This window comes from Anguilla anguilla, chromosome 18 (genome assembly GCF_013347855.1).
Source record: "Anguilla anguilla isolate fAngAng1 chromosome 18, fAngAng1.pri, whole genome shotgun sequence".
NCBI lineage: Eukaryota > Metazoa > Chordata > Actinopteri > Anguilliformes > Anguillidae > Anguilla > Anguilla anguilla.
In genome coordinates, this window is record NC_049218.1 from 17,758,841 (window position 1) to 17,902,466 (window position 143,626).

Genomic DNA, 143,626 nt, shown 5'->3' on the forward strand with positions numbered 1-143,626 from the left:
TATTTGTACATTCGATTGTATCAGTAGAGGTTATTTGCTGGTTTTTAGTGCCGTTTTCTCTCTCCAGACCACACGCAGTCCCTGTGCTAGATTAGATAGGTATTTTCACGTCATTGATTTTGTCGTTGCTGATTTGTGTGCGTAGCCTACTACACACTGCCGAGCCTCACGCAGCAGACGCTTCTCATTTTGTATACTTTAAAAGATAATTTATAATTCTTACCAAAATTAATGTTGAAGTAACGATATCTTACTGTGTGACTGCTTCGGTGTCCTATCAATTGTCAGGACCTTTAAATCGAGCAATTAAAAAAAAAAAAAATCAGCCAGTATGAATTATATAGCCTATCAAGGGTGTTTTAAGCAGTGCCATAGATCATGCAAGTATATAAGATATTGTTTATCACATATAGCAGTCTCACTTATTCTTATTCTAACTTATTTCTATGTAATAATATTATGGTTCTGAATGTGATGTTTTTAGATAGGTCTGGATATCTTTTAAAATTTGTAAACGGTTTTTTGTCTATTTTTGTTACTGCATAACGGTGCCAAGTATTGTATACTGAAACAAAGACGTGAGAGACATAACGTAGTTTAATCCACCTGCAGGTAAAGGTCTGCTCACTTATGAATTGTACATATTCTTAAGCCAGAAAAGAAGAGGAAAAGTTGCTTTTTAATTTTGTATGTAGCCTTCTGCAGCCTTCAGTGCGGTGTTGCAAATAATTTCCTCGCTCGTTACAACATTAAACAGCGCTTAGAGAGCCTGTTGATGAAACACAAACGTTTCTTTTATTGATTTAATTTAGTACACTACAGAGTTCACCAACTGTGTGAAGCCATCAGATTGACGCTTGATTTTTTCAGCTAAATCACCCCAAGTGGAAACGATTTTGTGCCTGCCTCGGAATTTATGTCGTATTGACAGTGTGATTTGGTCCATAGACAAAACTGCTTGTAAACTTTTTTTGCAGGTCACGTGACAGCTTGGGAATGCCGCGGTGTTTTAGCTCTTTTCTTCTGTCGATGGAGGTTCAACTCCATGAACGAAATGACCGCAGCAGTAGGATGTGTGGCTCTGAAGCAATAAAACTATTAGAACTAAAGTGATGTTTGTCATTTATTAATCTCGCGCAGCTCTTATAAATTATTCAGCCATTGGCATCGGACAGCTATGGCTAATTGGAACAATATTAGTGTTCTTGTTATTATACTACTGAACTCGGTTTAATATAAATTCTCCAGCGGATGAGCAACAGTCGCTCCCGTTGAATTCGACTTCGGTGATCTAAACTTTAATTTTAATCCTGCTGTTGCTATTAGGCCTCATATTACATTTACCGAAATATTTTGGTTGTAGGGATAGTACTGTTGTGGTCACTGCTGTAGATAATTACATTGTTAAATTCTTATTATAACATGTAAGAATTTTAATGGAAGATGCCTGGAACTGTACAGAATCTGACTTTCTCAGAATTAAAATTTGAATGTTATTGTTAGTGATTCTAAAATAATAATTTAAAAAAATTCCTGTAGGCCTATCTTACTCCAAAATATCCTCGTGAAATTACGATTTCTACATGCTTTATTCATTTATTTCACCAGGATTTAGCACTGAAATATCGATTTATATTGTAAAATCTTTTAATACAACCTGTCACATGAGTACTTCTGGAGAGAAGTTCATTTATAATTGGCAAGTTGTATTTCTTGTAGGTACAGTAGGCTTTGCTTCTTCATAAAAACAGACTTAGGCTACTAAATACTAAATGAATGAACATAACTGGTATCTGGAATATACTTGATTAGTAAATTATTGAAATGTATTGTGGGAGAGAATTTACTTTCTGCGAATGTCCTCTTATGGAAAACTATAAAATAGGATATTAGTGGCTTTCAAAGCTCAAATATCTCATGGCAGTGCTGGAGATAAGGAAACGTACTCAAAAAAAGCTTAATTGGATAAACCTAAAAATTAACTTTAAATTAACTTATTGCATCTATATTTCTTATAGTTGACGATTTAGGTTCCTTCAAATGAACCTAAAAGATTTAAATCGAGACAACCTAAAAATGTTTTAAAATGTAGCTATAAATTGAAGTTAAAAACAATTTACATTTATCCAATGAAATATTTAGCATCTGAAATTGGAGTAAAACGTTGAAGAGATTTGTGATAGTCGAACATCAATCCTATCCTATTTTTCTAAATTACACACGTTTTATACTTGTGGTGAAACCTTAAAATGCGGAAATATATTTTAATATGTGACCATTAGACTATTATTTACTAATGATAATATTCAGGAGAATGAGTAATTATTAAATCAGTGTATTTGCAAACAAATAGACTATCCTTGGTTATACTATGCCCTATCCGCGCTATCATATTTCACTTAAATAGGCTGCATGCAGGCCTAATTCGTTGTTGGCGTGTTTTAAGAATGCAAAAGATGTTTTGCATTCTTAAAATTGAAGTGCTGGGTCTTTACATTCATAATGACTATGGATTTTTTTCCTATTTAAAAAATATATATACGTTTTCTTGTTCGTTTTCAAATCTTTAAAACATAATTCAATTTTGCAAATTAGGCTATAACATTTTGAACATTTTAAAACCGGTATTTCGACTTTTTACATTCCTGAAATAAATCTCTTAAGGCAAGTTTTAAAGCAAATGTGTTTTGGCTGCTTTGTCTACCATGAATCATAAAAATGCAATAGGCTAAATGTATCAACACGAAACCTATTCATGTACCCATTGCCTATGACAGATTAATTGCCATTGACTTTACACAAAGATCAGCTATTTGGATTTTACTTGTCGATGTAGAGGAAGGGTAACAAAGTTAGTTTGAAAATTGCCAGAAAAAAATGCCTCTTTATTCATTTAGCCATTTAGCAGACGGATTATTCAGAGCGAATTTACGCATAATGGATTAGCTCACCAAAAAGCCTTATAATAGTCATTCTTTTGATAAAAAAAAAAAAGTCCAGAGTATTCCTCAGACTGAGTATTAAATGGTGTTCTGCAAGTCATGTGACCAATTCCATGTCAATTCAATAGTAAAATGCTTGTCCGTACACTGTATCACGTGTTATAATAATGATTTAAAACAAAAGATTGTTAAATAATTTATTGATAATACAAAGTTTTTTTCTTCTTGTGGAAGTAATATTCTCATGTTTCAATTTAAAGAATAGTCCAGTTTTCCAGTTTTGGCTGTTTGATAAAGTAAAAACAAATTCCTTCAATTGGGCGGGCGGGGGGTGGGGGTGCTGTCGCAGTGGAAAATGTTAAAACAAAATTTCTTTTTACATGATAATTTACAACATTTGTCATTTTTACATTGCGTACTTTGTATTGAATTTCTATCTGTAGAACTTGGGAGAGATTGTTAGGTGACATTTGTGAAAAACAAAATTAGGCTTTCAGAAAGGTGAAGAAATTCCGGGATTGTGGGTGGGTATGGGGCTTTGATCCAAGTCCAACGCGCAATTGTTTAATTACATAACTTACTCAGTAAAAAATATATACATCTCACTTACATTATCGTCTGTACATCACTAATAACACCAATTAGCGCCGCTTTTTAATTTCTTTTAAATGTATACCCTGCTTAAGTCAGCTTTATAAGCCTCTTGGAATATCTGAGTCCTTCTCTCCGTCACGTGTCATCACAAGGCATCCGAGCTGTTGCTGCACGGGCTGATTAGGGTCAGATTCGTGGCCTTGTGCTTTTTCAGCAGTCTCGTTATCTTTTCGTCGTCCGAATTCGGATCCAGGGGTTTGTTGTATTCGTCATCATCCTCATTGTCCGAACTTTCCTTCATCTTCTCGGTTTCTGAATCATGTTTCTTTTTGGCCGTTGCCATTTCCGCCGCGTGCCTCTTCCGCCATTTGGTTCTCCTGTTCTGAAACCACACCTGTTGCAGAGGAAATGAATATGGATTATGCATAAATAAAATATTTTAAGTCTGCAAATTAAACAGCGCAAAATGGCACTTGGGTCATTTACATGTTAAATAAATATCACATTATTCCAAATATCTTTCAGCCTCCTGCGTTAGAGGATGCTTCAGCTCTGAGGGTCTAGTGGATTCATTTAACAAAAAATAAATCATAAATAATAGCAGAAATAATCATAACAAATCAGCATGCAAAAAAATGAGTAGAACTACTACTGCTAGCACTAATATTACTACTGCTTGGCTGCTACTACTACTACTACTACTACTACAGCTAGGCTACTAATAATAATAATAACGATTTATCTTTTTTTATCAGTAGGCCTTTCATCAAAAGCACATGTCAGTGCACATCTTGTACGTATTATTATTATTATTATTATTATTATTATTATTATGTTATAGCATAGTGCCAGAAAAGAGCCTTTAATTTAGGATATACAGCTAATGAACTTGACAGTGTGTACCTTGACCTGGCTCTCTGTCATTCCTAAAGAATATGCGAGTCGAGCTCTCTCGGGACCGGCCAGATACTTGGTCTGCTCAAAAGTTTTCTCCAGGGCGAAAATCTGCTGTCCCGAAAATGTGGGCCTGGAGTGTTTTTTCTTGCCGTCCTTATCCAGCATGATGTTAGCTTGGCCTAAAAAAGAGACACAAAAAAGCACTAAATATACAGGCTACCAGACCAAAAGACTACTACCACACGCATTCGCACTGATACACTACATCTTGTAATTTTAGCTAGATAAAGAAACGTAGATTCCAAACGTATATTTCATTAGGGTTGGTTTCCCTATAGTAATTATTCCGTAACCTATGTTTTTCATGTCATGTGTTAACATGTTGAAAATGGTTTACAAATTCGCAGTCGAAATAGGCCTATCTTTATTTCAACAAAGAACTGAGAAACTTACCGTAGCGATAAGATTAAAATTCGGTAAAATGTATTTTCTATGTGTAGTTAATTTCGAAATATTTGTGCGGAAGTTTTCACTATCACATTTACAGACGCAACCCGTCCAAAACTAATGTATTTTTCAGTCATTTCGTATTTGAATTATATATATATATATATATATATATATGTTTAATTCTTAATGTAAACGTACACGAAAACAGATGTTTCTATCTTTTGGGGATACTTTCTAATAATGTTTTCATTTCTGTTCATTATTATGCACTTCCACGCGCAATAATAAGCGGAGAACTTACCCGGGCAGCCGACCCGCGCGTCCCTCCACGGTGAGGTCTGCATCATACCGGGCCAGAATATCGGCGCTCTCCCAGGCAGCTCTGTCAGAGGTTTCGGGTACCGAGAGACGGCCGCTGGGTTAAAGTACATTCCTGCGGTGGTGGCCAGTCCATTTATCCGCGGAAATCCGGAAAGGAGTTGTCCAGCCGTGGTAATAGGTCTACCCAAGATATCGCTAATTCCATGCGGCGTCCCCAGAGGGATCTGTGAGTTCAAATTCGCGAGAGAAGGTGCTTTGAAACCCGAGGGATTCTGCAAAGTGTAGGGGAATAAAGATGTCTTCATCTCCGTCATGTTGTGCAATGCTGCCAGCGGTGTACTGCCGAGGACGAAAGCACTCTGCCGATTAGCATCCATCTGCCCAACAGCTAACATTTGTGAGCATGGACCACCAATTTCACCCGACTAAAAACAATTAAAAAAAGAAAAGAAAAGAAAAGAAAGGGGGTGTTAAATAACAAAAAGAAGGCAGTTACCACAACCCGGATTTCTGCGATTGATCCTGAAGACCGAAGTCGCTAAAGCTGAGAACTAACTTTGTATACAGCAATGCAGCCTGGCTTTTCCAAACAGAACTTCGCTAACTTGTTCGGCTGAGAGAGATAGCAAAAAATCAGTCTCTATTTCAGACAGTCACTGGTGTGTTTGCCGCATGCGTCCAGAATGAGTATCCACAAGGAAGTCGGAAGATCAGATGATGTTTTTGAGTGGTTTTGATAGCAGGCATTAAGGTCGACTTTCTTGGTAAATTGACTCAGGCTGTGATAGGAGCGGAGCGGGATGCACTGATAACCGCGCAGCCACCTGCAGGCGAATATTTCCCATTGGATAGCGTTGAGTGAGGCTGTTCTCTGATTGGAGAACACGGACTCGAGCACTTTGCATGCATGTCACTCGGACAAAGCCACACTCTATCAAGGTCTTATTGTACTGCTATTACTGATGCATCGTACTGTAGAAATCATTGTTTCAAGATTTGACAAAAAAGACATATTTACTTTATAACCAATTACTGCTGACAAAGTAAGTACATTAACCTCAATACAACTCTGCATTACGATGATGCCATTGTTGCAAGTGAACTGGGAGGGAAGATTGACGATAATATGAAGACTTTTAGTCATAGGCTACCTCTTATCTCAAATGTCCATGGAATAATTTTTTGTAGCATAAAGCAATTTACACACATAAAAACACTGCCAATCAATACGACAAAAATATTTGTTCCCGAATTCTATTAGTCCTAACATTTTCCAGAAATCCTGAATAATGGACAAATATCACACGGAAAAGGGCTTCACTAAACACATTTTTGTTTATATTTGTTTTATTTGGTAACACATGCGCATACGTATTTTATGAGAAAGGAAATAATAATCCAAATGGATTGATTCTTCCAAATATCCTTGCGAATTATTTATAGAATAAGCTCTTTAAAATAACAGAGCATTTTCTTTAGTTAACCGGTAAACTTCCTCCCTGAGCTGTTCCGTTGTAAACTGTTCGAGATGTTATCGTTTCCTCTTCACAAGGAAATCAGATAACATATTTTAGTCTCTTTTGTTTCAAAATTAATTGACAGTTGTCTTCTTCCCTCGACCGCTGGCCCTACAAATAGTGTTGCAACACATATAACAAGCCTATTCTCTGGCAGAAGTTGCCGCTTGTTTTTATTATAACTATTGTTATTATTATTTGCATTGTTGAAGTGGTTGAGACCACGTCTCAGAGAAGCGCGAGGCCCTTAACGTCATCAGAGTGAGTGCTGCTCTTTGCCTCGTGCTAATATTTTATGGAGATGTGAAAATGTTGCTTGCATGAAATATGGCCCGGTGGAATTTGAAAGGGTTCAGCACAGGCACCATCCACGTTGGACAATATGGAAATCAACATGTATTCATATGATTTTTTTCTTTCTTTTAATAACGTTGTTTAATACAGTCTATTTTTAGTTTTAGGCGTATTTTCGGTTTTTACACAGAAACGAATTTCGGGGCACAATTGTAGAAAAAAATAAAAATAAAGTCAAAATACAAGAAAAGTCAAACATGCATTTTAAATGTCTAAATTTATTATAAAGAAGCAGAACAAGCTATTGTTATTGATTTTATTGGAAAACAATGTGCTTTTGGTTTTTTGGTTTATGTTGGATTTATTTTCTATTTATATAGCCTTTACTTGTAATGTAGCTGTGATCTGATTTCACATTTATATCCCTTTATATTTTTAAATGCATATTTAGCCAATGCGAAGCTATTCACTAGTGCACTGAAAACAGCCAATATCCATCAGTAATTCAAAGATTTTAACTGGCCCAGAGAAACCAATCAATCCGATAAATACAGTTGATCGTGGTGTCCGCCACATTTGACCGGAAATTCCCGATTAATTCTGATTAAATGTGCACGTGGAGTAAAACTGAAAAAATGAATATCTCAAACTCCTGTCCCCGTGCCGGTCCCAGTCCCATTATATGGTACTACTGTACGTATATGCGGGTTAAAGCTCATACAGCATATTCTAATAAAATACGTCAATAGCTAATTCTAAATAATAATGCTAAGATCTTTTATATTCGAATTTTTGCGATTTCCATTGAAATGCGCTAGTTGTAGCCTAATGCAACACACCCGATTACACATTTAAATAATAAAGGCATGAAGAGTTCCGACTTTAAGAAGTGGCCATTTCTTATCGCCAAATATTCGGTAATCGAATATTAACTTTATAAATGTCATTATGTAAAATGTTTGAAGTGTATGCTTATATTTGAAAAATAAAAGGACGTACCAATAATTATACAGATGGCCAGAAATACAACACCGAAATATATTGACATAAATTTAACATTGTGTTAAAATTATTTGAAGTATTTTGCTCACTGGCATCAATGACTCAAATCATGTAAGTAGTTGTAGCAGTATTATTTTGTTCTCCTAGTAACGGCTGTTTATTATTTTTTTAAATTATAAATGCGGAGTTTGAAACGTTTTTATGAGATTTTCAGCGAGATATTTTTTTACATTATCGCCAGTCTTTTTGAGCAAAATGGTTGCGCATTATAGCACAAGTTTACAACCAAATTCAAAGTGCAACAGAAAACTTTTTTTTTTCTTTTTTTTGTAGTTGAATGTTAAATGCCCGTTGTAATCTCAGCAGGGATTTTAAATATGCTTATATGGCATTGTAATTTGACACGTATAACAGAAGTCATGTTATAGTAGGTTTTTTTGTGCTGATATATTTATTCACGCATATATTCTTCCAATCCATTCACACAAGTGTGCCCTAATACTGTTGTATTAATAATAATCAATGACATAGTAATAAGAATTATTCTAACGCATTTTATGATTATTCTTATGCTATGACGATAATGATGATAAAGAACATGACTATGCTGTGATTTATTATTATTATTATTATTATTATTATTATTATTATTATTATTATTATTATTCATACTAGTAGTTGAAGTAGCAGCAGTAGTATTATCACATGTACTTCTAAACCAAATAATAGCAATCATAATACAGGCGTTCTGTCATTCTGTTGTTTTTTGTGTGGTATTATTGGCACTACAATACTACTACTACTACTACTACTACTACTAATAATAATAATAATAATAAGAAGAAGAAGAAGAAGAAGAAGAAGAATTTTTTGTTGTTCCATACTTTAGAACTAAATTAATTTTAGCTAAGCTTTGAAAGTTTTATAGTTGCCATGACGTGACACACATCGCTGTGCGCACTGAAAATTATTTAGAGGATTCAAGAGCCACCTGGCGGTCATATGAGTAACTGTACATTTTTCGCCAAAGCATTAGGTCTAAAGTCGGCTCTTGGGTCGCTCCTAGTGTCAGATTCCAGTCCCGGGGGCCGCTGTGTCTGCTGCTATTTGGTGCGTTTTACTAATCAAGTGAGTAATTTCACTACAGGTCTAAATTAGCTGCTGATTGAAAGGAAACCACAGATACCAGCAGTAACCAGGGATCTGTGGGGCTGGATTTTGACATGCAAGTGTAAGTGTGTCCTGGTTTTTTTGTTCCAGCCAGTTTGAGGTTAATTAATGTTATTGACACATGCCTTCATTTTCCTCTTGAGTATTTTCTCTTTGAACTGATTGCAAAAGGATGCAGGTGTGGGTTATTATCTTTTTGTTATTGTTGTTTCTGAATCCTTCATTTTCTAAGGCTGAGGCAGGAATTCAGTAATTTAGATACAGTAAGGGACAGTCAGCTCTGCTCCTGTAGTTAAAGAAATCTCTCTGCTGCATTTAAGAGGATTGTCCAATCATACCCGAAAAGGGCTGGTGGGATTACAGGTTTTTTATTTTTGTCCACCCCTAAGATTCCTGATTCAACTAATGTACTAGTCATGGTTTGCAATCAAAACCCTTGATTAATAGAATCAGGAGTGTTAGGGCTAGACTAAAATACAGAAAACAGAAAATGGACCCTTTCCAGATAAGACAGGTTTGCGCCAACCACATGATTTGATTAAATAATTAAATTTAATGAATACAGGTAGTCATATTCTGGAGTCTTCCTCCGACTCCACTCTATGTCAGCTTAGCTGCAGTCTGTGGTATGAAAAGACACCATGTGTTCAAATCGCACATGAACTCGGAACAGTTGGACATCCCAAATTAAGGTGGGAACTGGACTTGCTCTGCCCCATGTTAGGAGCCAAACTAATTTTTTTTTTAAATGCACTGCCGATAATAAGATAAGGATTTGTCCTGGTCAGTTCACAGAAATTCTGAGATTCAAAGATTTCATTTACTAATGCTGGGGCAAAGCATGAAATATTATGCTATGTATGGGAGAAAATATATATTAAGAGATTATTCCAGAGATTGCAGAAAATTGTATGCTTATTTATTACACAGACAAACTAGCAAAATAAAATAAATGAAAAAGGGTCATCCCAAATTATGTGGTGGGAAACACATAGTTGGTGGAAGATGGACAACCATGCCCCCTAAAGGGGACAATGGTGTATTACAGCGCTAAAGAAATTCACCATATTAGGAATTTATTGTTTTCTATTCCTGAAATATCCTTTTTAATATGACATTACTGTCATTTATCAGATACACTTGTCTGGTGCAGGTTAATTTTACGTGGCGTCCATTCATACAAATGGATACAATTGTGAAAGAATTCAGGTTGTGAACATGAAGAATACAACAGCAGTGCCCTCTCTGGGGATTAAACCTTTTGCCTTTGACTTCCAGGCCCATCCAGTTACACTCCACTGCTGATCCTTGTGCAATATACTAAAATTTATAGTAACAGTACAAAAATAGTTATACTGTTATTTTTTCCTGAACTGCGGTCTGTTTGTTGTCCTGTAGTCCCTCTCTGCTTTGGTCCTCTTTCTCAGCACACTGGAGCACCTGGGTCTCAGAGATCAGGTCACAGAACAGGCACATGCTGAAGGCAAGGGGGAGGGGGGGGGGGGGTTAGGAGGTTGTGAGGTAGACCTCTCCACTAATCAATCTGCTGTGCTCAGAAAGCAATGCATATTTCTAGATCACCATTATATCCATGCAGTAGATGCTCTCATTGAGGTGGCTAATAAAATAAAGTCAATGTGCTTTAAGTGGGTTTATAAGGGCAGCAGACTAGTGACAGCCAGTAAAAGTGTTCGTAAGGAGAACTTGAATCAACTTTGCTTCTTGACAGCGTATCTCATATTGAATGCATGAGGGCTAATACAGGGCTAACTGCCAAAGGAAAGGACACCTGCTTAAACGAGGAATGCAATGTTTAGTGAAAACAGGTGTGTCAACACAGGTGTGACTCCTGAGTTAATTAAGAGTGTAACATTCCACCATGGACCATGGTTGTGTGTAGAAATGCACAGCAGGCTCAGTTGCCCTTAATTCTGGATAGAACAGGTCTTAGTGACTTAGAAAGAGAGCTGGTTGTTGGGTCACTTTTGGCAGGAGCATCAGTGACTAAGAATGCTGAACTTGCTGATGTTTCACAAGGAACAGTAATACTGAAAGGTGACATTTGCGAGGAAGTGAGAAAAAGACATCATCAACTAAGGGAAAGTGGAACTCTGAATAAGCTGATTATAAATATCAATCGAGGACTGAACTGGTGACTCCATTAGGAACAGTCCATCAAGCGCTGCACAGAGAGCGATGCTAAGGTTGGAGTTTTTATTTTTATTTTGGAGGTTACCTGTAAACTGAAGCATTGGGGATATCTGCCCCAAGCTTGCCGACATCTGTAATGGCTGCCATGCAAATCCTGGAATGGACTGCTGAAGATGCTCCACTGCAGGCAGTCCACCTGAGCAGCTCACTGACCGCTGCTCTACACTCGTGATGATGGTAGGCCTGTATCTGCTATACCTGCTATACCTGTAAAAATGTGAAAACTTCATGAAAAATGTTCCATCTCGTTTCCAGAAAAAAAAGAACATGAAACCAGTCCAGTATCTTTGCTTCACTATCCCAGAATTTAAAACAAAATATTATATTATCAGGAAAATATTAAATCCTACTGCTAAAGCATTTACCATGAAAATAATTAGTCAAGTCCCATTAGGCAAACATTAACACTCCAAAACATATTTACAATATGTTCTAGACGCCACTAGATGGCAACAAACACTCAAATACCGAGTCTGCAAGGACGCTGTTGCAGGAGTCTAGCTGCAATTTTATCACTAAATACAGTTCAAATAGCAAAAAGTATTTTCTAAGAATATGAATGGAAATTTGTATTAACTAACAGAAAATAATTGTCTGGTTTTTTTTTCTTGTGTGATACCAAACAGTTTCAGCACATGAAACCTGTCCACCTTGTTAATGTGACTAAGGATTTATAACGAAGGTACAATGTGTCATTGGTTTGATTTAACATACAACCAGGGCTGCTGGGTGAAAATCCTGAGCCTGGGACAAAATCATATTACTGTATTATTCCTGGGCCCAGGGCAATAATATTTACCATAAGCTTCCACCCTTGATGGCAGCCCTGGATAAAAACATTAAATGAACTGGTTATGCTGGCACACAAACAAGCATACTGTGTGTTAGGCCAACTCTGGCACATTCTAGGGCCCTTTATAGACAACCATTACACCACCAGTAGCCAGTGGCAAGACACTCTTGGCAAGTTATATCCTCCCAGTAATCATTCAAGCAGCAGCAGGCCATGAAAGCAGTGTGACATCAATGAGCCCACATCAGTTATTCATCAACAGCCAACAACGCTGAATTTCTTACCTGGCATGTTACATATTTCTCTCCAGTCTGTCGTTTACTGCTGCAGATGGAGAATGCAGCGGTTGACTGCACAATGAGTTTCCAATTTACAATGATGGGACATGATTTTACAGCTGGGTAATTGTAACAGATTGTTGTAATTGTAAAATTGTGAAGGCTCTGATAATTTGTTGTCAAAAATGAATTTCTGAGCGGATTCTGACAAAGGTTCTTTACTTCTCTGACCGCCCCCCCCGTCCCCAGTTCCACTTAATAATAACAACATTCAAGCAGAACGTGTCTAGTGAAGTAATTTGACTGCAGTTTGAAAATGACACATTTGACAGACTTCAGCCAAACCGTCAGCCTCAGACAGTACCTCAGAAACACCCAGCTGGCATTGTTCTTCATTCAGCCTCACGGCTACACCAGGTGGTGCTGTGGGATGGTCCAGGTCAATGCTTAACCCAGGTGAAGTTAAACTATCAGCAGGGTCAGGGGTCGATTCCATTTAGGTTCGGTCAGTTATGGAAATTAATTGAAATTCAATTAAATAATTGGAAAATGAGCATAATGTAATATGAAGATTTCAATTAATTCATTAAAAAAAATTTTTACTTAATTGAAATGGAATTCACTCTAACCCTGGTTATAAGGTTCATTAAGGTTTGGTAGGCTTAGGTTAGGTTATAAGGTGAGTTTGTACATCTAGAAAAGTTTTCTATTGAGAATAATATACAAAGAAAAAGATATGTATGCATGATAAACATTATGTCTTGTTGTTGAAAAATGCTGCCTATCCTTAATGTGCCAAAGCTACTAATCTCATATCACACATTCATTAGTTACACTGCTCTCCTAGTGCAGTTGATTTGAGGCCGATTGCTGCGTGCAGACAGAGGTCAGGGGCACATTTGGGAAGGAAAGGTTGAGGCAAGGGCAGGATTAAGGAGAGATTTGGAGTGAATATTGCTCCAGGGCCATGGGGAGTTGAGAATACAGTGGTGCAGCGGCCTGCAGAACAGCAGTTATGGAAAGAAAACATTGTTTTTGGATGTGGGCTGTTTGCATGCTGGGGGAGCAGGCCGCACAGAAACACAGGCCTGGACGTGGCGCACACTCTGGGCTGGAGGGGGTTGAGAGACTCCTGGCCAAGGAAAAAATCATTTTAATGCTCCTTATGAGAGCGTTTTGCAAAAGCAATTTTAAGGCTTCTTATGAGAGTGTTTTGCAAGAACAATAAAACTTTATTTGGTGGGGATCTGAGCATCTCCACCATAGTGGGGGTGCAGGCCAGTGCAGACAACCTGTCCCCACATTCCACCCACATCCAGAAATGCATCTGACATAGAAAATGTATTTGTAGGAATAAGTATACTGTATATTTCATGTTTACAGCCTTACAGGCCTATATATCAACTGCAACTGTAATTTAAATTATATACAAAAGTGTATGCATTATGTATATACAGTGCACACACATACACATTGTGTGTGTACGCCATTGTCTCTCTCTCAAATGGTCCACTAGTTCCCCACATAGCGAACTTAATGGGTGTCGGCCATTTTACAGAAAAGCGTCTCAGTCACTGTGCGACTTCCTGTAATAATGTCATGCCAGCGCTGTGACAGGGGAACCATTTTACTCCCTGATAAAGCTCCAGCCCTAATGGCTCTGTCTCAGCTGCACGCGGTTTGTAATAACGTCTCAGAGTGACCCCGGGGAGCGACTGTGTAGTTGTTATTTTTCAATGTCATTTCCTGGAGGGTAAAAATGGAGGCAAGTCGGAAAAATTCGATTCCAATCGGATTTGGTATGAATCGCTTCTTAAGCAGGTCAGCACTGCTGTTTCAAATGGTTGTCGCTTGGCTCTTCGTAAGAAATATTATTATTTTATGAGATTACTACGCTACATTATGCCTCATATGATCCATAATATTATCAAATCTGATAATTCCTGGTCAGGGTCACAGGGGGTGCTGGAGCCTATCCCAGCATGCATTGGCGAAGGGCAAGAATACACCTTGGTGTCAGTGAAGTGAAGCATTAATTCCTCTCCCACTGTTCAAAGTAGGCCACTATAATTAGGGCACATCTCTCTTCACAGTATGGCAACATTACAGGCTGCTGTGCAAGTTTGTGTTGTCTAACTGAATAATGCGAAAATAATAAGGGCAAATGGGCTTGTAGAAAAGCTGCCAGCCAACAGCTTGCCCCATCTAATACTCTGAGAGCTGACAAGGGAAGGAGTAGCATTGCTGGCCAGTGGCAGGTCTGCTGATGGCACTGAGTGTGAACTTGTGGCATGTTTGTTGGCTAAGTTTTAATGAAGTGTGAGTTTTTGCTGAATCACCATTCTGTGGGCAGTAGCTAATGTCCATACCACCCGTACAAAGTGATATAGGGTTTTTAACTTTAAAAAAAAAAGTGAATATTCTAAAACAAAAAAAAGAGTCCACAGTTGGAATGATTCAAAAATTTCAAATTTTCCAAATAATAAAAAAGTAAAAATATTTTACAGAATTGAGGGAGAAACATAATAATAATAATGCTTTTAAACTAAATTAGATCAACACTTAAAACCGCACCTTATTGGTCATGCAAATGTGCAATTTTCAAGGAAATAAATGTTTTAAAAAGTAAAAATGTATCGATGTGACACTATTGGAATGTGGATCATCAAGAGATGCGCTATGATAAATATAACCGTGGCACCATTTCCAGCACCTTAGGGGTCATAGGTCAACTAATTTCATACTCAACACCTGCTGAAAACACACTGCTACACACTGAAAACAGAAGTAGCAAAAATATTCTTTTATCTCATAAATGCTAATGTTGACTGCCTCAGTGACTTTCAAGGAGAGTCTTCTGTGAGCATGACAAACCTTTGAAAACACATGATGTAGGAGGCCTCTCATCTGTCTTTCAAGTAGCATGTCATGGATGCCCAAGATCAAAGCAAAGCAAAAAATAAAATAAAAATAAGAAACTAAAATGTTTGCTGAATTTTATTTGGTTTTAAAATGCACATATACAGTTTCAACATCAATACAACATACATTTTATGAAGCTGTAATTGAGAATTCCATGAATTTCAAAAGCATGATCAATGAACACATCCTCCATGTAATTATGAATGCATTTTAAATTCAAATAAAATTGCACACAAACATCACCATAGGTGCATTCATAAATTTGGTAAAAAACATGCACTACATGGCCAAAATGTAGACACCTGACATCTCATTCAAAATTATGGGCATAGGCTAATATTGGTCCATCCTTTGCTATTATAATAACCTCCACTCTTCTGGGAAGGCTTTACACTAGATGTTGGAACATTGCTGCAGGGATTTGCTTCCATTCAGCCAGAAGAACATTAATGAGGTCAGGCACTGATTGGGCGATTTGGCCAGGGTCAGCTGGCTTTCCAATTGATCCCAAAGGTGTTGGATGGAGTTGAGGTCAGGGCTCAATGTCAGCCAGTCAAGTTCTTCCACACTGTTCTTGATGGAACCATTTCTATATGGACCTCGCTGCGTGCCCGAGCGCGTTGTCATGCTGAAACAAGGAAAGCCCTTCTCCAAACTGTTGGGGAAGAATAGAATCATCTAGAATGTGATTGTATGCAGTAGCATTAAGATCTGCTTTCACTGGAACTAAAGGGCCAAGCCCAAATTATGAAAAACAGCCCCAGACCAAGGGGTGTCCAGATACTTTTGGTCATATAGTGTACCTCCACAGGTACATCAAAATAGTAATTATAATAGCCAGACATATGACTGAAGCTGATTAAAAACTAAACTTATTTAGATCATAGGAAAGATAAAATTAAAATAAACGTACGCACTAAATCCAGTTGTTTACAAGATTTGGCTTAATATTAAGTGGAGCGATAAGTGAGAAGCATTTCTGTAGAATATTGATTTCTACTACATTTTCTATTGGCTTCTAACAACTCATTAATTGCCTAAAGATACTGTATTTACCCAATAAATATTCCCTGCTGAAAACTTTCAAAAACTGGAAGAACAATCTAAATGTCCTATAATGGACATGGCCGTTGTATGCACATGAAATTAATCATGGCCGCTTTATAATGTGATCCGTATGGTGGTCATGGTATTTTTCTCAGAAAGTATGAAGATGAATAAAGTAAGAATAAATGCTAGTATGTGATTGCATTTCAAGCCAAACAGCACCAGGAGCTAACAAATAGCCACTGGAGAACAAATGAGAAAATAAAAATATTGAGAGGGCCAAACATAATCTTTTAGGCACAATCTTTTAAGCGTAATTATGCTTTATTGAATTTTCTCTGCTATTCAATCCATCTTCACAGAGATGTTTACTTCGCAGTACGCTAATGGCAGTAGATTTTCAATAGATTTATATACAGAATATTGAATGGAAATGTGTCCTGATTACGAAGTTACAGACAATCTTGTAGGAGGATCACAAAGAAACGACTGTTTTATATAAAGTCCTCGCTGCCCAGATTAGTCATCTTCATATAGGTTACCTTATGATACCCTTTGCCGTATTTTTTGAAAACAAATTGACTTTGACTATGAAGAATTATAAACTTTTTTCATTCAATGTTAAAGTAATATGATGATTTAGTTTTAAGCAAGGAGGTTCATTCATAGTGAAAAAAAGTACACAAAGCATCTCTTTTTCAGCTTTCATAATAAATAGTATTGTCAAGGACACTCAATTTTTGATTTCATTTCATGCATGCAATATTATATTTTTGGATTTCATTGACATGCAGATAATGTCTTGGAATCTTATAACCAGCCCAGAAACCCAATTCATTACTATATTTGAATGGGGTGCTTAATTATATCAATAAACCCAATTTTGACTGGTGACTTTTTATTCACCCAAGTGATGGGTTAGTTTAGCATGCCATTGATTCGCTTTTTTTTACTGGCTTATAAATGGCTGTCAAGTTTTACTAGTGGCCATTTATTTTACCATCTCATCATGTGATCTGTGGACACTCTTCTAGAAACATCACATCTGTCTCACCTCATCCAGGACTTATGCCTCATCAGAGCCAGCTTCTGAATGCAAAAGGATTTGATATGAATGCACGGCCCTACCCAAATAATCGGTGCGTGTGCATGTGATGTGTGTGTGCGTGTGTGTGTGCATGAGTGTGCTTGTGCGTGTCTGTGCTTGAGAGAGAGATATTGGATTACTTTTTTGGGGTTGATTAACCCTTGAAGCCCACTTCCTTGTTCCCATTTGTGCTCCTGCCCATATGATGATTTTTTTTTTTTAAAACCTGCCCTTTCAGTGCCATTTTGTTTTCAAGGCCAATAGGAGGAGGTGAGTACCCATGGCAACCAATCCTGGTGTGAACAGAAGGTCAGATATGTTGGTTAAAGTTAAAGCTTCAATTAGCCATATTCTCCTTTCTTTCTCCCTATTATCGGCACAGTGTTTTTTCCCTCAGGCAAACTCACCTCCGGAAATACCCACAGTACAAATGAATGCAAAAACTCCATTGAAATATCTTTTAGCCCCCCTGTCCCCCCTTCAATAATTATACAGATTGAATTACATCAGTTATGGATTATTATAAACTTCAATTTATGTGATATTGAATTGACTTTTTGTGCTATGTTAATGCGTCATTTTTGATTCTTTGGATTTAATTGAGTGTAGCTGTCTAGCTGCCCTCTCAAATGTTTTGGATTAGTGCTACATGGTCAAATGTTAGTATTGTTTGGTTGAATCATTAAACGTGTGACACTGAGGTTAGAATAAATTGATATTCTTGAATGAATAGGACACACCCTGCAATGTTAAAATGGGGCAAACAGCGAGGAGCGAAATCGTAATAGTTTTAAATTATTTCCCTGCTTTTTTAGCCTGGTTGTGAAGGTGAGGGAATGAGAGATCTTCTCCGTTGACAGCAGAACCAATGTAAGGTGTGAACTTCAAACTCACATTCTATTTTTGGATACTCATTATTAAATGTTAATGACCCTTAACATGAGAAGATGTGCTTAGAAAGGGAATTCAAACACTGAAAGTGAATATGCACTGACTGTATTCTTTCTCACCTTAGAGGCCATACGTAAAGTGACAATGGCGTCGAGTTTGACGGGACTGATGGTTTTAACAGGACGATTGTGGGGCAGCGTAGAAGGACTGAAAGACTTTGTGCACCATTGAGCACAGTATGAACGGTTTGCTAACCGGGAAGCTAACATAGAAACAGCAGCAATGTCGGCTCCTCATGTCTGCAAACACAAATGTTTCTGTGAAGCACTGACACGTGTGCCGTGAACGCAGAACGTGCTGTGAAATGGCCCCCTCTTTTTGAACGAAATGCCCCCTCACTGATGGAGGCGCGTGTCTGCTGTCCCCTGTTCTTCCTGACGGAAGAGGCTGCAGCGCTGGGCAGGGTAGCCGTGAGAAGGGTGAGCGTGTTTGGCTCTGAGAGGGAGGTTTCCCAGCAGGGTGGGTAACAGCGATCACGTTCCTGCCTGTCCCGCTGTTCGGCCAGGCCCCACCCGCAGCATGGCTCCCCTGTAGGCTAACCCAAGTGCACACTCATTTGGCAACTACAGCTCTAATAAAACAGCTAAACATTGAGCCCTGCTGGCTCTCTGGCTGCCCTACCCTTTCTCCCTCTCTCTTTCATTCTCTCTTAGTCCCCCCCCCTCTCTCTTTCCCTCTTTTTTCCTTTCTCCATATTTTCCTGTCATCTTTCTCCATTCTACCTCCCCCTTTCTGTCTCTCTCTCTGCGCTTGTATTTGTCCCTCCCTCTATGCCTCCTCTTTCTCAGTCTTTCCCCCCATTTCAGTCTCTTAATGTCTCCCTCTCTATGTCTATCTCCTTAATTTTCTTATGGAAGCAGTGTAAAGAAAAAGGAGTAAAAACTTGTGAAAGTTTTATACATGATTCTTCCAAGATGACCAGCTGGAAGAAGTCTGGAATGAATTTACTTGTTACCCAATTCCAGATAGAATTAAGAGTGTGATACACCAGAAATCTAAGGAGCTTTACTGTCATCTTTGGACAGAAAAACATGATATTTTCTATACTTGTACAGAATCCTCCAATGGGGAGACAGATTATCATTTCATTACGAACAAGCGGTACTGGGTATAGCTCTGTTCTGAATAGCTTTAAAGGTTACTGTTCAATTATACAGCATTTGTATGCAGTCACCCACTCAAAGTACATTCATAATAAATGATACATAGTAAAAATGTAACAATTAGCATATATATAGACTTTCACTCTGCATGGGGACTAAGATTGTGGGATCACCACCTGCTTTAGCTGCTAGATACTGTCTCTGGCAGTGACAAGACAAGTGCTTGGACTCACCAGCTCAGATTAATCACCTGTAATTATGAAATGCCATAATTATTCCATACAGCTATTATTAAGACATGGCTCTTGTTGATTACACATTAATAGGACATTGTGCTAATCGCTTTGGAGACTGATGGATCATGACTGCCATGGAAGAGAATATCAGACCATTTCTGTGAGTTCTTCGGTCTCCTGTAGTCAAATTGGAATAACAGAGTAGATGATCTGGTATCACACCCAAACCTTCAGGTGCATCTGGAAACTATGGCTGACTACCCATAGTCACCCGTAATATCACCCAGAGAGGGAGGGTTCCGTTCTGCAGGCTTGTACATGTCGTACTGCGTGCCAGCAACCTCCTCTGCCCAGTCTCCCTGCACCAGCTGGGCAGTGAGTGTGTACTCCTCTGGGGAACGGAGCATTCAAAAAGCAGTGGCTGTTGGAGAAGGCTTGGGAGGGGATTGCTTTCCTGTCTGTCCTTGTCAAGCATTCACAGAGGTTACACCGCTGAGGCTGGCCGTGGAATTAACGGCAAAAATCAATGCTTAAAATTAGCTAAACCAATTCTTTGAACAGTCAGAAGGAGCAATCCTGCAGGTCAGCCGTGGTCTTGGTCAGGGTATTGCAGGTATCTGTCAGACCAATAGGGGGCAGCGAAGACCTCAATCTCCTCTTGGCTCCAGGGGTGAAACGAACTGCAGTCAGTTTCTCCAGCCCTCATGAAAGGAGGCAACTATTACCTTTAGCTTGGCACAGCAGGGTTGTCTGGACTTCTAATGTGGTTGATAAGGAAACTGCACTTTAATGGATCTGTTCTGGCATTTTGGAGGGGGAGACTTTAATACCAAACAGAGGTGTGCATTTAAAAGGGCCCTGAGTAAACATGGCATCAAAATGAGACTTAAGGTCACCCCCCCTCCCCCTTTCTGCTATTAAAAGGGTCCAGCAAGTCAAGGGCAATCAGTTACGTCAATGTCCATTTTGAAGCCTTGGGTTTGCAATTTATAAATTGATTGATTTTTTGACCTACCTGTGTTGTTGATCAGTCCAGCCAGTTTCACCCAAAATAAATTAAGTGATTAAATGGCACTATTTTACGATTCAGATTCATTGCGTGAACACAGTGCTTGCAAAAACTTAGTGAAACTAACCTGGAAATCTCTTCACAACTTTATCTTTTAAAAAGATGTGTTCAGTCTGAAAATATATGACATGGAAATCCAAACTTTGTTACCATGCTGGCACTAGTAGAGGCCAGTTATGCCGTACGTCTTCACGTAGTCTGCTCTCCTGCGGGTTCCCCCTCCTCTGTATAATGTGAGCAATCCCGTGTGTCCGACTTGCCAACGATGCGCGCCCTGTGCAATGATCTATAGCGGCGCAGAAGCAGGGTGTTAAATAACCTTCTCGTTACGCCGCTCCAGACGCTCGCTGAAGTGACTTTTTCTCCCACTGCTACTGTTCCCACGGTGACATATTAGCGACGTACGAGAGATAAAACTCCTGCTACTGCTGCTTATTACGCGTACGTCGTCTGGCGACAGGCTTCGCGCGACCTGCCGGAGAGGTTATCTCAGTTCAGCTTTACATTTCATTTATTTCCCGCCGGCCCACCGTATAATAATGGCGCCACTCGGTACGACATTTTCATTGTTTGTTTCTTCCCGACTTCATTAGGGTTTCATCGACTATCTCCCCCCGGGAATTCCTCCCCTTATCGGCCGCTCGCAATTTAATTTCGGCGAACATGCCAATGGTCTTCCGTTAGCGGGAGGAGATAAGAGCAGCGGAAGCTGTTACGCTCCCATTCTGTCCACCCCTGGCTCGTGTGCAGTTCCCCTACCCTGCATACAGGTGGTATGTAAGCAAGGTCCTTGGTGAGGACTAAAACAGGATGTACTGTAGCTTCCTAATGTTGCCTGCCTTGGCTTCCTAGTGTTACTGTGTGAACTCCAAGGCTGAGGTTAGACAAGGTTAATTGATTTTTGCTAAGTACGAACGGCATATGCACAGGTGCCTCTTTCTGCACAATCATTAAATGCCCTCACTGCGCCACTTTGAGTTTGTTTTAGAAACCGCATCCACGCATCAAAAGCTTATTGTGTCGTTACACCTGGACACCATACATCTTTGTAATTCAAAAAGATCAAAGAATCTTGAAGGAAAAGTAGACTGGACAATTTTGTGGATAAAAATGAGCGGTGGAGAGAGTGCTGTTTGTGGAGCCCATTACTAATGGCATGAATAGGTTCCTGTTTCACAGCTGGGACATCGACATCCTTAAATAATACTTCATGATTCTCCCAGTGGTGGCAGTCTACTCATTGTGTGAACTGCTGGATAGGGGCTAAAGGTTAGGGACTAAAAGTGTGAAAAGTACAAATGGGTCTATGCACACCTTAGCCTAACTAAGAGGAGCCAGTTCATGTCTTTGGGAGAAACAATATCTTCAGCAGTTTAGTTTCAGACTATGCTCTTGAAGGGGACTCAAAAACTTTCCTTTTAAGAGTTGCTAACCTAACCAGAGACATATTGACAGGGATGATCACGAGGACAGATGATCTGTTCGGCTCATAACGATTACTACTTTGATAAACCGATGTCAATGGGGCTCTCTCCTGGATAAATAAAAGACAAATAAATGTAAATGTTCAGAGTAAATCCTACTTGGAGGTTTAACTAATTCTGTATGCATACCGGCGCTGGCTCTAGGGTTTTAGGGCCCCTGAGCAAGAATGTTGTTTGCTCCAAAGTGTTCCAAAAGAAAATAGATTCAATAATTTTGTGGCTCATGGATGGTTGTGGCCCTAAATGACTACATAAGAGTGTTTATGCCAATGGCCAGCTCTGATGTTTACTTTCAAATGCAGAGCTGGGCTAACATCCAATTTACAAAAACAGTCATGGGGGGTAGCTCCACATCCTAAATGACACTACTTGACCCTGGTACAACCTGCTGTGGAGTGTGCATGTATGTGCCAGGAATCTGATTTTACAGTTTTATGAGGGAGTGAAGTTAAAATGGCTGCCTAAGGTGGTGTCACTGTGCTGTCCTGTCTGACTGGTATGCACATAAGCATGCAGAGAGGCATAGAAACATTACACTCAAATCAGAGTTCATCAGCAAGCAATGTTATTTCCTAAGAGTGCTGGTTCTTTGGACACAATTTCATCGCTGGTTCTACTGCCGATACTTCTGATGAGAAAAGTCGATCTAAAAATAACAATAATGTAACAATATGAGAAATGGTGCACATGAATGTCACATTTAGGTGTCATATCTCATACACAGTCTGTGGTCTGTAGTCCTCATTACATCGTTTGTGAGAGGAAGAAGGTAATCATTGTTTGTGTAGACCCCCATGTTAAAACCTTGGCTGTTCTGTTCTGAGGTCGGGGCTGGTCTCCCCTCGGCCCCCCCCCCCCCCCGGCTTTTACCCACTAAAGCCCTGAATCCCTTTCCAGAGCCCACACACAGGATACTCCACCTTTAGTTGCAATCCACCACAATGCAGCAGATGAAAAATTGATATCATGCGATCACCTGCTGATTCTCATACGGTATCCCTGAGCCTGTCAGCGCTGACCTGCTGTTGAACTGCCCTTAAACACAGCAGCCACACATGGGAAAGGTCAGAAGGAATGGCGGTAGAAGACTTGTACTTTTTACCCGGCCATTTTAACCCCCGCTGCTGCGCACAGATGAGATGGAATAAACAGTCATGCGAGCAGCGGGGGCGTTCTAATACTTTCTGAATCTCAGCTACCTGGAGTGCAAGATATTTATTCTAAACACAAATAACAGACCCCCCCCCCCCAAAAAAAAATAAAATAAAATAAAAATAAGCCGTAAAAAAAAAAAAAATCATTCAGTGATGATAATTATAAAGCATTCTCTTTAAAACATTTCAGTGCAAATCATTACATTACATTACAGGCATTTAGCAGACGCTCTTATCCAGAGCGACGTACAACAAGTGCATCAGTTCAAATCATTTTCTTTCCTTGCAGATGCATTGGTGCAGGTGGCGTGAGCCTAGGCTGCTCTTTCCCATTCTAGTCATGCGTTTTTCTGCTTTCTCTCCACTGGATGCTGCGTTCCTTTCCCTGGCTGTTGGTTTGCATTATTAAACGTGTGACACATTGAGGCCAGAATAAATAGATATTCTTAAATGAATATGACACTGAAAAAAAGTGGCAAAAAGCAAGGGGAGTAGTAGTTGTAAAATATTCTTAGGTTTTTTGCCTGGTTTTAGCGGTGTGAGAAAGTGAGGTTTTCCCTGACAGCATAACCAACGCGAGGTGTGTACCTCAAACTCACTCTATTTTTGTTGCTCAAAATGAAGTGCTAATTACTCGTAATGCAGGGAAATGTGACTAATTCAAACACTGAATGTGAATGTGAATGTGCTCTGATTGTAATTTTTCTCCCCTTAAAGGTCGTAATGTGGCAATGCGGTGGTGTTTGAATGCTTAACAGTAGGGCTTGGTATTGGCAGTGATCTCCTGATTTGATATGAGTTTGATTCACTAGGTTTCAATTCAATTTCAATTCCATATTGATTCTGTTGAAGTATTTGGAATACTTCAGTTATAATATCACTTAGAAATGATAGAGAATTAATGCTGAATAATGAACTGAATGAAGGGCACAGGCTGAATTCTAAATTAAATCAAATAATAGTGGAAATCACACATCTGCTGAAAGAAATGCACTCTGATCGATCTCAGGATTTTAAGAATGGATATTGGTTTTTCCAAACAGAAATCACAATGAACTGGAAAAGTTGGACAGCACAGAACAATGGAAAACTGGTGGCCTTGTAGTTGCCGGGTTATGGCCAATCAAAACGTTTGCCTGGGATGTGCTGGTCATCACTGTCAGAATTGTATAAATGAAAAATGAAAAATGCGAGTGATAGAAAAAACCTTTGGTCATTCACCAAGGCATTCACATAATGATTTTAGGGGGAAAATGTTTCTAAGTGTGATGAGTGATTTGATTAATTCCTTCTTTTTAATAGAAAACTATATGAATAAATGTGCATGAGTTGCATAGAAAATAATCTAAATAAGGAAATGGGGAAAAGACTTAAGATAAATATAGATTAATCACAAGGAGACTTAATTACATGGATTTGATTGTACATGTAGATTATTGTAAGCATGCTGATCTGTGTTGAGAGTGAGAGAGAGTAATTCCTTTGGGATGGCTCAGCGAATGGAAGGCCCGTGCGGTTTAGTCTAAAACAGCAGTGGTGTGTCAATATTTATTTTTTAGGAATCAATGTATCCAAATGAGGGAGAACTACGTATCTTTGTATCATTGTAGTCACAGAGGAAACCTGAACTCGGTTTCCATCAAATCCAACCTGCTCCAGACTGTGCAATAGTTGCAGAATCAGAGCTGATGTGTATGCCAATACTGTTTATTTTTCCAAGCTGTCTGTTTGAAATAGAAAATAAAAACTTTTAAATTTGACACATCAGAATTGGAGCACATCAAATTATACTGATCCTCTTCAACACTTTTCCGATTGTGACTGTACTTACAGGTAGCAGGGTCGTCACTTCAGAAAACACAAAGACAGTGTTGTCCCAGCTGGCATATATTTTCTGAATGGAGAAACAGAAAGTCCTTTGTTATATACGTACTCACCAACGCATGGATGCGTGCTGTTTTGTAATGTTGCCCACTCTTTGATGACACACATACTTCTCTGCACTGCTGTGTTCTGTCATTACCTAGATTACCTGTGCCTTCTTTCTCAATGAAAAACAGCATTAATTCAAGGACAATGAAGCTATATAATCTAGTACAGTTTAGTACAGTACAGGTGCTAATCTATTTACCAAGCAAGTGTTTAGGTTGTTAAAGTATATGTGGATATAATGACACAGTCAATTGACTCTCTGAAATAGCATCTCTCACAGTCGCTGACATTCGCACTTTCTAGCTTTAAAGGCTGTATACAACGCTAGCTGACAAGTGCAGGCCAAGGAGGAAATAAATCTTCGTTTTAGTTTAATAGTGCAGAGACGGGCCACTAAGAGCTGGATCACAGACCTGATTTCTCCTGGCAGGACGGCGGACTACCAGAATTACATCCTTACTTTTCCATCTTTTGGGGGAGATGAATACGTAGAGCAGGGCATCGGCCAGGGCAGGAGGGGTTCCTGTTGGCGGGGGGTTCCCCCCTGCATTATGCAGCAGGGTTCTACCTGTGCCAGATGCTTTCTTTAGGTGCAACGGTGGTGTAACTTGGCTGATAGCTTTTTGGCATTCCACAATGAGAATCAAAGAAAAGAGATAAAAATGTCTCTAATGAAATGGTAACATTTTAGTATGCTTTGGATAGTGTTAAAATAACTCCATCTGTTTTCTTACACCTGGTTTTTATGCATTAGATTGACCTTTAGGTAGCATACATGCAAAACTAATTTTCATGCTGTTCAGTGTGTTTTATGTTTTCATTTCAACTTCCCAAACATGGCTCTTCATGATTTTATTTGTATATGTGTATCAAATTTTTGCTATGCCCCCTCAAATTGTCACGATTCACTTTCAATTATTATTTTCCTGAGGAAAAATACTACAGTTTTTTCAAGATAATATTTCTCATTTTATTTCCTACTCTTTTTTTATGTCTCCTTTATTTACCCAGGTGAGTCCCATTAAGATGTCTATCGCTTTTACAAGGGAGCCCTGGCCAGGAGAAGCAACAAGCAGATATTACAACATAAATCTATGTTGCTCAGGGGGCTTAGCCAATCAAACAAGCGCTCTGTTCAAAATACTAAATACAATAATTTAACTAGACAAAAACATACAAGGCAAAACACACTTTTCAGACATTATGTTAGTTTGTAAAATGCTTGCTGCTTAATGTCTTGCTAAAATCTGACCTGCGGTTCAGTGTAGTACTGTAGCTTTCAACAATTGACAGCCATATACAGTATATCCACTTCCTTTTATGGACAGCCATTCTACTGCGCCTCCATCTTGCATACACTCAGCATATGCATTTACCAGTGATATGAAGTTGTGTTTTATGGTTTCATATTATCATTTATCCTTTTTAGAGAAGAAAGGTGCTAGAAATTTGTCACGTTACAAGTAGACACACAATGTGATACCTTTGTTTAGCAGGAAACCCTGTATGCAGTTGCATGCTGTATGTCACCTAATAGCTGGGGTATGATATATATTCAAAAATGTCTATTGCACTATAGCTCATAATTAACAATAATGAACAAGGAGAGGAGGAGGTGGTAGAGACAATCTCAAAGAAAAATGGACCAAAAAATAGAAGTGGCAGATATTAGTAGCAGTGTGATATTAACCTCCTGACCACACGCACATAACTGAGCATGTGTATAAAGTTAAAGGACAAAGACTGAGTCAATGACCTTGAGTTAAATAAAAATAACAAAGCAATGCATGCCTATACATTTAGTCCATCATTAAGAAAAATAAAGTTGTACTCAAACACAACTTGAGAAAAGATAAAATAATATAAAGTTCAGGCTGCAAGTATTTGGACAGTGACGGAATGTTTGATAGTGACAGCGACAAAACATACTGTACCCTGAATAAAAAGCCCCCCCCCCCCCCAAAAAAAAATAAATAAATAAATAAAAAAATAATCTGTGACAGCCCCCCCAACCAGGCCTGCTGCTGAGTGTTTCGTGGTCTACAGCAGTAGAAGTCAGCACTAAGAATTTAAGACACAGACCGAAATTAATCCAGAGTCTGAGTCGTGACAAACTGCCCCAATTAACGCATCTACAGAAAGTAACACTGGGAGTGGTCCAACGAGGAATATATGCACACTTTAGGTGACTTGGAGATCTTTAGATGATCTACAAAACGGTTTCATACTTCAGTGACTAATTGCTGCAAGTAAATCTGTTTGAGGATTGGTTTTTTAAAATGATCTGTAAACAATTTAAATTCTTCAATAAATTAATGTAAATGCTAGTGCACACAAATGAACCCCACAGAAAAGACTTGTGGATATGTAGTCTTAATATTTGTAGCTCTGTGCTGCAATGCAGTTGAAGTTTATATATTTTCAACAATTGCTAGTTACTTAATAAACAACACTCACAAAAGCCAATTACTTATTTCTGCCATTGTTGTGAATCTAGCCCTTAGTGACTGATTGATAAGTTCTTTAAAATAGCTACGGTACAAAATGAGTGTGTATAGAAATTAACAGGGCGATTTCAAAACAGGGTATGCTATCTATGCTATCTATAAAGTACAACCTATATCAAGAGTTTTCAAATAGCCTAAGTGACATTACTGACACCATAGTGTGTCCGTCTGTGAGGGAAGTACTTGTTAAAACTGGGAGATGGAGAGTCTCCGTAAGGCTATGAGTTTAATATGGGTACGCATATGTAAAACCACGTATGTTATACAAGAACAAATCCATTTGGTCTGCTTTCCGGCGTTGAAGCGAGACGACAGTCTATTCAAAAGTCATTAAGGTACTGCTGCAGCGAGTCTCAATCGACTTTAATTTGCGCCTTTTTTTCAACCGTATCTGGAACATTTTCACCCTGAGTTAGTCAATAGACTACTTCATCACTGAAAGGGGGGGGGGACTCGATAATGCACAGCATGCTTTCAGCCGATTTATCATTTTAAACATAATTTAATCAGGAAATTTAATCTGTCCGTAATACATTTACAGTTACCTTCGGCGCGGCGTGTGTGATACCCGTCACTGTCCCACTGCTAATACATCCGGAAAACATACATAATCTGCACATGCGTTCATATTAATGAAGCAATACAGCGAGAAAGATAACCTGATAAAAGATAACGACATATAGAATATCAATGCATCAGTCCTGATTAGCTCATTGAAAAGTTTTATCAGCTGGCGCAGCCACAACTCTTCACATCGGAGACAACATCTTCATGCTTTATGCGCCGCAGCGATCTTGGAAGTGGAAATTCCTCAAGGTCCGCGCACGACACAGGTAGAAAAAGAGAAGACTGCGATTCACTGGTAGCCTACTCAAGGACAGAAGTGTGGCTCGAGCCGCCGCGCGACTGACCAGGGGTGTATATAAGGCATCTCCTGCAAAATGCTGTACAACAGTGCACCTCTTCCTGCCTCGAAGGTTGGTGCGGGCAAGTGGGGCAATGCGAAGCGCGTTTATTGCTCTTCTTGTTCTCAAGACATTATTGAGTTTTTTTTAAACCATGGATCGTGGGCAGTGTTTTGAGACTTGGACCCTCCTTTTTTAAACTGATGAAAATAACGGGATTGATTATTATTGACAAATAAGGGTTTTTCCCAAAGGGAACGCTTATAAATGAATAGAATTTGAAGTTTTTGAATTAAATGGACGATGCGAAGTGCCACATTATTTTCCATATCAGTGTATCTGGTTTTTTTGCAAATTTTTTAACTATTAATGGTATATGTTTTGGTATAGTGATATTACACTAAAATGTGAGAGTGATGTAACATCCAATCGTTTCTATATAATAATTACAGAACCTACTATTTAAGACCTGATACGGTTTTTTTCTTCCTGAGAAATACATGCTTTTCAACTTCTTGTATCCCAATCGCGCTCAAGGAATGGATACGAATAGTCCTTCAGTGAATGGTGTCGCCTATACCGAAGCTGCGGAGATACTGAAACCAGACCCAGATCCCTTCACTGGTCCGCTCCAATCCGTCGCGCCGTGGAACTTCAAAATCTTGGCTGCTTTGATGTTCATAATAACATCTTTGTCTCTGTCTGAGAACTTCACTGTTATGCTCGTTACGTTTAGGTTCAAACAACTGAGACAGCCCCTGAACTACATAATTGTTAACCTGTCTCTTGCTGACTTTCTTATGTCGCTAATCGGGGGCACGATAAGTTTTTTGACTAATGCTAAAGGCTACTTCTTCTTGGGAGCTTGGGCGTGCGTATTGGAAGGATTCGCTGTGACTTTTTTCGGTAAGTCTAAAAAGTTGACAGCTGGAAAACAATTTCGTCACTTTCAAGACAAATATGTCAGTTGTTCTCCCAGTGTAACTTAAAATCTAAACATGATATTATATACAGGATGTGATATGTTACGGATTTCATTAGGTTGGCTAATATTCCATTCCATATTATAATGATATTTAGCAGACACAGATCTTACATTGCTTACATGCAATCCATTTAGACTGTGGGAGCCCTTGAAGGTACTGTAGGGGGTCCCTGGCCAGACTTGACATGCAATGACTGTATGCATTTGTGAAAATATTTAAATACAAAACCTTGGAGGAAAAAAACAAAACCATTTTTAACCCCTGGATGCCTTTGAGCCTGGGAGGGGGTCCCTGGATCAGAAAAGTTTGAAAACACCTGATTTTGACAACTAGATATTTACTGAAGGATCATCAGGTTAGGTACCTTGCTCAAGAGTGCAACAGCTGTGCCACTCCTGGGAATCAAATCACCAACAAGTAAATGCACATTTCTGTAAAATACAAGAAGGGGTTTATGGAATAAAAACAAGGCACAAAATTAAGAATCACTTGAGCACTTATTTATTGTTAAAAATGGGTGATGCTCAGAATGGGTCAGCGTAGTGTCTGACAGGATATTCAGACGTCTTTGTACTTGATTCTGAAAGTTGTACCCTGAGAAGAGCCTTCAAATTCTGCTGCTCCGCTAGAGGTCTGCAGTAGCAATGTAAGATAATGGTTAGAGGAAAGGGGCTTGCAATTCCACGGTTGTAGGTTTGATTCCCATTATGTTGTTAAGCATGCTGTTACCTAACTCAAATTGATTCAGTTAAACATTCAGCTGTATAACAGATTGTATATAAAGAATGCATGTTTCCCTGACTTCCTGCTGAATGTCTACACTGTAAAGGTTAAAGCCATAGAATATTTTGTTATATTCACCTGAACTCGCTGACACAGAGGTCATTAACAAGCCACTGAAGAGCAGCTGTTGCCATAATCAGAGTATATCATAGTTGATTCATCTGGAATGCTAACACGGGGACATGTTTAACATTGCAAGAGCTAAAAAAAAGACTCATATCCATTATCAAAACAGTGACACATAAATATCATTCTTGGTAAGTGATGCTGAAGGAGATGGTGCAGTTTGAATGTATATGGAGTATTGGAGATGGAGTAATTTGAATTAAATAGCTATGGGGTGTAGTGGAGTTCAGGTTTGGAGCTGATCACCCCTGTGGTTTAGCGCTGTGTTTAATAGAGTGCCCCAGTTGTAGGGGGCTGCTGTGTGCCTGGATCTGAGAGTGGGGTGAAATTTACCGATGTCCTGTCCTGGTAGGAATTGTCGGTCTGTGGTCGCTCGCTGTCCTGGCCTTCGAGCGCTTCTTCGTGATCTGCCGTCCGCTAGGGAACATCCGTCTGCGAGGGAAGCACGCCGCGCTGGGGCTGCTGTTTGTCTGGACCTTCTCCTTCATCTGGACTATCCCCCCGGTGCTGGGCTGGGGCAGCTACACCACCAGCAAGATTGGCACCACCTGTGAACCCAACTGGTGAGGTCGCCGTTCTGCCCCACACACGCAGTCGCCGTGCACACGTGCATGCACAAACACACGCACGCACACGCACTGTGACACACACACTGCATACATGGAGACACGTGTACACACACAAATGCATTTTAAATTCAGTCAGACCTACTGATGCTCATATAGACAGTCACACTTTAGCTCTTTGTACTTGGAAGGGAGAGTTAGCATGCTGTCTGCATCACAGGGACAGTTGGCTGCAAGCCCTAATCGCTCTGAATGAGTTTTTCCGTAGTCTCTCTGCTCAGCCCTCTGCTATGTGGCTTAAGGCAGGTTCAGCATGTGAGCCTTGCCTTTGATATTTAGCTGTAAATGAAGCGCAACCATTGCATGCCCCCTTGTAGTTTCTAGGTCAGGAATAGAACCACAGCAATCATGACTGCATTTCAATTTTCATTTGCTGAATTATCTTCTAAAAGGATTAATTAGGCGACAAGGTGGGGGTGGCGATGATCTTGCAGATGAATCCTTTGAGGGTCTGGTAATCCGTACAGCGGGGCAATGTGTGTGTTGCACATGGGGAGGAAACTCCTTCTGCATGATTCACCTGAAGGTGAGTTCGGAACCATGAGTTAGCACGTAAACACCCGCTACGGAATGCAACATCACAACTGACGAAGAGGCCAGAGTTCCATGCCAGTTGCTCACGTGCCTGGAGACGTTGGGCTTCTCTTGTTATGCAGAGTGGCCAGCTAGTGGCGCGGTTGTAAATTCACTACTCAGCTACGCGGTCACTCAGTGTTTTCACATCCCGGCTGCGCACTCAGAATCACTGGTGTGAGCGGTTTGGCTTGCTGGTGTTCAGAGACTGTCACTTACTGTGATCCATTATGTGTGAGCACGTGTGCGCCTTTGTGCGGGGAAGGAGGTGTTAGAGGAGACCTGATTAATTCACCTCGGCCTTGTTTTTGGACTGTTAGGAGCGACAGGCTGATGGAGAGAGGTCGTGTCAGCAGGAGAATATTGGAGTCTTCACTTTTCTTCACTGGGGATTACTCTCCTCTGACAGACTATCGATCCGACAGCAAGCGGCCTGATTACACTCAGGACATCATCAGCTGTGTCCCACAAACTCAGTCCTGGGGGGTTCCCACTATTTTTCTAACAGCCAATCGCTTAATCAACGGCAAAGGCTGTTGAAAACGTGTGCGATTTCTCCCAGAATTTTAACAAAAAGAATGCAGGGAGAACACGTTTTAGCAAAATGCAAATTTGCTTTGTCGTTGAACTCGGTCATTTTCCATGGATGGTTTACTTTCAGTGACCAGGTGTCTGCACTTTCAGCACATTTGTGCTCCGCTGATTTCACCTGCCAGTCCCTTAATTAGCTTTGAATTACCTCAGAGTTTTGAATGTGCCTCGCATCATAGGGTCAAGGTCGGCTCGCTGAACACTGCCTGTGTGGCGGACGCACCGAGATTGACAATGGAACTGGATATGACAGCGTGTTTGAAATGGGGCGACTAACCTTCAGCGAGCACCACAGCAGATGGGTTTGTGAATGTCAGATAAAAGGTGAACCCTGTCCTTCCCCTTTTCGGGCAGGTACTCGGGAAATCCCTCTGACCATGGCTTCATCATCACCTTCTTCTGCACCTGCTTCATCCTGCCGCTCACCGTCATCATCATCTCCTACAGCAAGCTGATGAGGAAACTGAGGAAGGTTGGTGGGGGGGAGGGGGGAGGGGTTATGATGGCAGTGTTATTAAGTGCTGTGAACTGCCGCTCCGGACTCGTTAGGCTTGCTGCCCCCCCCCCCGTCCATCCGCCCTCGTGCCTGCACTCCCTCCCTTCCCCTGTACCCTTGTCGGCATCGAGCAGGAACAAATAAAGATTAATGGGAGTGAAGAGGAGGCTGAGGCCAGGCCGGTAGAACCATGGTAACGATTGGGACAGGCTGAGTAATTATACACCAGTCAAACCCGGGGTGGGAGGAAGCAGGAGGCTTCATTGAGCTGAGCCAAAAAGACAAAGATCAGTAGTGCAGATAACCCCCCTCCTCATTGTCCTCTCACAGTCTCCTTTTCAGGCAGTAATGTCCAGTAGAGCGGGTCCTTCTCTTCATTGCCAAAACTGTATAGCGAGCTACAAGCTCCTTGACCTAGATGTTCAATTATGCCGTTTTAAGCCATAATTAAAATATAGCCCTACAATCCATCTTCTCTCTCTCTCTCTCTCTCTCTCTCTATATATATATATATATATATATATATATATATATACAGTAAAATTTAATGCTGTAATCACTCAATTACAAAATAAAAAATTACTTAAATTATTTTTAACTTTTAACTTAACAACAGTTTAGCACAGATTAAAGGGGTAGTTCTCCTAAAAATGAAATAAAGCTACTGTATGTTTCCACTTACCTTAGTGCTATCTATCCATCCAGATAGTTTCACAGAGTCCTGTTGAGGTTCGTTGTATCAGGGTGAGCTGCAGCGGAAATCTACAAAACTCGTTAAATCTCTGCAAAACTATCTGGATGGATAGATAGCACTAAGGTTAAGGGGAAACAACTTTATTTAATTTTGGGTGAACTCCCCCTATAATTTGATGGTTGACTCAAATTGTCCAAGGCAAATGGGTTCCTCGAACCATGTGAGTGGGCTGAACCTTTCCAGTGTACATGTGATGGTACAGGATTTGCTTGTCTGTTATAATGGCAAGAATTTCCACTGCTTGTGAAAAAGTGTGGAAATTGCTTTGGAGACTGAACCTTGTTAAAAAAAATAAAAATAAATAAATAAATTCTTATTTCCGTGCATTCTTTATTTTAAAAATCTTTACTTTCTCACTTTTGAAGGTTTCCAATGTACACGGCAGGCTAGGTAATGCCAGGAAGCCGGATCGTCAGGTGACGCGCATGGTCGTGGTCATGATCGTGGCCTTCATGGTGGGCTGGACGCCATACGCGGTCTTCTCCATTACTGTCACGGCCTGCCCCAGCATCCACCTGGACCCCCGCCTGGCCGCGATCCCCGCCTTCTTCTCCAAAACCGCCGCCGTCTACAACCCGGTCATCTACGTCTTCATGAACAAACAGGTAACCGCAGTGAGTTTGGAGGGGCTCCAGCTTACAAAAGTGGCGTAATGAAATAAGATTTATCTCATAATTTCTCTCACTTTTGTCATACATTTTGGTATGTGATTAATTCTGTGTGACTAGCTACCATTTGGGATTTAGTCGTTTCCTGTGCTTATATTTCTTCCCTAGCACTTTCCTAATTGTCCGCACCTCTTGCAGTCAAACTGAGGCATCAGCTCTCCTCTTCTAGGTTGTGTGTCCTCACAGTACCGAAGGTATTCGCCCCGATGTTTCCTTTTTGCAGCTTGTAGCACTTTGCATTTTTTGTATCGGTCCAGTTTGTTGGTGAGCTCAGATATATTTTACTATTTTGTTCTCCTTGCATTTCATTTTTTGACTATTTGAGTGTGAGTACATGCGTGTGATTTAGCTAGTTAAGGCACACTGGCCAGTCTGTGTTCTCTTCTAGCTAGTGCTAGAGTTCTGTATTCTAGCTAGCATGTCTTCTTCAGCGCCCCAAATGTGTGCTATCCGAATCCGTTAGCACAGGGCAAGTTATTGAGGGAGAGGCGTCCCAAAAGGCTTCTCTTAAAGATCCTGTGTGTCAACATGGAGAAATAATGTCATCTCGAAACTGACTTTACTTAGCGGGAAGGATACATTAATGACCCCTCAGAACTACCACACAGCCCTGCCCTTTGTGTTGCTCATCACATTTATCTTCACGAACAAACAATGTAATCCCGCGACTGCTATGGATTGATCTGGTCCCTGACATCTTTACCAGTGAAAAAAGGTTATCTCAGAATTCCTATTGCTTGTGACCTTGCTACTGAAGTATTGAGTATGGGACAGGGAGAATCCTTCTGCTTCTGTCACCCCCGATTCCAAGGTCTCTAGGGATTCCGCCCATTGTTGTGAATCATTCAGAGAATCTGATTTATCCCCTTGCTGTAGGTAAAGGGAATCTTTATCTACGTATCAATTAAACCTCCAAAATGAGTTTTCCAAGGCTCTTGTTAGTGTGTGACATGAGCAGTGTTTTCTCTGACTCCCTGCCAATTTCCCCTGAGAAGCATAAACATTGCTTGAAAGGCTGTTACCAATGACATGGCAGGCATTTGTGAGTAAGTGGTACACGTGGGAAAGGATACAATGTGCGTCTGAATACCCGGGCCACAAGAGGATTCTTAATTGTTTAGTAGAAGACACCTTATGAATCCTCAGTATAATGTGTTTTAATTAGCCATTTGCCTGAAGTAAGATGTTCAAAACAACTGGCAAACATGAATGGTTCTAGTCTTTTGGTTTCTGGGTGTCTGTATTGATAAAATGTTTTACATTTTTTAAGAACTCAACAAGATTTTATGCTTGTCAAGTTTATTATCACCATTTTTTAACCAGAAACAGGTAAGTGGTTGAACTTCGCATGTGAATTAAAAAATAGACAGATAATCGTATCACAGTTGTTGTTTCCTTGTCCAGCTCCTGTGGAAGACCTGCTTATTGCTTTTTGATGAACATGTCCTTTGCATTCCAGCCAGGTTCCGCTCGGCTTACAGGCACATGGGCATTACAGACAGAGGTTTATTTTTTGCGCTAACTGTGTTTAAATAATTAAAAGTGTGGTTGAATATGTAGACTATAAAATACACAGTGCCATAGACTGAACATGCCTGTTTCAAAACATACACCGGGTGCCTGACTGAAGCTTATTCTCAAGTAGGAAGACTACATTAGGGGACGATTTTCAGAAGGCTTTTGTGTTTCAGTGGCCAGTGCAGGAGGGCTATGCAAACAGCTCATCGCGGTGTGTACATGGCAACCTAGCCTTAGCTTTGGCCATTCAATTTAAATTTGCAGAACTTACCCACAGTTAGCGAGAGATGCCTTACAGCTGCCCAATGGCTGTCGTGCCTTAAAGACTGCAAAGAGCTTCTTCTTTTTTTTACGGGAACTGCATAAATGCTGAAATATACGGATGTGTAATGCTGCAATGTTAGATTTTATTTTTTATTTTTGGCAGGAAGAAAAATAAATTTGTCTACAATGAATCAGAATCCCCAATTGGATATAAGCATTCATTTACAGATTCAATGTATTGCTATAGGGGACACCATGACAATTTAAGCTCTGCGGACTTGAGTTAGATGGGCTTGATTCTGGCTCAAGTCACCCTTTATGACACCCTTTATAATTTTCACCCGCAGATTGCAATATCTTGTCAAAATGTGTTTCACAAAAATGTGTCACAAATGAAACTGCAATGACTACAGACCTCTCACACAACCAATTTTTTCCCCTCTAATATGGCATCTCCCCTGAGCCGGTGGCAGGCTCCAGAAAGAATCTTCCGTGATCACGACCCCCCTTTAGATCACTACGGAGACAATGAGATGATTGAACGATATAGATTTCCACTGCTTGAAATATGACGTCTATGCAACCTTGAAAGAAATCCTCTAATAGGAGCATGGCCTTATACCAGTCTTACAAAAAGTAGTACATAAGCGTTAATTTTTTTTTAAAGTATAGGCTATATATTTTCTTATATTTTAAGTATTTTATAAAACTAATTTGGCCTATTTTACATATACCTGAAGTATTTCCTGGAATAATTGTACCATTTATTCTAACAGCTGCATCCTAAAGTGTTGGCATATGTTTTAATTATTTTAAAACCATTTACTTCAGTAAATGAATGTTTACTTTTAAGTAACCAACAGTCTCTGGTATTTAGTTCAGAAAAAGTGTACTTTAGGCATATTTTTCTACACTTCTTTTTTCTAAGCTTTCTCTGGGTTATCCGACCCAGTCGCGTAAGCAATTGAAAATACTGATTTCATTCACTTTCCTCAGCCCCAACACAGGCGTCAAGTGAAAATTCTATGCACTATTTAGACTCTCAAAAGTCCTTGACAAAACTGTCTGAACTTTGAACTTAGACCCCCCATGTTTGAGTACTTAAGCTGTTGACCATGCAGTGTGCTCCTGTATTCTACTGTTTTACAACATTCACATTCTGTAAAACATTTTAAAAAATAATAAAAAAATAGAACATCTAACATGGCAGCATTGCAGTTCTGGAGAAAAACTCCAGTCATTTCCCGTAAAGACCTGAATCACTGGAGCATCAATCGAAGAAACTGCACAATATTAAACTGTGCTGTGAGTAAACTCCAGAGAAGTTAAATTGGTTTAAAATGCCCTTTTACTATTAATCAAATTACATTTGGCTCAAATGAAATCTTTATGCGGCAACAGTCATATTAATCAAAATAATGAATGGATTTTTTGGATCACTATTTGAAATATTTGCGTGCGTTTGTGTGTGTATGAGTGAGGGCTATATTTAGTTTGAGTACCTCAGCAAGGGTGTGCCCTTTCAGGGATTTAAAACTGGGCTTTTAATTGTGATGTCATAGGATCAGTTCACAGGTGGGATGCTTACACTGTTCCCTGGAGCAAAGTACTTAACCTGACTTACTGAAGTAAAAATGTAGCAGTATAAATGGAGTGTATGTAAAAGAATGTAAGTGGTATATGTCAGTGGTTATATGATCTGTGAAAGTCATATTTTAATTTCCATACATGTAGATGAGTGAATTTAGAGATACAGGAGCAGAAGGAAGCTGTTGACTGAAGTGAGTTTTGTCTGATCTCAGAGATGGATATTGAAGTGATTGGGGACTGCGTGCGAGCACTGGCTGATCCACTTTGATCCTGGCTCATTAACTGGGTTAGAGCTTTGTGACTTTCTTTGCTCTGGATTAAAGCAGAAGTTACATTTATGCATGAGAGTAAAGATGCTACCATGTTTTTTTTTTGGTAGCATGGGAAAATGCCCAGTATATTCAAGAAATCCCAGTAAAATGCTAAACTTTCAGTGAGTTTAATTTGGGTCAGTTTTTGGAGTAAGACCCTGGAAACACCAGGACTGAAATGCAGGATTGTGTGACAGTGTCTTGAGTTTGCATGTGCACAAGTCTGTGTCCTGTTTGCATGTGCACGTGCATATCTCATGTTTTCATGTGTGTCACATGAATGTATGCAGGTGATTTTACACAAGATTTCCGCTTTTGCCCTTTGTTTGAGAAAGAGCTTGCTCAACTTTTATGAAAATGTATTGGACAATCTCTGGGTATGAATTTTTCAAAAAACTTTATCTAAACTACGTGTGTGAGGTACACCAAGTCAACACTGTTACTGATATGCAATAAAGGTTGTAAACTGTTGTTAAATAGTATTTTGTTAATATTTAGGATTATGCTAATACTTAAGTGTCCCTCAATGCACTCCGTATGCTGTATATGCTAATTTGAGAAAATCAGAATTCATGATTTTTTCAGTGTTTAGTTTTCAATTAGCTCTCTAAAGCAATTTCTTTTTTAGGATTAAGCGGAAAATGTATTCAAATCTCATTAAAATTTTTTGATTAAATTACGGCTCTACCCTGATGTAACATGAGTCATCAGATTGTTTGTTTTATCATTTTTTTTACTTTCTGAAAATATGTGTAAGTCATAGGGTTGACACTCAAGTAACACGATTGACAGCAGCACTGATTATTTAAGTTCAAGTTAATGGTGCCATAACACTGTATAGTTTACAATCACATTTAGCATGATCCAAAACCTTCCCTTACTCTCTCCCTTAGCAATACCACACAATGTGATGTGGCCAAAGCAACAGGACTTTAATACTTTACGATTCATAATTTGGAATGAATCATTCATATGTCTGCTGCTTTTATTCAGAGTAATACATCTCACCGATTAAGCCATATTCATGTTGCACTCATTCAGCATGAACATGAACGTTTAAAATCCTACATTAGCACAAGTGACACACATCCTCCATGTTGTTTTTGTCATGAATAATCGTCAGGGGTCTGTTAGAAGCATGTTCGTATGTGGCATGTCTGCCATGTTTTTCTTTGACTTTCACAGAGTAATAAACGCTTTGAAGGCACAATATCTCAGAGCCAAATGTGATTCTAACTGGAATTATCCTCAGTGTTCTTGAAATGTTTTCCCGAAAATTTGATATACCCACAACATAATTTAATATAGCTTAATTAAATTAATTTAATTTAATGTAAGGCTAAATATATTCGTGAGAGAACAGGGTGTTTCAGTTCCTGGCTTGTGTGTTCTAGGGGAGAGAGGGAAGAGAGGATAATGCAGGTTTACAGCCGTACCAGTTTTGTGCTGGATTGGCACAGAATGGATTTACACATTATTAACAGCACACTTTGGGCTGGCTAACCCCTTAGACTACACCGAAAACCCATTTTTGTAAGAATCCCCCCGTCTTAAATAAAACCCATTATCTCCAAAATTATATACACTACAGATATGGATCAAAGCATGAAATAAAGAGCACGTTTGTACAAAAACGACCAAATCCCTGATCCTATGGGAGTCTCACTCCATAAACATACAGGACATATTTATCCTGAAAACAACAAAGAAATGCAAAAAAAAATTATATTTTCTTTATTCTGTAGGGATTATATGTACTTCTGATTCTGGACAAAACCAGATTTCTTTTTCCAATCCCCAGGATGTATACAACACCAGGATAAAAGTTTGGAGTGGGATTGAACAAAGCAGTTCAATGGGGGCAAAAGTCATAGTGGGTAGATCACAGAGAGGGTCAGTTTTCTCAGGTAGTAGCTTGCTTTTAGGTAATTTACTTTGCACTGGAATGTCTAATTGAGATTTGTTCACTGTTCGTAAGGTAAAACATCACTTTTCACTTTTGAAATTCTATTTACGTACATAGAAATGTTTGTTTTCATATTCTCAAAACAATTTCAGCTCAATGCATATAATGCAGAATGAATAATTACTTTTGCTAGCCTGTATACAAAGAGATGGTTGATAGCTTAGGGCTCATATGGGGGATTTTAGTGATTTTCACTGTAGTATTACCAGTTGTTTGACTTGTTGCGGCCTGTTATTGGATTATGAAATACCGTAATCATAAAATACCATAATCATCTACCTGGGGTATCTATTTCAGTCCTCCTTTGGGGAAGGGGACTGCCTTGTTATTTCTTTTGTTATTGATAGTGGTTTTTACCAATTGAGACAGAATTTTTTGCATCAAAGTGTGAAGAGTCTAAGCTTTACAGAGGTGTAGGCATTACAGCAGTGCACCTTGAATCAGTGACCGATAAAATAAATAAATTAAGTGAATATTTTTAGATGCTGGTATCTAATTGGGCTATAAGAGATTCATGTGGAAAAAATAATCATTTTTAAGCTTTTAGTTATTTTACCCTAATAAATAAATGCCGGATGTAGACACAGTATAATCAACCTAGTTTCTCTTTCCTGTGTTCTGTATATAAAAGAATACCTTTGCTGCAGAACATTTGAATTAAAACATTTTCTTATTACCAAGCATTTATGGACCAGACAGTATTTTAAACCCATAGTTGATGCTCTGGCACAAACAGGCTTAAATATAGTTGTGCACTTCTGTGCAGACTTATTTAACGAAATGTTCTCATTTAAAAATTCTAATAAAAAGGCAAACCGTTTCCCCATTTTTCTGAGAACTGCACAGGGATTGACTCCTGGTGGGAGAAGGGGTGGGTGAAGGCAACTGTTGCTGAGACTTGCTAACCTTGTGACCTCTGATCTCTTCCCAGTTCAGGAAATGTCTCATCCAGCTGTTCAGCTGCAGCAGCAGCGCCCCCCTGGACTCCACCGTGAACCAGACGTCGGAGCGGGCGGGCGCGACCGGCGAGAGCAACACGGGCGAGATGTCGACCATCTCTGCCCGGATCCCTGCGGCCGCGGGCGGAGCACAGAATCAGGATGACGAGACGAGCGAGGGCAGCACCTTCGCTGAACTGCCCATCCCTGAGAACAAAGTCTGCCCCATGTAGGACAGTGCCTCTTCTCTAGAACCCCTACTACTGCACAGAGTCACAGACACAGAGACACCCACTCACAGACAGGAGACACACACTCTCAGACATGAGACACACACACTCAAACAGGGAGACACGCACTCAGACAGGAGACACACACTCTCAGACATGAGACACATACTCTCAGACAGGGAGACACGCACTCACAGACAGGAGACGCACTCAGACAGGGAGACATGCACTCACAGATGTGGAGATACATACAGACAGAGACACACACTCACAGACATGGAGACATGCACTCACAGACGTGGAGATACATACAGACAGAGACACACACTCACAGACATGGAGACATCCACTCACAGACGTGGAGATGCATACAGACAGAGACACACACTCACAGACATGGAGACATGCACTCACAGACGTGGAGATACATACAGACAGAGACACACACTCACAGACATGGAGACATGCACTCACAGACGTGGAGATACATACAGACAGAGACACACTCACAGACATGGAGACACAAGCTCACTGAAACACATACACACACACACACACACACACACACTGGAACTTTACTACCTCCCTGCCTCATTGAAATGGACACTTAGCTACACTGTTCCCTTTTGACAGTGAGCTAACACTTGGAATCTATATAGATCAGATTTAAGTCACGACTCAAGAGAGGGAAATTGTGTGCTTCTTATGACAATAGTAAAGCACAACAGCAGCTCTGGAATAATACATGTCCACTTGAAGAACATTATTATGATTCAGATTCATATTTTCTAGTTTACTCATTAGCTAGTTGAAACATATTATAATTTAATGTATATTTAAACCTCTGTAATATAAGCTGAAAACTGCCACTGACACTCCCACAAAATGTATAAATTAGCATTACAAAAGAAAAGAAATGTATATTCTACAACTTCAACTCATGATCTCTCTGATTGCTTATTGTAATGGAACACTTGTCCCTAATGGGAGGGTCAAATTTGTGAATGCACAGTGCTCAATTTCGCATTTCCTTCTCTCTGATGCCACTGTGATGGCTGAGGAATGTTTTTCTCTGTTGAGTCAGGAGACAGCCTCATTTGCCATCTGTTTGGAAAGGACCTGTTTCAGCCACAGCTTGTTGCTTTTGGAGTGACGGGGGCATTTTGCAGAGCCCCCATTGCTTTGGAGTGGGGTGAAGCTCCTCTTGGCTTGGGGTGGGGAATGGTGTAACTGGCTCCTGTAGGATTGGGTTGGGTTGGGTGGGGTATGGTTGGAGAATGCTACACCCAGGGCAAATCACAGCTATGTTTAGGTGCGTCCATTGGGTGGGGGTTGCAGTGCACAACACCAGGATGAAAGATGATGATTGTTTTATAATTCCATGGCATCGACTGTATTTTTGAATCCTTCCCTCCATGCTTTTTCACTGATAACGTAAGTGTTGGAGACTGACTCTTTGTTCCAGTGAATTAGTTAAGTGTTCCAGGAGGCTGTTCTTTCTGCTGAACAGAGAGTGGACGGAGGAAAGACCCGAATATCTGCCTGAGAAAGTTCTTCAGACAGTTGAGATATGAGTAAACAATGAAAAAAACAGCAATATATGAACAGAATAACACTGTGGATCTATTCCAGCTCACTTCATGTAGCACTAATGTAGTATTTTTGTGATCCATCGTATAATGATTTATATGCTCTTTTTCTATGCAGTAGGGGAATGCTTTTAGTCATGGGGTACAGAGCTGGCCAAAAGCCTGCCATGTTTCGATGTGTATAGGTTAATATGGTTTTAGTACTGAGAACTTTCTCACCAGTAAAAATAGGCTCGCTCTCGACCTTGTACTGTGAGGAGCAGGTGCTCAGTTGTTGCTCAGTTAGAGTACTAGCTGTTTCATTAACACAAGCCCTCAACAGTTTTGTCTCTGTGATGGCCTCTGTATTCCCTATGATGCAACGATCTTGTTTCTGAGGGAACACAAGCAGGGCCATCCCAGCACCCCAGAACACGGCAGGTGAAGGGACGACAGGCAGCGTAACGCTGAATCACTGTCCCGCTACTCTCCACCAATCAGAGGCTGTTGCTGTTCCTTTCCTCTCACATTCACTTTCTCTTCCGAAACACGTGGTGTCACCAGCTGCTTCTTCACACCTCGGGCTACAGCTAAGCTTTCCTGTGTAGATTTGGCATGAAGTCCACGGGTGCCCAATCAACCAGTGGGGATTGGTAGATGGCAACGAACGTGGATCCCTAACCAACTCAACCCTCCCATACTGTTTCCCTATAGAGCTACCAGCCACAGTCGGCTCAGTCTAGATTCTATCTGAGGCCGTCAGGCTCATCCATGCACCTCAGCACGGTGCCTTTACTGAATGAGGAAACCCAGCAGCCCCAAAATGTTGATTTTAAACAGTGAAATAACTATTTTCTTCCTCTCTACTTTGAATGCAGTCAGAGCTTTCCTCGTAATGGAGAACGGTTTTCGCGGTCAGGGCGTTTTACCGTTGTGGGTGGGTGGAGCCCTGCAGAGCAGCTGCAGGTGTAGAACAGGGCCTCCTCGTGGACTGAACGCAGCAGATAAACGCTTTCGCGGCTCTGACTGTGCTGGACGCTGTCTGGCTGCTGTTGTCAGTTGGGCGATGAAGGACAGATGCCCCAGGCCCTGACCCAGCCACTGCTGTGATATATATACACATTCTCATGGTCACCAAGGACTCATGACCCAGCAGAACAAATTATTGCAGGTTAATTCCCCTGGCCTGTCCGCTTGGTCCTTTTTTAGCTGGAAATAGCTGGTAACCTACCTTAAGTACATAATAAATCTAGATCAGCCAGACAGTGTCCGGCAGGCACTTCTGACTGCAAGGATTTAAGCGCGAAGTCTGAGATTTAGATGAATGTGAATGATTTCTAATCTCACTGGCAACAGTTGGATTGTGCCAGAGCAATACCAACCTAATAGCACATCATATAGGTAAATGGTCAGACAAAGATTGCCACAAAGTTGCATGCAAATGTAACTTTTTTTGTTCTTTGCAAATGCTTTTGGGAATTGATTGTGTTGATTGTGCGTTTCTCCAGAGATTGTTGTTGTTGTTGTTGTTGTTGTTGATTGAACTCAAGTCAAATTTTGATCTGGAACCAAATTGTTCTAGAGTAAATTGCACCGGACCACAGAACCCATTCTTCATTATACAGTATAAGAGAACCTAAACTACATGTAACATGCTGCTTAGATGACACTGTGTTGGTGGTTTACATGACATCATATTGGCTCTTTCATTTAGCACTGTTCTGAGGTTTTGTCTCGCCTGATTGATTGGTCATGTCTGTACAGAAGATCTGTGTTCCCACATGACTAACTCTGGATGGTATTTATCGCTTGCATGTTGAAGAACATTTTCTGTCCTATCTCTGCTAAGTCGTTCATTGTGTTTGAGATCATTTTCTATGGAATTATCAGACCCTGAATCGGACACTGATTGGAATAAAAAAAGTCTGTATTCGCCAGGGAATAAAATCTATTTTTAAAGACAGTCCATGCCTCAGCAGGTTCCTAAAGGCTCTTGGATGTTTTATGCAAAAGTAGGACTTCGCTGCTCCAATGAACATATTACACAGAAACATGCTGTGAGCATACAGAGGAATGACACTGAGCAAGACTTCTAAATCTGCCAAAACCTGTGTATTAAACCAGCCAAAACTGGCATATAAATCCATCTGAAACCCATGCAATAATCTGGCCAAAACCTGTGTATTAATCCATCTGAAACCTGTGTATTAATCCTGCCGAAACCTGCACATTAATCCATCTGAAACCTGTGCAATAATCTAGCCGAAACCTGTACAATAATCTGGCCGAAACCTGTGTATTAATCCAGCCGAAACCTGTGTATCATATCCAGCCAAAAACTGTATTATTCCAGCTGAAACCTGTATATTAATCCGGTATTAGAATTACATCTGAACATCCGAACGAAGTAAAAAACGTGCTAGATTGGCTTTACTACAACTCTTTCCCCTACTTAACCTCTCCAACTCCTTTTCCTCCTCACCCTTTTATGTACTTTGCTCTTTCTCGCACCCTTTGCTCATGAGATCCTCTGCTCTAATAAATTGCCTCAGGAAGTCTTCCTCCTGAACAACACACGAAAGACAAATTTCACTTGTCACAGTCTGAATCTGTAGTTCTGAGCTTTTTAAGCATGGGACTCTCTTTTTGGGCTCCATTGATTTTTATTTATTTTTTAGTTTTTGATACTTGTACTGTTGTGTTCTATCTGGAAAGCAGTCTCCTAGAAAGCAGTTATTGTTACATTTCTCCCACATGCTTGTTAGAAGAAACCTGTTAGCAGAGTAGCAACAAAAACATTCTACAAAGGAATGGGCGCCTTTTTCGGAATTCAATGCTTTTTACACAAAAATAAGTGCTTTGTAACAAGCTACAATTACCAAACAAGGGCTATATTGAGCAAACAGCTGCTGCAATCAATCAGCTCTCAGTAATAATACAATAACAATATGTGTGAGAGGGAACAGTGGTAAAAGAACAATAACTCAATTGCTTTTGCTTTTGAGTGGTCGGCAGAGTCGATGCAGCGAAACAAAATGGTACCTCATGCCCCGTTCAGTTTTAATAACTCACAGAGTGATCCTTACTCACCCCTACATAAATCTTTCAGGACATTGGTTTCATTGACTCAAAAGCATGACAGCGGCAGTCCATCACTGAACTCATTAATAGCATCTGAGCGGAGCGTGATCTGTGGACCGTGCTTTGGCGATAGAAAAAAAAAAGAGTGGTGAAATTACAAAGCAACTTTAAGTAGACAGGAGAGAATAGCCTTTACTGCTTTTGCTGGGGGCCACTTCAGATGGATGTCCTTGTATTCTGGGGTGGGGCGATGGTGGTGGCAGTGGTGGTTTGTGGGGGCGGGGGGGAGGGTCTGGTACCTGTGTTTTCATACTCCTTCCCCAATTCCTTGTGCATCAGAACTGTTTGGTGCCACTCTACTGTTGTTACTGAATGTTTGACAAACACCAGACTAACCTTGAGTGGGAGGAAAGGGGAGGATCAGAAAAACGAGGACACAAAGGTGAATATACCTTAGTATGCCAAAGAGAGAAGAAAAATCATGTTTGAAACAGTGGCTGTAAAATGTTCTATCTACTGTGAAAATTTTGCACTGAGAGATTAGATAAGGCTAAGATTTGAGCCAGACAGCTCAAATCTTTGAAAAAAGGGGGAAAAAGTGAGGCAACACTTTCTTGTCCATGGTAAAAAACCAAATGGCATATGCAATGTCTCGGGAAAATAGACATTGCTGTCTTAACTGTTCCATTTCATTATGTTATCCATTCAAATTCACTCCATACCTTATGAAGAGAGAATAATGTGCATACAAATAAACGCACAAGGATGCTGGCCAACATAATAAGCATTTTTGCTTTACACGTAAAGCAACATTTTCATTGACAGTTTTGCACCCAGATTATATTGACATAAATATTTGTTTAGGAACTGGATGAGATTTTGCAGACATAGCTTATGATCAGTGTTAGAGTTTGAATGCTTTACAGTACTGGCAGACAGTTTGAAGAAATGAGAAGAAAGTTTTATACCACAGATTAGTAGTGGTGGTTAGTAGTGGTTTTATTGTTCTGTGGTAAAGCCTCAGTAATAACTGAAAACAGATTCAGTACAGAAATCTAAAAGCCTTAGGCTTGTATTGAACACCATGGTACCATTCTTTGTTTTTATCTGCCCATGAATGTAAAGACACATCTAAGGAATACGTCCAAAATGCCTAAACTTAATGTAACCCTGAGCCTCAACTTTTCCCGGGTTTCAATTTCTAAAAGCACATTTTATTTCTTTCTTTATACTTTATTTCTTCATAAAGATTGAATGCAAATGATTTATCATCTACCTGAATACAAAACCCATACATTTTGGATTTTCAGTGTATTTTTTGGTGTAAAGCCCATCATACTGTAAATGTCTTCAAACTCATTTGTATTTATTTATTCCTTCATATATTTTAAATGTACATGATTTCACATACAATTGAACTCAAAGACCAAACATAAACATAAGCCTAATCATGCCTCAACCCTAAAATTTTCCAAATATTCCTAGCCCCAACTGTAATTCTAACCCTAAACCCTATTTCTAGCTCTGGGGTAGTTGTCTCATGTCATCTCATAGTTCTCATAGAACGGTTTCTAATAAACGGATAAAAAATTAAATATCAAATCACAAAATAAATACAACAAAATGTCTGGACTGTGATGCGCTGTGATGATTGTATCTTCTCAGTCTATCTCCCTTTCTGCTGGATCACACCGCTGGCTTGCCTGGCTTTCTCTGAATCTGATACAGCAAAACATGACAAGAAAGACATAGCAACATAACAATACTCCAATCACATTTGAATCTGCTACAGTAAAACATGTACACATTTCCTACTATATGAAGTCAATTGTGGGTGTGTGTGTTTTCTATGTATATATAGTATATAAATATACATGGGTGAACTGTCAATGCCATTAAAGTTCAGTACGTTTAAGTATATGATGACATTTACAGTAGCTCCCATTGAAGAGCTAAAGGGTTATAGTTTTAAAACCAAAACAGCCCAGTGATTCCCTTTTGATAAAATTGTGTCTTATCTCCCAAAGCTTAATTCTCCCTTGATTGATAAGTCAAGTTTTTCCTGTGAAATGTAATGCTGCATATCTCTACATCTAAAAGACTAGTTCTTCCACACCGTCTTGACAAAACCATTTCTATATGGACCTCGCTGTGTGCCCGGGGGCACTGTCATGCAAAAACAGTCAAGGGCCTTCCCCACACTGTTGGGGAAGGACATAATCGTCTAGAATGTGATTGTATGGTGTAGCATTAAGATTTGCCTTCAATGGAACTAAGGGGCTTAGCCCAAGCCATGAAAAAGCCTCCGTCCAAGGGGTCTCCAGATACTTTTGGTGTACATGTTACTTTTTTATTTATTTTTCAGAGACTGTGTATTTCCATGAATTCATTCAAAATTACTACCCATAATTAAGAACCTGTGAGTGTTTAACCTTTGCTCTCACTCTGCTTAATTAAAATCAGTCTACTAATTGCATTTAATTAGATCAATCACACTTGCTATGAACACTGGGCTTGAGAAGCTATGTGATTTTTGGATTTTTTTTTTTTTTATGTCAGGAGAGATGCTTACTGATTTGACAGCTCTCTGCTTGAGCTCCTCTCTAGAGAGTGCCTTCAAGTTGTCTTCATCACACTCTTCCTCGCTGTCAAGCAGTACGCTGAAAGAGTAAAACAGAAAGGGAGAAGGGAAGGAAAGATAGGAGCTGATGAGGAATTTGCTTTTTGGACCGGCAACACAATCGTAATCCTCTGCAGCTTAAGCTGGCTGCCTGTCTGATGCCAGTGATTTGGGGAGACCTTTTAAAACTGTCATCTCTCATGACTCTTTTGCAAGGATAATGCATCGACAGTTGGACACCGTGCACTGATGCAGGAGTTGTGTGAAATGGCAGGACCAGGTTAAAAAGGTTAGGACCTTCCTATAGTGCAATCCCCCCACAGAACCCATCTGTACGGAGAGAAAGAGTATATCGACCCCTCTGTTCCCTATGGCATGGCTGCTCAGTTGCCACCTCGGTGTCCTGATGAAGATTAAACAGCGTGGAAGTAATCAAAAACGTGCTACATGTCTCTGTTAGCTAGCCTCTACTTTCCTGTGGTGTGAGCTGACCGATTCATACAGTACCTTGAATTATTTACTGAATTTTTTTAGTTATACGTTATTGTAGTACTACTGCAACATTTTTTGTTGATGTTCTTGTTTCATGACTTCACAGGAAATGGGTGTTTGCGTGGTACCTGATGGAGGGCGGCTGAATGCACAGGAAATGGGTGTTTGCGTGGTACCTGATGGAGGGCGGCTGAATGCACAGGAAATGGGTGTTTGCGTGGTACCTGATGGAGGGGGGCTGAATGCTGGGGACATGGACAGAGTGGGGTGTGTCAGGGGGTGATGATCTGAGGAAGTGGGGAATTAGCGCCATTTTTGCAGCAGCACCTTCAATTTCTTGATCCTGTCAGAAGATTGCATACCGATTATTAGTATTATTATTATTATTATTATTATTATTATTATTATCTGTTGGTCCGCAGCTCACCTGTGACTCCAGGTGGGATCGCACAGTCAGCATGTCTGTGATTCTCTGTTCCATCAGCCCCAAGAGCGAGAGCGTTGCCCTGGTGATGGTGTTGTCCGTCCAATCCCAGGGGCCCTCAGGGTGGGTAGGGTCAATGCCCATCCGAGCAGCCATGTCTTCCACACCTGCATGATTTGCTGAGTGACTGTCCAGCTGCTTGTTTATGACTACATCACATACAATTTCATATAAAATAAATCATATAGCATATTTGAATTGAGGTTGTAAAAACCCTCGTGCACAAAGCCCTATCTCTTCTGATCCTTCATTTCTTTTTTGTGGAGAATAAAAGCGTGATTTTAAATCTAATTTCCTGTTGCCATAACCAGATCGTAACATGGCATGTTTCAAAATAACAGCCTTCTGGGTCACCTTCCACTCAAATGAGAGTAGTATTTGAGATGACTGAATAAAAAGGGCTCTCTTGTGGGATAAATGAGCCAATATCTATGTGCAGACAGTAGTCTGAGGGCCCGTAAGTCAGTAAGGCAGTAAGAACAGCGAGAGCAGGAAAGGACGGAGATCAGGAGCTCCTCGATGAAATGTAGAAACGTCTCTTTGTTTCACACGCATTACCCCACAGCAGACTTAGACACAGCAGGAGGACCAGCCCACGGTGAAACCCTGTGCCTTCAAGGTACGGCACACAAAAGAGGATTTATAATTTTTAAAAAAAATTGTGAGGCCAGGTGAACTGTAAGGCACAGTGTAATAGTGGAATAACAACATCATTAACAACATCCTTTTTTACCTATATGGCCTTATATACCTTCAATTTATCAATCATTTGCATATGACTATTTTCTTTATTATTGCTCACATCTTATTTTTCTTACTACACATCACCTCTGAACTGAAAAAACAAATGCAATAAAATATGAACTTCATTTGATGGATCTGCCATTGTAATGTCAAGTGGCTGTAATATTGTAGCAGTCATGGAGATCCTATGGTGCTTGCTAGTAAATTTCTTTCAGGGCATGCGATTTTGTTTTTGCTGAGGTCCACATCTCTTCTCGATTTCGTATTCACTCAGTTCGAGATTCCTTTGACTCAGCAGTTAATTGTAGGGCTATGCGGATCACCTGTTGACCAGTGTCTTGGATGCTGGCTGTTAATTAGCCATTGAGAGCACCTGTTGTGCATTGTTCTCTTGTCCAATCAGGATGTGACAACACCCTTCCTGTTGGGATTAAAAGAGGCAGGAAAATGCATGTCTGTTTCTTTCTGACCATGCTGTCTGCCACTACAGTTCTTGTGGGCTTTTTAAAATTTATTTAACATAATTTAATTTATAAATATAGCTCTTTTAGGACTTTAGTTTTCGATTCTCTTTACTTTAGTTGTCAGGCCAATGGATAAGTAGTAGTAAGAGCATTGGGAAGCTTAGCTGTTTTCAGGGTGTTGTGTTCAAAATAACACATCCTTTGCTGAGTCAACTGTGTTAGGGGGACTAACGGAGCTGGCCTTCGCTATCCATTGAAAATTCATACGGCTTGCCAATGACTGCCAAGTCCTACAGTCTTTATTCGTTTTATTTATTTTGTTTGTTTTTAAGTTAGGCTCCAAAATCCCGTTATCTACACAATTCTTTTTGACATTTTCTGTTGAACAGAGAAAATAATTGGTAAATTTTGAAAGAGAGAGGGAGAGCTACAAAGCAATGATTTTCCTTCCAAAGATTCATTTGTTCTTTAATATGCACTGAAGAGGCATTTGTTAAGTAGCATATTGAAGTGGTATTTGTTGACGCAAAGGCTATACTATATTTAAACTGCAGGTCTTGATGCCTGAATTGGATTTTTGTAGAAATCAGATCTTTTGTCTATAGTGTTTTCATTATACAACCTTTATGTGGCCTGTGTGTTTACACGTCCATGTAGATTTTACGACACGCATACAACGTAACGCACGTGAGGTTGACATGGCAACAGACACCATCATGGGTCCCAGTGAGGTTATAATGAAGTTGCTTTTGTTAAACTTCCTACTCTTCAAAGGCAGGACTTGCATGCGACAGCAATGGATGGTAGAAGCCATTGAAGGCTATCAAACACTGTTTTAATATTTGCTGCAGTGAACTCCATTATCTCAGAGAAGGCCTTGGATGGACAGCAGGAATCAGGAGTGGTGGGATCATGTTGTGCACTCCTTTGATGACTTCAGTGGTCAGAACATTTTAGAATGATGTTAAATTAATATTTGTGCTGTCTCCTTTCCTGACAAAGCACTGTATCACCAGCCAATTCCAGTCAGGAAGTGTGGTTGTGGTGGCTTGCTACTGATGTTTTATATCGCACTACTGCACACCGTTTTGGCAGAAGCACATCCTCGGATAGTTTGTGCAGTTTGTCAGTCCCTGTAAAATGAACTTTTAGAGAAAACATGCATTTGGTCCATGGTAACCAACTCCTGGAAGTCATGGCTTCCAAAGTGACCATACCCTCAGAGTTCGAGTGGTTCACTGGTCCCATCCCTATAATAGCCCCAAATGAGAACCACAGTTAAATTAAAATAAAGTTATAAGATAGTTATTTCAATGGCCAAAGTTGGCATTCTGTGATCTTCCCAGCAGTGATCACATATTTATATATATATATATATATATATATATATATATATATATATATATATATATATATAAAATATTTGTGTGTTTTGTTTTCTGAACATATAATTATACATATATTTAGCCTCCAGAGGGTTTGATTACTATTTGAAAAGAAAGTAATATTTAAAATATGGATATTAAAACACTTTATTGATAAGAGCTTTGAAATGCTTATTAGCCATAATTTAGTGCAAGATCCAATAAAACATGTCCTTAATCTTTTACCAAATGTCAATAAATACAAGCTGCAAAAAAATCATTTTCAGCTACCAGCACATTTATATTATGTGTTGCATGACGCACTAAGATGTCAACAGGTCACCTTGGGGGCAAAAATCTGTAGTATTCAAATGCAGGTTGGGTGTTGGCGATTGTAATTTCATCAGAATTTAATATCATACATGAAGGAGGCCTGCGCCCAATCTCAAATCGGATACCATGTGTTTTTCTGGTATTTACACTGAATAATTAAATCCAAACTGCGTCAGATGTGTGGGGGAAAAAAAAAATCAGGAATCGGGTCACATAGTGGTAGTGTAAATGGGGCCACTTCTATTTTCCTGAATGAAAATGTATTCCTCCTTCCCTTATTTTATGAGATTGGAAGAGGCACTCGGACTCCGTCCTAGACCAGCTGGGATTTTGGGAAAAGGGAATGGGTGTACTGGTAATATAATGCTGTTTAACACAGATCTGTGGATTGACAGCTGGTGAAAAGGGTCCTGTAGAAGCATTTGAGAACTCATTAGAGCTGGAGGAATATTCCTCCCTGTTCTGCTCTGTCCTTGGCCCACTGCAGCAGTGATCTCTCAGACTCAGACCCTGAAGGGCCACTATCTGCTGGCTTTTGAGTTGTTCCTGCACTGTGCTTCATTTAAGCCATTGATTGGCTAAAGAATCTGGACACCTGGTTTCCCAGGCCAACTGGCTATTGATTGAATGCAAATCAGAAAAAAACCAGGACTGAGGCCCTCAAGGAGTTTGAGACTCCTGCCTGAGAAGTTTCAAGGCTCTTTTGAAGGCTCTATTTTCGTTTAGAGTTCCCCTCTGGGACCATTCCTGGAAGATTCCCAGGAGAGGGCCAGCCCAGTTTAGCCATGACTAATCTGGGTGATCTTTCAATGGCAGGGGGTCTAAAGATCAGAGTGCCTTTCGTGCAGAGGACTGGTCATGTGGGCTAAACTGGATGAATTTTGTAAATATTTTGTTATATTTTTATAAAGTGGCTTGTACCTGCTTTGATGAGCCTTAAGACCTGGTTGCGTTTTTCAGCCTCTGCTTGCAGCTTGCTGGCTGCCTGTGCGATGTGTTCGCGCGTCTCCTCCAGGTTCCTTCTGCGGTCCTCCCTCTCCTGACTCGCTGCAGCGTCTCCCGCTCGCTGAAGCTCCACCGCCTGTTTCAGCTGGAACCAGGGAGCGGGGGGGGGGGGGGGGGGGGGGGGGGGGGGGGGGGGTCAGGTCACATGACTTAACTGCTACGTACAGCTCTGTTGCCATGATGGAAATTAGTTGGGCTATGTGGCTAATTATCACCCGAGACACTTAGAAACCACACTGTACTCTGAGGTAGGCTCAGAGGAAGCAGCTTTGAGAATGTGGTCCAGGCCATGAGAACATGCACACGCACACACGCACACGGTATGAATTTACACTGTGCTGTGCTATGACTCCACCAGATGCTTTCAATGCTGATTTAAGCAGCCGGCATTTTGACTGTTAATTAAGCATAAGGTGTGCCTGAATCAAGGGGATCACAAGGTGGAATTGGCATGTTCTGGCTGGGGATTTGGGAGCTGCCTGATTAATGGCATCTTGAGAGGACTGTTGCTTCTCTCCTAACCATCCACCTCTTTACCGTCCAAATAAAGGACCATACTGGATTTACCATCAACAGTCAGACATAATCCACCACTCCTGCAAAGCACACTGCATGATCTACTGAAATGACAGCTTTTGCTGCTAGAAACCCAGGATCCGGACCGCGCTCCACGGCCTGATTGACATTCATTAATATTGCAGCAGCCCAAGACAGCACCTGAGAGGGAGAGAGCACACGGCGCACTTCTGTTCGCCAGAATACCTGCTCCATGTCTTTGGTGAGGTCCTCCACCTCGGCATTCTGCTCGCACACGTAATTAAAGAGGGCAAAGTTCACGTCTTCTCCTGAAGAGGGAGAAAACGGCAGAGGCGGTGTCAGGTGCAGAGGAGCTTCCGACCGAGATGAGAGCTTTCAGCCGACGCAGCGGCGCGGTGAAAATGAACAGCCAGAAAAGGCACTGCGCTGAACGCAAACAATATCGCGCAAGCCACCATTTGCAAACGTAAGAACCGCACAGGAGCTCAGGTGTGCGACGGCACGTTTGACTGTTTGCATAATGAGCTGAAAGCTGGGGGTGGTTTCCTGAGGGTGGCGGGAGCTATGGGCTATATGAGCAGCCCTGCACTAAACCTCAGGGCTTTCATCTGAGGGGGTAATCATTAATCAGTAATGATAGGAGCTTCTGCGATAAATGACATTCGCATGTACGTGGGAAAAATCTACTCAGCCTTCTTGACAAAAATCCTGCGTGTGTGTCCGTGTGTGTGTGTGTGTGTGTGTGTGTGTGTGTGAACACTAATGTAAGCTCCTCTCCCTCCTTTTGTGTGTGCATCTATTCTGCTTTTCAGCAGTTACTGCATGGTTGCTTGAATGTGGATGCAAGGTTTTTGTACGTGACATGAATAAGTGCCGGTTACAACCTCCTTGAGCTGGCTCTCCCCACATTCTGAAGAGGAAAAACCTACAGAATTACCTGCGCATACAGGCGTATCCACCCCCCCCGAATGGTTCCTGTCCAATGATGCGTATCCTGTTAATACCCTGCCTGGGGTCGGTCGACTGCGCTGAACTGTATACCTCAGCAGGGTAATCACGGTCATCGCTAACGCGCGTGACTGTGACCGAGCGTACGCACTCTCCAGGTAGACGCTGTAGAAGAGCTGCGCGTCGAAGTCGGCCGCGCCCCTCTTGGCGAGCCGCTGCTCCTCCAGCGCTCTCCTGGCCAGCTCCCTCAGCCGCTCCTGCTCCTCCGGAGACGGCCCCGCCAGCAGGGTGGAGCGCCTGCGGTGCTCCGTCAGCCTGCGGCCCCTCCGCTCCACCTCCCCCTCGCCCCCCAGGGCCTCGCGAAACATCGGAGACACCAGGGTGGAGCGCCTCCTGCTGACTGGAATGTGTGAGGGGGATAAAGCCCCGATTAGATGTTACTAAGCAACGGTATTCATTACCAACACTGTTTATTACCGATAGTGTTTATAACCAATACCTTACATTACTGATACGGTTCATTACCGACAACATTCCTATTGTATTTGTTACCAATAGCATTCATAGTGTTTGTTACCATTCACTGCTCAGGCCATAAAATACCAATTGCAATAAAAACTCTCCGGCTCCTGATAATAATCTCCTGCTGATATTTTGACATTTCCCGTTTTGAAAACTACAGAAAAATGATTCTGGACTTCTACAGATAACCATTAGGCCAAAACCTGCCCATTCAGTGCCTTTGTAATAAAAGTGAATTTCCTTCCTGACAGCGGTAGGTCACAGGTTCACATCCTAAACTGACAGTTGAATCTACAACTTCGTCCACAGGACTTCCACACCTGTTTGGCTTTACCGGCTTCAGGTGCACATAATGCCTGCGCTCTTTGACCTAAGGGAGTCCGTGTTTTGGGGATGTCTTGTGAGGGGAGTACTTGGCCCCTGCTTCAGAAGGGGAAAAGGGCGATTTACATCCTTGACTTGTCCAGGGACAACTGGAACACTAAACTGATAGAGGGGAAAACAACTTTGGGCCCTTTATCTTTAAGATCTCCTGTGACAGCCGGCCAGCCTGATCACCTTCAGGAAACGGGAACAGATGTGCGGGAAAGTGGAAGGACAGTGCCTGGGGTTACTGTGGGAACAAAAGTTGCCTGGAACATACTACCATTGGAGGATACTCCCCTTTAGGTCTGTGTCCATTGTCTTCAGCCCTGGCTCTGGACAGCCACGGCGTTTCTTGGTTTTCACTGACTAAGCAGTTCACTAAGGTAATTAATTGCTTAATTGATACTGTACTTGCTTAGTTCTTTACGTTGTTCGCTGAGTCTACATTGGCTGCTGATTCTAAGGTGAAACAAACACACAAGCGTAACATCATACCCTACCCTTTTCCAGGATCTGGGTTGCCCATCCCTGTCCTGCTATTGCTTTATTATTCATGCACATGTATTTGGCTGGGCAGCGGTGAGGCTTGTTATAGCAAAAATCGAGGGAGACTGTTCCACAGACTCACAGCAGATAATCCCCATCTGGGAACTGGACCCACAGAATAACACTTGAAAGCTGGAGTCAGATTCCTCCCCACCAATATCATCTTTGCTTACAATTCCTGACATGTCACCACAAATAATATCTTCCTGAAGGATGGAATAAGTTACCATATCACATAAAGGTGTGACAAATCCAGCTGGAAAATGGATCAGGTCCTTAGTGGGGAATGCAATGCATTATGGGAAATTGAGACTGCACATATTCTCAGGCACAATTACTAGCAATGTGCAAGACAAGAACACGTCAAATACAATAAATCCAGACATTACAGCTCATCTTCATATTTCCCATTGAGTCGTCGGTGGAATCTAAATTTATCTGGCCTGCTTGTCCTGAGGTCTTGCCCAGTCTTTCAGTTTTCTCAAAACTCTCAGATGAGTGTTGGGGTGAGTTAGCGTGAAGTGGGTCAGATTCAGATGGCTCTCTCTGATTCGATGTGGGGTGACAGGTGTTCGTGTGCAGTGCACAGTGCCCCTCTGGGCCCCGGTATCAGTCCAATAGGGCTGTGTGTGCATGCGCATGTGTGTGTATGTGTGTACGTGCGCATGTGTATGTGTGTGCATGCACGTGCGAGCTGAAGGGGAGGGTAAGCGTGTGCATGTGTGTGCGCATGCGTGCTGAGGGGAATGGTTAGGTGTGAGCGCGTGCAAATGTGTGCATGCGCGTACATGCGTGTGTTCTGAGGAGGATGGTTAGGGTTAGGCATGAGCGCTTACATGTGTGTGTGTGTGTGCGTATGCGTGTGCATGCAGGTGCGTGGTGAGGAGGATGGTTAGGGTTAGGTATGAGCGCTTGCATGTGTGTGTGTGCGTGCGTATGCGCGTGCATGCAGGTGCGTGCTGAGGGGGAGGGTACCTACCGAGCCCCCACAGCATGCGTCTGCGCTCGTCCTCGCTGGGTCTGTCCGCAGCCGCGCCGGCTTGGTCTGTCACGCGGCTCCAGCGCTGGCCGCCCGGGACCCGCTTCCTGGTGACCCGGTCCACAAGCTCACCGATCTTCTCCACCGCCTCCTCGTACTGGTTCAGCACCACCCTCTGCTCCACCTTCACCTCACGCGCTCGAGCCTCTGCGTGCCCAGAGGTAGGGGCGATTAAACAAGAGGGGCAGTTAATCAATTGTAAAAGCCCCATAATACTCACTGTAATTATACAGACACGGGGCAAACAGACAAGTGAAGTCCAAGGAAGAGGGGCCTCAGGTGACCTCAACGTGTCAAGTGGCTTCAAAGCATCAGGTGTTGATGATTTCACAGCCAACAGGGTTTAGTCCATTTTTAGAGGAATTATACAGAAACATAGGAACTATAGAATTAGGAATTATACAAAAACAATTAACAGTAAAGAAATGTCTTATGGAAAGAGAGAGGGCTTTTGGATGTGATTTGGATGCCAGCCCCCCTTTGTTTAAGGATGCAGTCTTTCCTAATCCTATCTGCACTGATTCCTGACTGAGCAGTAAGGAGGCTGATGGCCAGGGCTGAAGCCGGGGTAGGCGTGTCCTCAGGCCGCGGCTCTTGCTCTGGTTCAGTGACTGCTAGGTGGGATGCTCACCTTTCTTCCCAGCGGCCCTCAGAAAGTTTCGGTCGCGCTCCCGTTGTTTGGTTTTCTCCCACAGGAACTGCCCCTCCTTCTGGGCGTGGCTCAGTGCTCTCTGGATCTCAGTCAGCTCGCCCTCACGTTGCTCCGCCTCCTTTATCCGCTGATCCTGCGCACGGGCTGTCCTTGCCTGGGACTCCTCCCTACCGAAACACGCGCCACCAATCACCTACAGCGTCGAACCTGGACCACACAGGTTCCAGATAACAATATAAATGACTCAACGGTAGTACAGTAATATCAAGTGGCCTATGTCAGTCAGGAGACAATTAACCAAGTGTGAAAGACACTTTATGGCAGTAAGACTATAACAGACATTGACCTTAAGTCATTATAGACACTTTCAGAGTGGAGTATCTATAATGTGCAGACAGCAGGAAATTATGGGAGTCTCCCCTATTAATGATCTGTCTCTTGCATATCTGCAAGTGATATAAAATCTCCTTGAAATGGTTTCCTGTGACAGAACGTGTGTTTTACTGAACACATGCGACGTGTGTGTGTGTGTGTGGGTGTGTGTGTGTGCGCGCGCGCAAGTTCTCATGTCATTACCATGTACTGTGTCTCTACTGTTAATGTCCTTTGATGTTACTTTGGTATGCGGACATGAATAAAAGTATAGAAATGTATGTGTACCTCATGTGAATGTACTCATTAGCTTCATCCAAAAGGATTCCCATCTTTTTCTGTGCATTCTGCAGCTCCTGTGGAGTTAGAGGGACCTATCAGTGCACCTCTGCACAGTGAACTAGGCCCCTTTAGCCAATTACAGGTGGGGAGCCAAGGCTGTGCTTGGAACTTGTGGCTCTTACCTTGCCCAGCCTATTTTTCATCCGAAGAAACCTTTCTTTCTCTCCTCTCATGGTCTGAATGTCCTGCCGCAGCGTGCAGTTGGTGGACACCAAAGAGCCCAACCTGCAGTTCACCTGAGGAGGTCACGAGGAACATATAGGACAGGTGGTGATCCATCACGAGCCAGCAGCAAATCACACGGGCGCGATACAGGCTTTGAGCTGCTGACAGAGGAGCTGACTTTAACTTGAACTTGTAATAAATGTGTGAAGGTAACTCAAAGAAATAAATGCACAAATTTATGAGAGAGCCAGGAGGGAGTGCATACAGGTGACTGAATAACAGAATTAATAAATACACATTTGGACTTGAACGGAATGGAATGCAACGGAATGAAATATGAAGGCATATACTACTATATATAGTGACATCGCTCTCCGGGACATGAAGCTGGGGAATCATCAAGCAACAGAGCTTATTCCTATTTGAAAGAAAATAAGACCAGATGCCGGAGAATCTCATTTTGTTCTGAGTAACAGAAAGACGAATGCAAGTTCTCTGCTTTTGACACTCTAATTTGTATTTGCTGTGACAAAGATTCGTAATAAAAGCAGAAGTCTATTATTTCTGTGAAAGGTCAATTCACAGTTGTTGACTGTGTGCTCGGATCGATCAACCGTGTTTATCTGAAAAGCCACTGTGGGTGACATTTTGGCCTTGTGCTGATGGAGTTGCAATGGCCCATTGCATTGTGGGGCCATGTACTATTCCGAAGAAAGATGTTGAAGCATGACATATGAATATGAACAGTTCTTGAGTAAACAGAGTGAGTCAGAGTGAAAATAAAGAATAAATTCCCTGCAGTCTTTGTGCCAGAGGGGTGGTTTGAGTAAACAGAGGGTGGTGATTGGATAATTGACAATACAAGCTTCACCCAATGCTGATTAAATTCTACTGCTATCATTACACTTGGGCTTTTCAATAGGTCATTGAACCAAAATCTTACTAAGCATTAAGCACTGGAATTAAGCGCATATAGTAAGATATTTGCAAATTATTGACAACAAAGACCCATCCAGACACATGATACTCCACAGGTGGTTCAAAATGCATGGAGGTGCAGTATGGCATCCATGGCTGACTGGCATCCTAAAACAAGGCTTCCAAAACTGTACCGTGAGACCTCCTATAGGTTCTCAGAAGGATTGATGTGGGTTGTGAGATACGTGTGAAAATATGCATAATTGTACATTATATCATTCCTATACACCAGTTCAAACTTAAAGCTGCACTAGATTTTAGGTTAGAGAACAAATGCTGTTGTCTTAATAAAATAAATAATTAAATTCCATCCTAAATATAAGACCAGAAACAGTTGGCTTCACAGGAAATCGCTAAATGGGCAGTGGGCTTGGGAATTATGAGAACTGCTGGGCTAATGTGTGGCAATGTGATATAATGAATAAAGAACTGGGTCTGTAAGGTTGCACATTTGAAAGGTTACAATTCAATTCCCAGGTAGCACAGTAGTGCCCTTTAGCAAAGTATTTAACCTGAATTGCTTCAGCAAATATCCAGCTGTGGATCTTTGCCAAAGTTGTGTAAGCTTGCTCTGGATGTGTCTGCTAAATGCCCATAATGTAATATGATGATGACTATTTTCATGGCAGTGTTGTGCAGAGTGATGGTGATGATGATGATGATGATGAAGGATGTGTGAACCTGTGCTATTTGGCTGGTGAGCCTCTGAATTTTCCTGCTGGCATCCTCTGTGGAGGGCAAGCCTTTCCTCTCTGCATCCATTTTCCTCTGCAGGTCGTGGATCTGTGTGGTGAAAATCAGAACTCACGTTTTTTAATGATAACAGTAGCGTATTCATTTCATCTCATTTATTTGTTTTAATCTCAGTGCGCTTTACACAACTGAGTGCTTCACACTAGCAAAATGAACAAGGTAAACATAAAAAAAAAACATATATGGTGCAATAAAATCATAGAATAACAAAAATACACATAAAAAGTTACTGGAATATTTTGGTTGCCTAACATTTGAAAATGTTGTCTGAACAAAAGAAGTTTTCAAAGGGCTACTGTACTTGAGATCTGTGGGGAAAGATTATGATTTATAAGCAGGAAATTTTCAATTAGAATTTTCTGAAAGTCTAGAGATGTTCTTCTGCCTGAGTCTTAACACATAACACAATCAGAAAACACTTAGGGGCTAATGCACTGAATTCAAACAGGGTTTTTTTTGAGGCAATGTTTAATTAAGTCATTACGGTTTTAAAGTACACACTGATTCAATTATAAAGCTACATAATTGAAAACATCCATCCTGTTATGCATTATTTCATAAATCTGGTAGCCGGGTTGTATTTAATGGCCACATAACACGTGATAGTGGTGGTTTATTAGATTAGATTATTTTTTTAATTGTGAAAATGTCAAGCATAAAGGAAGAAAATTTCTTAAAATTAAGTAAGAGAAAGGTGAAAAGGTCACCTGAACTCTATCACAGTGAAATTCACTCAGTTGACTACACATTTTAATGTGTAAATAAAATGGCTGCCATAGCATCATAAACATTTCCCCCCCCAAAAAACAGACACTTCTTGGCATGTCAATTAGAGTCCAGTTTATTCTGTCCTGAGAACCATGCCCTCTCAAACAGGGAAATTTCTCATATGACACCTCAAAGCAGCAATTTGGCATATGATCAGGATAAACAACAGTGTTTCTCATCTGAGGGGATGTTCACATTGACTAATGCATTTTAGGGATGATACATTGTGTGCAATTATATTGCATTAGTATGAACTGTAAGATTATTGTTCTGGAAAGCAACACTGCAATCCATAAAATGCTGGCAGCTGTGCTGTGTATAATATGAACCTTTAATTTTAGATTTCTGAAACACACTGAAATACCTCGATTGCACAGGCACATAAAGCCATATCTTAATTTCAATTTTAAGCTGGCCAAGTTTTAGAGCAATTGAACTGTCCAATTTCCTTTTCAGTGCCTGTTTTGTAAAATAAATAAACAAATAAATAGCTTTGTTTCACATTCTTTTTTTGTTTTTAGTAAGGAGGTATTCAGCTGGGTTGTTGTTGATATGGGTCAGAAAGTAATATTTGTGCACAATGATTCATTAGGATATTCAATAGCATTAACAGTATTATTCACTAGTATTCACAAGGTTATTCCCTAGCATTGATTAATTATCATTCCCCGGCACACACCTCTCTATCCAGACTCCGAAGTCTGACATTCTCCCTCAATATGAGGTCATCAAGTTCATCGCTTCTCTTAAGCAGCACATTAAAGGATCGGGTCACACGGTCCTCTCCACTGCCCATCCCCTTCGGACTGAGCAGAAGCTCCTCCCTCTCTTCCCTCAGGCGTCCAATCAGCTTCCTGAAAGCAAGCAAGAGCGAGAGAGCTTTCAGTGGAAACAGGAAGTCTGGCCAGTTCACACCTGGACGTTGATGTGCGGCAGCCGTAGCTTGCGTGGAGCATGGAGGGGAAGTGCAGGCCAATAAACGTGAGGGCCAGGGAGCGCGCAGCACGACATCACACGCCCGAGCGCTTTCAAAGGCTTCATTAATCACCTGCGCGTGTCAGATCTCCTGCCTGTCAGATTTGTCCCCTGAGAGAGACTCCACCCGAAATCAGGAAACACCTTCAGGTACCCCTGTACTCCTGTGTTTCAGATCAGACCCCGATAATTAGGACACAAGGACGTGGTTTCCTGCAGCGCTAATGTCAGCATTAGCGGGTGTTTGTTTGATGTAATGCATTTGCCTGTCTAATGCGTGTGTGTCATGTAATCTTCTCGCTGCTATTTCTCCGTGCTTGTACAGCGCCCCCCCCCCCCAGACCCCTCAGATTCCAAATTTAGGAAACAGAAAAAGTGGGGGAAAAAACAGCCTGCGATGTTGTAAAGGTCAGGGACCGAACAGCAGGCCCAGGACCTCCCCTGGGTTTAGAGACACCTGAGGAGGGTTGCGACTATGGTACGGGGACACCCTCAGAGCTGTGAAAACGTATTTCAGGGATGTTTCAGTTCCCCCTTCCCCTCTACAGGAGCACATAGCTCATAACCTAAAATTACACAACGCCATTTTATCACACCTCTGGCATGTGCCAGCAGGCCTCTGTCCTGAGGAGAACACACCGATGTGCTGACCCCACGGAGCATGCTCCAACCTCGGAGACTCCTTATGACATCATGCAGCCAATGCAACAGGGTTTGGGCCTGATACAGATACTGGACACAGATTTGAAATATAGAATCATTAATGAAGGCCTCGTACTCACAGCATCATAGTATTTACAGTTTATGTACAGTAACTGTGTTTGCATTTCCGCTGTTCAGTCGCCATAAGAAAGCCTTTCTAAGGCACATCACTTGGTCATTTCAGTAAAAATGTTCATTTGTTGCATCAGGACAATAATGTGATTATTATTCAAACCGGTTGGAGCAGCTCACAGTAGTACTGTTAAATTGGTGTGAGTGGCTAACAGTAGCAATGTTAAGCAGGTTGAGCATTGGGGTGTCTAACCTCTGTCTACGGATGATTGTCTGGGCCTCTCTCTCCTGCACCTGCCTTGCCACGTCCAGCCTGTGGCACACCCGCTGCAGGGTGAGGACCTCACTTTCTCCTGAAAACAGGTGATGGCAGTATATCTCAAGGACATGGCCAGTGTGGAAATATTGTATGTTGTCAGGGGAGTTACATTCAGAATTTTAAAAGTTTCAACAGGCCACCTGCTGGAATTGAGCAAAATGAGTAATATTTCCATAACCAGGATAACAATGTCAATGTAAAGCATGTCCTAAGTGGACAATTAGCCCACCACAATTTCTGGTATGTATGGCAGATATACATTAAAACAGATCCTGCAATACCTTTTCCACTGTTCTTTAAAAGGACACTCATTTATAAGGAAATCTAGTCAAAATGGATTTTAAGCATATCACGTCCATTGAGATCATCATCAGGAAGGCTAAGCTCATCACACCATGAGAAAGGAGTTTCATTGTGATTCGGTGTGTGGTGTTTGTACTTAATCATCTTAAATCCTGAATTCATTAAATAAAACTAGCTTTTTTGATGCATTTCAAGTTGCAATTTGCAGCTTGTTTTTGACCTGAGGATACTTATTTCAGAACGCTGAAATCAGTCCATACCTTCATTGTCGCTGTCTGCCTCAGCGTCATTATGTCCCAATCCGGAAACGTTTCCCTTCTTACAGGCTTCAATTAAACATCACATTTGTGCAGTTTAACAAGTGCCAATTTAACAGCTTAACCCAAATTCATTTAACTCCACTACCTCTCCATGAAAGGAAACACTGTTCACACACCAAGCCAAGAGGGAAAAGATTTACCAATAAGAATCCTCTGATTAAAGTCGGCCAAATATAACCGCGAACATGGGGAAATGGAGGATTAACAGCTTAAAATGTAAGATTTTCATTACATAGCATACCCTGTGATAACCAAGTATTTTTGAATTCACAAACCAGATGTATATACACTTCATTTAAAAAGAATATATACTTCAGTCAGCAGTAACTGACATTTTGAGTTCAGTTTGCATCTGTCCAAATTCATATGTATAATATAATAACATTCATATGTATACAGTCTACATCTCCACCGGGATCAGCAGAATACAGTCAGCGAGGACAACAATCGATGTTTCGATGTAAGCACATACATACATCCTCAAGAGAAATACATTAAAACTGGAAACAAGAATCACACCTGCTTTTGATGGAAGAGAAGCTTTTTGTTTTTTAGACTTCACCATGACTCTCAGTTTTAGTGTCAGTTCCCCTTCTCTTTTCCCCTTCTGTCAGGGTGATCTCAAGCTGGTCACCCAAACAGGCATACGCACTGTGCGTCGATTGTCCGGAGAGAAAAATGTATACACGGCAGGTTTCCATGCAATAATGCCTCCCTAACTCCGCTGAGCCATGGGAAGTGTCAGACACTTGGAAACCAGATAAGCTCTTGCACCGCTGTCAGTACAAGATCAATAAAGATAAGATTAGCAACTTTAATCAGCCAAAGAGTTTAACAGGCAAAATACCTGTTGGGCCATTTAACATCCAAGGAGAGGTAGACGCAAAAACACACGAACACGCACATGAACGAATACACACGCATGCATGCGTGAGCACACACACACACACACACACGGCAGAACACCCACTGGGCCACCAAACATCCAAGGAGAGGTAGACGCACAAACACACAGACACGCACATGAACGAATACACACACACGCACACATAAGTGCACAGTCTGTGCACACATTCATGAGGGAAAAAGCAATCATTCTTTTCAAAATTGTTTAAATATATGAAACCAAAATAAATTCCCCAAAAGTTTAGCCCTTATTTTACCAGTGCACATCAAATAAATGTGCCAGATATGCAGGTTATAAATCAATGGAATAAATAATTCATTAAAGCATGTGACTCAGACAGTGAAGAACACGGTTCACTTTAATGCCGACCATTCAAGCTTAATATTTATTCATTCATCCATTTAGAAACCGATAAAACCTTGAGATTTTGAGGGGCCCTGTAAGTAAATACATACAATGCAAAATACTGAAATTAAACAAGTCAAAACTAATATGAAAAATAAAATATTAAAACAAGTGTAAGAGCTGGATAGAAAAGTACTAAAAGTAAACAAAGCAGATAATTCCACAAAAAGCAAAAAAAAAAAGAGGAATAATAATCACACACCACATAAATCACAATGAATAAATTGTGGATTTATTCATAAAAGGATTCAAAGTCGTTAATGCATATCAGTAAAAGCAGGTAGATAAACATCAACATTTGCAGGTTGATTACATCATGATCAGTATATGATAGTGCTATTATAATTGCCATAATTCCCATTAGAACTAGAGGGTCAAGTTGAAAGGATTACGATTATTTGAAAATTATAGAAAGAAAATTCCAACCCTGGCAAGTACTAAACATGCAGACTATATGAACACATTTACTCTTCATACTGCGTGCCCAACAAAATGCTCTGTCTATTGGTTTAAAGTGCATGCACACTGCAATATGCATTGATAATGGTCTGGTTTCCGCACACCTGAAGCGGCATTAGCATGAACGTTAGCATGAACCAGCGCCGTTACCAGCTGGGCGTTGCTGGCGATGGATGTGAGGCGTGTTGCCAGGTGCCCCAGTCGGTACAAATACAAAATGGATCAACAAAGCAGTGCAACTAAACCTTTGCTCCCGGACGGAACCATAGCAATATGACCGCTCAAAACAACAGGAACACATCCCTCCCCCCAGCCAGCCTGGGGATTACTGTCTTTATGGAGTTTTATTGGGTCATTTCTGTTTGATATCTGCGGCTGGATAACTGTTAAAAAAAAGGGCACTGAAACACAGTGAGGTCTGCCCCAACAAAGAGAGCTGTGGCCAACGGCCCCACCATGCCAGTCTCCCTGGCGCCAGTGACTGAGGGGTCTTATTTCTGTACAGAGCAATAAGAGATGAAAAATGCTTTTTATATTTTTTTTCAGAAGATACATTTATAACATTGTGCAATAACTTTAGCACATAGGTCATCCGTACTTTGTAGCTGAAAACGCTGGTTCAATGGTTTGTAAATGGACAATTAATAAATATGTCCTATAAAACCTAAGCCCATTCCATCAGTTTTGAGACAAAAACTTCTATCTATCAAAATCATGTACATACGGGAATTTTTTCATGACTAAAGTGGACAGGCTGTACAGTAGATATGAAATAAGTCATGTCATGATTAAATTGGGTATGCCATAGATGTTAAGTGAGTGACGTCATGACCTGATTGAGAAGGTCATAGATGTGAAGTGAATCATGTCATGACTAAATTAGGCAGGCCATACAGTAGATATGAAGTAAGTCATGTCATGATTAAGTTCCGCATGCCATGGATGTTAAGTGACCCATGTCATGACCTAACTGCGCAGGTCAGAGATGTGAAGTGAATCATGTCATGACTAAATTAGGCAGGCCGTAGATGATGTGGTTGAAAGCGAAGGGTGACGCAGAGTGAGAACTTCCCCTGGTCACTTCAGGCAACTCTGGACCTGCAGACCCTGGAACAGAGAGAAAGGATGAGCCAGGAAATAATCTTTCTTGCTTGCGTACACACAAACACACAGACGCACACACACATGCACATGTGCACGTGCAAACACACACACTCACTCGCATGCACACATGCACATGCAGGCACACACACACAGTTAGGAGGCGGACTGTACCTTTCCGACAGTCGTCCCCTGACTCTCCCCCCTCCTCAGAAACAGTGCAGCTCTGTGCTGTCCCCTTCCGCAGTGCATGCACAGCCTGGCCAGAGGCCACGCCCACCTTCAGCAGACCTGCAGCGGAATGGACGCTCAGATACCACACCCTCACACATCTACAGTCAGTGCTGTGAGATTTCAGCCAACCACACAACCCTCGGGTACTACACCCTCATACACCTACAGTCAGAGCTGAGAGATTTCATCCTAAGGTTCTGTCCCTGGGGAGAAGTGTGTGTGCTGAGGAAAGCTTACTCTCCAGCATGGCGTCCATGTCGCCCGTGTTCCTCTGGAAGGTGCTGTGCCACTGGTTGAGAGTGATGGTGCGGACCCCGCCCAGGCTCAGGAGGGCCGCCGTCCCCAGGGGTCCCTCCAGGGCCAACCGGCCAGGGCTGGAATGGGGGGGCAGGGGTAGGTTAGGCACATCTCCTTCATCCATGAGAACACAAGAATATTTTACAAACTGAAATGACCATTCAGCCCATCTAGACTCTTGATTTCTAAGACTAGTAGCACTAAGTCCAATAAACCCCACAGGTCAATTTCCACTCTCCTTTCCCCTGTGTACTTTATACCCATGATCCTCTAGCACATTCTTCTTGTCCTACGCAGGGATAACAGATTCACAGCGGGAGCTCTGTGAGTATCTGAGGGGGAATGACAGACAGGAAACAGGAAGTGCATTAATTACCTCTTTAGGGCATCCAGCTTGGTCTGCCTGAGTGCACTGCTGCTGGTGTGTGCCTGGTCAAAAAGCATGACCATCTGGCAGTCTGAAAGAGCAGAACCCAGTGCAGGCATTGCAAACTCATCTTCACATAGGGGGGATACCTGTACTCTTAATGTGACACACTATCAGAGCTCCCAATCCCCCTTCCGGTAAAATAACCTCCCTGACTCCCCATGTTCAAACGCTGGACCAACACCGCCTTCAGCAATAACGACACGGTCACCCCAACATCCTGCGGTCACCCCAATAATGACACGGTCACCCCAACATCCTGCCTATGTCTGTCAGTCTTGCCTTCTCCATGGGAGAGGAGTGACACTGCTGACCGTCCCTGTGCTTACAGCCTGTCTGTGGTGTGAGAGGATGAACTGTCTCATGACAGCTGTTCAGAGATGAGTCTGGGCTGTGTCTTTCTCACCATTTAGTTGACAGTGGCAGAACTGCGCAAAATCAAAACCAGCCAATCTACATTTCAACAAGGAACGACCATGTGTCATATATAGTTAAATGCAAAAGTACTGGGACAGTTGGGTAAAATTGTTTTTTTCCCCTCTGTACAAGAATACACAATTACTACAAAAACTGCACCAGTATCTTGTGCATATTGGACCTTATTCGTCAAATATACATATTAGTACCGTACATTCAAATGTAGGCTAATGTGTGTTCTAGTTTGTCTGCATGTCAGTGGCTGTGTCCCAAAACTAAGGCAGCTGCCTCGCTGCCTGCTTCCTCAGAAGTGAGCTCTCCCTGAAGACAGCGTCCTTGCGGAAAAAGAACCTCAAAAGGCAACAAATTTGGGATGCACTTTGAAGACAGGACCACGTCAGAAAGAGAGCGTTCACGTACCCACACGAGATCAGCGTTTACTGTTACAGTTGACGGGTTTTACCTTCCAACTGAGAGATCCAACGCGAATAAATACGGATTCTGTCACTGTAGCTGAAATTGTCCTGATTCTCTATTTAAGAGAACTAAATTTTCACGTTCAGCTAACTACATAACTAGCCACTAGTTCTGCTACTTCTCTTAGTTGTAATGAGACTATCATGATTTCAGTATGTTCGCTGTATGTAAGCCAAGTTACCACTGTTAGCCTGTTCTGTTGGAAAGTAATGTGATTACTAGCAAGTTATCTGGCTAGTTCAGTGAAGGCTCACAGAGGCTTAAAAACATTAAACACATTATTCCAGTGTATTATATAACAAATTGAGTTTACTGTATATTCAGATTTCCACCGATTCACTGGTTTGAGCCGCGAATAATTTAACGGAAGAGAGAAGCCTGACGTAATCGCAAAGATTTATGGGACATCCTTCCTGGTGAAGCATGCATGGGATGTTGCCTTCAAATTTAATCGAAATAATATTTTAGAATGTGCGCCTTAAACCTTAGCATTTTTTGATGACTTCGGTTAGGGACATGCCTACCCAGGACAAGTGAAAATGCTGCCTTTAGAAGCTGCCTTCTAAGGCAGCTGACTTCCTATTGAGACACAGCCTGTGTGAGCGTGCGTGCGTGTGTGTGCATGCACGTATGGAAGGGTCATCTGCCTGAGCCCTGGTGCTGGTTTCTCATTCTCAGAGACAAAGCAGTTCCTGTATTGGTTCTTATTACAGTTCAAGAGTTTTTCCAGGGCAAGAGTTCATATTCCCTATGAAAAACATGAGAGGGGTCAAGGGTACTTTCTGTTAGGCTAAGAATTCTGTAGAAACCTTTGTAGAGTCTACTTTATAAGCCAAAGATATAAGACAAGAAAACTTCAGATGAGAGCCAGAGTATGACAACCAAGAAATTTATTGTGTGGATGAAAGAAAAGAAAAAAATTATAGCTATTGCCAAATGTTTGTTTTCCAAGGTTAACAGTATGGAATGTCCAGTATGGAAGAAACAAACTACTTATGAGGACTTATGAATTGCCAGCAATCAGCTCGTCCTCATAAGATATCAGAAAGTGATGGCAGGATGGTTATTGTATTGCAGGACACTGCTCAGAAGAAAATTACAGAGGCTACACTTCCAGATGTAAACCTCTTATCAGCACAAAGAACAGAAAGGCAAGACTGGAATTAGCAAAAAGATGAGCCTGAGTTTTATTTTATCGAAGCTTTGAATGAAAAGTACTCCTAAAAATATAAATGTGGGCTCCTATGATAAATGTTAATAGCTACTGCTATTCAAATGTAGATGTGCCATTCATGAATATCATTAATGAAAAAAATAATATCCTTTATAAGTTAGAATTAAAATGACATTAGACAGGTTTTTACTGCAACAGGAATGCTAATGCTAAACGTTACAACTAATGTACCTGAAAGCTTCATGGACACTATCTTGGATGGTGGGATGTTGGCCAAGAAATGTTCAGTTCCATTGAAGATGAAGGCACTGCAGTTTGTCAACAGGTGTTCCAGTTCATCCAGACTACAAGGCCAGGACAAATCAACAATTCCTCCATAAGTTAGACAATATTGCACTCTCAACTGAACAATAAGACCAGCAAGGGAGGTGAAATAAAAATAATCAGACAATACTGTCAGGGGAATCCGTCTACATTCACAATTACTTACAACAATGTGTTTATGATGAGCGTTCACAACCAAAGATGGAATTATAAAGCAGAGGACAGTGTAGAACTGAAAGTGAGTAATGATAATAAAGAATATTCCTCCTCCCATTGACCCCCAACCCATTTTACACCTGATAATCGACCGTGGTCACATGACACTGACCTGGGGGCGTGCTCTGGGCCCAAAATCCCCTCCCACAGTGGGGTGGTCTGCTGTCCGTACACCTCTAAGATCCGCCTCATTCCCTGCACGGGGCCGGCCCCTCCTGTAGAGTGGGGAAAGGAGACGGTAACAGGCGGCAGCTTCAGCCCACGCCAGTGGGGAAAGCCACATTTCACAGAACGACATTCTGCTGAGATGCGTTGTCCCTTCCATGTTATGACGGAAATGAACTCACTCACCTCCTGGCTGGTCATGATTACTGTTAATGGATTACATTTGGGCCTAATTGTTTCCGTACGAAACAATTAAGGTAAACCTGCACTTCACCAATCCATGTTCAACATGTTCCCAGGAGATATATATATATATATATATATTTTTTTGCTAATTAATTTAGCAAATGAATGCATTTGACACAGGAGTAATGCACAGTGTATTCTGAGAGAAAAACCGGATTCAGGAAGGGGAAACAAATTAGACTAAAATGACATTTTAGTGGAGAGGGAAACAGGGAGGTACAGACATTTTACACCCTGACACATTTCAGAAAACAGAACATTAATCACGGAGAATTCTCTCCGCACAGCTCTCCAAGGTCTTCTGGCACAAAAAAAGAATAAATAAATGAAATAAATAAATAAAACATAAAACTAAAACCTCTGCCTTCTAGTTTAATGCATGACATTCAAAAAGCCATTTATAAGGAAAGGATATAAAAGTTGCAATGAAACGATATAACATCCCTATTTATAGAGTGGATTTTATGAGTGATGAAATAAAAATGCATAAAAGTTGATGAGTCTTATCCTGGAATATCCCCCAAACTGACATGTACTGTATCAGTGAACCTTTCCTCCCTGACCCAGCCATGGCTTCAGGGCGCACCAATACTGGCATTAAAGGCAGAAAGTACATGCTCCACTGTACCCACTGGAAAACAGCGGCTGATTATGTCTGGAACTAAGAACAGCTGGTTAATGCAGACCCGTAGAGTGCTGCTAGATACTACATCAAAGTGCCATTTTGATTTGGTGCGTTCACAGAAGCTGTGCAGAATGTCACTTTTTGTCACAAGCAAAATATGAGCAGCATTTCGTATTTTGTCCTCGCAGCCAGTTCACATCTGTCACCCACACCAGCACAGGGTGATATGCAATGGCATCATTAGATGCCACAGCTGCCACCTGTGACATAAATGGTCATGCTATACACATTTCACCATTGCAGTTGAACATGTCAAGTAAATATAACAATGTAACAAATGTAACAAAGTCCCACTCACTGAATGGAACACTCGATCGGTTGCTGATATACCAGTGCATGGCCTTCCCTTTTTATTACTAAATAAGACACAAATCTGCTGGACTATTTGCTTACCAGTGTCTCCTGCTTCACTGTAAGGGTCTACCACATCTACAGGAATATGTATAGGAATGCTCTTTGGATAAAAAGTTACAAACAGGAAGGCTTGGCTTCCATCCCTGCCTGCTTTCCTCCTGTTTATGTAATACACTTGTATGTAATGTACAGCTGTCTGTCATCACTGCACAGGTAACCAAACATGGGCTTCACACAGCACACAACACTTGCTTACAGTCCACATTTACTAAGCAGCTTTAAGGTTCTTCTCATTTAAGATGCATTTTTACTAGCAATGAAAAACATACACATGCCTAAGTCCTGTGTATGAAGAAATGGCTGTGTAGTGTAAGGCTAAAGGGATATTTGTGACCGTTTTGAAAAGCTAGCGAGGCTAAGACCACGTGAGGGCCTCTGCGTGAGCTGCAGAAGGATACACTTGACATTGTGCGCGTCCACAGGAAGGGCGTCCGGAGGAAGCACTCTATTCACAGGCACCTGGGTAACCAAATACGACCCGTGAGCAAGCACACGTCACACACATTTTGTAATACACACGCAGAGAAAGAGGGGAGGAGATTAAGAGATAAATGGAGAAAGAAGGAGAGAGCAAGAGATGGATGGAGTCAAAGAGAAAGACACAAGGAAACATGGCCAGAGAAAGAGAAAGAAAGAGAGGGGGAGAAAGTGAGAGAGAAAGAGAGAGAGAGGAGAGAGAGGGTGTAGAGACAAAGGCAGAAATAGAGGGGGATGGAGAAGAAATGATATGTAAATCCTATTTGAACTCAAAATGCAGGATAATTATTAACAGCGCATTATGTCACTGATTGAAAAAAGTGCAGTTAAAAGGCTGTGCTGGTAAACGAGGGTGTGCAGCTCTATCTCCCACAGCCAGATGAATGAGCAGAGCTCACCCCTTTGAAGGCCTTGCTCTGATCTCCGCGCGTCTTCGCCCCTCTCCCGCCTCGCGCGTCCTTCCTGCTCTCGCTTTCAGCTGGAACAAACAGCAGTGACATTTCCAGCAAGGCCCCGAGCCCCGGCGTCTCAGTGACCAAGCAGAAACCAGAACGCCCACGCTCAAACGCAATCTTCACTCACCTGGGCGCCAAATTAATACACTGGGATTACTGTCTGTGTGAATAATAATAATAATTAAAAAAAACTTTTCTGTATAATTAAATAACCCTGCTATCTGTCACAGTTGTTACTCTCTGTGCAGACTGCGGCATCCAAACCAGGAAATGCTCCTACCGTTTCAACTGCAAAAAAAACAAACAAAAAGCAAACAAACAAAACAAAAAAAGAACTTCAAAAGTAAACCCAACGCTGGAGTGGCATTCAGGTGAAGAGAGACTAAAATGAAATTTCTGAGGATTCTGCTGCTTTCTCGCAGATTTAGCACTTAACCTCCAGCACCAGCAGCGATGAAGAAGAGAGGGGCTCGACCTCCTTAAGGACCTGCCTCGCTAAGAGGCGTCATGAACGCCCGCATACGTGCTCTTTCCCCCGGGCTCTCTCATATCCTTGGATAGCCCCCTTCAGAACTCCATCCAGCTCCACGTCCACCACATAGGAGAAGACTGAGTGGAGAACAGTCTTGTCTTTAACTGCAGACAAGTGTACTTTTTGCAGGAAAATTTCAGTATAACCTGTGAGGGTATGTAGGATCTATTTACAATTTAGGATTTAGAGACTCTGAATCCAGCCCCGTTGACAATTAATCATCCTCTTTTAGCAAATTACACTTCTGAAAGATAACCCAAGGGAACAAGCAAGTCTCCTAAAATCTAATATTTCTACATTAAAATATAAGACCTTCTGTCATTGAATCCAAAAAATAAAGAAGAGAAATAATGCACAGTAAACCAAGGATAGCAGTACAATAACCTAAACAGTTATGCTACATTAAGTCCGTAAGCAGAGGTGATAGAGCCCATCTGTCAATCTCATCACACTAAATGACCCTTCCTCCTCTTTTTTAACACAAAATGGCTGCCATGCATCACCCCAGCAGGTGCAACATATTGGCGGTGGTGAAGGTGAAAGTGCCCAGGAATCACAGTAAGGCCCAATGAGATCCTGAAAGGCGCTATATAAATTCACAAATGTTGTTTCTTTGTGCATCTGCGCTGAATGCTGGGATTTTTTAAAACTTTGTTTGTACTCTTCCTCTCTTTTCTGGGTGACAAGAAGACTGAGTCCTGATCACTTTGCTTTGGCCTTCATCCAGTGCCAGTTAAATGTCCTGTGATGTGAATTTAACAAGGACAAATGAATTACTGCGATTGCAATGTACAAAATGCTCTAATCTCACGCTATAAAAAGCACTTTGTCATTATAAATTTTAAAGAGATTAGGGAGCTGAATCCGAGATGAACTCTTGTTTTATGTTATTATTAGTACTCAAATTTTATCAGGAGGGATTCAAAAAATTTGGTGGTGTATAAACAGATTAACAAACATGAAACAGAAACCATTTGGAAGTGTTTAAGCCTGACTGAAAGACCACATGACTTCCATGGCCATGTGCCAAAAGTCAAATTTTCTTCAAAACAGAAAAAGAAAAAAGACAGCAACAGTGTGGCAGCAGTAATCAGAGCAATAGTGTGGACCAGTGGTCAGAGCAGCAGTGTGGAGCAGCGGTCAGAGCCGCAGTGTGAAGCAGTAATCAGAGCAGCAGTCCCTGGAGCAGTGGAGAGAGTATCAGTGTGGAGCAGTGGTCAGAGTAGCAGTGTGGACCAGCGGTCAGAGCTGCAGTGTGAAGCAGTAATCAGAGCAGCAGTCCCTGGAGCAGTGGAGACAGTATCAGTGTGGAGCAGTGGTCAGAGTAGCAGTGTGGACCAGGGGTCAGAGCAGCAGTGTGGAGCAGTAATCAGAGCAGTAGTCCCTGGAGCAGTGCAGAGAGTAGCTGGCGTTGGACAGGAGAGAGGGGTGCAGAGCTGGGGGCTCACCTGATTCGTCCCTCTGCAGGCGAGCGTGGAGCAGCTGTAAGCAGAAGTCCCGGGACACAGAGCTCAGCCCCTCCCCCTGCAGGATGCTAAGAGCCTCCAGGGGCAGATCCATCAGCATACTGTCCACCAGCAGAACCACACTCGCACCCGGGTCCACTGGAGATCGCTCTGCAGAGAAACACACAGGACACATACTACAGCCCTGCACAGAGACTAGATCACTGCTGACCCAACTTACAGCACAGAGACTGGACCACTACTGGTCTAATATACAGCACAGAGACTAGATCACTGCTGACCCAACTTACAGCAGAGACTGGACCACTACTGGTCTAATATACAGCACAGAGACTAGATCACTGCTGGTCTAATATACAGCACAGAGACTAGATCACTGCTGGTCTAATATACAGCACAGAGACTAGATCACTGCTGACCCAACTTACAGCACAGAGACCGGACCACTACTGGTCTAACATACAGCACAGAGACTAGATCACTGCTGGTCTAATATACAGCACAGAGACTAGATCACTGCTGGTCTAATATACAGCACAGAGACTAGATCATTGCTGGTCTAATATACAGCACAGAGACTAGATCACTGCTGGTCTAATATACAGCACAGAGACTAGATCATTGCTGGTCTAATATACAGCACAGAGACTAGATCACTGCTGGTCTAATATACAGCACAGAGACTAGATCACTGCTGGTCTAATATACAGCACAGAGACTAGATCACTGCTGGTCTAATATACAGCACAGAGACTAGATCACTGCTGGTCTAATATACAGCACAGAGACTAGATCACTGCTGGTCTAATATACAGCACAGAGACTAGATCACTCCTGGTCTAATATACAGCACAGAGACTAGATCACTGCAAACTGGGTATTACCATCTTTGAGAGAAAAGTTGAGAGGAAAGCCTCCATTTACATACTTGCACACATCGCTAAACATTATTTCCTTGTATTTCTGTCTGGTATGTCCCTTACCTGCACAATCCTGTACATAATCACACAATTTCCAAGAGAAATAAATGAGAAATAAATGAAGAAATCAATCAGACCACAGGCCTGAACGCTTCAACACCCAGCCACAACTCCCGTGTTTCCATATGGCCGAATGTACCCCCAGAGGTTGCGTGCAGCAAACGCTTTGGGTTACTAGAACGTGAAGAAATCTGACATCCATCCATAATGGCCACCAAGGATTTATTTCAATACTCATTAAATTTTAAATCTCTTGATCCATAACCAAAGCATTGACAATCTGTTCCCCCTCTAATTGCCGCCTCCAGGCCTTCAGTTCCAATTCGGCCAGGGTCTGTATCGATTTCTCAAAATGTGACAAAGAGCCGTCCAGGCAATGGGCTTAAAACTGGCGAAGCGTCAGGAACAGGCAGCCGTGCTTTGATGCATGTGAGCGGTTTTAAGAGCAGCGCTCTGGTCCCTGCGTGCTCGGGGGGAAGAGCGCCGCTCTCGGCATAGTGTGGGGATTCAGGGGGATAAAGACCGGGCCCTGCACGCGTGCGGCCAGGCGGAGCTCGCTGGGCGAGGTGCGGTCGGCGGGTGCGGTGCGTACCCTTGTCGCTCACGGACCTCTCCTCCCTCTCTGTGGGTCTGGCGCCTTCTGTGAGGTGTGCGGAGGGGGCCCGACCCCTGAGGGGCACAGAGAAAAGGTCAAAGGTGAGGCTCAGAGTGTGAGGACACACATTCACAGGGATTAGTAGGCCTCCAGGCGTTGCCTATGATGATCAGCAGGTACAAGCTCTTGCCTTTAAAACATTTAGACCAGGAAAAACTACTCCACCTCACAACCCTCTAAACATCTCACACTGAGACACCCCCAAACATCTCACAGACACTGATACAGCACAGTACTGCAATTACTTTTTCCTGCAATACAGTATCGATACAGTGGCACAAAGAATTTTATCTAAATATGTATTTTATAATGCATGTCATTTTTGTTATGAGGTGATGAGGAGGTGAAGAGCCATTAAAATCATAACTGCACATCTCATCATGGATTATCCCGTCTGTACCATAGTTGTGGATCGTTAAACTTATGAAAAAATGAGCACTTATATTTGTTAGATATTTTGCATTCAAAATGAAAGGTTATTAGCAAAATAGGTGCTGTTTCCCAAGCAACACATGAGAGTAAGACAAACATCTGTAAAACAGCCACTGCCATCCCATAAATAAGCATTCGTTTATAATATAATGGAAACCTTACTTTACAATTTCAGGAAATACCCCAAACCATAGATACTACCTAGCAACCTCATTCTAGTTAAGTAGCAAGCCAGCCTTATGCTAGGTTCACTGTCACACAAACATAAAAACAAAAAACGTAATAAAAATCAATTTGTTTTTGTGTCAAAATGGTCTCAGTGCGTTTCCTATCATCTACTCCATTTGCTGCAAAACAGCAGCTATACTTTAATAGGAAAACAGTAAAACACTTTTTTTTTGAGATATAAGTTTTCTGCTAAACTTAATTAGCACAGATTGAAAAGATTTGAGCTACTATGAGGCATGTTTGTATCCTCAGTTCAGATATTTTAACTCCGGGACCGTTCTGCTTTCTGACACTTTGGCCTTTTGCCAGTTTATGGTTTTACATTGGATTGATGGCGGAGGTGCACATGTTGCTGTAAGACTCCATGCACTGTTTTACACTGTTTCATCTCCATCGTCTAAAATTGTATGAAACTGACACCACTCCAAAATATAGTGAATATAGCATGATTCCTGCTTTTTAAAAAATAATTTAGCCATTGTAGGGGTATTATATCTTCTTCAGGCACACATGTATTGCAGATGACTGTCTTGCAATATATTGCGTATTGCAGAATCACCTGCATTGCTGGCAGCGTATTTCCCCCTGTGATTCCCACCCCTATGCAGCAGGTTCTGCGGCAGACTCGGCTCCTGTCAGGTTGCGCTACGCTAGCTGGTCACAGCCCCGCTAGCTGAGGAGCAGCCTACCCACAGCTGCTGAACCGCGAAACAGCCACGCCCAGCCACAGGGCCCGCAGCGCAGGCCAGCTTTTAACTGATTAGGGCCAATGAGCTTTTTATTTCATTCCAATTTGTGATCAACCTGGCCTGAGAGTCAAGTGCTTTCAGGCCTTTTAAATAAATGACAGTTTGACTCGTAATTAGTCCGTTTTGCTTTGCTGGAAAAAAAACACTCAAATATGAGGCGTTGGCAGTTAGTGTTCAGAAACCAGAAGTGACAGAATGTGCTCTAATCATTGACGAAAGCCTGTGTCAAATCATGGGGGGAGGGGGGCATGCCTTACGGGAATAGATTATGCTACAATCCAATCGTCAATGTAAACATTTTTGAAAATGTCATGGTAAATACACTTCACACAAACGTAAATTAAAAATGTATACACTGCAGTATCTGAAAAGCAGCAGAATACAGTATATGGATGAGCCACGTCTAGCTTGGTCTGCAGAGCTGATAATGTCATAACCCAGTCGGCATTTACTGCATTAACTTCCCATCCACTCACCTGACCCAGGGCAGGGCAAACTGAGAGAGAAGGGGGTGCAGATACCCCTCCATGTCCTGCACAAGAGTGTTGAAATGAGATGCCACTTCACTCTGCACATTTCTCTGCACATGGAGAAGAGGAGACAAAGAAGGAGGTTATGAGATGTTCTGCAAGGTAGAGCCATCCTCCAGACTCTGGCTAGAACACAGATGAATCTCATCATTTCTCAGAACTATATACAACTCTGAGGACATTAGTAGGTTGGGAGAAGCAAGCTAGGTGCTCCTACAAGTCGCCACGCAATTTGGGAGCCAATCACGGCATTTCATTTGTCGGTGTTCAGACTTCCCTGCAATCCCAGATACTTCCACTTAGGGTCAATGTGACATTCCCAGTTTTGGCTGAGATTTTGCTGTGACTGAGACGTTTCACAGCAACAGTAATGGACTATAATGTCAAGAACAGACAAAATGGAGGCTGATAACTGCTGGATGAGGAGTACCGACCATTATGTGCTTGTTGTTTTGGTATTTATGGAAGAGACGAAAACACGAAGCTCACCGGGTGTGATGTCATCGCGTGGCCTTCGGCCATGGCTCCGCCTCGGGCCACGCCCCAGTTCCCACCAGGCTGGCTCTCCTCCCTCGCCAGCGACCGCGTGGCCTCCCGTTTGAAGGAGCGGGCGCGCTCCTGGAGGCTGGAGAGGGTCGCCGGGCACGCACTGACCTTAGCGACCCCGCTGCAGTCCAGCGTGCCTGCTGTACACAAGGGCGGGGCTGTAACAGATCCCAGAGAGGCCCGTCCTTCTAACACCCCCATCCCACCCCCACACCCCCCGCTGGTCGCAGGAAAGGCTGCGTGCTGCATCGGTATGCGTCCCTCCACCCGCAGCTGGAAGCGTGGCTTGTTTGTGTCCGAGGGGCTGCTTAACCTTGGCGTCCTGCGGGCCTGATGTCCCTCTTAGCATTCGGCTCCCTCCCGCCGCGCGTCTCCTCACTGTACATGCCAGCTACGCGTGAGCCGCGCGGCCCAAGGATGCGAGCGCATGTTTATTTATCCTCCGCCAATTCCCCCAAGGCGCCCGTTTGAAAAATGAAGCCGTTTTTGCATGGCTACGAGCCCTTGACGCTGGCACGCGGGGCCATATGATAAAACTGGGCGCCGATGCTAATGCTAATACGCTCAGCGCGTTACAATGCCAGGCTTCCCGGTCCCGGTCCTGGAGGGCAGCAGGGTTTTTGGTGTGGTCCTAAAACCAGGCTGGCTGAGCTGGCAGTGTGGGCAGCCGCAGAGTAAGGGTGAAACACAGCGTGCCCTGCCTCTCTCCTGGGCCAGGGCCGGCCTGCGCTGCTCTCAAACAAAGCGACATGTCCGACAGACGAACACAAATACCTGCTGGGGGAGGGCCCTTTCCCCTCTGGCTGTCCGCGGGCTTCGCCTTCTCAAAAAGGGCTCCGTAGAGAGCAGACCTGCGGAGACAGTCAAAACACGCGTTAGCATATATGCTAATAGCCACTAATCCACACAGGCTCTTTAAAGAGAAATCATTTTTTTTATCTCAGCCGTAATTAGCAGCTGATTCTTTATTTTCTTGTGTTTTTCTTTATTTTTTGTGTACTGACAGTTGTGCCCCGTGAGCTGGACTTCTGAATAACAGGAACATAATGAGCACATTGTCAAACTCCACCTCCCTGTGTTCACACAAAAGAGTGAAAAAGCTATTTAGTAACACAAGGCGGAATCCACAAAAGGACTGTGATGCTTTCATGCCTGTTGAACCCAGTACAAGAAAAATCTGATGTACAATTCACAAAGCATCAGAGGCATGGGGGGGGGGGGGGGGGGAGCACAATAGTGTATGCCTATCAGGGTTATGGTGCCACAGTGTACTGTCTGGATCATGCATATTAAAATTCTGTTATCTGCATAAATTTCAAATGACTCATTTTTATGCTAATTGTATGCTCAATACAGACCACGCCGCCTTCACAAAGATTGCAAATAATCACTTGCAATGAGCACAGATTCTTAAAGACCTGAAAGTCTATTTAAAAGCCACGCAATGCGTAGACCTGTCAATGACCACAACTTGGTGTTGCAAGAGGAAGACTCGGCTAACATGGCAGGCGGGCAATACTAGGATTTTCTTGATGCAAAAGAGGTGTCATTTGTTTTCTGCGATAAGTCGGCCACTTCATTGTATGGAGACAAATATTCAGACAACTTGTATTCAAAGTAACAGCAGTCACAAAATCAATTCATTCAACATGGTCCAGTTCTGTTAAGTTATTCCAAGAAATACTGAAGAGGTCCATTTGAACTTGAAAAATAGATGTGAACAAAACCAGCCTTTTAGTTTCGCGACTAAAAACATGGTATATTCATGTACTTGTGTTCACCAGATATTTGGGTGTGGGTTCTGCAGTTACATGACATTCACATACTGCTCATACCTGTTGCACATTAGAGCACTGACTGCACTTGCTATTTTCTGAGTGGATCTTTAGTTTCATTATAATAATTCTTTTTTATTTCAGTACATTTATGTCACTCATTAGCCTAATTCAAATCGCATGACTAAAAGTTAAGAGTTAAGAAGACAAGAACATTTAAGAATCAATCCAATGCGTTTACTGGTCTGAGCTTTCTGCCATGTTTAGAAATCTGTCATATTACTCCGAACATGCCTTCATCTGAGACCGATGCACAATGAAATGATATTACGATGAAAATCAAAGGCTCAGTTAGTGCAATGACATGACGTTTTCACACAGTCCGTTGTTACTTTATTTTTGTCCAGTCTTCAGCGTGGATCGCTAAATACGCTAATCGTTAGGCCTGAGAACAGTCGGCCTTTTCCATTATCGATGCTTTATTAAGAGGCCAGGCAGGACTGAGGGAAGCGTGCACAGAGTCACCTGATCATGAGTGAAGTCTATTTGCCATGAGCAGCCACTGGCCATTAATCTGACTTCAATGTCAGGGATAGCATGGTTTCAGACCAATACACACGTTCCCATTGGCATGTTGTTATGACAACCCCAAGAGCGAGTGCTTCCTGAGAAAGCCCTGACCTCATCATGGAGGGACCGAGGCACAACACAAAAATGCAGTTGGAAAATTGCAACTTGGGAAGGAAGCCGTGCTGGAAATATGGAACAGATACAGGGAGCTCAGGCCTCTTCCCATGAGTTCCCCGGAAAGCAATAAAAGCTCAAGTTTGGGTCGTCGCTAAAATGCAAATGAATGACCCATCCTTAACCACTGCCCTTAGGTCCGCGATTGCTATTCCACACCACATCCCCAAAAGCCAGAGTGAGCTTTAACACTAGAAAAGCCAGAGGCAACGCCATGAGGCGTTTAGACTATAAGTTAGCGTAAATGCAGTACCGTCCTCCTTTCACGACCTCCTAAATATTTGGGCTTAAAATAACTGTTTGTAAAAAATGTTTTAAATCTAATCCATAAAGAAATAAAGTCAGTTTGTGCCATTTTCTTCACAAAAACCCCCAGCCAGACAATAGGCAGCAGGTGTTGGTATCCAGGCCAGGTGCGAATGTGTCACTCTTTCCTCTGGCACGCTATTCAGCAACTGAATGAGACACACTTTGATACAAATTGCTCAATAAAGCGCTATCAAATATAATTTTGCACATGTAATCACTCAAAATTCATTTACTGCGATTGTGTGATGAAGTTGAAGAATATAGAGTGAGGATGAATAATTTTGGGTGTTGTAGTTGTAGAAATGATGGTTTATAACTCTGTAGAAAATGCCTTGTTCAGTTTTTCACTGAAACTGAGACTCTGAATAACCTTTTCTGAAAACCCGGTGTCAGGCGAGGAAATACAGTTCCTGCTCACACAAACCACCAAAGCTGTGCATTCTCTGTGGACCTGATGAGCAAGAGGAGAGGCAGTGTGTGCGTAAAAGCGCACTCCAAATAGCGGAAGCAGGGGAAGAGAGAAGTGTAGCCTACTTTCATGATGGAAGAAATTACTTTAAAATTTACGCCTCGTATTTCTTTAACTACTTTATTCCATTTTGTGTTTTGGCTTGTTTTGCACATTTTAGAGCTTTTCTCAGTGTGCCTGTAGCCTAATATGCCTTGATAACAAAACCGCTATATTTTAGAAATAAAAAAGTTGGAATTGATTCAGTTGTGTCCCTTATTTTAAGAAATTAGTTTTGCAGCATATGGTATCATAAACTTTAATGGTGGCTGTGGGTGCAGAAATAAATGCTTTGATGAATACTGGGCGTCAGGCTTGGCAATGATAGGAGGTAAAGAAACGCGGCCTTTCTAGTGTTAAACACTGGGCGGAAGTCACAAATAAGACCCACAAATAGGGATTACGGATTATGGCTTTAGGGTGTGCAGATTCCTTCAGTTTGGAAAATAAGATGTTCTTCTCTATTACTTCATCTTTTTGAGTATAATCCATCGTCTGTAGGGCAAAAATGCTTCTTACGTAGTGGGGCTTTTTCAATGTACAATGCATTAGCTGCATTATGTTTTAACTCAGAAACCTTAATCTGGCACGTGGAAGACTCTCAATTCCAGTGTGTGTCAGCTCAAAGAATGAGACCGAAAATAATAACTGACTTTAAAACCAATAAAAGTATATCACTCAACATAAAGCTTCTACAATTGACTTTGATGTGTTATGGTTCCCTCTAGTGGCACATACAGGCTATGGTAGGATGCGTTATACAGTCCTAGTGAGTATTAAATTACATTACATTACATTACATTACAGGCATTTAGCAGACGCTCTTATCCAGAGCGACTTACACAACTTTTTTTTTTTTTTTTTACATAGCATTTTACATTGTATCCATTTATACAGCTGGATATATACTGAAGCAATGCAGGTTAAGTACCTTGCTCAAGGGTACAACGGCAGTGTCCTTACCCCAGTGTCCTTAAATGAGTGCAAACAGTCAGCATAGCACTGTCTCAGCACTACACTGATTTAATAAAACAGGCCTGCGCTGGACTTACCCATCCTCAGAATGCTGGAGCAGCAAAATGCTGAAAGTGGATGGGAGCTCGCCCAAAATGCTCAGGTGGTTTGGGTTAATGTTCAGGTGTGTGTATGCCTGTTGGGGGGAAAAAAAGAGCAAAAAAGTAGAAACGGCGCAAACAACCACAATAGACGTTCATTATTAAAGTGTTAAGTATACTGTGGATATTTGGATATTCACAGTATGCTATATGCTGAGCAGGTGTTCAGGTGGTATTGGGCTGTGTTCAGGTGGTGCACCTTAGAGAGGTGTGTGAGTGTGTCCTTGGTGGGCCCCAGCAGGCTGCTAGCAGGCTCCCCGCTCTGCGCTGCGCCCTGCAGGTTGGTGTGCAGGTTGAGCAGAGCGGAGAGCTGGGACTCACTGCTGTCACTGCAGGCAGCTCTTAACACTTCTGCCATCTGAGCACAGCACACACTGCTCTGAAAAGACAAATGAGTAACGTCACAATGGGCTTCAAACAACACAAACACATACGCATGTACGCGCACACACACACACACACACTACATACACTACACACACACACACACACACACACACACACACACATACTATACACTCATACACTACACACACACACTCATGCACATACACTCGCACACACGCACACACACACACACACTACACACTCATACACTACACACACACACATTCATGTGCATACACTCGCACACACACACACACATACACACACTACACACTACATACACTACACACACACACACACATACTATACACTCATACACTACACACACACACACACACACACACACTCATTCCTTGGTTACCTGGTACAAGGCCAGATACTGGCCGGTGGAGCTGGGGTCGAACTGGCCGTGGCACTCGAGGGCAGTCAGGCAGGCGGTGGGCAGGATGTGGGTGAGCTGGTGCTGCAGACACAGGCCAACAGCCTGGGCCAGCGTCTCACTGGCCTGGGCTAGCAGCTGCATGGCCGCGTCCCTCTTCTCCTGCAGACACACGCAGAAGCAGCGCGTTTACAACACAGGGAATATACACAGGTTAGCTCAGGGTGAATATCCCCAGATTAAAGTACAGTAAAGTACAGCAGCAACCAAGATGCATATGAATATACCAGTGATACCAGTAGCTTAATATAAAACCCAGATTAAAAACTGCAGAGATACCTGTAGCAACTGATATAATCACCCTGATTAAAGGCCAGGGATACCTGTAGCAACTGATATAATCACACTGATTAAAGGCCAGGGATACCTGTAGCAACTGATATAATCACACTGATTAAAAAACATAGAGATGCCTGTCGCTACTGATATAATAGCCTTGGTTAAAGAGTGAGATACATACATCTAATTAGAAAGTATAAATGTCGATTAAAGGCAATACAGGTGTTCAACACCCTGATTAAAGATAAAACATCATATAAACATGATTAAGAGGCACAGAGATGATATACACATCCTTATTAAAAAGCAGAGGTATCTGCAAGATTATAAACACCCTTATTGAAGCACAGAGGTGATGGAACACTCTGATGGACAGGGATACCTGCAGTTTGGTAGATGTGGGCGTGCTCTGCTTCTGGTCTGTCACACTGGGTCCATGGCTGTCTTCTGCCCCTGTTTCTGACTCCTCCCCCTTTCCATCCTGTCAAATAATTTCCATTTAAACCTGAAGAACCTGATAATGCATTGACAACTACTGATAAAAAATACTTCGGCAAACTTTGGAAACGCCATGCAGAGATCATTTAAAATGTGCATTTGATTACATTAAAACCATTTTCCTTAGTATCATTATTATTATCTTCACTGACATCATCCTTATTGTCCCCACCTTCACTGTTTCAGGATCAGCAGTGTCGGGAGGTGTAGGGGCCACGTTTGGGACGTCCCACTGGATGGGGGGGTACAGGGGATCCCTCTGCACGGCCAGCAGAAGCAGGCACTTTCCCAGCATGCTCAGGGACGCGGCCCTGTCCTCCACGCAGTCGGCGCTGAGCCCGATCGCCGTCTGCAGCTGGGTCAGGGCCACCTGGCCCAGGGTTCGGCTCACACTCTGCCACTCCTGCGGAGAGGAAGCACCGCCCTCAGGCGCCGGTACACCAGGAGCGCCCGGCGCGCTCTGCTTGGACGCGCCGGCACTCTAACATGGAGCGGAGCGTATGAACCGGCGGCGGCGCTCGCGTGGTTAGCGCCCGCCCTATCGGCAGCTTTACCTCCGCTGTCCGTCGGGCTCACCTGCACACAGTGATAACTGTCTTTCTGAGCCACCAATGCCTAGAGTTCCTGAACTGGCATGTGGCGTTTCGTGCACCGTTTTCAAGTGGATTCGAAACCACGCCCATTTGACACAAACTTGGCACGTGCCTGTACCTCAGGCTTTGGAACCCAGTCATAGCTGGAGCCATTTAAACATGAAAACCAGCACTGTACTCCAGCTCAGCCTGACTGAAGAGAGTTTAGAACACAGCACATCTGGTGTCTGCACAGACAGACAGGTACAGTGACTCTTAAGTCATAGCACTACATGGAAAATCATTGTCCAATCACATTTTCCCCTGAAAAGTCCACATCTGGGGGAAAACATGAACACAGCCCAAGAGTCAAGAGCAATTCATTCTGTCACTGACTGTACAGCCTAGATTTTCAACAGGGGGTCTGCAGACCCCTGAGGGTCCTGGAAGGTACTGTAGGGGGGGTCCCCGGCCAGACGTGATAAGCATTGTGCAATGGCTCTATAGATTTAGGAAAATATTTAATATATATCCTTTTTGAAATATAGCCTTTTTTAACTCATGACAGGGGTCCCCTGGATGCCTTTGAGCCTGGAAAAACACCCTGCTATCACACCTCAGACTGCAGGTTTTACACTGTAATGGAAGACTGTGGAGTGAAGTGAATCTGGAATCCCAGAAACCCACAATCCATTTTACCTGTAACAGAAGTTAGGTCAAAGATCGCCTCCTCTAGTACACCCACCCTTGACATGAATTCCAGGTCAAAGGTCATTATCCCCCAGAGATGCTCATGTGTGATATGAATGTCAGGTCATAGGTCATCTCCTCCTGAGGCACTCACCCGCTGTAGAGAGGTCAGGTCGGGGGAGCCCTGCAGGAAGTCCTCCACGGTCCTCTCCACGGAGCTCCGCCTCTCCCGCAGCCGCTCCCGCTCCTTCTGCTCCCTGCACACCCGCTCCAGCATGTCAATCACCAGCCCCGCCAGGGCCAGCCTGAAGCGGACCAGCCTCCTCACAGCAGGGAGGCTAAGGGTTTGAGTCTGATCACAGGAGACACACACGCACACACACACACACATATACAAACACACACACACACACGCATACACACACATAAATACAAACACACACATTTGTATACATTAAATAAGACTATACGTGGTGAAATTCAAATAATACTGATATGCAACAATACATATTTTTCTTAAATATGGAAATGCAATTCGGAACTAAATACTGCATGTTGTGTGGAAGATGGATTGTGGACCTGAGGGTCACGGGTTTGAATCTTTAAAAAAAAAAAAAAAACTTTCACTTTTCACAATTTCACTTGTTCACTGTTATTATTCATTCTTATTTAGAGAGACAATCGCACTGTTCAAAAACACAAACCATACAATGCACACGAAAATGATATGTGCTATGAGCGCCATCTATTGTCAGGACTAGGACAAATCACGATTGTCACATGCAAGATAAAAGCTGGAGGGCCTGTTTCAGGAAGCACGTTTAAGTGCGCTTTTAGGGTTACCGGTTGAGCGGGCAGCAGGCTCAGCGCAGTGAGCACCACCTCCTGCTGTCTGGAAATGGCCTTCTGCATCAGACAGTAGGAATCCAGCAGGTGGCGACGTTGCACCTCTTCACTGTCGGCATGTTTGGCCAGTATTCTGAGGAAAAAAATGCACAGTAATATCGACCAGTTCACAGATACAGGCCCACAAGCAAATGCATGAACAAAGGGGCAGGCTGGCAGACAGACAGACAGACGGACAGACAGATGGATTTGCAGGCAGACAGATGGACAGACAGACGGACTAAAAGCCAGCCGGTGGAGGGCTGTAAAAATTCTTGCCTCAGTGCCTCGGCCTGCTCCAGGAGAGCCTCGGCCCCGTGCTCCTGGTGGCCCAGCTGCAGAAACTCATCTGCGGAGTGTCTGAGAGCGTCGCAGGCCGCAGTCAACATCTCCACCGCCTCTGGGACCGACGCGGACGTTTTGAGAGACTTCACCTGCAATACCGCTCTCCTACACAAGGGGGAGTGGCGAGGCACAGTGATTACAGCCTGGGAGCTTGATTATGATAATTGAGATATCGTAAGATCATTTAATTAAGAGTTTAAGACAAGTTTAATTATCATGAGTTTCTGTGCAGCAGAACAACTTTTTTTACTTGCTTGAATTGCTAATGCACCCCATATAAAGCATAAGTCCCTTAGGTCAACCTGGATGCATGTGTCTGCCAAGCTCTATTAATCAGCATGTGAGCGACTTGCAGCATACACATGAATTCAGTGCAGTGAACCATGTTTATTAAAGTGAGTCAATGTGCTACTCATTTCTCTTTACAGTTGTGACTGTAAAGTGGAGACTCCTTCTGTACAGGGTCCATGTCTCTGTGAAGCATCAGGGGAACAGTGCACTACAGGTGTAAGTACAAAGAAACACTGCAGGGACACCTGTAGTAAGGAAACCTAAGAGTGTGAGCTTGTGACCTCACCTGGTCTCCAAAGACGCCACCAGGAACCTCAGACCTGGACCTCTGTTTGGCCTCTCTTCCAGAACGGACCGCAGAACCGCGCTGGCGTGTTCCAGGATCCGACACGCCTGACACACGCAAAGCACAGACACGCTCCAGTGAGCTTATCCCTGTGTTTTAGACACCAGCACTGTTCCAGGTATCCGCTCTGCAGGAGAGGAGGGAAGCTTACCTGAGTCTCTTTCTCCTCCCCGCCCCCATCCAGAGTGGCCTTCACCATGCACAGGGTCACATGGTACCAGAAGTCCTCATCCCCACCAATGGCCTGGGCCTCCCTGAGCAGAGCCAGGGCCTGGCCGTGATGCCGCTCCTGATTGGCCAGCTCAGCGAGGAGGAGCAAGCTCTTTGCCTGTGAGCTTCTGTCTCCCACTTTCTGAGACAAACACAAGGTGTGCACACTGCTATTGGCCGTTCAACACACAGGCACACGCACACACGCCTAACGCACATCCCATGGATAACACACGCAAGCATGAGTACACACACATAGACACACATACAAACAGACACAAACAAACACGCACGCCTAACCCCCATATTGTATGGATAACATATACATGCATGCACATACACAGACACGCAAACACACATCTGCTGGATCTTCTCAAGCTTAAACTATCCATTACTGGGTACATACTCCTAATGCAGAAACCACACACATTATTTAAATGTCAGTCCATCAGTCAATTTAGGGCAACTCAAACTGACAAGCACATTAAATAAAACATAAGAGGCAGAAGTTTGATCCTCATTCATCCGCTCACCATGGCGACTAAGTGGGCCTCAGCCAGCAGCTCTCTGGCCGGCTGGTACCGGCCCAGGCCCAGGAGCATTTCGGCCTTTTCGGTCCAGATCCCCTGAGCACACCGCCCGCTCGCCTTCCCCCCCTCCAGACCCGCGCTGTCTGTCGCGGCCTGCAGGGTGAACATGGAGGGAAGCGTGTTCACATCGCCCCTGAAGCTCCCCGCAGCGGCGGAAACGGCGGGTGTGAGCCTCCGCGCGCTAACCTGCCGCGCGCTAACCTGCCGAGCGCTAACCTGCCGTGCGCTAACTCTGCCGCGCTCTAACCTGCCGCGCACTAACCTGCCGCGCGCTAACCTGCCGAGCGCTAACCTGCCGAGCGCTAACCTGCCGAGCGATAACCTGCCGAGCGATAACTCTGCCGCGCTCTAACCTGCCGTGCACTAACCTGCCGCGCGCTAACCTGCCGAGCGCTAACTCTGCCGCGCTCTAACCTGCCGTGCGCTAACCTGCCGAGCGCTAACCTGCCGCGCGCTAACCTGCCGCGCGCTAACCTGCCGCGCGCTAACCTGCCGAGCGCTAACCTGCCGAGCGATAACCTGCCGAGCGATAACTCTGCCGCGCTCTAACCTGCCGTGCACTAACCTGCCGCGCGCTAACCTGCCGAGCGCTAACTCTGCCGCGCTCTAACCTGCCGTGCACTAACCTGCCGCGCGCTAACCTGCCGCGCGCTAACCTGCCGCGCGCTAACCTGCCGCGCGCTAACCTGCCGAGCGCTAACCTGCCGCGCGCTAACCTGCCGCGTGCTAACCTGCCGCGCTCTGCCGTGTCCCGAGCTGGCGTCACGGCCGGGGTCCTCTCTCAGCGAAGCCACGGCTTCCCGACACCTTGGGACACGTTAGGGTTGGAGAAAAGGAAATTATAAATGCACCACAACGGGACAGGAAGAGCCCTGTAATGGTAAAGGATTCTGATTGGCTAGGCCACCCCTGGGGGGGCGGTACGTACGCCATGCGCTCCTCCTCGTAGATATAAGCCGGGCCGACGCGCTTCTCGTGATACGACACGGACGCGCTCAGTCTCAGCTGGGAACACGCCCTCGCTATCCTGTGGGAGGCCAGAAAGTACACAAGTACTGACCTGTATTTATTGTTTTATTTTTTATTTTTTTACACAACCTAACTCCTGTGGGAAAGACAAGTTTTATTTCTAAGGAATAACAATGATTAAGGAAACAGCCTTATACTGCACATACAGAACTCTGGGCACATTAAAAAATAATAATAAATATAATAATAATAAGTGTACAGGTTACAGTGCTGTGCTTTAGAGACGTGTACCTGAGACGGTACAGGTCAGAGACACTCTTGCTGTCCATCAGGTCGTGGGCGATGACCTCAGCCAGGTGGAGGACAGGTAGAGTCAGGTGGGTCAGAGCACATGAATTCAGCTCCTTCACCAGAAGGTCCAGGAAGTACAGAGTCTGAGTCTGATCCAGACACAAAACAAGAACATACACAAATACCTGAGTGAACAGACTCACCTGAGACCGAGTGAACAGACTCACCTGAGCCTGAGTGAACAGACTCACCTGAGCCTGAGTGAACAGACTCACCTGAGTCTGAGAGAACAGACTCACCTGAGACTGAGTGAACAGACTCACCTGAGTCTGAGAGAACAGACTCACCTGAGCCTGAGTGAACAGACTCACCTGAGTCTGAGAGAACACTAATCTGTTTGAGTGAATACTCATCTGATTGTGCTTTCAGAAGCTCTGAACAGATCCACCTGAGAGGGACTCAGTAAGCTAAGAAAGTGAACATAAGCAGAAGGAGGCTCAGTGAACAGACTTGCCTGCTTGCTGACGCTGTGCTGGTTGACGGTTCGGGGGCTTCTGTCGTGCCTGAAGGCCTGACGCACCTCTGGGGGGCAGTGAAACCGCGCCCACTCCTCCGGGCCAGTGGGCGGGACTTCCGCCGGGACCTCCGCCGGACCCTTCCGTTTGGGCTTGTCCTCAGCAGTGAGCTGAAGGGGCTGTCCCAGGACAGGAGAGGGACAGCGTGCGATCAGCACAGGCAGAATTAGTAATGAAGCCGTTCCTCACACTGCTCTGACTTCAGAACCAGCACTTCAGGCTTGTCTCTATAAAGCATCATAGCTATGCTAAGTGTCTGAGGTGCTTCTCACAGTTACTAAGGCGATGACTTTTGTAAGCCTACATCGGAGCTGAAGGAAAGACCCCAAACCTCTTTAGGCTTCTTCCCTTTGTCTCTCTTTGCTGAGGCAGGGGCCTGGGGAGGGAGAGGCGCCTGACTGTCTGTCACCTCTGTGATCACTTCACCTGCAGTGCCCAGAGACACCTACAGGGGGAAGAGCACCAGAGCGCTCACATAAGAGCACACACACCCCACACACATTCTCACACACTCTCTCACACACACATAATGTCAGTGAGAGCTGACCTGCCAGATGCGCAGGACGCAGGTGTAGGCCAGCAGGCAGTGCTGCAGGTGTGGGGGGGCCCCGCCCCCGCCCCCGCCCCCACCCGTCATGGCCGCCAGCAGGGTGTGGACTCTGAGCAGCCCCTCCAGCTGCTGCACGTCCCTCAGGTCAGAGAGAGCGAGGCTGGAGACTGAGCTCTCCACCCCTACCTGAGACTCCTGCTTCAGTGGGACCAGCTCTGCCTCCTCTGCAGAAACATACACACATGCATACAAAGCATATATATACACACACACACACACACACACACAAAACACCAAAAGACACATAAAAAGCACACTAAAACAGACTCAGTCTGTGAATACCTGTCAGGGGAGCCTTCAGCTCCTCGTCTTTCTGCTTACTGATCTCGGATCCAGAATCTTCTGCACAACAGACAATAAAGAGGAAAAATAACAGCGATTCATAAACGCATACAGGCCATTGCCAGTCTGGAACAACATCAGGGTACAAAGAGGCAGTGTGTCAGGAAGGTGTTGTACAGTCATTAATACAATGCTGTTGCCATGGGGACAGCGCGGTGTAGTACTGTCACGGTAACAGTGCAGTGGTGCTGTGCATTACCGCCGTCCCGCTGGTCCCCGGCCTGCATGTGCAGCAGCATGTCCTCTGCCCAGCGGATGGGGTGCATGGCGTCGGCCGAGGGGAAGTGGGCCCAGTACAGCCACGCCCCAAACTCCAGCAGGTACTCAACTTTCAGCCAGCGACTGCCGGGGCCCTGGGGACGCGAGGAAACCGACGCCAACACAAAGGACAATGAAGGGCTTTCTCTGAACAAAGATATCACTCAGATGTTTCACGTTCAAAAAGCAGCCTCCAGAAGCCGTTTCTGAAAATGCTTCTCTGAGCTCTGAAGAGTTTGAAATAAGGCGCGGGACTTGACGGCTTTCTTGTTAAAAATAGCCACCGTTAAAATAAGAACGCTGTCTTCCAGCCCGCACTGCTTTCCTATTGATGATGAATTCCTTTCAGGCATCAGACACCATCACTATTTCATCGTTGCGCACATAGAGACGACCGTCCTCTCCAGAGTAACTTCCACTGGCAGGCTACGCTCCAGCACGCTAACATAATGCGTCTCTACGCTAATATATTCACACTATAGTGTAACATCCGGTGCCAGTGGAACCAAAGAAACACGTGCATGTCTTAAGATAGCACGGTATAATGCAGGACAGTACACACACAGAATGCAAAGAAAGATGAAAAATACATGAGTTGTGTCTCGTGAGGGAAGTGCGCTTGTGTTCAGAGGGAGCGCGGGTTCTGCATTATGGATGAGGAGACCTTGAGAATGACACCTCCCAAATTCCCACCGCGCGGCACGTTCGCGCGGACGTGTCCACCCACACGGGACGGCTGGGAGCGACTACCCTTCCCGCAAAAACAGACCCCAAATTCAACACGTTCGGTCTGCGATCGAGTCGAGATAACAGAACGTTCAGGTGCAACCGGCGAAGCCCTGTTAGAACCCCTATGAAACAGCAATGGATAAGAACAATAGCAAAAAAATGTCATGTAATCTTTGCTGTTTATATATTTGCAATTTCTATCTTCGCTATTAAAAACGTGGGTTCTGTGGGAATGTGGTTCTGACCTGCAGGGATGTGATGTGCATTCTGTAAGGATGAGGTGGTGTTCTGTAAGGATGTGATGGTATTCTGTAAGGATGTGATGGTATTCTGTAAGGATGTGATGTGTTCTGTAAGGGGTCTGTGGGAATGCGGTTCTGACCTGCAGGGATGTGATGGCGTTCTGGAAGCAGGCCAGTTTGTGCTCTGGAGCTGTGGAGCAGTGGGCCATGTGGTGCCACATGTGGGACAGGCACTCCTCGCCCTCGTCCCCAAAACGCTGCATGTCCATGAGGAAGATCTCCCCCAGCCTGGCCCGGGCCACTGCACGCTGCTTAAAGAGCGGCCTGCAGGACACACACACACACACACACACATGCTGTTTAAAGAGCGGCCTGTAGGACACACGCACACACACACACACACGCTGTTTAAAGAGTGGCCTGTAGGACACACACACACACACACACACACACAAACACGCTGTTTAAAGAGCGGCCTGTAGGACACACACACACACACGCTGTTTAAAGAGTGGCCTGCAGGACACACACACACACACACACACAGACACACACACACACACAGTTTAAAGAGTGGCCTGTAGGACACACACACACACACACATGCTGTTTAAAGAGCGGCCTGTAGGACACACACACACACACACACACAGACACACACACACACAGTTTAAAGAGTGGCCTGTAGGACACACACACACACACACACACACACACACACGCTGTTTAAAGAGTGGCCTGTAGGACACACACACACACACACACACACAGTTTAAAGAGCGGCCTGCAGGACACACACACACACACACATGCTGTTTAAAGAGCGGCCTGTAGGACACACACACACACACGCTGTTTAAAGAGTGGCCTGCAGGACACACACACACACACACACACACACACAGTTTAAAGAGCGGCCTGTAGGACACACACACACACACACACACAGACACACACACACACAGTTTAAAGAGTGGCCTGTAGGACACACACACACACACACATGCTGTTTAAAGAGCGGCCTGTAGGACACACACACACACACACACACAGACACACACACACACAGTTTAAAGAGCGGCCTGCAGGACACACACACACACACACACACACACACACGCTGCTTAAAGAGCGGCCTGCAGGACACACACACACACACACACACACAGTTTAAAGAGCGGCCTGCAGGACACACACACACACACACACACACACACACGCTGTTTAAAGAGCGGCCTGTAGGACACACACACACACACACACACACAGTTTAAAGAGTGGCCTGTAGGACACACACACACACACACAGTTTAAAGGGCAGCCAGTTGGACACTGCTGTAAGGCAGCTCAAAGCACTATGCAGTAGGAGTGTTGTATCTCTGTACATATATCTCTGTACATCATTACTCTCCATTTCTGCTGATATAAAGCACTGTGTTGGATGTACACCCTGTGGGGGGTATGTTAGACTGCCCATAGCCTGAGAATAACCCCACTCCCTTACCCCCCTCCCACTCGCTTCCACAGCAGGTTCCCATTGGAACACATCCCCTACCAGTAGGGGGTCCCTGATTAAGACCACAGCCTAACAGGCAGACAAAACGCACATCACAGGACCCAACATACAAATCCATTCTTTTCCATGTGCTCTCAAAACTGACCCTGGATCAGCTGTTCAGACTGAATTGAGATTCTGGTTTAGAGGCAGCGTAAGATGATGATGATCCTAGATCAGGTTGATTTTTTGAGGATGGGGGAGGGTGGCTCTTGCACTCACAGCCTGTGTCTAGTCCGGGGCATTTCCCTGACCGCCTGGTCCAGCACCCGCAGCCCTGCCCGCCAGTCATTCCTGTTGCCATGGATACAGAAGAGGAGGCCATAGAATGCAGCTCTCAGAGTGAGGTCATCATCTGGTCTGACAGCACCTGCACAGAGAAGCAGCTCAATAAAGGTTCATCCAATCAAATCTAATCTAAGCACAGCAGTTACACTGCACAGCACTGATTTCAAGGGAACTTAGAGCTGATTTATGATTAAACAAAGAAGCCATATTTGACATTTGCAGTAAGACTGAACTGTTTCCCATTCCTAACCAATCAGGTTTCTCTCCAGGAGAGTACAGGATGCCTCCATTACCACTGACCAATGAGCTGGCTTTGATATCACATGACAGGAGCAGAAAAGATTTGCCACACTCCGTTTGTGACGCGCGACTCGCACCCGCTCACCCGAAATCTCCAGACCTGGGCTCGCAGCACCCAGAGAGGAGTCAGAGGCCGCTTTTACAGGGGTCTTAGTTCCCTCTTCCTGTAAAACAGGTCACAGGGAGTAGCAGTGAATGATGGGGGGCATGGGGGGAGGGAGGGTATCATACAGAGGTTAGGGAACTAGGCTTCAAATCCCAGGTGGAGTGAAGCCATTGCTCTCAATGGTAAGGTAGGTACTCAACCATAATTCCTTGGGTAAGTACTCAGCTGTATAATAAACCGTATATTAAAACAGTGTTGAAAGTTGCATAACAGCATCTGCACATACAAACGCATAATGTGATGCAAATAACTTACGATACCGTAAGGCGCAAAACTGGGACCGTACCATACAGACCATTGCAGAGGGGAGCATAAAACCTTACAGATACTGTGAGGTGGGGAGGACCCACCTTTCCATCTCTGGAGCTGGTACTGGCCATGGCTCTGAGGATCTTCTCTACGGAGTTCTGGAGCTGCTGTCTCTCCTGGGGGGTCCGCAGCAGGGGGAGGCAGGAGTTCCAGTAATGCCTGGCCCCCTCCATGCAAAGGGCCTGGCTCCCGGCCTTCTCTGCATAACTAAACACGAGATCCAGGCCTGGGTTAGTGCCGCACCTCACCAGCCTTCATACAGATACTGTACCTAACACACACTGCTCCACAATAACACATGATCCCTAACACACACTGCTCCACAATAACGCATGATCCCTAATACACACTGCTCCATAACAACACATGATACCTAACACACACTACTTTACAGCACTGGAGCCTTCGCGAGCACAGCACTCTCCATTGTCCGATGAACAGCAAAAACGTTTTAAGGATAATAAACATACTCCCACACACTGTATGCTTACAGTAGTGTCAGTCTGTGTGTGTTCATACTGTGTCTGTCCCAACCTAAGGGCCCCTTTAAAAAGCCTGGCTGGGCTGTGCCCACTTTGGGCCAGAGGGTGTAGAGGTGCGGCGGGTTCGGGGCGTACCTCACACTGGACTGCAGGGTGTGGAGACCCGCTCTGTACAGGTCAGGGTGTCCCTTAGACTTCTGCACCAACCCCAGCCCCCTCAAACAGGCCACCCTGCTCAGCATCTCAAACACCTGCTGGCTGCTGTACCTTTAAAAAAGAGCCACACAATGCTATTCATATGCCTTGCATTCATTTTGCATATACAGTACTGGCACAAAAAACGGAATCACTGCATTAACAAACATGATGATTAATGCAATATTTTGCAACAATTTCTCTTTTTGGCATAAAACACGTAGTATGAAATAAATGTAATACCGACATAAAACAAAAATGAAGATATAATTAGCATTTGTAGTACAACAAGTAACTCATTACACCTTCCTATATATATTAGTTCATACCCACATAATTGAGCAGACTAATGTATCTTACTGTTGTTAATGTTATAATTAGTTTCATGATCAGCACCGCAGGTGTTTGAGTGGCCTGGGAAAGCTGCAGGACCCTGGACAGCGCCAGCCCCACTCACAGACCCTAACCCAATCAGACCAGCTGATACCAGTGGCCTCATCATTACTAGGCTCTATAAAAGGCATAGGCCTGGCTCATCTTTTGGTTCCTTTTTTTCCTCCCCTTCTTCCCAATGTTTGGTGGATAATTTTGTGATATAAGTTGAGGTAATGAAAGGCAGTTGGTCAAGCATTTTCCCCGAGTTTTCTCTGTTCACCATGAGGCATAGCAATCTATCTCTATGTCTACAAATTATCTCCATCTCCAGCAATGTGAAAATAAACTATATTAGAGACTTTTACATGCATACAAGTCATACAGTAATGAAATGACTTAAGTAGAGCTCACTCCAGTATGATATAAAGTGTAATGCTCCTGAATGGACACCAGAGGGCCTTTCTACTCCATGCTGATGTAAATGGCTGAATGATATAAAACCAGACATTGAATGGCACCATCAGGGCACATAAAAGGCTCTGCACCGCCAGCGCTACATTAGAGAAGTCTCTATGCGTGGCATGCGTGCAGACGTGTCCCGGGCTGTCTCAAGAGGGGAATACCAGAGAAAGTAACAGGAACATGGAGCCGTTCACTGCAAATCTATGCAGAATATGCAGAACCGATGTCACCATTCTCAGAGCTGTACATGTCTGTAATGGACGAGTGTCTAATGATGTCACAGCAGTATCAACAAAGCAAGATTTAAAATGTGAGTCATTATGGTGAGAACAGGATGGGGAGTTACTGTTTTATTTAGTTTTTTTAACTGAAAGCTCGGTGGATTTGTTTTTAAACTGAAAGCTTGGTGGATTTGTTTTTAAACTGGAAGCTCAGTGGAGGCTTTTCTCTCCGGAGAGACGGCGATGGAAACTCACAGAGCAAGCGTCGCGACCTTCACCTTCTTCAAGGCGGGTGCTTCCAGCTGCAGTGCATTCTGGGAGCAAGTCATCACAAGCTCCCCTTCTTGGGCCTGATGGGAAAAATGGGCCAGGTGTGTCCACACCTGCAGCTCCACCAGCGGGTCCGTCCACACGCACTCAGACGCCATTCTCACCAGCTGGGAGAAGACAAGCAGCCCAGAGTAACCTGGAGCCCAGAGGCTCATGGGATTGAATCCCTCATTTTGCTGCCACGCCTGTTCTTTACCCTTCGGGAAACTTTTAACAGGCTCATGGCAGTGATTGGATGTGTTCTCAAATCCCTCACAAGGATTTCAGTAGTACTGAAGCTAGCCTGTGCTGGCATTAAAATTTCAAATATTACAGATGTAGAATTTTTAACCGAACACATGAATTCACAACTGACAACAAAAATTTTCTAACTCCATAGACTTTCCTAGTAGGACTTAGATAACTCATATTTCTGACAGTGTCTTTGAATTTACAAGACTGCAAGACTGTATAGCAGAACAAAACTGAATAATGTATTGTACATTATACATTCCATAAGCTGGACAGTCTCCCTCATCAAACTGACTCATAAGATGCAACATCAAATTGTGAAACTGTGAAACAGTGTAAAGCATGGACAGTCTCTGCATTCTCCTGACACAGGAGCTGAGCTAGTGGAGCCTCACCTCTCCTGCACTGGGAGCAGAGAACTCCATTAATCTGGAGTTGCTGTTACACACCAGCATCTCCACACCCACCAGAACACGCCACAGGGACGAAACCTCTGCAGTCTTACTCTGGAGGAACAAGCAGAGTTACCACACGCGCACATGCATGTACACACATGCACACACACATGCGCACGCATACATGTACACATACACACACGCACACACACACACACACACACACACACATACACGGATGCATGCACGCACGCACACACACACATCTACACACGAGCACACGCATACGCATTCACACACACATATACACATGCACACACACATACCCACATATACATGCACACATGCACATGCATACACGCACACACACCCGCACATGCACACACACATGCATGCACGCACACACACATGCACACCCTTGCGTACCTCTTCCTCGAAGTCCAGTTTCTGCCCTATTTGTTGCTGCAGGAGCTGCTTGGTCCGGACCCAAGTGCCAATTATCTGTTTCCGCGTTGCGATGGACAGCGAGTCAGCCGACACGCTCCCGTTGGTCAGACGCAGGGCGTACTCACACAGCTACGCTCGAGGAGAGAAAACACAAACTGACCCACAACTCAATACCCCAGCTACACGACTAAAAACAAGATTCTGCAGAAAAAAACAAAGCAACGCTTACTTTTTAAACATTTCAATCCCGTGATTTGCTCTGATTCAAGTGGTGGTGTGTTTCTATTAGCGGTATGCTACATCAAACCATTAAAAAAAAAAAACGATTAATTGGTAATTGCCCTTTTGAGACAGCAACTAGTTGACAGTCAGAAATGTGTGTTGTTCACATCTCTAATCAAACCCTCCAAAACAAATCTACTGACTTATTTTGAGGCTGAATAATTAACTTCACAGAACGGCTCAGATTTAACTTAAGGCAGCTGATTGGCAGTCAATGAAGTGGCAAATTGTAACGCTGAGCGGGGGGAGGAGTAACAAATGAAGGTGCAAATTCAACTGCCGCAGCCCTTTAGCTGGGGATACAGAAAGCAGGTTAGCTCGCCAGATGAGATGCAGTTTACCTCTCCGTCCACCAACTCCTCAGGTCTGTTTGTTTCCTGTTGCTGTGTATGTATGTGTGTGTTACATGCTGCACACATGCTACAGACGCTCTCCAGGCCTGACTAGCTGCTCCTGCAGGGCCGTTCCTCTCACCTCCAGCGCCTTCCTCACGTCCGGAGTGGCCTCTGGCTCCAGCGGCTGGCCCTGAAGGCTGCCCGTTTTCTCCGCCCCCTTCCTGGCCCGGCTGGGCGGGGCCCTCTCGCTGTCCTGCCCCTCTGCCCCGGGGCCGCAGGCCGGGGGGATCCAGGGCAGGATCAGACCCTGAGCCACAGCGTTACACAGCAGAACCAGCAGCTGGGCCTGCCTGCACAGGCACATACACACACACACACACACACACACACACACTTAGCACACACATTGTTCAGAATGTCACTTAACCATGCACATACACGTGTACAAAAAAGGGTCACAAATCTTTTATTATTTTTATACTGAGTGCTTCAAAAGACAGAATTGGGCATGGGGAGGGGGAGAAGACCCACCCAGCGTGTCCGGTCTGCTTCATCAGGTCTACCAGCGTCTGAAAGGTGGCCACCAGGTGCCGCTGCCCTCCAGAGGCCAGGACGTGGCTGTTGTAGTTCCACAGGTACACCGCCGCGTTGGAGACGATCCAGGCCTCGCCCAGCTCCGCCCCCAGCTGCGCCGCACGCAGGAAGTTGGAGGTGGCGTATGCTGAGAGACTCTGAACCCAGTCTCTGTGAGAGGGATGCCAAAAAATTTAATTAAGACAGATCAGCGCGGACGATGGTGCTAGAATGAGCCATACTGACCAGTGGATCACTCCACATGCAGAGCTGTAGTCTACTTCAATGAGGAAATTCAACGATGGAGGTAAAACAGAAACCACTACTCTTTCCATAAGTGGTATGGGATCATTAATGACCAAAGTGAAGAAGTGAATTTGGTTTATCGCATCTTATAAAGGTGGCATCTCCTTGAATTCACTTGCTCCAGAAGGAAGACTACTCCCTACTGGCCCATCAACACCACTTCATGCTAGTTTGAGTCACTAAAGTTCACCCATGCTACAAAGCCAAATATTATTTTATTGATACTACAGTGTGGACAAAAGGTGGATTTGCACTGTTACAGAACTTCAGTAAAGTGAAATTCGTATTCTTGCGATTCATGAACATTCATGATCCACAATTGTCCTTTACTTTCAGAATCCTATTTTATCCTGCAAAGGAATGTTGACAGTTCCCTGCCTTATTAATGTATTCAGTTATTGTGATTTTCCACAAATAACTGTCTTTCATGTCTTGCGGGATATTATTAAATGTATATATGCCTGTCAGAGATAATGTGATTTTAAATCTCCTCTGTCATACTGTTACATCAAGCACATTGGAAAGCAGTACCAAGTAAAGCTTAGGCTACAGATGAAATTTCTTGGAGAATGCCAAACACTTATCAGCTTACAGCTGCATTTGACCATGAGGATAAATATTCCCTATCCCATTAACGTCCATTTAAAAAAGGATTTGTTTCCTTTCATACAAGAAAAGTTGAGCAACTGCACAAAACTATAGAACCTTCAAGGGCCAATGTGGACACTGTGTACATATTTTTTAGAAGTCCAGCTTTTTTATAACTAAAATAAACTGAAAAATAAATGCGGAAAAACAATGGAAACCACAGCCATATTCTAGCCACTCCGGAATATTCTGTCTGCTTAATGCTGCCATTACCACAGTATATTAAAATAGTAAGCATAACAAAATGATTACCATGTGATAGGCGTATCAAAGTGACAAAATTGCATTCAAGCAATTGACTGCCTCAAACCTCAACTAGATACTAATTTGCCACTCAATGGCTGTCAGTTCCCTGCGGTATGAAGCAAGCACTCAGAAGAATGAGAAAAGAAAGGAAAAGAAAGCATAAAGGTGTCAGGGAGAGATGGTAAACACAGACAAGTTATGTTACAATTCTGCTTAAGAATGCAAAAACAGAAAAACTACTTGTAATTGAAAACCTGAAATTGCATTTCACTCCATCTTATTTTTGCAATGACACGAAGGTACTGTTGAAACCGCTTTTAATATGAATTGAAGTGGCACTGAAAGTATTGTAAAGTAGAGAATTACAATTGGTTGTCAACATCTTAGCAGCTGAAATGTTGGTGTGACAGAGATTTTGGTGCTACCTGTACGTCGCCCACAGCGGGTCGTCCTCCGGCCGGGTGGAGGCGCCCTCTGCTGGCCGTTTCCCTCGCTGCGGCGGCAGGACGGGTGCGCCGTTGAGCTGCACGCCCTCCAAACGCAGCTTCTGCACTGTGGCCTGGCCGAGGATCAGCAGAGAACAGCTCTGGGCGACATGCTTACCAGCCTCTGTTCCCACAGCCCATTCATTTTTAACCACCGTACACTCTACCATCTGCTTATGTGATCACCAGAATTAAACAGGGAATCAACAGAGTTATGCAGAATAGTCAAAAGAGAAAAAACAGAATCTGGAGCGGAGGAAGTGAGTGGGTGGGGCTGTGAGCAGAGGGAGCGAGTGGGCGGGGCTTACCTCTGCATTGATGAAACGGAGCTCTGCCAGTAAGCGGAGCAGGTCTCTTTCAGCAGCACCTGCAGGGATGGGTAATGCCACTTTAGTGAGGAAGCGCCTGCAGCAACATCAGGGCTGTTTAGCCTGACTAATGAGACCCAGGGGGCAGAGTGTGACAAACGAAGGCAAGGCAAACCTAGGGGGTTTTTCACAGAACTGGATTGAGGGGGTCGGCTAACGGCTAACTCTTTTTCTATTGGGTGAAACCAACCGGTTGAAATTAGATTCGTTTTTCAAGATACTTCTGAAAGTATCGGCTAACCGTTTAATCCTGTTTGGTGAAACAGCTGGCAGATAGGTCTCCAGGATGGACCTGTAGCTCGGCTTCTGCTGGTTTGGAGCTGGAAACTCACCGTTACCGCTCGGTGTTTCCTGGCAGCCGTCGTCATGGAGAACACAGAACCGGCAAGCTGCGCGGCACACGCTCCAGGCCTCCAGCTTCCTGGCCGCCTTCGCTAGCTCCGCCCACAGCCTCACTCTGGTGAGAGACGGTCTGTTTTTACAGGCGTTCTCTACCTGCACATGACACACACTCCCTCCTGTGCCAGAGCGTGAGGCTAAAAACACGCGGGTTAATTTCTGCATACATGTTTACATCACATTAATCATGCATGATTCTTCCGGAGAACCTGTCTCAGTGCATTTTCCTCATCCAGTGAAAACCGAACGCTCTTTTTTTTTAATCCAAGCATCACTTGGTGTTCTACAGCACACCCAAGGGCTGAAAAGTTTTACGCCAACGCTGTACAACAACATCGGAGCACAAATTCAATTAGCGATGCCTTGCTGCTGAGTCACTGGGTCTAGCCTTCAGTCCAAAAAGAATAGAGCGCCAACGCACATCATTTCTGAGTAACTGTGCACTACGCAGCAAGACTTCTGCAAAGTCCTGTTCTATTCAGTCCCAGCGTGCACTGCTCATTGCAGTGCAGTCACAGCAGGCCATGAAAGAATCTGACTGAATATACGGAATGAATAACAAAAATAAAAAAATAAAAAACTGGACACTCATACTGGGGCAGAATCCAGAAAGCATTTTAAGGGCTATTGTTTCAGCAGCGAAGCACCACTAATTTAAACTCAAAGGAGTGAATCACGCAGTGAACAGCGACGGACGGTTTGAAGCGTGAGGCATTCACACGTGCACATGTCGCACCTCTCTGGGCTCGTCTTGCCCCCCTGCCGCTGCAGGTGCCCCTCTGCCCGCTGAACGCAGGCGATGTGGTGCTCAGCCTTTGCAGCCAGCTGGCTGACCACATTCTCTCCACGGTTGCCTGGGGTGACTGCAAAGATTCCGGAATAAGAAAAGTTAGAAGCATTGTGGAAAATAAGTCCATTATACGGCACTGTACTTGCTTAAATAAGAGTGTACACTTCCAAGCAGTCAGCAATCAGCCAGCAATGGTTTGCACACACACACACACACACACACACACATTTCTGCATGCATACAAAGGGAGGACCTATCACCCTTTTCTTGTTCCCCACAAACATGTCATAAATCTGCTGCTTTCTTTCTGAGCGCTCGCTTCACAGGAGTGAAGTTCCTGCTCTAAGTGCAGGAATTATTCCTTTGATTTTGCGGTTCAAAGCGGGGGGAAGCGATCAAAGGCTCGGCTCTGCCAGTGCCAGTGGCTCGGGCTCTGAGGTCGGCAGTGTGATGGAGAGTCAGAGAGAGGCAGTTTCCCTGACGACACCGCGCGCGGTGAGTCAGTACCGCTCATTCCTCTGAGTCATGCCCTCAGACCCAGTTGCCTCGGAGATTTTTGAAGCCCCCCTCCCCCATGACCCCTCCCCAATCTCCATCACCCAAACATGTTTCCCTGGAAACGGCAGGCTTGTGCAGATATGGAGGAAGTTATATGCAGTTATGCAGTTAGGGGTGATGTAGAGTAGTCATCATGTCAGCCATTGCATCAGTGCACCCACGGGCCAGATCTACACAGATAAGTCCCTATTCCCTTTTCACCTGCACTTCCAGGTGCGTTTCTGAGGGGGTCACACACCGCTGCCGGAGTTCACCGGGTTTACCTTTAGGGGCGTTGTCTGCGTCAAGGACCGTCCGAAAGTCGTCGGGGGCCAGAGCCACGCCCGCGTTCACCAGCATCGCCCGCACCTTCCTCCTGGAGTCTCTGGAGCCGGCCGTCCTCGCCTTCACACAGGGGGGTGTCTCTGTTAGCTTTCCATTAGAGGGGTTCTTCACCTGTGAACCTGCGCTGGGGTCCCTCTAAAACACTGACACACGCGCTAAGAATGTAGCGCAGGCCCTATGCTGCTATAAACTGTAGGTAAAAATCTTATGTGGATTAAATTAGTGAATCTGAAATCCCTTCTACACCCCCACCTGAGATTATATCAAGCTGTGCCCAATAGGCTGAGCTGTCATCAATAACAGGAAGTTCTGTTTTCGATAGGCTAAGCTGTGTTCAATAACAGAAAATTCTGTGTAATGAGCTGAGCTATGTTCAATAATAGCAAGTTCTTTTAAATCGGCTGAGCTATGTTCAATAATAGCAAGTTCTGTTTCCAACTGGCTGAGCTGTGTTTAATAACATGAAGTTCTGTTTTCAATTTACTGTGCTGTGTTCAATCATAGGCAGTGCTGTTCTTCATCTGTGAATTATCCCAGAGCTTCGCTCCAACCGTGTGGAAATTGTAAAATTAAAAGTGAACTCTCCAGAACTCTGTCACAGCACACAAAAGTAGAGCAATGGGCTCTTTCATAATGAGCTCCACATCGGTCAGGAAAAAGAACAGCTTGCGGTCACTGTCAGTTGCAGGCGTGGTAATTCGGTTATAACCGCGACTCCGGCTGCGGTGGTGCTGGCATCAGTATGAGTGGTTAAGGTCACAGCTGAGGCTGTGATTCTGGTTGAGTTCAGAGTCAGGATTCCACTATTATTATGCTTGTGTTCACAGACATGTTTAGGATTGTGCTTGTGGTCTGTAAACGTGGTTATGGTTGTGTTCACAGACATGTTTAGGATTGTGCTTGTGGTCTGTAAACGTGGTTATGGTTGTGTTCACAGACATGTTTAGGATTGTGCTTGTGGTCTGTAAGCGTGGTTATGGTTGTGTTTGCAGACATGTTTAGGATTGTGCTTGTGGTCTGTAAGCGTGGTTATGGTTGTGTTTGCAGACATGTTTAGGATTGTGCTTGTGGTCTGTACGTGTGGTTATGGTTGTGTTCACAGACATGTTTAGGATTGTGCTTGTGGTCTGTAAGCGTGGTTATGGTTGTGTTTGCAGACATGTTTAGGATTGTGCTTGTGGTCTGTGCGTGTGGTTATGGTTGTGTTCACAGACATGTTTAGGATTGTGCTTGTGGTCTGTAAACGTGGTTATGGTTGTGTTTGTAGACATGTTTAGGATTGTGCTTGTGGTCTGTAAGCGTGGTTATGGTTGTGTTTGCAGACATGTTTAGGATTGTGCCTGTGGTCTGTACGTGTGGTTATGGTTGTGTTCACAGACATGTTTAGGATTGTGCTTGTGGTCTGTAAGCGTGGTTATGGTTGTGTTTGCAGACATGTTTAGGATTGTGCTTGTGGTCTGTAAGCGTGGTTATGGTTGTGTTTGCAGACATGTTTAGGATTGTGCTTGTGGTCTGTAAGCGTGGTTATGGTTGTGTTTGCAGACATGTTTAGGATTGTGCTTGTGGTCTGTAAGCGTGGTTATGGTTGTGTTTGCAGACATGTTTAGGATTGTGCTTGTGGTCTGTAAGCGTGGTTATGGTTGTGTTTGCAGACATGTTTAGGATTGTGCTTGTGGTCTGTAAGCGTGGTTATGGTTGTGTTTGCAGACATGTTTAGGATTGTGCTTGTGGTCTGTAAGCGTGGTTATGGTTGTGTTTGCAGACATGCTTAGGATTGTGCTTGTGGTCTGTAAGCGTGGTTATGGTTGTGTTTGCAGACATGTTTAGGATTGTGCTTGTGGTCTGTAAGCGTGGTTATGGTTGTGTTCACAGACATGTTTAGGATTGTGCTTGTGGTCTGTAAACGTGGTTATGGTTGTGTTTGTAGACATGTTTAGGATTGTTCTTGTGGTCTGTAAGCGTGGTTATGGTTGTGTTTGCAGACATGTTTAGGATTGTGCTTGTGGTCTGTAAGCGTGGTTATGGTTGTGTTTGCAGACATGTTTAGGATTGTGCTTGTGGCCTGTAAGCGTGGTTATGGTTGTGTTTGCAGACATGTTTAGGATTGTGCTTGTGGTCTGTAAGCGTGGTTATGGTTGTGTTTGCAGACATGTTTAGGATTGTGCTTGTGGCCTGTAAGCGTGGTCACGGTTGTGCCCGTGTTTCCCTCCCCGGTCGTGGTTTGCGGCAGACCTGCTGGATGAGCAGCGCGGCGCGGTCCTCGCTGCGTTCGGGCGTGTCGTACAGCAGGGCGCGCAGCCGCAGGGCGTGCAGGGCGGCGGTCAGTCGCTCCCGGCGCTCCCCGCTCGCGTCCAGACGCAGCGCCTTCTGCACGTGCTCCACGGCGGACTCCACGCAGCCCTCCTCCGCCTCCATCACACCGACCTCGCTGTGCACCTGGCACCTCAGGTCCAGCAGTGTACTGCACAAACACGGACGTGCAGTAATGCACACACACTACACTAAGCAAACACGCACACAGTCAGACTGTGCACTAGGCCTGGCAATTCTAAAATTATTCAAGTGCGTCAAAAATCGGTTTTATTCAAATGGAACAAATTTGTATTTCACAGAGTAAACAAACTGACATATTCAATTTGTGCTAACACATCCCACACCCTTCTCACTTAATAGCATTGCCGAGATAAATGTATTCCACTGTAGTACCTATTTGCTTCCAAATTACAATCATACACATACACCACACAAACTTGCATGAACATGCATGCACACACATACACATTTCATACAGATTTCATGTACATTTCATAGGCCAATCCCTCTGCAGTACTGGCCATGTTGGGTATTCAAAGCTTGCTGTGCTCTGGCACGAAATCAGCCAGTAAAGTGTTACTGTACATAAAGAACGGAGGACCTGGGTCACCTGTTTGAGTCTTCCAGCACCTGGGCCAATCGCAGCAGCGGCTTCCTGATGCTCCGCCTCAGATTGTGCTGGAGGAGGGGCAGACAGGCGTTCCACAGCGTGGCACACACCCCCTGCACAGTGCCAGCCCCGCCCGCCCGCAGCGCATTCTGCAGCAGCTGGTCCAACCTCCACACCAGCTTCTGCTGGGCCTGAACACACATATACCAACATAAACAACCATTACACCCCCCCTAACAGACTGACCTGAACACACATACAGCAGCATATACCAGCATTACAACTTCTGTAAAAGCCTGACCAGCCCTGAGGACACATATACCAGCATATACTACCATTACACCTCCTGTAACAGTCTGCCCTGAGAACACATATACCAGCATATACCACTATTCCACCTCCCATAAAAACCTGGTCTGAACACACATATACCAATATATACTGCTATTACACCTTCCATAACAGTCTGACCTGAACACACATACAGCATACCAGCATATACCACTATTCCACCTCCCATAAAAACCTGGCCTGAACACACATACGCATACCACATGTATACCTTCAACATACTGCAGCACACATACAGTACAGAACCACTGCACCTTCGAAATTCACTGTAGCTCACTTCAAACGCACAAACAGTAGAACATCATCACAACTTCCACCCCAACTTCTACTGGAGAGTCAATACGGTCCAACAAAGAATATAATTGCATTCAATCACAGACACCGTGTCCTGTGACTGGATTATGGATTAAGCTTTCCAGCCTCCGGAATTTAGAGTTTCCAGTTCCCTCCTGATTCATTACAGTGGCATTTGTCTGTATTTGATAAATGGCCTAAATGCTGGAAATCGATGGAGGCTGTGGTAAATACTGGTGTGAGCGTTGCTCTGGGTAAGGTTTGATTAAAGTGCTGTCGCGGGCACCTCCACGTCGCTCCTCTTGTACTCCTCGAGTCTCGGCCCTCGTTTGTGGAGCTCCAGTTCGCACTTCAGACACTCCACGGCAATGAGGAGCCCCACATCCTGATGAGAGCAAACAGAGAGCCAGTTCTTTCAGTGGAAAGGAAATGCCAAACACAGAACAAAGGATTCTCCATACTGAGTATGCAAGAGGTTATCAGACGCTATTCACTCAAAACTATTTAATGCTTAACCACTCTTAAAAATAAAATGAAATGTATTGCTGTAATTACAGATTACTGATTGGTTTGTCCATCTCGATGCAATGTTCTTAAACTCCTCACCATGCATTTCTCTGTTTTCACTGACATTAGCTATTGCCTGTACACACAATTAACTAACTGCTGCATGTAATGAATGTCAATATCTCTGGAACAAAGCCGGTAAGAAATAAGACTATAAACTCCTGATTGGATGCTAATCCACACCGTCTGCCCACGCACACTTGGACGTGTTTGAGGCCCATGCAGACTCATGTGGAGTGCTCTATGGGGACAGGCAGTGTGACTGACGAGCCGTTTCTTACAGAGAGTCCAGCCCGCTTCAGCTCTCCCAAGCAGTCCGACGTCATCTGCGGGACGCCTAACTGCAAGGCCAGGTGGCCCAGCTCCAAAAGAAAGGAAGCTCTAAAAACGAAAAAAGAAAAGTCACCACGCAGCACAGGATGTGACACGGGGGGAAATCTATGACATCAACAGGAGACTTTCCACACTGCTAACACTAGCGCGGATAAATCGCTGGCCCGGATGCACAGGACAGATTTTTTTATTCCTGACTACCAAACTATTTTTGTCACAACATGCTATGAGCCAGTAATAGTTTCTCCCAAATCTGGAATTCCCAAATGTTATTACGAGAGCGTCCCGTCGTAGCAATGTTCTCCATAAATTTGGGAGGGGGGCACAGTAGCATGTACAGGAGCCTGATCGACTAGAGAATTCATTACTCTACAGAGCTAATGGGATGAGCTGAACCCTGCCTCTCCCAGAACGTATGCATGGTCCTCCAGGGCCACCAGCCACAGCTGAAGCAATCAGGATCCCAACACAATCACATTCTGATCATTGGAGCTTTCACGCATTTGTTTTGCTCTGAGACCATGGGAATGCACTGTGGAAATAAGCACAACCAGGTCGCCATTGTGGGTACAATCTGGCAACCTTCCAATGAAGTCAAAAGGGCTGAGCCAGGGGAAATACACATGTGTTAGGGGAAATACACATGCTGTCTGTTTATCACTGTGTAATGCATGAAGAAGCCTACCTTGGTCAAAGTTCCTTGCTGCAAACCAGGCAGAGAGCAATTTGCTATAACCCTGTAATGTTTAATTTGCTGGTGGTCTGTTTGGGGCACTCAATACCATTCCTAGCATCACATAATAGTAAGCAGACAGTATGTTTCAGCTTAATCTGGCTGCTGCTGGCCTCATTTTGAATGGGCCACACCTGTCTCCATTTGCATCGCGTCTGACATCCACCACTTTGACTATACTGATGAAGAGGATGGATGCATGTGGGTGACGACGAGGAGGGGTGTGGGTGATGAAGCAAAGACATCCAGGTGACCAAGAGAACAAACACAGATGATGAACAGGATGGATACAGGTGAGGAAGAGGACTGATGTGAGCAGAGGTGAGGAAGAGTATGGACCTCTCTCCAGGCATGATGGACGGGTTGCTCTCCGCCAGGCCTGTGTTCGAACTCTGGGCTGCCCCAGGGGGCCGGGCAGCAGTGGGGTTTGTCAGAAGCAGAAAGATCTCTTTCAAATTCGCTCCGTCGTCTCTTCTGCCTGCCCCACCCACCTGACTGGGGTAAACATAAGGAACAGGAGTACAGCTCTGTGTTCAGTGCATTATGTCTGTCATAACATCTTTTCACAGCAACATCAGGCAACATGAAAAACACTGCATGTCACATTTACAAACATTTAACATCCTACCAGCTCAAGTATATGTTAAAAAAAATTAACTGAGGCTAAGTTCAATGCAAAATGAATGGCAGAATGTTCCAGATCAGTGAGGAACAAACTTCACTTTTAAGGAGATGCACTGTGAAACCTTACATGTTTGGGCCACCTTTTCCTGACAGTGGATCACCTTTACATAAGACATGTGCACAGTCAGTCACTGTTAAATGTTGGTAATGTCATCCTAAATGTTAATGAAAGTGTCTTATGTGTACATAATGAATCACCTACTGTTTCAGCTTTTGCATTTTGTAAATCACAGATAAGGTCAAGGTCTCCTCGACTTTCTTGGGACTTTTGGAGAGATCCAGGAGCTTGTGCTGCACCTGTGAACAATGGTCTTAATTAGAAAGATATATGTACGCCGGTGCATCTGAGTGTGTGTGTTAGCAGGCAGTGCTGTGGCCCTGGAAGGCCAGAGGAAGGCAGTCCTGCCTCTGGACTATTAATAATGCCAGTGCCCAGGACCATGACAGGGATGCCATGTTACTGGAGACAGTACACTCACAGGACAGCCTTAAAAGCACAGTCCTGACTCACTGGGGTCATTAAAGATCCCGCAGTCTTTACCGTCCAGGACCGGGGGTTCCATTTGCTCTTTCAAATCATTCCTCTGTTCATCTGGCCAAACAACACTCTCCTTCCCCACTTCTGGGATGCAAAGAGAGCTCTGTGGAAAAATGGCTCCTTTCCATCGTGAAAGAAGCCAGTCACAACTTCCTGCGCTAGTTCTTTGAGTGCTAGCTACATAAGCCCAATTCATGACTTTTATTTTTTGTACCTGTGAGGAGAATATTTGAGGATGCAGGCGAGGCTTTACCTGTAAGGAGAATATCCGTGGATACAGGTCAGGTGTGTGCGCTCCTATAAAATCTGCTGTGACTTTTCCCAAACTAGCAGCTTCTTTCAATTTTCCAGCTTCCACAAGACATTCTATCAAGAGCCTGCAAATAAAAGAGAGGTCGTTGCGCACCCTGGAAACCTGAACTCCATATGACATCGCTACAATAATCTGCTAAACCAGCACTGATCTCTGTTGATAAAAGAAAGCTCAAATAAGACCTGATATGCAGTGAATTTTAATGCAAAGAAGAGAACGCACATCCCACCATTCTTGTAGCTTTTTCTCCTACTCCTGAGCTTCAATTTTTTATTTATTCATGATTGCACACACACACACACACACACACACACGCACACGCACACACAAAGACGCAGTTCTGAAATTGCATATGCCGCCAGAACACGTTCCGAATCCTTGCAACTGTTGGCACACATTGCTCTAAGCACCAACGAACTCATCAACACGTCAGCCACTCACAGCATAAGCTCCGCCCTCCAGCGATAGTCAGCCTCTCCAACTTCCTCCAAGGCCCTCAGCACCTGCGTCAGAGAGGCCTGGAGACGCTGGCGGGAGCCGGGCCTGAGGAACGGCCGGACGGTTTGGAGGTAGAGCACAGAGGCATTGAACACTAAGAAGTGATATCTGCATGGATAAAAACCAGGGAAGAGAGGAGAATTAAAAAGGCAGATGAATTATTCACAGTGTTATGCACACACAGGGGAAGTGCAGGCCTATCTGCCTTGTACAACTTCATTTAGGGCACGCACCGGCCACTGATTCAAATACCAGTGAATTGCAAATGAACGTACAGTAAACCTGTTTCAGTGAGTCACCAAAGATCAGATCATGGTTTAATCTCTTCTACTGAAAGAGAGCTATTATTGGACTATGGGTGCAACAGGGAACGGATCAGCGCAAGTGGGGTAAACAGCCTATTTGAGAGTTGCTAATTTAGCCCCCCAGGAATGCCCCCCTCCTTCCCCCACATTATCACAGACTAGATAAAAACAGCATTCCCTTTGGTGCTCGCTGGGAAATCTGCGGAGGAGATGAAACAGCATGGGGTAATCACCACTGTTCTTCTGACAGATAAGGAGTTAATCAGACCAGCTTAACTTGAGTCCTAACTTTGGCCTGTTTTCGTCCTACTTCATTATGTATGGAGCTCCAAAAGCGTTCATATCTGTAAATCAGAATCTGTTCACTTGTAAAAATGTTTTGTGCTTGTGAAAAATAATGTAACTCTTTGTGCTTATAACATCCATTTGCACGTCCAAACACTGGGACTATTTATTACTGAATGCCCAATATAGGAAGTTTTAATCCAAATGCAGTCCTGCTACACCCCAAGCAAAGTAAATATCATATTTACGATTTCATTTCTATTTGACTAAAGACCGCATTAAGAATGAATACACTGCAGAATCAGGCTAATTAGGAAGAGAACAGCTCTTCTATTCAATTTCCACTTCACTTCACCACAAACTGACATTATACCGTTTTGTGTTTCACAGTAAGCAATAAATATTCTAAAATAAATAATTCATATTTTTCTGTCAAACAAAATTCTTATAAACAAAGCTCACTTTGGTTAAGAGGAAACATGTGAGAAATGAGAGATGCTGAGCAAGAAAAGATCTGAGGACGAAAGAAATCGTTTTTCCCCTCTGCTAACATACCTGGGCTGCTCTTTTGAAATCTCAATAGCCTTCAGAAAATGCATCACTGCCTTTTCCACGTCATCCTGAAGGTAAAATAATGAGCCAGAGAAATTAATGAGAGGCAGCAGTGTGAATGGTAACTGCATTACCTTGCAGACAGGCACAGAAATAATGATCACACAAGAGAATAGTAATATTGTTCAAAGTAAAGTACATCTTTGAAAAGAATCAAGGGGAAATTGAAAGGAGGGTGAACGCCGCTAAATGAAATGGAAGCTTCGATCGACATCTTCTTTAGAAGTGTCAAACTGACATTGTTTTGGGAGGTCAAATTAAGATTCTTTGGGGATTTCACACAAGCTCTTATGCAATTACCTTGACCTGATAAAGTGGGTTTCCCCACAGATTAATAAATCACCTACCTCCATGCACCCCCTCCCATTCTTCTCCTGTCCCATTCTCCACCTGTCTACATTTTGCTTTTCTTTTTCTCTGTTGCTTTTGTCCTGATCGCAGATTCCATGCCCAAGTTCAAAGGCGAATGTTTCAAAAGCTACGTGTGTTCACTCAATAGTAAAACCCCTTGGCGCATATCTTTTGTGCTGAATTGATCAGAGAAAGCAGAGCAGCAGGCTGAGGACCTGTGCTGTGGCTCGTTGAGCTGGCCGCGCCCTTACCATGCTTTCCAAAGTCTGGGCACAGAGCTGGCCCTGGCACAGGTACGCGCGGCACAGGAACTGATTGGCCGGAGGTTTCCCTTTAAAGTACATCATTAGGCAGGTTTCGCTGATCTCAGTCAGCCCCAGCTGAAAGAGAAAGCATCAGAACTCAGGCCTTGCTTTTCAGCCTGCTGTGAAATCAGTGTACACAATCTTCACTTAGGGTTTCATGTATAATTCAGCATGTTGAGTAATTACTAAGTATTCAAACTTAAAATAAATACACCCAGCCTCCTCCCACACCAACTCCATTCCCTGAGGATCCTTACACAAAGAAGGCTCGATATGCTTGTTAATTGTAAACATGCATCTATCTGGCTATTTGTGAATCGAAGCATAACTACAGAATATGTTATACCGCATTACATTTTGATAAGACGTAGTATAAATGATTAGACAAACTGGGTTCTGGAACTCAAGGGTTTGGGTTTGAGTCACAGCTAGGGTGCTGTCATTGTACACTTGAACAAAGGTACTTAACCTGAATTGCATCAGTAAAATATCCAGCGGTATAAATGTATTTTATGTAAAAAAGCAACCTGTGTTGATTTGGATAAGAGTGCCTGCTAAACGTTGAAATGGAATGGTTTTATGCTACCTGTCTGTTTCTAATAAATCAGCTACTGTGCGTACAGCAGAAATGTGGTCTGATTAACTATTAGCACTGCTTTACTCCATAAATTTGCCCTGTAGGTCAGTCTGTTCCTTAAAACATCAAAATAATGTTATTTATGATGCTCATGACCCACATTCTCTGTGGGCTGTTGGAAACCATGATGATATTTATTCACAGTGACTCACAACATGCCCCCACTCCCTCCACACTTATCATATCATGTTCAACTTCTTATAAACAAGTCATTTGAACACACACACGCACACACACAGAGGTTCAATGGGTTCTTATGTACAAAAACTTTGTAAACTGATGATTTAGTTTAAAAAAAAAGTTCAATAGGTTCAAGCCATAACTATAATGCCCGCATTACCTCGACAGCAGGGTGTTGAAAATATGACATATGAACAATAGCTAATAAATATGGACACAAATATAACATCCGTGTTCACATATACAAATAATCAGTTTTAAAATATTGATTTAAAAAAGGATGCAACTTGTTATCTAGCCTATAGCCCACACAAGGACATTAGGATGGGTTTACAGTTCTCATTTAAAAAATGCTGTAAACTACTGAATTTAAATAGTCTTTATTAAAAATGCGACCTGGCCTTTGGTGAGCTTACATTTCTTTTCCATTCACAGTGCATTTGTCAGCTTACTCGTCCACTTTAATGGAAAGTACGCTTTCAGCATGTCAACATGTCTTGTTGGAGATTACCATGGTGGTTTCCATATAAGCACACCTTCACAAATATCATAGCAGCTGATATATTCAAAATGTTATCCTCATCACACTTCGGATATATGCGGCTGATTAGGCAGGCGGCACATGCTCTCCGGATGATCCCGTTTTCATCGCGGCCTACGCGCACCTCCTGCCTGGCGACATCTGTCTCATGGGGGAATTAGACGGCACATTTATCGACTGCGCGGAACTCAATTCCGGGAAGGCCCATGCGTGTCGGAGCAACGCTGTAGGATACAACTTCATCCTGCGTTTCTGAAGCTTCTTAAACCGCTCCTTATAACCAGGACTTCTATGAATCCTTCACGACAATAATGCTTGCTTTGTAATTCCAGCATCAGGCATAGGCATGTGCATAGGAAAGTCACAGTAAATTCCGAATTGCATTTAAATAAATCAACTTTAAGCTAGTCATGTTTGTGCTAGTATGTGGCGTTATATAGAGTTAGGAAATTATTTAACAGATAATTCTGGTGCAAGTTTGAAAGTCTGAAGTTACAATGCAACTCCATATTCACATGTAGGCTACCTACTGTAGCCTATATCAAAAGGCTAACGTGTTTTTCACAGTCTAAACCTCAATAGCTGTATCATTTTTGTATTGATCTATATACAGATTCATTCACGCAATTACTTGTGTAAGGGTATCCACTAAATGGGTCGAGGGCGCACTGAGGAGATAAATAAGATAGCAAACGGGTGTAATAAAAGCAGATTGTGAAAGGACTTTTCATGGCAGTTTTACCTGAAAGGCTTGTTCGGCGCAAATGACGTACAGTTCAGGACAAAAACACCTGCCACCTGATAATGCTTTTTCTTTGGTTCCTTCATTGATCAAATCATACGCTTTCTTCAAAGCCTCAGCATCTAAAAGAGAACATATTAGCGTTCATACACATAGTCTAATATAAATAAGATGTTCTGTCATTCTTTCGTAAAGTTTGGTAATTGACTCAAATCAATGGACATGTATGAAATGCGGATTAAGCTAAATTACATTCAGAACTGTATAGCCAACGTCGTTTGTTTAACGATTACCTTTCTGTGTCTCGGCTTTGGTCAAAAATTGCCGAATCTGAAGGTCCATGATGTTTCAAAGTTCAAAGCTAACGGTAGCATTAATTAGGGAACATCATCAGCATGTATCTTTTAGTGATAACTCAAATATGAACTAGACTAAATTAGATTGCTACCTTCTCGACTTGTTCATTTACAGTTGACGTGATTCAATCACTAAATTTTTGGGTATGAGATAGAGTCCGGACCAACTGACCGATTGTATAACTAAAGTACAATTAAATTTTATTTATTTCATTAATATTAGTTACATGTGGCTAGCTAGCGTTAGACTAGACCACTGAACACGTCTTTTTGTTAGGTTTACATTGTATCCTAGCAACAAGTACAACCATACGGTAAGCGTAGAGGGACAAACACAACATTCTAACCAGGAACACATGCGCATTCATTTGCATTGTATTATATTATGACGCTGTAATCAACGGCTATTGTTTACATTGTTCTGCTCTAATTGTGTGGGTGTTTAGAAGTTAGTTTAGAATGTTGCATATATACTATGTGTTGATGGTGTTAGCTTTTTAAAAATGATATGTTTGCAGACACCCTTATCTAGAGCAACTTTCATAATTCATGTTTGACATTTAATTAATTCATAAAGTTGGATATTTTCTGTTTACTGACTTCAGGGAACAAGTATCACAGCTGCTTTAGAAATACAAGAGGGATTCCAAAACGTGTTTCTGGCGCTTTGTTGTGTTGTTTGTTACTTGGTTGCTGCGGGGACTGCTGGGGAGGAGCCGACTACTCTTTGGCGACGATGCGACAATTAAGTGTTATTTCTAAACAACTAACTACTGTTTCCTGTTTGTCCTGTGAAGCCATTTCACCCTGAATCCCCGAATCCATTAGAAGCTCTGGTTTGGTCGGCTTTGTGATGAAGCTGAATGAGACACCCAGGACAATACCTAAACTGAGCTAAATCTCAATAATGTTGACAATGTTATACTATGGTATGGCATGGCATATGTCCTATGGCAAAAATCCATATTTAATATTAAATATTATTAATATTTAATTCCTGTCAGAAAGGGCTTAATTGATTAATTAATTAATGTATTTACCACCAAAATACTTTCAGTTAATTTTCAAAAAATATAATCACGCCATTCCTTGGAAAATAATATTTAATTCAAACCATATAAGGTACATTTCAATCAGTGAAATTTCCTCAAACCATTCCTATAGTATAGCACAGTAATGTCACTTTCATTCACATTGAAGTGTAACATTCTTCTGTTAAATTTACATGAAAATATTTGTGTAAGGTAATTTTCACACTGACAGTCCTTATCTGGTGCAATTAAAACAGCTGCCTATCTAAATCATAAACTAAATGGTTAATTACTTCTGTAGGCACAAGACATAATTGCATTGGCAACCTATGATAAACTAGACTCAACTACTCTATTATTTTCATTCCATTTTTTCATTCAAAATAAGTTTTAAGCATAATCTAAATGTTGTTCTAAATCATAAACAACACAAATAATAAATACTAAATTCCTGGAGGGTTTGAACATACGTAACTAGCACACATTAAGGCAGAGACGCATCAGGGAAACAAAAGTTCTTCCAAATGTTACCTTTCCTTTCTCAAAGGGCTCATACTGAGGTGTGAGGCCAGGAAGGGTGTGTGGGCATTCAGCCCCCTAATGTTCCTGAGCCATGGAAGCGCTGCAGGACCTTGGGCAGTGCCACGCCCAGGCAGTGTAGCAGCTGTAGCTCATCCCTAATCATGCCAGCTGTTGCCCATTACCTGGATCGGGGCAACTATAAAAGTTCTTGTTTCTAGCACTTAAAAAGAAACGACGTTGCCATGTGGTTGCTGTAAGGGCTTTGGTTTGTGGTGCTGTAGATTGTTTGTTTGGCCTTTTGGAGCAGTGTACTTTTTGTTCCTTCTTACATAACATTCATCTTGTTTTTTAGTGGAGTGTTTTTGTTTAAATACCCACAAGGTAACGAAAGGCGTTTAGCCAAGCATTTTTCCTGAATTTGTTTTGTCTGTTCATCAAATGTCACAGTGACCACCTCCACACTGTGCCACAGGGGGTAACTCACTCATATCCCAACCAAACCCTAACCCTTTTCGTCATACTGAAAATGTTTTGACCGTCAGGAGACCTGAATGTGGACTGAGCAGATTGCCTTTATTCCAGTCACCCAATATTGCTGCTTGCATTTAACCAGTTATGCCGTTTAAAAAAGAAAAGTTTTATTTATTTATTTAAATCAGAACGTGCTGTGCTTCAAACAGTGAAATGTGCATGACTATCTCTCAGTTCCCTATGATCAGGTCCCACTAAATTTTTATTTATTTATAAATTACCCTCCCTGTTCAGGGCTCAGACAGCATGAGCAGTGCCTTTAATGTGATGCCCTGCCCTCTCTCTTGTTCCAGTTTAAAATTAATATTGTCAATTTTAGCTTTGGGTCTCCACCCCAAAGCATCATTTTCCTTTAGCAAATGTACTGTTTCTGCTGCTCAAAGGGATTTCTATCCTCATTTTCCCATGTCCTCAAACTGCTGCCTAATTGGCCGATTTACACTTGTTGAATGGAGAGGTTGTGGTAGATCAGTGTGGTCTTATAATGTGCCTTAGAATCAGTGTTTATAATGCAAATCGATATCCACATGACATCTACATGGTTTTGCATAATGACCAATTATGTCATTGTCACAGAGCCTTGTCCTTGACGCACGCATGCACACACGCACACACACACACACATCAGTGCAGGAATACTCACTGAAACTTAGAACTTCTAAAGAATAATTTATACACTTTTCTATTCTTTCTGCCCACTCTCTCTGGTGATGATTTTGCCAAAAATGACAAAATCATATGCACACAATAAAATAGCTTCTCTTAATATGAGATGAAGGGCTGGGAGTCTAAATCTGAAGCAGCTGGTCATCAGGGGTTAAGAAATCCAGAGCTTTTGAGCATGATAGATATTAATATACCCTTTAAAATGAAAACATCCATCTGCTTAGACAAATGCAAATGTGCATTTGTGTGCACCTTGCACTGTACATTATAATATTAAAAAGTAATCCATGAACCATTTTCACAGGTGCTTCTGCAAAACCCATTTCGCTTCATGGGCCATCAGATGGAACAGTGCGGAGAGCCTGCACAGATGACCAGACCTGAGATATGGGTCTGGGTTCAAGAATGAATAATGGTTTCATTATTTCAATAGCCTCATCGCTAACTTTCTGTCACATGCTCTAAAATGCCCTGCTCTGAAAAGGGAATATGTCCTTCCTGCAACAAAGCTGTTCATTCGCTGCAACTGAAGACATCCTGTTTTGCCCAATCACAAGATACATTTTTCATTCAGTGCAATGTAATTCTGTGTTTCCTTCCTTTATTATTCCTTCCTTTATTCCTTTATTACATGTTAGTAGCCTCATTTCTTTATGTGGGCTTCAGTATATTTTTGCCCAGAGGGCATTTTTCTTGTCAGATTTTACATGATAGGCCCACTGCACTTTGACATTTCTCAAGGCTGTTTGCATTCTCTCTACCGTTTGTCAAATTCAGATTACGCTAATGCATACCCTGCTCTGTGTTATGCGACCAATGTATAATCCTCCAAACCAGTTTCAGGCACGCACATTAATAGCATGTTCAATTGTGCCCACATCGTTTCTGTTGCATGGGTAACTCTCTTCACTTCCTTGTGTCAATGTCCTAATTTGCAGCCAGGATTTAAGGATTTAAATCATTTACAATACACTATTTAAACACTCTCTTCACTCGATAGGCACTTGAAACTGAGTGACTGGGCTTGAACGGATTGGTGTGGAAAATGAGGTTCTGTGGACATTCTACAGATCATGTAGAAAATGAGCTGTGTCTCAAGTTAGGCTCTTGTGCAATGAAGTACTGAATGTCAGCAATGGACGGTCACAATAAAGGTAAAATTACACATGGGGAGTCTAAGAGTGAAACAAACTTCACTCTTTCCATCCGTCCAAAATATCTTCTCTTTATTTTTTTCTTATAAAGGAAATACTGTAACAATTTATAATCAATTGAATTCTACTTATTATTGTAATAAGTAGAATTCAACAATGTAGTGTGGTGTAAATAATAAAAAACAACCTTTTGGACACTTTTGTAAAATAAGCTCCAGAAAAACGTTTATTTAGAAACCTGTGATGCTTGTAATCAATACTGTTTTGTAAACCTAGAAATAACTGTTCACAAAGAATGTGCCCTTTTTGTAATTGTGTTGACTTTTTTCACTGTGCAGTGAGTATTTTTCCGATGGTTTTGTGGAACCTGACACTAAAATTATTGGATATTGGTATTTAATAGCCTTCAGAGGCATCAGATCTGACCCCAGTGGAACATTTATGGGAGATTGTGGAACGATGGTGGAAACAACATTTTCATCTTGAATTTATTGACTGTCATGGAAAGCAATGTGTAATATTCATCCTGCAAAAATCCCATTGCTGGTAGACTATGCTATTGTGTAGGCTACACTGGTCACATGTGGTAACCTCTCTATTAACCCCTGTGTTCAGTTTGGGCCTAATTGTCCCACTTTAAACTTTGTGTTTAAAGTTGGTCAAGACAAATGATACTTTTGAGAGATGTATTTCATAACCAGTGACTAAACTAGTGTGTTTTTTGTGTTGTGTTTCTATTTGTTGTTAATTTTTTATTTTCTTAATGTTTTTTTTCTACATAGTTTCTTTGAATATAATCAAAGATTAAAAATAATTTAGAATGTCAGTACTCTACTGCATGAAATCCTTTTTCTTTAAAAGTTTTTCACAGGTAAACATGATTTTTGCCAGGCCACCGAACAGGCATAGTGTATAACAACATATCCTGGAATTCTTGGCTTTAGCGCCAGACGTGACATTAGGCCATGCACTATTCCTGCACTGATACAGGAGTACTGACCTCAGGAGTGTTCATTCCACTTTTGTTTTCCTGAAGTCTTTCCAGCTTTGTGCTCCTGTCTCTGCTAGCCTTGTCCCCCCTGGTGAGCCCTGCTGTCGGGCAGAAGGCTCTGTCTGTTAAGGACATGTGGGGATCAGGAGCAGTGTGGGGCATTGGGAGCGGTGTGGGAGATCAGGAGCACAAATTCACATGAAACAGTCAACATGCCACATTGCTGTTAAGACATTAGACAGTTAGGGCATACAGCTTTAAAAAGGATCACATGAATGCTTGCTCAGAACAGAGTGCTTAATAATAAAAGCCACATCCCAAATGACAATACAGACGGGGTGATGGGAGTGGCCTCTTAAACCTTTCCCATCACAAAAGCAGCTCAGTTTGACTGATGCATTCGCAGTGGGACTGCGTGTTCCATCACAGATGACAAGAGGCGCAGTCACACTGCGAGAACCCTAAAAAAGCTCCACTGAAAGAACGTAATGATGAATAAATTACAGCTGGTTGAATGTTTGCAGACAATTGAGGTCACCTGAGCATGGTTCCTCTGGTATTACCATCTGCAGCGAGCTGAACAGGAAGGGACCTGCCAGACTGCAGCTCCTACTTTGGAGAGTTGGGCTTTTCTTTAGACGCGTTTGTCTGACAGCTGTCCCTGGTCACCGTCTTGCGGCTACCGATGCGGTGTTTCTCTTTGTATGTTTGTTTGTTTTGCTCTCAGATGAAGAGAGAAATGAAGCCAGCTGCCTTCATTTCAGCTGAATAATGCCGTCGCCACGGGAGACATGCGGCAGCGTTAACTCTTCAGCACATTGCGGTGAGCCGCCTTGCTTGCAAACTATGAAATTAGCTCAGCTGTGACCTAAAAATACAACCTCATGCCATAGGAACAGTGTTATGAAACCTTGACCCTACCCACCATTTAGAGAGTGATCATTATTTGTGAAGATATTTTTGCAGTTCTTATATTTTCTACTGGATATACTGAATAAAACCTGACCCTGATTAATAATAACTATGAAAATTAAGATTAGAATGCCACACTGGTAATAATAATAATAATAAGATGAAGCAGAAGAAGAAGAAAAAACATTGCCATCATTCTCATCATCATCTAAGGCTGTCAAACTGAAAATAGACACAGATTACAAACAGATTCACAATAATTTAATATGCTTTTCAAATCCAGACATATGAATAGCTTAGTAATAATAAAAATAATGACTTGTAGATAAATAACACATTTATTGTCAGTGCCTGACAGTATTTAAAATGAAGCCCGCAGGATTCCTAGGGGTGCAGTGCACATGCTGAGAATGTTGTGTTGACAGATTAATCAGAGAGGGATGAGCAAATCTATTCAAAATAAGTCATTCGATTCAGCTCACTGGGCAGGCAGGATTCACATGTGCTTTGTGGATAATGGAGGAGAACGCAGGGTTTGGGATCCCATTAAGGCCAGGATGCTGAGGGAAGGCCCAGCCTGTAACAGGGTGGCGAGCCTGGGGACGGCGTGTGTGTTGATGGGTGGAAATGGCCCTTTGCTTGCGGCCCTTGGAGGACGAGAAAGTAAAGCTGACTTAAACCTGGAGCCTATCTCAGCTTTGCAGGGAGGCAGGCTGGGAGATTCCATCACCTACCATCTCATGCCCCCCCCCAAGCCCCCCCCCCCCCCCCCACCCCTCCCTTCCCACAAGGAAGGGCAAAGAAGGGCGGCTAAATTTGTTCCAGGTATGACATTTTACATCATGAGGAATCCACAAAGGGTAGCTTTTCTGGGATCAACAAACGGTGGCTTTAAATTGATCAAGTTTTTTTACATTGTAAGGAGGGCTGACAAAATGATATACAAGTGGAAATTTATGAGTTCTTTCTGTCGGATAATGGTACAGAGGTGGAAATTCAGTCAAAGCAAATTATGCAAGTATTTTTTCCGCCTAGGGCGTTATTACTGTGACACATAGCTTGGCAGAACATGTACTGTAGTAGAAGCACAGACAAGTAAGGAGTTTAAGACAGACCAGGACAAACTTAATGTTGAATACCCTCAAAGAATGACAGTTGGTACAGTGAAAAGCATGAATTGTGGTGTTGAACTGTGAGTTGAGTTTTCATCATCAAATATAGATGGCATTGTTATTTTCACAGTGTCTGTATTTTGATGTTGCATGTTAATTAAAAATTGAAGGACTGATGTTGACTGTAGTGTGCTCAGGCACAGAGGTGTCCTTCTTCTACAAATGGGACTCTTCTGATGTGAATTTCTGGCTCCATAATTCTGCAGTTGGATAGGTGATCCTGTGGAGTTTAATGGTGAAGCAGGAGTTTATATAAATGATACTCAAATAAATGTCCTCCCTTTGTTCTACTGTATAATTCTCAGTGTCAGAGAGATGGATTGTTGGTAATGGCTCTGGCACAGTGCTGGTATCCTGAGTAGAATACACACTTTAACATTAAGCAGCTTTGCATCACAGCACTCTCTGTAAGCTCTAAACCTGTGATGCATACAAACATGGCTCCCATTAGCTGAAGAGGATAACTGGGGAACTCAGACAATTAGGGATCAAAAGATAATCTTCTGTCAATCAACAGGTCTGGGGGGAGGGAGGGAACTCAGAATCGGAGAGGCCTTCAGTTTAATCATATGTAAAGAATGGCAATCATCTGTTGCTCCCCCCATATCACATACACATGAACAGAGGTAGGTGGATCATTTGTACTGGAGGGTGAAACTGCTGTCCAATAAAATATTTTCTGACAATTGAACACTGAGCTGAACCCTCACATGTTGTGGAAGAATCCAGCACTCCCAAACATGCCTTGTAAGAATCATCGCTTTTCCACCAACAAAAATAGTCCACTTATACCGAGCAGAAGCCCTCTAGAGAAGTTCTTCAAAACTGCGTTACTAAGAGTGGGGATTACAATAAACAAAATACACATAAAGCTGTCCTGAATATTCATGCAGTTCAGAAGCATGACAAAAAATAAATAAGTAAATAACAACACTGAATTGGGAAATCAGGTAATTAAAGGGGCTTCTGACAGGAAAGCTAATCCCACTAATCCTTGTGACTCTAATCCCAGCTCTTCACAGATTGAAGAATCCACTGTTTCAACAGGCTCTTTTTCCTGAGCGATTCATAGTGAGATAACCTCAACTCTGAGCCAGTTCAATCCAATGAGATCTTTGTATGTGATGTAAGCAGTGGCTGCTGGGGGCCAGTCATGTACCCACAGGCACGACAATGTATAAAGCCACATCCCTGGCCGATCCGTGACCCTCATAAATGGCCAGACACAGATACACAGATTTGTGTGCGTGTGTGTGTGTTTATGATTGTGTGAGCGACACAGAGTTATCTCTGGGAGTTCAAAGATGCAGTCTCTTCAGACCTTGATTGCTTTAATGTTATGTCTTCATCCTAGTACATATTAGACTCTCCTAGCCCAAGCAACCTTTAAAGTACGTGCACTAAATGAGATAGTGTTCAAGGTATGCCATTCTACAGGCTATTTCTAGGCAGGGCATTACATTACATTACACTCACTTAGTGCTCTTATCTCTAAAGGATAGCATAAGTGCATCCACCTAAATGAAAACAATTCCCACTGAGATGGGCCTAGATCATCCAGTCCTATATTTTCAAATGGGACAGAATTTATTAGTTTTATGTCTAATGGATTTTTACAAATTAAAAACGTTCAGATATGGGAAATGCTAATTGGCAGTCTGATTCCATATTGTAACTCAACAATGCGTTGTGTAAGCACGATTTTCTTATTTCAGAGGTTGTTCCCTACTCCTGATACTCCTTTGGAGTGCAGGTATACACTGTGCAGCTAGCTGGAGGTGCTTTGAAAATGCTGGCTTCTCACACTTCAGCAGATCAATTCTGGCCCCATCCATTATGAATCAAACGTTTTGAAAAGAATTCAGTTCAATCCCTGAGTGAAATTGTTCAAAACCTTTTTGGAATGCTCCTATGGGACAAGGGATCATGATGAGATGTCAAGTAGACATTAAATACATTTTTTCGGTTTAACCCAACAAATGACCATTAATTATTCAAGTTGGAACACATAGATTAATAGTGACACAGACCAACTCACATTTCCATTTCACACACGCACAAAAAGAAGCTCTCTATCTCTCTCTCTCTCTCTCTCTCTCTCTCACACACACGCACACACACACACACACAGGCACACACACAGAAGGTTTAATGCAAGATGAACCGATTGAAGCAGATGTGGATACCAAGCGCAAAAGGAGCAATAGCAACAGTTTTACACATTTTATCACCTGCAGCAGAAATGACAGCAAATGGGGAGAATGGAATGGAAATTAATTTTAACCTCATCCAGTCCACAGCTCAGCAGTTTCTGCTTCTCATAGCTGCCTGCAAGTTGGGCCTGTTTGTTGTAAATTGAGGAAATGTTTTAAGAGTGCATACAATTAAAATTCCTTTCACATGAGAGATATAAATATTTTTGTAATAATTGAATGTCTACATAAAAAGTTAAGGGAGAAAAAGTTCCACTCTTACAATCTCCACTCTTTATACTCAAGACTCAAGACATACAACAAACAGAAGACAGTGTTTGGGATCCATTTAGATTTGTCATCTGGTTATGAGTCAACATCATGTGACACCCACCCTGCTGAGGTACACCGGACCACTGGGACTTGCCAGCTGAAAATAGCCCGCTTGGGGCAGCCTCCATTGATCTCTGATTAGGTTGGCAGAGGCAAGCAAGATTTCTGATTGGAAGTGTTCATTTTCAATCAAAAGCAGGGGTCCACTTGATTGGATCATTAACATGACCAGCATGTAGCAGGAGGGCTCTGACAAAGAGTAATGAGTTGCCTGTCTGAATGTGCATGCACTTCATCACAGTTGTCATTTTGAATGTGGGGCGGGGGGGCTGGATCGGGGGTTAGGAGAGGGGTGGAGGGTGCTGGTGGGAACAATTGACAGCAGTTTTCAAGATGGCAATGTATATAACTGAGCAGCTTTCTAGGATGGTCTATTAATCATCATTTAATTGTGAAAGCAATTAAAATATGAAAAGCTGCTTTCAACAGTATTTGCATTAACTGCATCCCACTCAGTCATTTACTACCAAGCACATAATTATTTCTTATCGGTGCTGGATGTGCAGTGTGCATGACATTCCTATTATTATAAACCTTTCCTTAAGAGCTGACTTCAATACTTGAGCGTGCCAATAGCTGAGAGTGGCTGAGAGTGAGAGATTGGAAAACGTGTGCATTTTTTTCAAGCCTTCGCAACGCTCACTGAATTACAGACATGAAAAACAATTCCTCACTGAATGGGGAAATTTAGTTAGACATTTTACAGAAGCCATTGTCACACTGGGAGCCGCTAGCAGCCCTGCTTCCCTATAAGGGCTGCAGTGTCCATCGGTGAATCATAGAATCTGAGCAGTAAATCTGAGGCCTTCACAGTCCCGTGTGTGGGACTCCCACAAGTCTCCAAAGGGGTCATTTTAATTCACATATCGTCAGATTTGTGATGGATTACATGTATCCTACTTTAGGAGCAGAGGTGCAGACAGCACATGTGAGGCTGATCAGGTGAAAGTCACGTCTCAGCTCCTCTCTGCTCTATTGATCAGCAGCTGAGCCTGCTGAGAGCAGTCAACAGCTTGTGAGATGTTCACTGTGATTAATCTTTTCCATTTATGCACTAAAGCTCATCATTAAAGACGTGCGAAGAGGTTTAAAAAACAACAAAATAATAATAATAATAATAATAATAATAATAATAATAATAATAATAATATCATCATCATGAGGATTATCATGTTTGGATCACCTTATATAAATGGTATGCAGTATATAGTGGCTCTAGAAAGCGGAAGGATGTGACGAGAGCAGTTCTCTGCTCCTGTATCTGGTGTGCTGTCCCTTCAGCACCGCAGGTGTTTGAGTGGCCTGGGAGAGCTGCAGGACCCTGGACAGCGCCAGCCCCACTCACAGACATTACAGCAGCTCTGGCTCACTACCAATCAGACCAGCTGATACCAGTGGCCTCATCATTGGGCTCTATGAAAGGTCCAGCTATGAGGTCTACATGGCGGAGATCTTTTTGCCACAGGGTAAATGTGTGAGGTTGCACTGCTAACCTTTTGGACCACCTTGTTTCTTCCTTTCCCCCTCTTTTTTCTTTTATCTACCTTTTTGATAGTGTTTTTTTCATGTTCTTATTTTGCCTCGTCTATTCACCACATGACACATTGCCACTATTCCACAAAGTCAAGGTTATAAGGAAATGGAAAATGTTTTGCAGTTGCCTTCCACATCGCACAAGACTAAAGCTCTCTGGCACAATTTCACGTGTCCATCATGATTGACTGTGGAGAATAATGATATTAAGTGTTAGAGATTACAATAAAGCCAGTGTTTGCTAGCAGTGAGTGTGAAATATGAGTGAATAAAATCACGTTCACTTTGAAATGTGTGTGTGTTTTCAAAATGGAGGATATACAGTGAGATTAGATCTAAATCTGAGGGTTTTAAAAATCCTGTAATACTGCAGCTTTTAAATATCCACTGATGGCTTAAATGTTCCCATGGGAAACATGCTGAGCAAGAAGGACAAAATACAATACAGAGAAAATTCTAAGCCAGTTTTTTAAATAGCAGTTTTCCCTTGTTCAAAGAAAGCTGGTATGTTCAGTTTCAAAATCCTGACACAGCTGGTTCACTGCCACATTCAGCTAATTCAATAATCTGTGGCCTTGTCCCTTCGGCATCAATCTATTGATTTCATCCCCTTCCAGTGAGATTTGACTTCATATTTGTCACCCGCAGTACAGTACAACACATAAAGAGAGTAACACATTTCAAAATGATGGGCCAAGCTTGAGTCTATTCTGTGCCTTCAGGCCTGGAATGTTGAAAGATAAGCTAAAACAACCTCCATTTTGGCTCAAAGAAAGAACAATTATATACTAAACTATTGTTAGAGTTTAAAATGGCAAAGCCTCTTGCACTGTTATCTCAAACTGATAAGTAAGTTTCCATGTTCATTTATTTGTTACAGATCTGCACTCATGTCATCTGTGCTGGCATTCCTTCAATTCCCTTCAGTCCTTCTGTCTTGCAATTGCAAGTTTAAATAAGCTGTAAGCCAACATACTGCAGTGAGGTCTGGATGTCAGCTGAGCTTTTTAATAATCACATCATCTCACTCTCAGGTAAAAATGTAAATGCCCTAATCCTATCTGCACATGGACATTACCGACATATTCATCTTCTCCAGCGTGTATTCATTGCGACTTCCATCCTACAGCTTTGCACAAGTCCAAGGCTCCATAAGGTCTTCATGTCTTGAGCACCCAGGTGGTTTTGGTGACAGAACAGCCTGAACGGAAAGGACATCTACATTGACAGACGAGTGTACATCAGGCAGTCACCTGTAGATAATCACTGCTGGAGTGAGTGATTCATGAAGCCTCGCTTTGGTGGCTTTAGCTGTTTGAACAGTGACACAATGTCGCTGACACTTCACAGTCCTCCCGCCCACCCACAGCACCTCCATGTCAGCAGAAATAACCATCAAGAAGTTTCACCCGCTCCTGCACTACCTGCTGTGGGTCTCTGGTGACCATGCTCAGAGCTGGAATACTGTCTCATTGCCAGAGAAACACAGTGCAGTGACTGTTGGTGACTGGATTTAGAGAATAAGATACGTATTACCATAGATAATCCTGTTTTCCGTCCACGCAATCAAATCATGCACTGGCGGAGCACTAAGCTATTCAAATGTTAAAAATGGAAAAGTAGATTATGTCATGGTTAATCTGTTTATAAGCCTCTCTTACATTCAACTAATTATTATTATTTATACTTTTTTCAAGCAATCATAAAATGGTTAACTAAGCCATTGGTCATGTTACACTCTTTTTCTGAGAGCAGGACAAAAAAAATGTATTTAAAAAATGCTATCAAAATTCCAAAGCACAAAAATTGAAACAAATGGCAAACAGTGAAAGGGCACAAGAACAAACCAAAAGAAGAGCACAGTAATTATGTGTATTGTCATTGGGCGAGCATGTGTACCGAAGCATACGGCCACTGTCCAAGGTCCTGTCGACTTCCCTGGCTCTGAGGGAGAACAGGAAGAACTGACAGGAGCCAAAGCTGAGGAACAGCTCCCCTGGCAACAGCTCTATGAGCACCCACCAAAGCACTTCAGCTTATGTCCTTTTTCATTGTGCTGCAGCAGTGTTGCTCTTTGGTTATACACCGCTGACCTTCAGGACACTATGCCTGGCCATTCTATATTTATATTTATGTGTGTTATTAAATGGGCTGGTGTTCACCTGTGTGCATCTGTATCAGCACTGCTGGACTGCAGTCAAACAGCCCTGTGGTATCAGTCTCACAAGGCTTCCTGTGTGACATCAGAAGCTTTCAAAGAATGATGTAAAGAGCCGCTGGTCAATCCTTGTGTCTAGAACATAATAAAGCTCACTCGTATGTGCAAAAAATTCCTCAGAATGCACAATTTGCTCACACTGTGTGAACACAGCAGTGTTGAAAAGGAAAATCTTTCAAACTCAAGCAATCCCTTCTCAGTCTGGCCTCCCTACAGCCATTCTGCATGTTTCAATTTACTGGAAACCAGACTTCTGGGGTTTGATTTGGTAGTGCACAAGTGCACTTTTCAATGGCTCCATTGAAACTCAGCCCCATCACCGAGAGCTCTGTAATGAGTCTGTTCCTCTCGTTGTGGCTTGGGGGCATCATCCTCTACTGCCCTCCGCAGAGGTTTCTGACCAACATGGGTGATAGTGACATCTCTACCTCCTAGGTTTGAGGAATTGAATCATGACTGTCACTCTCTGAAGCAAAGGCTCATGGGATGTCTCAGAAGAGGCTATCGAGACAACGTCCCGCCACCTACCTCCTCCCACTCTCACCCATGCGAGGGTCAAGGCGGCAGGCAGCCAGGGGGTAGGGGGCAGAGGGGTGAGGGTCGAATCAGACATAATCCCTGGGGCATTCTAGATGGTTAGTGCTAAAAGGCTACCTTCTCTCTTAGAGTCATTGCAGCGCTTTCCCTCCCTAGCCTTTAAGACTTAAAAGAATCGGGCGCTATGCGTTCCCTGAGCTATGCGTGTTCTGCTATGATGTAAGTGGCTGGCCTAACTGCTAACAAGGTTGCTCCATGCCTTGTTCCCATCTCCACCGTGCAACAGGGGCTAATTACATCTGGCTAATTACAATGTGGTGACTGAATTCAGACATAACACTGCGTCTAATGCAGTGACAAGGAACAAGCTACGACTCACACCTTGAAGATGAATGTACAAAGCACTGATAAACACGCCCTCACTGTGCAGCGTGTGCATGGTTGTTTTTTGTTTTTTTTTGCTGCTGTGGCAATACACAGCTAACAGATGCGTTTTCTAGGGCTCTTTTCTGACAAGTGGTGTGAAGGGAGTCAGGGGCGAGGATGAAATGAGCGCGGGTTCACAGCCCTCTCTGCTCCATTAACGCTTCCAGCACAGCAGGGAAATGAGCACCAGCACCTCAGAAGCTCCCCTGACGCCTCTCAGCGGCTCGCAGTCCTCTTACATCTGCTATTTATCAGACATAGTATCAAAGCTGAGAGCAATTAAAACTCTTGATATGGCAAGATGCAGACAAGGCATGCTGTTTCTCTCTAATTGGCCTGGTAAATGAACATGCTAAAGAGTTGTGACGGCAGTAGACGCTAAGTTCAGCTCTAGGTCGCCTTATTAAACCAAAATGTATGCATAGATGTTGGTTTTTTTCTCCATTTCCTTCTTATGATATGTAAAAAGACATTAATATTGCTTCGATCAACATTCGGCTTGGATATTCGCAAATGAGATATATTACACTTGGGTATTTGTGTGAATAAATAATTTTCCTTTACCATTCCAAATATTGAAAGTAGCTATACAATTTTAAATATTCCCATATATATTTTTTTCTTTATTTCTCCTTTTAAGAGAAATTTTATTTTTGTGCTTATCCACAATACCTAAAAATGGACTTGGAAAATAAGGTATTTGTTAAATTTCTGAATAAATATAAACCTTCAGAACTGCTCCATCATAAATAAATACATATTTCTGGGCACTTGTCAGACGTTTTCTGCAGACCTATGGCTGCTGATAAATTGTGCTTTCCAATGTGTATTTCTCTGATTCTGAGCTTACTATTTCACTGTGTTCCTGAAATTGAACATTTTCTAGAAATGTTTTATGGGACTTTGAGGTTGTTTTACAAGAGGTTAGAATGGACAGATGTGGTGAATTACACATTAAAAATTTTTTTACAATCACTGGGGAGATTGCAGGACGTGTCTGGATCTACTGTAGCATCAGGAGGGCGGAGACCAGAAACCTTGACTACCCAACAGCAGATGATTTCAAACCAACCAATAGGACTGAATCTCAGATGGCCTTGCTGTTTTTACTGAGCCAATCAGCATGAGAGCGAGACCGAGAGAGAGAGAGAGAGAGAAAGAGAGAGAGAGAGAGAGAGAGAGAGAGAGAGAGAGAGAGAGAGAGAGAGAGAGAGAGAGAGAGAGAGAGAGAGAGAGAGAGAGAGAGAGAGACCAGCAAATCAGTTCCAGGATCAGAATCCTGCTGAACTTTGAGTATGAGGGAAGAACAAGGCTGCTAGACCTTGCCTGATGGGCTTACACTGTGTGCGAACGCAGTGCACATCTGGCCCCTAAGGATGATGCCAGCCTTCACTTCTTACCATCCATACCCTAGCGCCATCTCGCCAGGCCAGCTGGTGTACAGATGCAGAAACCCATTGGACGTGTATGTTAAATGAGTCTTCCCGCAGTCTGAGGCTGCCAGCCTAGTCTAGACAGAGGCCTCATCACTCCGCTTCACTGGTTCAAACAGCACCTGTTCAGCTCGCCTCTGCAGATTCCAACTGTTTCCTCCATTATTAGTTGTCAGGGCTTGTCTCTTCTGAGCATGTGCAAACCTCTGAGATCAATCAGAGCTAAATATGGACTCTGTGATGGGATCCCTGTGGGGTATTGTAATCAGTTAGACTGGAATGCCCCACTGAGGCTTTGGAAATAACTTCCATCTCCAATAATGTCTGTCTATATCCATTCGAAATATACTGATTTATAATAAGAATAACTGAAAGCTGAAGTATGTCTTCTTATAATGGGTCATTTGCTTTATCTTTGATTGGCAGAAACTTTGAAGAGCGAGCCCTAATTCCTTCCATCATTGCCGTGCAGGAAACTGACACAAAGCGTATTATGAAGCTTTTTATGTTTCAGGCTATAAGTAATTGGATTTTCTTTGGCAATGCTGAGTTCGTAAAGGCAGAAAATAGCTGCTCCCATGTGGATTCAAGAATGTTAACACACACACACTCGCACACAGACACACACACACACCCACACACACACACACACAGAACCTAGGTCATATTCCAGCCTGCAGAAAGGTCTTTGTTGTTTCATGGTTCATTTGGTTTTATTGCCTGCCTTTTACAGCCTAGTGCACCCCACCCCCCACCCCCCACCCCCACCTCCGATAAAAGATTACAGTATTCCTTTTTCAGAGCAAAAGCCTACTTGAGGAAAACCAGTTTATGTAAGTGTGCAGATGGAGAGCTAGCTACTGAAAACCTTTCCTTCCTGTGACATGTGGCTTCTGTCTATCTGTCTGTCCATCTTTCAGTCCCCCTCTGTAGTCTATCTATATACAGTATGGCTCTTCCTGTGACTATGCACTCTTACTTTTATCCTTAACTCTACCATTTCAAAAAGTAAAGGCAGAGGGGAAAAGATGACACTTACATGACACTCAGATCTCTTTGTAAACTGTGGGCGAGTCCTGGGAATTTCAGCCAATCGAAAGAGCAGTGTGCATGGAGGGTCGTGCACTCCTGTTCTCTGACTAGCTGTCTTTTTCAGTGTGGAGTCCTAACATGCCCACATACCTGTACACACACATCTTTTGATGACTTCCATGCTTAAAATTGGGCAACACTGTAATCATACTATATAATATAGTGCAGTCTTTGTCCAAATGCTGTGCTCACCCTTTATGAATTACTTTGGGAAATGCACTCCAGAAAACAAGTCGACCAATGCTATCCTATCATTAAGCTACATTAGATAAGCCTTAAAATGTCAAGCCATTAATAAGCAGTAAACAAGACAGGAATGGCTAAACAATGTAATGATTTTATAACATTTAAATGTTAAATGTTAAAAAGGTTTTGTAGAAAACATTCACGATGAATAAAATGGTCTTAATATAAAGAGGTTGTTTTTATATGCGATGGTTTTCATTGTGTCTGAAGGCATCTGGTTTGATGGATTTGGGGGGGGGGGGGGGGGTGTCTCAGACTGTGTCTCAGTGATGTCCCCACTTCTCTTAAGCGCAGTCCTTTATTAAAACAGTCTCGTAGCTTATGGAGACGCTCTGTTTGATCACTCATCCACCACCGGAATTCCGAAGTGGATACAGTATATAAAAAAAGAGTAGCAGATGCAGATAGACAGCAAGAAGACAGGCACGCACCACATTCCTCCTTCCGCTTGAGCTTTGAAGTGATAGAAACCCTTTGCGCAAACCGGTCTCTCTTGGACAGTAGCGTGCTGTATGTAGGTCAAGAAACATTAGAGAGAATAATTTTGTACTCTTTTCCCTCTCTCAGATGAGGCTGGGACTATAAGCCCCGGTAGGTCACAAGGTCAAGGCTTATCCCGGTTCCTGTGACATCAGAAATGGATGGAAGAGAGCGCCCCCCTGTGACGGACACCCCTCCAGTGCAGCAGCCTGTTCCTCAGCCGCAGAAAGCCACAGGGAGAGGTGCAGATATACAGTACTGTGTGTTCCACTGGTGTGAGGTCATGTAGGACATGATATGGGTGGAGCTACCATTTTATCATTGACTTGCTGATTTGAACCAATCACTACAGTGGTGCAAAATCTTTTTATTGGTTCATATCAACGCTGACTGCTTGGCGCTGCTCCACCTTTTATGGAGTTCATGAAAACTGAGTATCCCTAGACTCTGTATATGTTCTTTACCATCACTATAACTGCATCAGTATTAAGGTTCTCCATAATACTGCTGAGGTTAGGGTTAACGATGGGGAAAGTGATCATTAAACTCTTTCTTTCTTATACTAAAACATTTTTAAAAAGTTTTTTATGTAATACATAGAATACAGGAAAGACAAAGCTGAAGTCACATTGAAGGATTAGGGAATTGATATTCAATGTACCATAGTGCAGTGCAGTCCCCAGTTATGGCTCTAGACTGCTCAGCAGACAGTGGTAGACATTATCTTTTTTTACAAGCTTTCCTTCTGTTTTCAGACTCCTTGGGAATAATATTCAATATGACAAACGGCATAAATAGTCACTCACTCGTTACAGTTGAACAGCAAAATGGGAGGTACCACTTCAGAATGGTAAACAGCAGGGGAACAAAAGAACAGGGATGTAAGGAAAAGAAACTGCTTCCCACTCCACCATTTACTCCTGCATCAGAAACCAAAGTGTGTTTAATAAGTCCCAGTCACATGTGGATGGAAAGGCAATGGTGGGGCAGATGGAAAGATTTCCCACATGCTCACTGCTGGGTGGGAGGCTGGGGGATGGGGGGGAGGGGTGATGGCAGGGAGGTGGTGTGGGTGGCTGTGTGAGGGGGGGGATAAGTCCCTGTTGGCTTTTGCCTACCTGTCAGAGGAACAGAATGCGCTGGTGGAGGGTGTTCCCATGTGGGAATCTCACTGGAGAGGGCAACAGAATTTCAATTACCCTGTGGAAAAGCCCAGAAGGTTCTCTCTCTCTCTCTCTCTCAAGAGGTGAGTTCTCTTCCGAAAGCCAACCTTAAGTAAATCTGTAAGTGCCATGAAAATTCTGGTTTGACATTTTCCTGATAATTTTTTAGGGCAGTTAAACCTTTAATTTTTTCCTTCTTTACATTTCATTAAATGTAACCTTTACTTTCAAAGCAACCACCCACCAAAACTTGCATTTTTGCCCTGGAGAGTTACCGTTATACTGGCAGCCACATGGTATAGCTTCCAAAGAACATCCTTTCTGTTCTAAAAATAGAGTAAGAAACCTGCTCTCTCGCACACATTGGACGCAAACAAATCGAAGGAACGCTTTGATTATAACGGCTGTCGACTCTGTGTCGCAGAAAAAATTAATTCTCGCTTCAAGGCCTGTGTCTCTCCAGGACTCCACAGCGGGAGATTGTTTGTGACGGCAAACTGGAACTCCCCACTGCGTGGCAGAACCATGCCGGTTACAAGCCCTATCCAGGCTTCTGATGGACTAGACCAGCCCGAGGGTCTTACATTTGACACCCCCCCATACGGAGCGACTGCAGCTCGTCATTCCCTGCCCCCACCCCCCGCACTTCCACCCCCACTCTTCAACCCCGTTCTTCAGCAGATGTTCTCTGAAGAATCTGGAACATCGGCTAATCTCTGCCGCCGTGTGGTGAAGTCATTATTGCCGTTTCCTGGGTGATGGGGTTGCTGTAGGGACAAGAGTTGAAAAAACAAACAAACAAAAAAAAAATAGGTTTCAGACAGGATGTTGGTGTTGAAAGATGGTCTGAGAACTAGAAATAATAAACGGAAAGAGTGGCAATGCAATACATACTGCATACAACTCAGAAACTGAAGCACCTCCCAGGCTATTCTGACCCCACCCCTTTCTCTCCACCAATGGCAGACTGAGGAAGATTTCACTAAGGACAACGTATGGCCTCTGATCTTTCAGCTGATGAATCTTAATCTCTGTGCCAACATAACCTTCCTTTGTCCTCTGCACTTGCAAGTATGCACATTTTTGGAGAAGAAAAATATGGATGATTCCCGAATTCCCTTACCCTCCATTATTACTGTCCTCAAGAAGAGGGAGGATAAATCCCAAAACCAATCCTTACTTCCTTTCTAGCTCTACAGTACCAGCACGAGGCAAACCTTAGGGCAGAGTTGTAGTTTTAGCTCCAATTTCTAAACATTTCTTACAAATTCATGGATTCAGAGCTCCAGGTTCAGATCATATCCAAAGAAGAAAAACAAAACTTTAAAAACCCATACTTCAACATAAATCATTCATGAGTTGATACAGTAGTAACAGCATGTTCTCTACTTTTCCATGTTCTTGCTCATAAGGCCCCAGTGAATCAAACCCCTGAAAACATGATATAACAACCGAATGCGCATAACAGAATACCAGTCTGTTTCCATCTGTTTAATCCTTACTGTGAACATTTTAAACACAGCAGTGCTTGTGTCAGGCGATGTAATTCAATAAGAATAAGAGCAACGCTTTACTGGAGAAACCTTGCAGGAAGATTGAGAGAAGATGCTGAAAAGCAATTAAGCTTCACACCAGTACCGCTCAGGGTCACATACTACACTTCATAACACTGTGCTTCATGACACAGGGGCTTTTCATTCAGAATTCAGAAGGTAAACTTCAGAAAGGAAACGCACCAGCACCAGGCTACATTTGTACTTTCAAAACTTTCATTGCTACCAAGGATATTTCCATGTGTAATATTATGTTTTTGCTAAGCTGGAAATCTTTCTCTTCTTGTGAAGGGGAAAATGGAGGAAATAATTCATTTGTCAATAATCACATGTGCACGCACACACACATACATACAATAATTTCTCAAACGGGATACCAAAAAAGTGTAAAGGTTATTGTTTTCTTTCATTTTAATCTGATCCAAAATTCAAATATGGTATCTAATATTGTCCTTGTTTTAGGAATTTAAAATGACATCATCACCTTTTATTTACTCGATCATGTGATATCACCCATGTAGGACAAGTGAAGTCATGTGATGCCCTTTGTGATGCTATGCACATATCCTCAGCATTGGAAATATATTCCTGGACTGTTACATTTGTAAAGTGTAAAAATTGTCAGATGACATAGATTAGGGTGCTTCCTGTGCAAATTAATAAGTCATAAAGTAGTTAAATGAAATTGTTTGCCATTTTATACTATATATTTATGTTAAAAACATGCAACTCGTGGACTAAGTCATCTTCACTTGTTTTCTGTGCAAGTGACCCACAGTGATGCTCTTTTTGAACATGAAACTGACCATTGGTGTGCAATATCTGACAGAAATCACAAGCTTGTGGTCTGTACCCTGTTCCCATCGATAGATTCTGGGGCAGAGTGCCATAATCTGCCTGTCACATCCCTTCCAGAAAGGCGCTAATGCAAAGCGACACTCCTGTGAGCTCCCTAAAGTGTGATGGAGCCACGTGGGCCACCGGAGGGGCGGAGACGTCCCTTTTATGGGCGACACGTCGCGTTCGCACGCCCCTCTCACTGGAGCCTTTGATGAGTTCTCTGATCTTTGACACGAATGTTTTGCGACAGCCAGAGAAGGCCCTCCAAACGGTTCAGGCTCTCAGCTTGGTTAGTGAGTATTCAGTCCTGAGTTTGCGGTGGCAGCCACAGCCCCAATCCCCACCGAGCTCTCTCCGAAATGGGCAGAGCATTTTAGACGTGCTGATGTCTGCAGGCATATTCAATACCGGGTGCAAACACTCATACAATATTCAAATGCAGATGTCCTTGCTGTGCAGATGTTCACATATTTCATGTAAAACCATGTGCGCATCTACATCAAGACTGAATGTACTGCATTTTTTGTCGATTGCCTAGCGGTGGGTGACTATAAACCTCTGTGGTTAAGGAACTGGTGTCATTACTGGGAGGTTGCAAATTGAAATTTGAGGCAAGATGATACTGCTGTAGCACAGGGAGAGCCAATCAGCCCTAATTGCTGCATTGAGAAGCTAGCTGTATGCAGAGATGATTTGTAAAGCATGCAAGCTGGGTTAATTCACCCATTATGGTCTGCTAAGCAAATCATTTTAATTAAAGAAGAAAAAAATGCAAATGCATGCAAAGCTCTGTATTATTGTTGATACTGAACCCTGGCATGTGTATTCTGTGGTAGGGTTGTAAAGTGGTTGTTGGCGTGAGAACATGTTAGCGCTCATACGACATGCAGGCATACATGTACTGCACACAACTGAAGCACATTCACGGAAATATGAACTCCAAAGAATGCACCCCTCGTTTTTTGCCCCCTGAGACACCAAAAGGCTTTGAAATGTCACTTCTTACGTAAGGTTTCAGCCGTCATCCAAATTTGTTTCTAGGGCATCCCTGCAATTTTATGTGAAAGTGCCATATGGAAAGAATGCCCTGAAGTCTTAGACAAAATACATGCAAAGCTGATCTTAAATCAGAGCCTGCTAGCAGAGCCGTACTTGTATTATGTCTGAATTTGTATTTTGTATTTGTTGTTTTTAATGTACCTGCCCAGGGACTACGGTTGAAAATTAGCCATGCAACAACAACAAAAATAATAATAATACATTTCCTTCTGCAGGAATTTTCAATTTTTTTTAGTGACATTCTTTCATTTCCCTTCTGAAATACATGCTTCTGTTGGTGGTAGGTGATGAACAGTAGGGGGCAATATAAAGAGGTAAAATATAACAGTTTCCTATTGGATGAGATTTGAATAGACATTTTTCTGTCTAATACGTTTGCTGGACCCATCACAGAACATACCACTGTACACTTAATATGAATTCTTCAACAGAAAATCTCCATAAACTGCTAAGCGGAAACAAATAATACTTAACCATGACATTAATGTTGATGCATTTGTGATGTTTCCGTTGTGGCACCGATACTCAAACACCTAATGCTGGTTTTCGGATGAACATAAGATTTGCACACCACTCAGACTCAGATTTGCACAAAGACTCAGTTTCACACACCGTGAACAGGAAAACCATTCGGTCAGCAGGCCACTGCGTTGAAACGGCTATTATTAAACTCACAATACCTGCTTGCGAGACACTGATGCAGAGTAGCTGTCTCCTGAATGTAATTTGCAACTGTTTCATGCTCCACCAAGCAAATGTTTGCTGTTTCACCGCAAATCACATAGAACAAGCTCCATCTACACACAGCAAGAATGAATATCAATCACAAGCGTGGAGCTCAGCAGAATAGAGAATTGCACTTAAACAAGCCTCTGTGTTCAAGAGCACTGAGATACAGAGCAGTGAATGGGTTACACCTTTATTGGGAGCCCAAAAAGAATTACTCTCCAAAGGGGAGCTCATTGAGCTCCTTAAATGACAAAATAAAGTGCAGAGCATCAATGTTTCCCACAGTGTTGGTCAGGACACACTGGTGATCACAAGATTGGAAACTGGTAGAAATGTATGGCACATACCTACAAAACATACTATAAGTTTTATGAACTAAGTGAATACTGTATACCAAATTGTATTTAATACACATTGAGTAAATACAATAAAATAAAATAAAATATAGCATGTGCATTTTTGTGCGCACTTTTGTGTGGGCATATGTGTGCATGTATGTGTGTGCGTGTGTGTGTGTGTGTCTGGATCAAATCATAAATTTGACCAAGAAACTTCCTAGTTACAGTCTTTCAGATTCTTCTTAGTTTTAAAAGAAACATCTGTTTCGCACCATTGTTATTAGTATGATTTAATATGTTTGCTGGTCATTTCAGTTAGTAGCATACTTAGGTTTCAGAATACCTAGTTTTTTCTTAGTAGCATATGCTCTCTAAGTTGCATACTTAGTTTTAAAAGAAACATCTGTTTTGCACCATTATTGTAAGTATGATTTCATACAATTGTGCATTTCTGTCAATAGCATGCTTATGCTTCATTTAGGGGATTCAGGGATGTGCTGAAGCGTTAGCCCCAGGTCTGGTGTGTGTAGCATCTTTTCTCTCTTATCTGTTTAACACCCTCGCTCCTCTGAGGCCTGTTACTGAAACAGACTGAGCATCCAGCTGCCAGAATGAATGTACTGGAACCGCATGATGACAACAGGCAGTGGTAGAGCGTGGGGGGCTGCAGCGGGAAACCAAAGAATGAAAGAGAGAGAGAGAGAGAGAGGGACAGAGAGAAAGAGAGAAAGAGAGAGAGAACAAGAGAGAGACAGAGAAAGAGAGAGACCTTCTTTCCCACTGCAGTGACAGAAGACTGAATCCGATTTGCTGAGACACACAAAGGCTTGTTTCAGATCACTGAGGGATTCTTTGGTTTATTACGAGTAGGAAGAAGCCAATTTTTGTTGGCATTTCTCCAGGGTAACGCATAATATCTACAGAAAAAACTCTGGACAGCGCTCAGCACTGCATCACAGAATGCGTGCTGAATGGCCACCTGCCTGTCTGTGGAACAGCACTGCCCCATCCCCAGCCCCAGCCTCTAAAACACAAGCACCATATTTAGCTGTCTCAAATAGGGATTGACACTTGAGCCAAGATGCAGCACTCTTCGAAAAGGTTGTGAATGACCAAAAAATGATCATCGTACGGAACCCTCCCCCCCCCCCCCCCCAGGGCTGCACTGGTACCTGACTGGCTGTCAGGCTTTGACTCGGACCCCCCAGTGCAGTGGTGTCAAACTCGTTGCCATGGATGGCCGTGTGTATGCAGGTTTTCATTCCAGCCTCAGATCTTGATTATATAATTAGTTAAATTATTTGCTGAATTAGGGATGCAGGTTTGTGCACAATGGTGACCCGACGTCTATGGTGACCTGCATTGTCTAAATAAAAATTTTCTTATATTCTGTGCTTCAATGCAGTTAAACGCATATGGCTGAATGAGTAATTGGACTCAATTAAGGCAGCATTAATTGGTTGGAATGAAAACCTGCATACACACGGCCCTCCATGGCAACGAGTTTGACACCACTGCCCCAGCGCATCTCCAGCCCTGCAGCGCGCGGCGCAGAGCCGAGAGCCCAGCGAAAACTTCAGTAAAAGCAGCGGCTCCGTGCAGCATCTGATTTTCTCACACGGCTCTGGGGATCCCCTGTCCCCGCAGGCTCACACCTCTCTCAGTCAGCAGAGAACCTGTGTGCTGCACCTTTTCACTGCTGCCTTTCATGAGGAATGAGACACTCCCAAACGTCACGCCTCCCCCTGAATTTTCCCTTTTCTCCCGTGTGCCGGGAAAAACCCACCCAGGTTTGATCACACAAAAAATGTTGCTTAAAATGCATGGTGAATCATTACCAACTCCTCTGCAGTTAATCTGCCCTCCTGTGGCAATTTCTAACTGAATTCCCAGAGTATCTGTGAGACTTTATGCCTTCCTTTGCAATTCCAGTGTTACAGCGAGGGCATAAAATGCTTCACCAGCAGCCTCACCTTAAATGAGTCTGCATGTCTATGAAATGCAGCAGTTTCTGCTTTTTGCATAACCTGTAAGGAGAAGGAATGACAATAAACTTACTTAAACTTACTGGAATATTCTGATCTGCACTCCTTTGTTTTAAACCCCAAAAGGACTGAAATTTAGCACAATTTCAATTTACAACATTCTGCGAATGACCCATTAATTCTCAGCTCTTTGGCAGAATCCTGTGGGCCCCCAGTCTAATTTCCCTCTGAACCTGTGATTCGCCACATCAAAAGCATCACTCAGAAGTTTTAAAGATGGTCCATGACACTGGGCAAACCCTGGAGATTACCTCAAGGGTACGGAGGAGCCCTATCTGTGGCTAGCAGACAAAAGCTAAAAGCCCCAGCTGGGACCTGGCTGGCGGCCAACATCTCGTCACTTCGCCCGGGAAACCTCGCCGAGGGAGAGAACTTGACTAGCAGGGCTCCAGGCAATGTGATCCCCTCGGACTGCCAAAACGGAATCTGTCAAGCAAATGATAATGACGGCATCACACTCTACAGTGCAGGGATTTCCAAACCTTTTCATCCTGGCATTCCCTGGGTTGACTGCCCCCTGGTTGGGAAACCCTGCCTCAGTAAAATGCTAATGCTGCAATGTTAAAGCTTGACAATCTTTGTGCATCTGCTACTACAGGTGCTGTAAGACTTTAAATTGTAGTGAAAGTGATTCATATTCATATTCATTCTGATTTGATTATTTCAAAACATAAATAATTGCAGTGTAATTAAACACAGTGCTTCACATATTGCACCATATATACCAGAATTTCAAGTTCTAGAAATAGGAACCCAAAAGAAGTTACTGTGTTCACTGATTGATGATCAGATAATTTAAAAACAAAATTAAATGGAGAAGCCTAACAAACTACACAGCATGTCTCTCTTATATTTTCATTTATGTATTATGTATTGTTCATTAGATTTTACAAAGTTTAGTCACAGGGCTGTTACATTAGCACATGGGCATTAGTCTTATTCACAATGTTACTACATCATGGGCTTCTATGAGACAAGTATCCATTTCTATGTCATTTATAAATTATAGAAATATATATGTTATTTTCCCAAATATGCTGAGGATCTCTTAGCACTTCTAGTAGGGGAATTAAGAACAGTATAACAGCACAAACATCATGTCATATCTTACACATTTCTAGGTGCTTGTGAAATTCAAATTTTAAATCATACAATCCAAAAGGTTGAGCTTCTCTAACCCTCAGTAGACAGACAAATCATGAGTGGTGGAACTCTTTATATCAGTGCAATGGGGATTACAAAAGGATCAAGGATTCGATTTGTGTAGAGGCTTTTCTCTAATCTCCTCCACTTCATTGACACTGAGCCATAAGGTTGTGATGAAAGTCCAACCGTAAATAACATGCATAAAACATGACCGTGAATGACCATGACCGGAGCATGGATGAATGATAAGACTGGTTACAATGGCTATGCGTGAGCACCGGGAACATGGCCGACCTTTTTAACCTTTTTGCCACAGTTCAGGCTAACGGTTCATCTCTGGTTGTCACGTTGCTAAGTGGGGATATGGCTTTTTCATGGGAACAGGGCTGATTCTTCGCGATTGGCTGCCCAGTGAGTAAAAGCCAAAATCCAGACATCAAGAGCGGTGGAAATCACAGTTAAGAGACGTTTTGACGCTAACTGACTAAATTAACCCCAGGATAGCTCAGGTTTTACCGAGATGTAGCCTGGCAATGATTTAGTCAGCTAGGAAACCTTCACTTTTAAACCAAATATAGCCGGGTTTTCACCTGAATGCCTAGATGGCATTTCATCAGCCTTTCACCACAAAAGGTTTCACTGGGTAATTCAAGCTAAAACTTTTTTGTGGTCTTCTCAAGAGAAAATCTTGATTATGATACTATACTATCTAACTATACTTGCTAAGCCATCTCCTGTTAAAAAATGTTCTTCATCCGAGAAAAAAAAAAAAAAAAAAAAAGAAGAAATTTGGGGCCTGTCGGCTGGCTCATCCTACAAAGACAACGGAATCTAGTGGAAGCATGCACCTCCAACGCTATATCTCCATAGCTTAACTAATGGACTGTAGAATGACCAGCAGGCTGGCAGCACCTGATGTGGAGGAGAGCTCTCCCAAAATGATGGACTGTGCAACAATAACATGAATCTATGAATACAGTTGACTGTTATAAATTGAAAGAAGACAAAATAACTTTTAAAGGTTCATAAAAAAAAAAATCAATTCCTGCTGCCATTCACAGTGAAATATTTACTTGTAAAAACCAGCTCAGATGGACAAAATGTGACTGATCAACCTGAGCTTCCATCTCCAGAGCTGTTATTTTACAACTAGTTTGATCCGTTTTCACAATAAGGCCAAAACCAACTGTAATTATGCAGAAATTGATAAAAACATTGATCTTGAAAGAATAATGAGAAGAAACAGAAAAATAAAACCACCTGGCAGACATAAAGCATATGCAAGACACCTGCTTGACTGCCTGCCGCTTTCCTGGAGGCTTGTGGGAAATGAGGTCCAGATTCAAATTGATGCTGTTCACTGGCTATAGGGAAAGGATGGGTCGGCTGTCAGAACACCCACACAAAGAGACGGTAAAAGGGTCGTTCTGGTGCCTCCAGGAACCTCACAAACCATCCATCAAATGTAAATGCCTAGGGGCAGCCAGGG

At 43.0% G+C, this 143,626-nt stretch overlaps 5 protein-coding genes across 11 annotated transcripts in view; 2 read left to right on the plus strand and 3 right to left on the minus strand.

Moving 5' to 3' along the window:
• LOC118218007 (inositol polyphosphate-5-phosphatase A) overlaps positions 1-1,109 on the plus strand; it is a 131,068-nt gene extending 129,959 nt beyond the window's left edge. For both annotated transcript variants that reach the window (XM_035400303.1, XM_035400304.1), the window contains exon 16: positions 1-1,109. This exon is cut by the window's left edge and continues 477 nt beyond it. The gene's annotated coding sequence lies outside the window, so the exon portion shown is untranslated.
• A 2,016-nt stretch (positions 1,110-3,125) lies between these two features.
• nkx6.2 (NK6 homeobox 2) lies at positions 3,126-6,000 on the minus strand. The gene is made up of 3 exons (XM_035400779.1): positions 5,185-6,000; positions 4,440-4,612; positions 3,126-3,930 (listed from the first exon to the last, which is right to left on the minus strand). Exons 1-3 carry the CDS (start codon positions 5,597-5,599, stop codon positions 3,682-3,684), a joined length of 837 nt encoding a protein of 278 aa, XP_035256670.1. The 5' UTR covers positions 5,600-6,000; the 3' UTR covers positions 3,126-3,681.
• A 22,926-nt stretch (positions 6,001-28,926) lies between these two features.
• Positions 28,927-41,442, plus strand: valopa (vertebrate ancient long opsin a). Its single transcript, XM_035399805.1, has 5 exons — positions 28,927-29,772; positions 31,114-31,324; positions 32,906-33,023; positions 34,167-34,406; positions 41,050-41,442. Exons 1-5 carry the CDS (start codon positions 29,367-29,369, stop codon positions 41,287-41,289), a joined length of 1,215 nt encoding a protein of 404 aa, XP_035255696.1. The 5' UTR covers positions 28,927-29,366; the 3' UTR covers positions 41,290-41,442.
• An 11,706-nt stretch (positions 41,443-53,148) lies between these two features.
• On the minus strand, positions 53,149-64,919 carry LOC118218345 (myosin heavy chain, striated muscle-like). The gene is made up of 13 exons (XM_035400942.1): positions 64,640-64,919; positions 64,061-64,126; positions 63,432-63,531; positions 62,109-62,283; positions 60,590-60,691; positions 58,888-59,001; positions 58,712-58,779; positions 58,031-58,218; positions 57,340-57,546; positions 55,078-55,326; positions 54,204-54,286; positions 53,358-53,526; positions 53,149-53,183 (listed from the first exon to the last, which is right to left on the minus strand). The coding sequence occupies exons 1-13, from the start codon at positions 64,683-64,685 to the stop codon at positions 53,149-53,151; spliced, it is 1,602 nt and encodes a 533-aa protein (XP_035256833.1). The 5' UTR covers positions 64,686-64,919.
• Positions 64,920-65,680: 761 nt separating this feature from the next.
• LOC118218516 (cilia- and flagella-associated protein 46) lies at positions 65,681-116,013 on the minus strand. Of its 6 annotated transcripts, none has more exons than XM_035401221.1 (60): positions 115,673-116,013; positions 115,380-115,501; positions 113,226-113,354; positions 112,567-112,631; positions 111,365-111,529; positions 110,864-110,987; positions 110,275-110,369; positions 109,728-109,883; positions 108,604-108,703; positions 108,042-108,140; positions 107,111-107,301; positions 106,420-106,648; positions 104,127-104,247; positions 103,252-103,378; positions 102,449-102,573; positions 102,057-102,115; positions 101,689-101,822; positions 100,022-100,234; positions 99,630-99,840; positions 98,853-99,002; positions 98,427-98,537; positions 97,726-97,907; positions 96,353-96,484; positions 95,777-95,942; positions 95,346-95,424; positions 94,895-95,042; positions 93,258-93,441; positions 92,088-92,241; positions 91,829-91,885; positions 91,484-91,710; positions 91,268-91,381; positions 90,876-91,055; positions 90,362-90,510; positions 90,030-90,128; positions 89,833-89,908; positions 89,045-89,194; positions 88,453-88,653; positions 88,242-88,348; positions 87,599-87,769; positions 87,278-87,413; positions 86,589-86,786; positions 85,345-85,575; positions 85,057-85,155; positions 84,318-84,497; positions 83,769-83,948; positions 83,507-83,604; positions 79,893-79,969; positions 79,062-79,258; positions 78,519-78,622; positions 76,571-76,647; positions 74,981-75,148; positions 72,944-73,023; positions 72,467-72,527; positions 72,048-72,083; positions 70,671-70,773; positions 70,250-70,362; positions 67,900-67,981; positions 67,464-67,600; positions 67,167-67,283; positions 65,681-66,998 (listed from the first exon to the last, which is right to left on the minus strand). In XM_035401221.1, exons 1-60 carry the CDS (start codon positions 115,719-115,721, stop codon positions 66,889-66,891), a joined length of 7,935 nt encoding a protein of 2,644 aa, XP_035257112.1. In that variant the 5' UTR covers positions 115,722-116,013; the 3' UTR covers positions 65,681-66,888. The 6 variants fall into 6 exon arrangements, with proteins under 6 accessions (XP_035257112.1, XP_035257117.1, XP_035257113.1 ...); XM_035401226.1 differs by having other exon boundaries at positions 89,045-89,186; positions 89,900-89,908; positions 91,829-91,888; XM_035401222.1 differs by having other exon boundaries at positions 79,062-79,255; positions 91,829-91,888.
• Positions 116,014-143,626: the final 27,613 nt, after the last annotated feature.

Bases quoted from the DNA above. Each gene is read 5' to 3' on its own strand.
- nkx6.2 (XM_035400779.1), bottom strand. From the start codon at position 5,599: ATGTTAGCTGTTGGGCAGATGGATGCTAATCGGCAGAGTGCTTTCGTC. The intron at 4,613-5,184 runs GTAAGTTCTCCG...TCTCTTTTTTAG, and splicing joins CGCGCGGGTCGGCTGCCCGG to GCCAAGCTAACATCATGCTG. The intron at 3,931-4,439 runs GTACACACTGTC...CCTCTGCAACAG, and splicing joins TGACAGAGAGCCAGGTCAAG to GTGTGGTTTCAGAACAGGAG.
- valopa (XM_035399805.1), top strand. From the start codon at position 29,367: ATGCTTTTCAACTTCTTGTATCCCAATCGCGCTCAAGGAATGGATACG. The intron at 33,024-34,166 runs GTTGGTGGGGGG...TCACTTTTGAAG, and splicing joins TGATGAGGAAACTGAGGAAG to GTTTCCAATGTACACGGCAG. The intron at 34,407-41,049 runs GTAACCGCAGTG...ATCTCTTCCCAG, and splicing joins ACGTCTTCATGAACAAACAG to TTCAGGAAATGTCTCATCCA.
- LOC118218345 (XM_035400942.1), bottom strand. From the start codon at position 64,685: ATGGTGAAGTCTAAAAAACAAAAAGCTTCTCTTCCATCAAAAGCAG. The intron at 60,692-62,108 runs GTGTGTGCCGGG...TTCACCACACAG, and splicing joins TTCGGAGTCTGGATAGAGAG to ATCCACGACCTGCAGAGGAA. The intron at 57,547-58,030 runs GTGAGCATCCCA...CTGGGCACGCAG, and splicing joins GAGGGCCGCTGGGAAGAAAG to AGGCTCGAGCGCGTGAGGTG.
- LOC118218516 (XM_035401220.1), bottom strand. From the start codon at position 115,721: ATGGACCTTCAGATTCGGCAATTTTTGACCAAAGCCGAGACACAGAAA. The intron at 112,632-113,225 runs GTAAGGGCGCGG...TTTTACCTTCAG, and splicing joins CCCAGACTTTGGAAAGCATG to GATGACGTGGAAAAGGCAGT. The intron at 103,379-104,126 runs GTAAACCCGGTG...GAATCTTTGCAG, and splicing joins CGCAGACAACGCCCCTAAAG to TCACCCCAGGCAACCGTGGA.